Here is a 144,179-nt window from a genome sequence, read left to right as displayed (position 1 = left end):
GGTGTCTGCTTTCTATTATTTGGGGTCTATACATAAAAGTGGAATTGCTGGATCACGTAGTAATTCTATAGTTAATTTTTTGAGGATCTGCCATTTTGTTTTCCATAGAGCTACACCATTTTACATTCCTGTCAGCAATGCACAAGAGTCCCAATTTCATGAAGATGAAGATGCTTTACTTTTTAAATCGCCTCTCTCTCTCTCTCTCTCTCTCTCTCTCTCTCTCTCACACACACACACACACACACACACACTTTTTTTGGCAAACATTTATTGAACACTTACTATCTGAAAGATGCAAGGGTGAGTCAAGGACAAGTAAGACATTGTCAAACATTCTCAGAACAAAAATATTTGAACAAAAAATAAACCCTGATAACACTGAGGTAAGCTTAGGTGTCCCCCAATTAAAATTTCATGTTAATTGATTTATATAAAAGAATGTATTGCTTATCTGTCTAAATTATTTGCATTTATGGGGTTTGTTTCTTTGTTTTATTCTTGTACATACTTAGAATATCAAAAAAATTAAGAACACATCAATAAGCATTAATAATATGATTTAGTAAACAAAACGCAAACATTGTAATCTATTTTGGTCTGCTTGAAATGTAACAATACTAGGAGAGAAAAAAATAAAATAGTTATTATAGCTACAATTATTTAATTTTAAATGCTTACTTACTATATGGTAAAAACTGGGATAAGTGCTAAACATACAGTACCTATGATGTAAAGACTATTAGGCTAGGAATAATGAAACTGAGACTCAAGGACCCTGGGGGGAATTTGTTCAAGGTCACAGAGTAAGTATGTGGCAAAGCAAAGACTGAAACTCAGCTTGGTCTTATACGTTCGGTACCCAAAATACTATATTTATTTTGCCAGTGTTGGGCAGATGCTTAAACTCACAATGCTTATTATGAGAGAAATTGTTAGAAAATAATTTTCAAGTTTTACACTAACTCCTGGCAGTAATTGACAGTGGCCCACATGCTTCCACATATAGTGTAGAACAGCTGGAACAGAATTATATTATTATTATTTATCAATTTAGGATGCTATTATCATTTACTTCTGGAAAATCACATGCCTCTCCAGAATATTATTTATCTATTTGTTTAATACATAAAAGTTTAATCCTTTCCTCTTCTGAATACATAGTCCAATAGAATTGAAACTAGAACGCTTAATCAATTTTAGGAATTTCAACAAGGTTAGCAAAAATCTATGTAAAAATTTTATCTGCCCATAACAAAATCTTCCCCTGGTCTCACATTTTACTAAGAGTAAAATCTGAAACACTTTACCCATAATCCACGACATCTCCCAAGCCTTATAACCTCCACTACTGGCTCACTTACTTTCCTCCAGGTTTACTGGGCTCCACTGCTGTTGCTCTAGTACACCAAGCAAACCCCTACATCAGGACACTTGCACTGGCTATCTTCTGTTTAGAATCACCTCCTTCCTGGTATCTACATGGTTACCTCCTTTGTTACCTTCAGGTATTGATTAAATGTCACCATCCTGAACACCATCTACAAAATAGCATGACTTATACCCTCCTCTCTACCAGTCACCCTGTCCTTACTGTCCTTCTTTCATCTTTACAATTGTTTATTCATCTTTAAAATTGGTGTTTAACAGCCATACCAGGCTGTTGAAAGCACTATGGGCAGGGCATACGATACCCATTTGGTGGGGTTCTTAGATAGTTTATTTCCTTATTCCCTCCTGTTTTATATTGTTTAACAGTTACCATTTTTTGCAGGGGCAGTTGACATATGGGTTCCCAGTTGGCGTTTCCCCTCAGCACTGACTTGATTGCTCTAACTTGGAGGTGGAATTCACTAAAAGCAATTTGCAGAGGTGACCTTGTAGGAGGATATCAATGCCTAATTTATTCTCTGGTATTTGACAGATAAAAACCTCATATTCTCCAGGGGAAGAACACGCAATCTGCATTATCAAAGGGATCTTACTGACCATAACTATTTTCTCTCCACAGCCATCATGCTGAGGGGTCCAGGAAACTTCTGAGGGTTACCCTGTATTACAGTACATTTGGCTCCAGGATCAACCAGAGCCATCACTTTTTGTTTGTTTCTGGGGGACTGGTATAGAGTGAACTCAACATGGGACCTCTGACTGTTCCCAGTGACCCTAATCTGGAGGCAATCTTGGCCTGCATCTTACACTCAGGGTGTGGGAGGCATCCATCCTGAATAGAACTGCATCCCTGAGGCCTCTGCTGAAGCACACTGAGCACTACAGGTAGTGGTGAGAGGTGGGGGCAGGTCTGAACTGTTATTCAGGTTTTAAGGTTTTCCACAGGCTGACCAACACAGTATTGGGATTGCAGTCTTTCTATTCAGGTGGGGTCCTGGCAGCAATGAGGTCAAACCACATTTGCTTCCAGGTTATCTTACTGAAATCTTTACAGTCAACTGAGATCGCCTTTTGGCTTCTCGAGTTCCCTCTCTGTCTTAGGTCTTTCCCACAGCCCATACTCATCACCAGGATGTGTCAGTTTCTCCCAGATCAGCAATGGATTGCCCAACGTCATACATGTCTTGTTCCATGACTGGCTCAGCGTGGATATCAGCGCCCCATACCAGGTGCTGGAGGTGGACTGGAGTATCTTGGCTTTCATTCCTGAAGTGAATGTGGCCTGATCAGGGCCTTGAAAGACAGCGGCTTGTCTCATTCCAAAGTTCCTAAGGTTTTGTTCTACCTCCTCTATGGATACCCAGGACCTCCTTGGGCCAAACCTCCCTATAAGGTAGAATAATTCAGTCTATAAGGGAGTGAGCACCTTGAACAACAGAAAACAACAGGAAAGGCACATCAGGTTGCCAATAACATTCTCAAAAGTCTTGCTGCGTCCACCCAACCTCAGCATGAGAGTGGCGGTATGAATGATTTTTCTCAAAGCTTCTTTTGGACTGTAGCTACGAACTCTTCACTGGAGGGCCTCTCCAAAAACTGGAGTAGATGTAGATTTCTCATTCAGATATTCCTAGTGGATTGTTTACCAGGCACAATTTAAGACACAAGCATAGCTTCTGGATATATAACACAACCCTCCCCTAACCCCTTCTCATCACAATGGTGTTAAACTCCATGTGAGAAAAATGTGTCCGGTTATAAATGTTTATAGTAGAAGTTCACAAATCAACTATTTATTGGTGATTTGTGAACTTCAACTATTAACATTTATGACCGGACACATTTGAAATGCCCATCAGTAGATGACTGGATTAAGAAACTGTGGTACATTTATGCAGTGGAGTATTGCACAGCCATAAAGAAGAATGAAATCTTACCATTTGCAACAATATGGATGGGCCTAGAGAACATTATGTTAAGTGAAATAAGTCAGACAGAGAAAGACAAATACCATGTGATCTCACTTATATGTGGAATTTAAAGAAAATAATAAATGAATGAACTAATCAGAAACAGTCTCAGAGACATAGAGGAAAAACTGAGGGTCTCTAGATGGGAGGGAGGGTGGGGACAAGGGGGAAAGTGAGGGGATTAGAAAGCACAGTCAGAAACCACAAGATTGTCACGGGGATACGAAAGTCAATTTGGGGAATGTAATCAATAATGTTGTAAAGATTCTGTAGGGTATCCGATGGACACTTGTCTCATTAGGGAGACCACCTCAGGGATGATGTAGATGCCTGATCACTGCACTGTACACCTGAAGCTGAAGCTGAACAATAATGAGTGTCAACTACAATTTTATATATATATATATATATATATATATATATATATATATATATACACATATATATATATATATACACAATTGTAAATATATCTTGTACTCCACTACAAGAAGCAGAGTACAGCATTAGGAATAGAGACAGTGGAAATGTAATGGCTGTGTGTGTATCAGAGGGATAGTGGACGGGGGAGGGAGGTTGCCACTGTGTGAAGGATATAAATGATAAATGTCTAACTATTACATTTTTTTGTTCACCTGAAACTAATAAAAAAAAGTTTAAGAAAAAGACTGTGAAACATAAGTCTCTTCTGTGTGTTTCACAACAGTGTAAAAACTCTCTATTTTCTCTTCAAAATAAGAACATTTTTCAAAAGAAATGATGCAAGTACCATTTTTTGAGTGGTCACATTAAAAAGAAATCTAACTTGTTCCCTTAATAATCTTCATTAAGCTAAACCTATGCCTGCAGACCAAGAATAACAAGCTCTTACAGATGGAACTACAACTCAGCAGCAGCTCATGCTGGAGTTTGAAGCTCTAGCTTCCTCCATCTTCTTCTAAAGAGAACTTTGTTCTCTTAACATGCTCAGGCATTTCTGTGCAGGATGTCTCATCACCAGCCTTGCCATGACTCAGTGTATGGTCATTCAAGCTGACATAGACCAACGTTGTGAAGTTTAGTCTCAAAAGTGCTCAGAAGTCTTCCAGGGGAGCTTTATTTATTCTATAATTTTTTATTATTTCATCATTTAAACTTAAATCTATAATACACCTAGAGTTAATTTTTGTGTATGGTGTAAGAAAGGGGTAAAATTCAGTTTTTTTCCATGTGGACATCCAAATAAGACAGCACCATTACTGAACAATCTATTTCCTCTGTTCTTCAGTGCTATCTAAATAATAGTTTAATTCTTCTAATGTCAGATGTGTTTTTCAAGAAATTTGTCCACTTCATGTAGAATTGTAGTTATTTATAATGTTCTGTGATAATCATTGTTTCACTCCTGATAATGTTAATATTAATCTGTTTTTCTTGCTCAATCTTGCTAGACTTCCATCAATTTTATAATCTTTTTCAAGAACCAAAACTAACTTGGTTAATTTTCTTTGTTTCTTTTTTCCATTTTACATGTATACATATATAAAGGTACTGCTCTGTAGTACCTTCGTTTTTTTGATGTACTCTGGTTTAAATTTGCTGATATTTTTCTAGATTCTTATGATGGAAACCTATCATTGGCAGCTAATATAAACATTGAAAGCTAAAATTTTCCTTTAAGCACTGCCTCCTACAAATTTTAGTATTTTGTTCTTTTACTTTTTTAGTTCAAAATATTTTGTGATTTCTTATTTGAGTCATTAGTTATCTATAAGTGTATCATTTAATCTCCAAATATATGAGGACTTTATAGATAATTATGTTTTTTAATTTTTTTTCTGTAATGGAATAGAAGATATTCTGTAAGATAGCAATCTTTTGAAATGTATTGAGATTTATTTTATGTCCCTATATATGGTTTATTTTGGGAAATGATGCCTGTACCCTTGGAAAGAATATGTATTACATAATTATTGGATGGAGTGCTCTAAATATCAATTAGGCCAAGGTTAAAATCTTGCATAATTTTAGTGATTTATATCTAATTATTCTATCAATTACTAATAGAGCAGTGTTAAAAATCTCTGACTATATTTGTGTGTCAATTTCTCCCATTAGTTCTGTTAGTTTTCTTATTTGTGATGCATGTGCTTTCAAGCTCTATTATTAGGTATACATATATTTATAATTCTTATATCTTATTGATTAATTGACCTTTTATCATTATGAAATGATGAAATGACTTTTATCTCAGATAATACTATTTGTCTTGAAATATATCTTGTCTGACATTAGTATACTCACATCAACTTTTTCTTTTCTTAATTAGGTTGGTGCAAAAGTAATTGCGGTTTTTGCAATTACTTTTAACCTTTTAAACCGCAATTACTTTTGCACCAACCTAATAATTCACGTTTATTGGAGTGACAGTGGTTAGTAAAATTACATAGGTTTCAAGTGTACAATTCTGTAATATACCATCTACATATCACATTGTTCAACAGAGTCAGTTCTCCTTCCATCACCATATACTTGACCCACTTTACCCTCTTCCATTTTTTCATAGTCACCATTTGCATAGTTTATCTTTTTCTATCCTTTCGCTTTCAAACCTTTTCTTTCTTTTTAACTTTAAGTGAATCTCTTATAAATAGCATATTTTGGGGAATTACATTTGTTTATCCAGTAGGACAACTTCTGCTTTTTAATCTGTGTTTCTAGTCTACTTTTGTTGAATATAATAATTAATAGGGTTGTACTTTGATCTAACATTGTTTGTTTTCTATTTGATGTTTTTTTCCCTCTGTTTCAGTTTCTTTCAGATTATTGAAACATATTCGGTGATTTACTTTAGTTCCGTTAGTGGCTTTTTAGGTATAATTTTTGGTATTATACTTTGGAGGTTACTTTAGAGATTACAAAATTTATTTTTGTAAGAGTCTACTTAGAGTTGATACTATTCCAATTTATATAAAATGTAAGAACTTTGCAAGAATATAATTCCATTTACTCTTCCTCCACCTCCCTTTGCTATTGTTGTCATATATTTTATATATTTTACATAAACATATGTTATAACTTTCCAATCCATTAGTATAAATTACATTAAATAGTCAGATAAGTGATACATATACATAATGGAATATGACTTGGTCTTAAGATGAAATACTGCCATTTGCAACAACATGGATGGATCTTGAGATTATACTAAGTGAAACAAGTCAGACAAAAAAAATCAAAAACCATGTGACTTCACTCATATGTGAAATATAAAACTGAGAGCAACAAACAAATAAGACAAACAAACAAAAACTCATAGACACAAACAGTTTAGTGGTTACCAGGAGATAAGGGGGGAGGGAGGTGGTAAAAGAGGGTAAAGGGGGTCAAATATATGGTGACAGAAGGAGAACTGACTCTAGGTGAACACACAATGCAATATATAGATGATGTATTACAGAATTGTACTCTTGAAAGCTGTTTTTTTCCTAACCAATGTCACCCTCCAAAAAATTAATAAAAATTAAAAAAATAGATAACATTTTAAGAAAGAGAAGAAATTAGTCCTTTATATTTACTCTCATTGAAGCTCTTTATTGTTGTCCATATCTAAGTTTATACCTGGTGTCATTTCCTTTCATCCTGAAGAATTTCCATTAACATTTCTTGGACTTCAGGTCTTCTGAAATTGAACCATCTCAGCTCTTGTGTATCTGCAAATGTCTATTTTGCTTTCATTTTTTATTTAGAATAGTTGGTGGGAATGTAAATTGGTACAGCCACTATGGAAAACAGTATGGAGTTTCCTCAAAAAATTAAGAATAGAATTACCATATGACCCAGCATTCCCTCTTCTGGGTATCTACCCAAAAAGTCTAAAAACACTTATCCATAGATACCCTTTTGTTAACTGCAGCATAATTCAGGGTGGCCAAGACATGGAAACAACTAAAGAGTCCTTCGATAGATGACTGGATAAAGAAGATGTGATAGATGTGATATATGTACACAGTGAACTATTACTCGGCCGTAAGATGAAGTATTGCCATTTGTGGCAACATGGATGTATCTTGAGATTATTATGCAAAGCGAAATAAGTCAGACAGAAAAAGTTGAGAATCATATGATTTCACTAATATATGGGATATAAAACTGAAAGCAACAAATGAACAAGACAAACAAGCAAAACCTCATAGACACAGAAATAGTTTAGAGGTTATCAGAGGGTAAGGGGGTGGGTGGTTAGGTAGAAAAGTATAAAGGGGGTCAAATATATGGTGACAGAAGGAGATTTGATTTTGGGTAATGAACACACAATGCGATATATAGATGATGTATTATGGAATTTTACACTTGAAACCTATGTAATTTTATTAACCAATGTTACTTCAATAAATTTAAAAACAACTGCAGCTTTCTGCTTGAGTTTTAGCTCCTCTGAACCACACAGCCTGGGATGTGCCCTTAGAAAAAACATACACTGAACTTATCCAGTGGGCTTCCTTTATTTCAAGAGTCAGATAATTTCCAAACTTACTTGCTCTGGGTTACTCTCCAACCAGTTGTTTTATTCACATCTTATCTGGAGTTTACATTGCTAACTGTGACAGTTAGTCTGACATCAAGAACCCTACCATTACTAAAATTAGAACTACCTAGAGGTTTATGTAACAGGTGCACGGATAACAGCATGATAGGAAAGGACCTGATAAAATCAGGGATTTAAAATGTGTTTGTTACAATGATGGTGTCTTTAGAACATGTATCCTAAAGGCCAAAGGTAAATTTTAAAAATAGAGGATTTAATAAAGATTGCTGTTGGCAACATAGCAGGCAATTAACAAGTATCACTGACAAAGAAAGGGTGAGTGCTTTTGAACTTGTGGAAGAATCACCTTGGAAGAGAAAATGATATGGTGAAGAAATCACAACTGACCATAATGATGACCTAATCTCTTACTTAACCGATAATCAAAAAGAGGTTATAACATGTTGCAGTACACCCAAATAGTTGATCCAGGTGTAGAACCAAAAGTGCCATGATGCTGTCTTCTCTCATTCTCTATATTATTCATGGACATTGTGAACCTATTTCACAATTGACTCTCTTCTCTGTTTTTTAGCAATGTAGCCATACTGATGACATCATGTTTGTCTCTAATTTTATAAGGGTAGATAGATAAAGATAAGCTGCAAAAACTCATGGTGATGCCTGTAAATAAGGGCTATTTGGTAGGAAGCCTGAGCCCTGGCTCTGCACCATTATACATGTGTGTATCATCTCTGTATTATTCCATACAGATACTGTTAGAGCTTAGGACAAGGTCTACAATGGCCTGATGAATTTCTACTGGATAGGAGAAAATGTTACATGCCTAGAACAGAGAATTACAAGTTTTCACAAGATGGCAAGAACTAATTGCATGCTTCCAAAGAGATTTTGACAGAAAGAAAGGTGTAGGTATTTCAGGTAAACAGTAGGTATTACAGTTGTATTAGATTTTTTTGTCAGACTTATGGAGAAGAATCCAGAGGCTAACAATTTGGAAAATCCAAATACATATTTGACATCAATAATTTCTCAGCAGGTAACTAGCCTTCACCTATTTAGAGTTCAGGACCATGATTAAATCCTATGAAATGGCTCATGGGATGAGGGGGTGCCTAACTTCCACTGTTCTTCAAGTTACTTTTCTGGGTTCCCTACCTCTACCTCTACCCCATTTTTAACTCAGGTTGAGACAAAGCCTTCTTTTTTTAACTTCCATGATTCTCTATGCATCTCCTATCAAAGCTCAACCCACCTTATAATATTAGCTCTTTGCCCTCCCCCTTACCCCAGATCACCATGATAAGTACACATAACACTACATTATGAGGGTCTTGAGGGCATGACCTATATCTTTTTATCTCTGTATCCCCAAGATCAACACAGTTCTTGGCTTGTTAAATATAAGTCATTATTTGCAGATGATGGATGGATGGATGAATGGTGTACTAGTCAGCTAGGACACCCATAACAAAATACCACAGACTTGGTGGTTTAAACAACCGGACTTAATTTTCTTACAATTATGGAGGCTGGAAGTCCAAGATCAAGGTGTCCGCAGGTTTGCTTTCTTCTTAGGTCTCTCTCCTTAGCTTGCAGATGGTCACTTTCTCCCTTTGTCCTCACATGCTCTTTCCTCTGTGTATGAAAATCCCTGGTGTCTCTGTGTGTTCAAATTTCCTTTTCCTATGAAGACACTAGTCAAATTGGGTTAGGACCCACCTAATAACCTATTTTTAACTTAATCATCTCTTTAAAGGCCCTATAGCTAAATATAGTCACATTCTGAGATACTGGGTGTTAGTGTTTCAATATAAGAATTTCGTGGGGACACAATTCAGCCCATAATAGATGACATAGCAGTAAGACAGTCTACTAGTCTAGAGTCTCAAACACAAGAAAACAGGCCAAAACGGAAGTCCGTGAACTGAATTTTAGTATAAAAGAGAATCTGGGTCTTCAAAAGACAAAATAATATGAAATTTGGAGACTGAAGACCTGGGTTCAAGTCATGGTTAGCTTACAAACTAAACAAATCACTTGGATAAATCACTTACTCCTTCTGAATATTGATTTCCTGAACTCAAAAAAAGGGGTTAGTAATTCTACTTGCTTTATGTCACAGGGTTGTTATGAAGATAAAATAAAATGTGTGAAATTCTTTGTAGCGTGTACTACAAACACTAGTGTTTTTGTTTTGTTTGTTTGTTTTTAATCACTGACAGATTAGAGGCACTAAATAAGGGGACACCTGGCTTAAAACTGGTGCTGAACGTGGAGCTCCATGCCACTTTGCTATACATTGCCCTGTGCATCTCTTCTTCCTCACTGCTCTTGAATTATATCCTTTCATAATAAACCAGTAATTTAATAAGTTTTTTTAAAAAATAAGTACTAAAGACGGAAATAGTAATAAGCCTGAAAATGAAGGGTAAAGGGTTCATCTGAGAGTGAATCATTTTTGGCCAAAAGTTGAGAAAGAAAAATAATCCAACAGCTCCTCGGCCGGGATTCTTCTATCTTTTGGGTCAATCAGCACCAGTTGAATATATATATTTTTAAAATTGGCATTGGTAAAATATGAATTCATTAAGCGAAACTGATCAAAAGCATGTTAACCTGCCCCAACACATCATAAACTTTCCAGCGTGTCAATTCCCCCCTGTGCGTCACATCACTAAAAAGAAAAACTCTAGTAATAATCACTTCATTCTGTTGTCATAAAGTGTTAGGTATACTAACAACAAAAAGTAGTAATTTTGTTGTTGTCTTGTTCTTTGTCTATTATGGAGATGAACGAGTATAAATGGTTTCATTCCCTTTTATCTGAAAGCATTAAAATCTGACAGATACTGACAAATACTAATAGGAAGACAGGAACAGAGGAACTATTAAAATCATGGAGGCTTCCACCTTCATTTGACTAAGGGAAAAGCCTGGAGTAAGAGATTGGGTCATTTCCCTAGCCAGTGAGTGACAGAACCAGAGTGGTGGTAACTAGCTCTCCAGCCTGAGTCTTCGGGCATGCCCCGTCCATTTTCCTGAACCAAGTCTATGCCATCATACTCTGGGCCTTGGCAAAGCATCCATCGCTTAATTGCTTCAAATTGGTAAAGCATTTTTAAACTCTCCCAAAATACACATCTGGCTATTTTGAACATAACTACTATTTAGTTATCTCTGAATAACATATCTAGAAAAATCATTATCTCTGTGGAGTCAAGGATGGTAATTTTGTCTCTAGGAACCTCTGTCTAAATCTAGATTTTTCCTGCAGCAATGTTTCTTTAAACTGAAAGCCTCGCACTACTACAAGTTATCCAGTTACATCACCTCACCTTTAAGCAATTGTGTTTTTTTCAAAGTATAGATAAATAGTGACCCCCAGTGGCAAACCTTGTTACTATCTGCAAACTGAAGAATTGAAATAAAATGAGATGCTGGTCAGTTTGTTTTAGTCAAAACAATGTTTTGACTAATAACAGAATATTTATGCCCAGTAGACATAGCTTTACTAATATAAAAGAGGAAGAGATTGAATGATTCTCTCCAGCATTTCCATGAACTATCCCTAATAAGAAGTAGAAAGTTATTGTCTAATGCTGTTATTATATAATGTTGTTTAATTCTAATTGAGGGAACATGTTTTTTTTTTTTTTTCTCTTTTACTATACTCTAAAAACTAATTAATTTGAATATTGATTTAAAAACTGTAACTATGAACATAAAATAGCTTTTTTGAAAAATGGCTGACTTTAAACTACATTTTAATGTTAGTGCTATTTCAGCAAAATCCAGACAGAACACAATCTATATACATCTAGGCTTGCATATTGAACTCGTGTGCATTTAGTGAGTGAGAGACAAGTAGTGAGTGAAATGATTATTTCTTTGCTAAAGAAATATTTCCATTTCGGATAATATAGACTGAGGCTATGAAGACTCCCCAAATTCTTAAATACTATAATGCATGTAATTTTTTCATAGCGTATCAAAACTAAATGTAGAAAATGTAGTGTCTTTCCACATCCGTATTGATGTTACAAAACAGCTCTAAATTTTTCCACTTATAAAGCCATGAAAAGTAATTCCTCCTAGAGCACTCACTAAAATAATTTCATGATTCATATTTTCACATTTCTGTACAAAACATATGGCGGACTTGTTCATGATATACAGCCAAACCATCACTAAATTTGACTGCCTGGTATTAATTTAGCCCAAACTTCTATTTTCTAAGAAGTCATTTTGTAAGAGTTCTTTACTTTCTCATTATTTCCATCACAGCAATAACACTTCCTTTCCTTTACAGGTTCATTTTTAATGCTAAACAGTGTGTGTGCGCGTGCGCAAGTGCATACTTTACAAATGTCAAGGCTCTTCTGTATTCTACGAAAGTTTCTTTTAATCATTGTTAGGATTTAAAATATACATTTAAAAATGTCCATTTACATATAGTCTATCTCGAAATCACATTATGTATACATATGGTCAACAACAAGTATAAACTCTCACTTAGGTTAACTGAAGTAACAAAACACTTTGAAATGGAACTCTTGGTAATGTAAATATAAACTGATTTAGAGAAAAGAAAAAAGCAAGCTATGGCATCAACTGAAGCTGAATGTTTAAAACATTTTCTGTGATGTCTGTAAGATACAGGAAAATTAATTTTGACTTTGACAGTAATTTGTTTACTCTGGTTCATAGGATTCATCAATTGTCCAAGTTATTTTGCTGTATATGGGAAGGGACAGTTAATTTGCACATTCGGACCTATTTACAAGTTAGTAAAATTCCACTTTGAAAAATCTGACAATCTGCTACTTGGGGTTTTTAGTTTCTGGACTCCTGTTTCCAATTAAATGATTTATTCATTGAGGTAAACATCATTTGGGTCAGTTACTTTCCCAGGGATGTTAGCATAACAAAAGGATGGATAAAATTCATTAATAATCGATTTGACTCTAACAATATATTCGGAATAAATTATCTCACTTTTGGTCTTCTAATTTCCCGCTATGGGACCAATACCCAAAAAACAAGTCATTGAATTTTATAACTGGCAAATAGAACCAGAATCACAAATGTATTACTCTTTTATTTAATATGAGATTATATACTATTGTACTAGACTACTATATATATATATGCAGTATACCACTACATACTATTGAAGCATAATAAATGTTTGTTAAGGTGATGTTATATTGACTATAACTTTTATTTAGGAGTATTTTTATGCTTAGCAATAACTAGAATCCATTATGAGTAACCTGGAGGCCATAAAACATTTCTCCACATGATAAACAAAAGAATAATTACCATGTTTATATAGTTTCTATTAAGTATGTAATAAAAAGTAGGAGTAACATGAGTAGCAATGATGGTAATAGCAGCAACAGTAGCTTACATTTATTGAGCACTAAGTGCTAGCCATCATTCTAATGTCTTTGCATCAATTATTTTGGCTAATAGAATCCTATGAGGTAGATATGAGAAAAATATACTTAGCAAGGTCATGTGACCAAGGTCACACAGGTACTAAGTGGTAGAAATTATGAGTTGGAGGTCACAAAGATGTCATGTGGTAGTGGGCATGAGTCCAAGTCACATAGATGGTAAGTGGTAGACATTATGTATCCAAAGTCACATATGTAATAAATGATAAAGGTTTGTTATTCAAGGTCAGATGAGGGGTAAGTAGTAGAAATTACATGTTCAAGATTACATCAGTGGTCAGTGGTAGAGGTTGGGTATTCAAGGTCAGATGGGTGATAAGTGGTAGAGGCTATATGACCAAGATCACAAAGATGGTAAGTGATAGTCTCTCTCTACCCTCCATTCTCTCATTAGTAAACTGAGGGCCTGGGTCTAGGTGATTGTGGAAAACACTGCTAGTTACCCAAAATTGATTTCTCCTTTTATGCATACTAAGAGTTAAAACTGACATGAATACCTAACAAGGATTTTATCTCCCAATGCCCCTTGTAGACATGTGTATCTTAGTGACTGACTTCTCACCAATGGAATGTCATCAGAAGTGACACTTACCACTTCCAGGCCTAGCCTATGAAACCTTACACTGAGATCCTGTATTTAAGTTCACGTATCACAAACTGGGATAAAGAAGTGCCTGAACATAGCTTGACTCAACCTGTTAAACACAATGCCCTAGGGAATCATCTAGAATAAGTGCAAGGAAGCTGGGTCTCTGAAGAATTACCTGCAGCAGAGCTGTATGCCAATTTAGAAAGCTCACATCAGACTGTAACATCAGAAAAAAATAATAAACTTTATTTTCTTTAAGCCACTAAGTTATTGTTAGTTCTCTTTGTTACAGCAGTCAAGCCCTACCTTAACTTATACAGAGAACTTTTAGATGTCTTTAATTCTGAAATTCTAAAGCCTTATTTAGAAAAATAAAAAGATGATGATTTTATGTCAATAAATTTAAAAGCAAACAGAGAAATTATGATTTAATAAAACTAGAATCCCTAAGACTAGACTTCTTTCACTAAGATGATTTTTTAACGTACATTACTTCTGATATTTACTTCCCTGGATTCTAATCACTTTGTTTTTTTCTTTATATCATGGCATTACTAAATACAACCTTAACATCCCCTATTATATTTCCCTAGACTTTTAAGCCATACCATAATGCTAAGTAAAAACTGTAATAAAGAGATCATGCTATTTTTTTACGGATGAGAAATTGTGCCAGGTCAATTTTCTAGCATTTGAAAAAGTTTATGCTCAGAATCCATGACTAAACTGAAAGAGATTTTCCTTCTGTAATACTAATCACCTGAATTTTAATGAATATAAAAGAGGGCAAAACATTGTGAGAATAAATCAATTCATTCTTCCCAGAATAGCAGCTTCCAGTAAACTGTATACAAAATAATTTACATTATAAAAAATATGTTTGATGTTTTCTTGTTGAAATAATTCTGTGGAAATTATTTAGCTGTGGCAAGATGGGAGCAAATCTCCCAACATGTTCCACATTACATAATAGCAGTAGGTCCATCATTAAATCCACAAGTGTTTTGAATTATCCATTAGGTGCTCCCATAGATCAGAGTGAGTGTCACAAAATGTGTAAGACACATAGAACAAAGCTGGAAGACTCACATTTCCTGATTTCAAAACTTATTACGAAGCTACCCAAAACAATGTGGTAACTGGCATGAAGACAGACATGGTGACCTATGGAATAGATAATAAGCCCAGAAATAAACTCTTTCATATACAGTCAAATGATTTTCAACAAGGACACCAATACCATTCAATGGGAAAAGGTCAGTCTTTTCAACACATGGTTCTGGGGAAACTGGATATCTACATGCTAAAGAATGAAATTGGATCCTTACCCAACACCGTATATAAAACTTAACTCAAAGTGCACCTAAACATAAGACTTAAAAATATAAAACTCTTAGAATAAAATATAGGGCAAAGATGCATGGCATTGATTTGGCAATGATGTTTTGGAGATGATGCCAAAGGCAAAGGCAACAAAAGAAAAAACAGATATGCTAAACTTCATGAAAAATTTTAAATTTTGTACACATCAAAAGACACTATTAACAGAGTAAAAATGCAACCCAAAGAATGGGAAAAAATATTTCTAAATCATATATCTGATAAGGGGTTAATATTCTGAATAGAGACTTATAAAACTCAACAATAAAAAAACAACTTGATTGAAAAATGGGCAGTGAATTTCAATAAATATTTCTCCAAAGATATACAGAAGGCCAATAAGCACATGAAAACATGCTCACCATTACTAAACATTAGGTAAATGCAAATGAATATTACAATGAAATTCTACCTCATACACACCACAATGAGATACCACTTCATACCAATTAGGATGGCTACTATAAAAAAAAAAGAAAGAAAGAAAATAACAAGTGTTGGTGAGGATGTGGAGAAATTGGAATCCTTGTGCACTGTTGGCAGGAATGCAAAATGATACAGCCACTGTGGAAAACAGTATGACAGTTTCCAAAAAAGTTAAAAATAGAATTACTATGTGATCCAGCAATTCTACTTCTGGTTATCTAACCAAAAGAATTGAAAGCAGAGTCTCAAAGAGATATTTGTATAAGCATGTTCACAGCAGCATTATTCACACTAGCTAAAATGTGAAAGTACCCAAGTGTCCATTGATGGATGAATGGATAAACAAAATGTGTTATATACCTACAATGGCATATGATTCAACCTTAAAAAGGAATGAAATTCTTACATGTGGTACAACATTGATGAACCATGAAGACATTAAGCTAAGTCAAATAAGTCAATCACAAAAAAAGACAAATATGGTATTCCACCTACATGAGGTGCTTATAGTAGTCCAAATTATAGAAAGTAGAATGATGGTTTCCAGGTTCTGGCAAAGAAGCCACAGCAGTTATTGTATAATTGACATAGAGTTCCACCTTTCTCCAGTAAGGGGTTATGTGATATTTGGTTTGCAAACAGTGATTCTACTGGAATGCTTTTTTTAATCATTGGAAATCACAACCTTGGGTCAAAAAATGTATAAGGAATCAACTTCATGAAATATTTCCAATCTCAACATTCCTGAGACTATGTCCTATGATCATATGTACTTCATCCCTCCTTCAAGCATTAAAAACATTAAGTTTATAAAAGAAAGACTAACAAAAACATATAACAAGCATGAATTCAGAACACAGTGTATGTAACTTGAAAATTATCTTACTGTCAAAGATCCCAACTTTTAAATCGCCCTTGTGTTCATTCACCGTGGCTAAAGTGGTAGGATTCCTTCTATTCTGACCAAAGTAGGCATTTCTAAATTCCTTTAGTGATGCCATGCTCCTGGACTTCAACTTCTCACTAGTGTTTTAGCTGTAGTATCACCTTCCAAGGTTTTCAAGATCCACATGGATCTATAGTGTTATGCACATGTGCCCTACCCACACCCCTTTGCCTACATTCAGCCCCACCCCAATGGCCTACTTGCCTACAGTTATATGTAATGACTATAAGAGCACCCAGGTCTTTAGCCTTTAGGAAGCAGAAAATTAGAGCCTGATATATTTCTTCTCAATTCCTCTGCATCTTTATAATGTCCTTAATTCAAAATCAACACTTACGAAGTTTAGACTACGTGTCAGGCATTGTTCTAGATGCTCAAGAAACAAGAACAAATAAGATAGTTTCTTCCCAAAGAGAACCAATAATTTGGGTGCATGAGCCAATACCTGCTATGCAAGAAGTAGGGGCAGGATACTCTAGGGGCATAAATCAGGGCATGAATAATTACACCAGTGGAGCCTAGGAAAGACTTCATTAAGGTGGAAAAAGTAACCCCCCCCCCCACTCTGTTGGTGGGAATGTAATATGTTGCAGCCACTTTAGAAAACAGTTTGACATGGAACATTTCCATTGTGATAAAAATATAATGGTGAATGTTGCTGCCAATTGCCATCCAACAGAAAGGCAGGGATCTTCAATACAGGAAGTTGCACGTCATACCTTAGTAACAGTGTGTGACAAGTTTCAACTTGTTCAATGCAGTCAGTCAGGTGTGAACGATGGTTGAGAGAAGCTGTGTTTTAAAGTGTGCCATAAATCATCCTCCATCGTGACAACACTGTGTGTCACATATCACTTCTGGTATGGTCATTTCTGTGAAGTAAAATATTATGCTGTGTCCTCCTCCATTTTATTCACTAGATCTGTGCAACTTATGGCTCTTCACCAAAGTCAAAATGACCATGAAAAGTAAACGTTATTGAATCTATTCAGGACATCGAGGCAGCCACGACAGCGCAACTAAAGATACTCACGAAAGAGGACTTCCAGAACTGCTTCAGAAAGTGGCATGAACAATGGGAGAAGTGTGTTCAAAGGGAGGGGGAATATTCTGAGGGGGACTAATGGCATTAATTTTTTTACTGTAATATTTTTTATTTAAACATTTACCATATTATTTGGCCACACATTGTATATAGTGACAATACCCATTCAAGTTCAAGGAGAGGAAAAGTAAATCCATTTCTTGGTGGGCAGAGCTATAAAATCACATTGTAAAGGGTGGGAGACAGAAGTAGATAATTGTCACCATTTTTTGAAATCTAATTGATGGGAAAGAGAAAAAGAAAACACCAGTAATGACTCTCTAGTTTCTCGCCTAAGAAAGGGGTTGGATGATACTGCCATTTACAGAAATGGGGCCAATTGGGCCCCTCAATGGTTTTCCCCAGAAAGTAAAGAGAAATTTCCATATATGTTTCTTGTGGTATGAAAGATAAAAATACACAAATGATACAGCAATAACAAGTGCAAGAACTATGGTAGATTAGTCAACATAAAACAATTTTTAAAAACTTGTTATTGAAAACTATATGCTGTATGATACATCAGCAGAATCCACTGAACTTTTGTAGCAAACACTGACAGAATGTGTGAAAATAAACCATGATTTCCTTTGAGGTCTGATGCCATATAAAGGTCACCCTTATCTGCCAAATCAACCTTCTTGTGGGAATTCACCAAAATGAAACTATTGTCAAGAATGCTATATAAATAGGCTTTATATTCCCTTAGCTCAGCTATGTATGTTTAAATTGAGTTAAACATGTTATTTCCTTCTAGGCATATGAAAAGAGCGGAGTGAGCTGTGAGAAAGTCTTTGGGGTCAGGGGCTATGATGGATGGCATTGATCGTCAGGAACTAGGACACACCACTGCATGACAGAAAGGAAGTCAAAGTAGTTGTTATTGTTCCTTAACTTGTATTCTTTGCTTAGCTCAAAGAAGATTAGCAGACTATGAATTGGTTTCATAAGTGGCATCCAATTTTTAAAAATCCAATCTGCTTCTAATTCCTGACTCCTATGATTACTGCAAGTTTCCCAGGAGCAAATAAAATAAACTCAGTTTTTTTACCCTGATATTTAAAGTTTTCCCTAGCCTGCTCTAATTCATGTCTTGACCCATATTTCTCAATTCTCTCTTAAATTTAGGCAATGCTATTGTCCAAATGATCTATGTGCTGTGCACAAACATACGCTGTCCTCCTTTGTTTCTTTGCCCAAACTCACCTCTTTGTCCTCTGCCTGTGCTGCTTCCTCATTATCTCAACTCTTCCAAAATCTCACTTGTCCTTGAAGTCATGACGCCGGCACCAACGGATTCCAGCAGCTGCTTATGACTTTCTGTTTCCTGAACTTCCACTCCATTTTGTATATCACTCTTGTCCCTCATTCTACTGTGTCTTCTACCAAAGTTTGTGTTTGTTGCCAGGTGTGGGAGTAATAGGTGAAGGTGGTCAAAGGGCACAAACTTTCAGTTATAAGGTGAATAAGTTCTGGGGATGTAATGTACAGCATGGTAACTATAGTTACCAATACTGTACTGTATATTTGAAACTTGCTAAGAGAGCAAATTTTTTAAAAGTTCTCACCACACACAAAAACATTGTAAATATGTAAGGTGATGGATATGTTAACGAGCTTTATTGTGGTAATCATTTTGCAATACATACATATATCAAATCATTACATTCTATACCTTAAACTTACACAAAGATATATATAAATTTTATTTCAGTAAAGCTGAAGGAAAATAAAAATAAAGGTTTTGTTTTATCCTCCCTTTCCTTGTACATTTCCTAAGGACACATGGATTCATTGTTTTTCAAGATGGAATTGCCAAGAGTAGGAAGTAAGGACTGAGATTAGAGCTCTCCTTCTGTCAACAAAACAGTTCAGTTTTTATGTTTTATATAATGGGCTATCAACTTCCGTGGAATGGATCATTTGAAGAAAAAGTTCTGTAAACTAAAAACATGTTTGAAAACTGCAATTTACTTATTTTTGAATCACTTGCTGTTTCGAACACAATCCCTTCCCCTGGTGGTGGGTAGAAATATATAAGAGCTAAAATAAATCAGAGTAATGAATAAAAGTGTCTGCTACTTGCCAGAAGATAATGATAAAGGGATCTCAAAATAAGAAAACTCATATTTAATTTATTGGCATACATTATTGATCATTGTAAAATCATTTGCTAGAAAAATAGAAGTGGCGAGCCAGCAGAAAAATAAATACTATTAAAAACGATAATTGCCAGTGATGGGTTCAACCTGGATCAAATAGCCATAGAAAGTCATGATCACAACTTCCTAAAATGATAAAGCTGTCTTAAAATAAGTAACAAACTGAGATGTGAGCAAGTATGAAATTGTAGTGCATATTTGCTCCTGCACTCCTGACCTAAACAAACAATGTATTATTCCATCTTAGGTCTCTATCTTTTCCCCATTATGGGAGGCTAAACAATGTGCCCCAAAGAGGTCTATATCTGAATCCCCAGGACCTGTGAAAATGTCGTATTACATGGCAAGCATTACAGCTGAAAATGGAATTAAAGTTGCTAATTAGCTGAACCTAAAAAATAAGGAATATATTCTAGATTATCTAGGTGGACTCAAAGTGAACATAAGGGTCCCTTAAATGTGGAAGAGGGAAGCAGTAGATTCAGATCCTGAGAGATGGCATCATGAGAAAGACAACTGGCTTTGAAGATTCAAGGAAGCCATGAGCCAACAAATCCAGGAAACCTCTAGAAGGGGAAAAGGCAAGAAAATTGATTCTCCCTTGGAAGAACCAAGAAGGAATGCAGCCCTCCCAACACCTTGATGTTAGCCCAATGAGCCCCATTTCAGACTTCTGACTCCCAGAACTGTAAGATAATAAATTTGTGCTGTTTAAACTTTAAGATTATGGTAATTTTTTTAAAAGGCGCAAAAGGAAATTAATACACCCACAAAAATTGTTCTAACCTTCCCCAGAAGCCCAGAAATTGTTTCCTCCTTATCAAATCCTATTTCAATCCTTTCCTATTTCAATCACCTGTCATTACTCCCAAACTATCTGTATTTGTAAGATTATAATTATAGTTTGATAAGATAGTGATGTTTCCTATAAATTGCTTTGTCAAAACAATTACTAGCAAAGATATTACCAAAGACTTAATGAATATTTAAGACATGATTATGCAGCTATTTTAATTAATGTCATCCATATACCAATTTAGAAGCAAAATATATTTTTAAATCTCCAAATAGCACACAATTATTTTTGTGAGATTTTAGTTTTTAGAAGAGAAACTTGTTTTTGTTTTGTGAGTTGATCTCTTCTTTAAGAACAGACTATTTAAGAAAATTCAGCATTGTTTGTTTGACCTTCCAATACTAGGTATATAAGTGAAACATGAGAGAATAAGGAGAATAAAGGTGACATCTCACTTCTAACACAATTTCACCAAGATATTAAAAATGTGTTTAAATGCTTACAAAGTTCAAACACAATTGGGAATTGGAAAACTCAAATTAATGTTCATGTGTAGACTGTTTCTGTTTCAAAATGCTTTCACTTCAGTATATTGTAGAAAATATGAGACCCTTTTTATCTAAACAACAACAAAAAATCATCACCAGATAAGATTTGGCAATAAACCTTAGTTTTTTCATAGGATTTTACAAGCTTACTCCCCACATAGATTAGTTCTGATGATCAAATGAGATAAGGTACTTAAAGCAACTTTTAACCAGTCAAATCACTTTTTTTTCCCCTCACTTCTTACTGCAGGCCAAACACCAAGCTTTGCACACAAACAAGAATTAAACAATAACTCACAATTAATGTACAATATAAGACACAGAATGCTATGAGGATCCATGTCTAATACCAATTGGAAGGGGGTGGAGCAGTATCACCATCCCTATGAAATCAAAGTACCTACTGTGTGCCAAGCACTATGCATACTAAGTGTTTTATGCATTTTATGTGATTTAACCCTCAATAATATGATGAGGTAGGGCTATTGTTTTTGTCTTTTTACTGATGAGAAAGCCAAAGCTTGGGATAAGTAACTTTTCTAAGCCTTGAGAAAAACAAGAGATAAAGGCAAAATTGTTATTTTTTTTTTCTTAAATTCATTCAGCAAATAATTATTGAGCACCAACTGTGTGTGAGGCATTGTTCCAGATGCTGGAGTTATAGTAGTGAAGACAACAGATAAAAACACCTACCTTCAGGAAACTTATTCTTGAGAGTGAGAAAGAAAATAAATAAGATTTAAAAAGTATACACACACATACACACACACACTGGGGATGCCAAAAAATGTATACACCTAACTGTATTCATCTTTTGTTATCAAATTTATTATTACAATTTTAATACAGTTTTTTTTTCCTTTCTTAAAATGTGTATACATTTTTTGGGCACCCTCTGTATATTATGGTAGATAGTGATAACTACCAACAAAAATAAATAAAACATGGAAGGGAAATAGAAAGAAGTGGAGACTGAAATTTTAAATAAGACGGTCAGAGAAGTTCTCATGCAGAACATGTTAAATTTACATGCTTGTTAGACATCCAAGTGTATTTGTCAAGAAAGCAGTGAATATGACAGAAGGGTACATTTGAATAATTGCTTAAAGGTAGTGAGGGAGTTGGACATTTAGCCACTAAGGGGAAAACGTTTAAGGGAGAATAAATAGCAAGTAGGAAGGTCCTGGGATGGGACGTTGATGTGACTGAAGCTAAGTGAGAGAAGGGAAGAGCAGCAGCAGATGAAACCTGGACGGTAATGGTGGAGGGGGACGTTCTTATCGGGCCTTGTAGATCACTGTCAGGTCTTTGGCATGTGCTTCTATAAAGAAACTGGGATTTTGATCCTAGGGTAACGTGTTTAAACAGAATCACTTTGGCTGCTATGCTGAAAAAAATCTGAGAAGAGGAAGCAGGGAGAATGGTTAAAACACATCTTCAATAATCCAAACAGAAGGCAGCACTTTGTACAAGTGTAATAACAGTAGAGGAGAGGCAAGCTGTCAGGTTCTCTAACAGGTATTTGAAAATAGAGTCAATAGCATCTGTAGGATAGATGCACTAAATGTGTGGTATAAGAGAGTCAAAAATGAAAATGAGTTTTGAAGACTGAAGTGGTATATATATACACAATGGAACGCTATTCTGCCATAAGAAAAGGTGAAATAATGACATTTGCAACAATATGGATGGATCTTGAGATTATTATCTAAGTGAAATAAGTCAGACAGAAAAAGTAGAGAACCATATGATTTCACTGATATGTGGTATATAAAATTGAAAACCACAAAGAAACAAGACAAACAGATGAAGAAACAAAAACTCATAGACACGGAAAATAGTTCAGTGGTTACCAGAGGGGAAGGGGGGAAGAGAGGTGGTAGAAAAGGGTAAGAGCAATCAAATATGTGGTGATGGAAAGACACTGACTCTGGGTGGTGAACACGCAATGAGATATACAGATGATGTTTGATAGAATTGTACACCTAAAACCTATGCAACTTTACTAACAATTGTCATCCCAATAAACTTTAATAATAAGAAGAAAAAGTTTTGAAGCCGGAGCAACCAGAAAGCTAAATTACCATTGATCTTTGAAAAGAAGCGATTTGGGCATGACAACTTTGATATTCTCATTAGACATTCAAGTGTAGTACTTGTCACATAGAAAGTTGGATATATCAGACTGGAGTTCAGCTAAAAGAATCTGGGCTGGAGACATAGATTTAGAAGCATTAACATATACATTTAATTCCAAGTCTGTTCGCTTCCGAAGCCCAGTTTCCAGCTATTGGGAACAATTCTCCATTGTATTTCTTCATGTCTTGGATTATCTTTTCAGATGTGGAAACATCCTTGGAAACCTGTGTGAGTGTCTCCATCCAAGTTGAAGGGCAGATTTGTTTTTTGATCAAGATAATAAAGGTACTGTCTCCCTTAGCTTGCAGCTTGCAACTGCCTCTTTATAAGATTGGTTTCCTTAGCTCGGTGTTCCTCAGCTGTGACACAAAACCTTGTATGTTCACCAAACAATGTTCACCAGGACTCAGTCAGCATCAGCCCCCCACGAGATGAGGGGAGAGCAAGGGACACCAATGCAATCATGAAGTTTATGGCGCCTGATGTCCCATGAATAATAAACTGTCTAAATCCATTTAAGCTCATTGTTTCCTTACCAACCAAATTTATGGAAATATAGGAAGTAAATCAGTCTAGCACCTGAAGTTATAGTTGCTGTTTAGGGACTGTTTAACCACACAACAATAACAACTATTTAAGAGGAACCACTGAAAATTTTGGAACGTGGGCAGAGGCATGATCTGGCTTGAAGTTTGAAATTAAAATCCTTCTGATACCAGAGGGAAAGTTGGACTGAAGAAGGAGTGAGAGTGGAAGCAGATAAACAAGCGAGGCTGTTGTGGAAATAATCTATGTGAGAAATGATAAAGGTCCAAAGAAAGGTATTAACAAAGGGGATTGAAAGGAGGAGGCATATACAAGAGACACTTAGAAGCTAAAATAAATTGGCCTTCAAGTTGTATCGTCACCACTTTACATTAAAATAATTTCAACTATAAGTCAGAGAGTAATATGGGGTCGTTTTCCTATATAAGAAGAATGGAGATGGGCAGTTGGGACATCCCTGTCTGAACTCTGTGTTGACTTCTTCATGGAGTTGTTCTCTTTTTCGTGGTCTCAAGCAGAAGCCTTGAGCATCATATCCTCAAACAGCAATGTCCAAACAGGAAGAAAGGGAGAAGCCCATTGCACAGGCATCTCTTTGTTTTTTAATCAGAGAGAAAGATGTTTCCCAGAGGACTTTAAGCAGGTTCCCCTCATGTCCCATTAACCAGGATTGGGCCAAATGCCACGCCTGCAAAGAAAGCTGAGAACATGAAATCTGGCCCTTTCCGCTTCTGTGGTAGGTTCCAATAGTAAGGAAGAAAAGGTTGAACTGGCTGTTGGGAGAGACAACCAATAGTGTCTCCTAGAGTATCTGATTAGATACGGAGGCTGAAAAAGAAGCAACAGTCAAAATAGCTGCTTAGACACCTGACTTGGAGCACTGTCCACATAGTATTGCCATTCACTCAACTACGCGAGAGGAAGAGGTTGGGGTAGAAAGTGATGAAATATTTTTAAACATATTTGAATTTCTAGATGGAAAGCCCAGAGCTCAGTTTCATAGGGATCTAGAGCTCAAGACTGAGAACTAAGCTAGAGTTATTAATACAAGTTTGGAACAATATAACTGAAGTCACACAGTATAAGTGTTTGAAGAAACACAGTATAAGTGTTTGCCCAAAGACAGTCTGTAAAGTTAATAGAGAAGAACCAAAGAGGGAATCTTGGAAAGAGAAACCCATTTGAGAGACGTAAAAAGAAAGTCCATGAAAGTAACAAGGAAAGCAGGAGAGAGCAATATTTTAAGGTGGAAGAGGTCAATAGTGCTAAATACTTCCCAGAGAACAATGAACACATACTTCCTAGGGACCATAACAAATATGTCATGGTGACGGTTGCCAAGGAAGAAAAACATATAAGAAGGTAGTATAGGAATGTGATGTATTTTTGTTATTTGTTATGCAATGAGTGATGTGAGCGCATAGGGAGAGAGCTGGAAGACAGGGCAGTAAGAGTGATTTGTAATGGTGATACAACTGTACAATTGTCAGGAAATGTCTGTGCCATGGATCTTTGTAGAACAAGGAAAGCCACCTACCAAGAGTCTAGGATAGTAAGTAGAGCTCCCCCCTTCTCCCCAATAAAATATTGGGGGCTACTTCTCTAATTCCATCCCTTGCTTATTATTATTTTATATTCTGAAAAATACATTTTCTTTATCAAGGCTAATTTTCTTATCCTAATTTGCTTCAGTTCACTACCCACAAAAATGGGGGGAAACGAAATTTAAGGAATATACTATCCAAGTAAAAACACAATTCCTATGGCAGTGACCTGAGACAAAGCCCCACCTAGTTCATGTGGAAAAGTTCCTATTAAAGAAAAAAATCCTAAAATTGTACATCATTCTATTTTGCTTTACATTTTCAGTTCTATGGTAAATCTTTAAATATTATTAATGAAAGTAGATACTAAGTTTTATATTGTAGTAAATTTCAGCCTAATGACTTTTTTATAGTCTTTACTGTCTATTACTGCTATATTCTAGAAGGTCAGCCAGAGTAACCCGTTACATCCATAAAGAACAATTGGGAAAAAACAAAACCCACAGTTTAGAAGAAAAAAGCAGTACTATTGGCACAGCCTGGTTCAAGCAGACCCTCTTGTGCATAAGTGAAGCATATGGAACAGCTCCCATTTTAAATTGAAATCAATTGAACACTTAATACCTATGATATGCCAGGTTCTATGCCAGGTGCAGAGGATACTGATGTGAGGACAAGACCTAAAAGGTCCCTTATCTTATTTAGAATTTACTTTAATTATTATTTATAGACGTTAAAATTCATTTCAAAACCTCTGTATGAAGATTAAGCACGCCATTCTTCCTACCCCCCACCCCCATCCTCGCCCCTGTCCCTGCTCGCACACTTTTTCTCAGCCACCAGTTAAGGTGCTTGGTCCTTCCCAGGAAGCTAAGGCCGCGTTGGCGTGAGGCCCTCCCTTCACCCGGTGACTAGCGACTAGTGCTGCTTCCTGCAGCGGTGGCCAAGCACTCGCAGGCACCATAGCCTTTGTCTAGGACCTTGTATGCATCCACTGGGCCCTCATCCTGAGGTGACAGTTAAGGAGGATAGGATCAATGCGCTCATTAAAGCAGTTGATATAAATGTTGAGCCTTTTTGGTCAGACTTGTTTGCAAAGGCTCTGGCCAATGTCAACTTCTGGAGCCTTCTGTGCAATGTAGAGGCTGGTGGACCCGCTCCAGCAGCTGGCGCTGTCCCAGCAGGAGGTCCCACCCCCTCTACCAGTGCTGCCCCAGCTGAGGAGAAGAAAGTGGAAGCACAGAAAGAAGCATCTGAGGAGTCTGATGATGACACGGGCTTTTTTTTTTTTTTTGCCTAAACCTCTTTGGTAACGCATTAAATGAAAAAACTAAACTCTGAAAAAACAAAGATTAAGTATTTCATTATATGATACAAATAGCTAAAAACGAAATATTGTCAATAACTTCTTTAGTCACAATCTTAAATTACTGACTTAGCATGTCCCTAAACTTTTCTCCTGAACTTCTAGTGGTAAAAATTTTAGAATACACTGATTTAGTTTTATAACTATTATTTTTAAAGATACATTCTTCAATATAATACATTGTGATGTTTAATTCTAAGCTCTTATTTAATCTTAGTGTTAGTTGTCATTGAGAAGCCTTGAGGCTATAATTTCATAGTTTATGATCCCAGGAAAACTTTATTAAATTACAAACGAGAGACAGTGCTTTAGTCTATGTTATTAAAATTGAAATTTCCTAAATCTTATTATATATTCTTACCATCTGCATTTTTATGATTCATACCTAAAGAAGTTTTCTGAAAATCTCAAATTTTACTGCCTGGTCTTTGTGGCTTTCAAAAACAAAAGATCATGTTTTAATTTAAAGGAACAGAGACTCAAGTATGATGGCTGCATATAGATGACATACTATGTGGCCCAGAATGAACTTTCCTATAATGAATGCAAATATGATAAAATGTAAACCAAAGTAGGCAGATTTGGGAGAATTTGATTTTAATGAAATGTTTAAATCAATAATCATCCATTTTAGCTTTTGCTTACACAAAGACTGTTATTTCACCATCAATAGTTAAATCCTAATATCTCTGTATCAGGAGATTGTCCCCTTGTTCCTCAGTGTGAAGAGCACTGTGCATTTCTCATTTAATTGATTGCCCAATCCCACTTACTCAATCCCTGTAAGACTATACTCTTATTCTACCTCAGTGTTTGGGGGTAGAGGGATATCTAGCTAAGGTTAGCCTTACGAGTGGTGACTTTAACCCCTCCTCCACGTATATCACATCCCCAAAAGATTCCAAATAAACCTAAAATCTCAGTTAAACAATGAGCCTATTATGCAAATGTAGCTTCCTATCAAGTTCCCTAGTCTCTCTTTGCAACCAAATAACTGACTCAAAACCCATCTTACATTAAAAACGTAAATGCCCCCATTTGCCCTTTAAGACTATATATTATATTTTCTTTAAGAAATGGATAATCTGAGCATTTCCCACTTTCCCCTAAGAACGCTTTTGCCCTATCATTATATATTCAAATATCTGCCTAAAATTATAACTGAAAGTTTATCAAATTTTAAGGCACCTGCACTGACTGCCTTGCTTAGAGAGGCCTAAATCACGAGTGAAGGAACCTAATCATACAAACATTTATTCCTGCATGATGTGAAAGGTGAGGCAACACCTGAGTTTGGGAGTCATGAAACCCACTTCAACAGATATATTCAACATCTCTGAAATCTTTGTCATCATGTTTGAAGGTAGAGGGATCAACTCATGGTCACATTCTTTCTCCAATACACTACAACAGATGGGTATCAGATACCGTGTTTCCCCAAAAATAAGACCTAGCCAGACAATCAGTTCTAATGCATCTTTTGGAGCAAAAGTTAGTGTAAAACCCAGTCTTATTTTACTATAATATAAGACTGGGTCTATATAATTAATATAATATAATATAATATAATATAATATAATATAATATAATATAATATATGATATGATATGATATGATATGATATGATATGATATGATATATGATATATAATATAATATGATATGATACAATATAATACAATAAAAGACCAGGTCTTATATTAATTTTTGCTTCAAAAGATGCATTAGAGCTGATTGTCCAGCTAGGTCTTATTTTCGGGGAAACATGGTAGCTATTGATTGCTACAATAATGATGTGAAATAAGTCATCACCAAGTCCAGTCACATTAGAAAGGATGTGACTATAAGGAGAGATAGAGAAATGAAGCCATTTTCCAATCAATATGCCACAAGATGTGATGGCTATAAAACTGTTTCCTTTATAAATGAAATCTGACCTTATTTTTACTTTTGTTATACACTCAGAACGAGGAAAATTAAAACACACATATACGCACACACAAACTTTCTAGGTGCCCCCTACCAACATTTATGAGCTCACTCATGCCAATTCTCATCTCTACTATTGCTATTTATAGCTAAATCTTTTACGATTTAGACTCATTTTTCACCAGAGGGCTTACAGATATTTTCATGTAAGCCCTCACACAGAAAAACATACATGTAAAACACACTGAAGTAAACTACAGAAGGTTTGAGGACATCTCTGTCAGGCTGGTGAAAAATTTTATTAATTTCTTCATAATACATAATTCAGATGAAAAAAGGACATGCAAAGTATTAAGAAATATATTAATTTTTATTAATTTTATTAATTTTTGAATAAAACTTCCAAATAAAATATTTTCACTTTTTTGAGAAGTTTGAATTTGATTCCATAAATACATTTTTTTTTCTGTTGGGTTTGAGGTTTGACATGGCTCTAAGTAATCCCTGATAATGATTTTTTTTTAATGAAGGAGTCTCTGAAAGTGTAATAGTCATTTTTATCTGAAGCAAATAGGTTATAAGAACTGGCAGAAGAAAATGTATTGCTTTTTAACTAGCCACAGCAACTCACTTTTCAGCATTAGACAGAATTTCAGTAATAAAACTTCATTAAATTGTATTTCAAGGACCCAACCATTTCTTTAAATCCAGCTGATACAGAGTCAAAGGGATCTGATTCACCCTCCTGACTTAAATGAGTAATAAACTGAACAAAACACATGAAACAATGGTTCTCAAGACACTGGACATCAAGCAATTAAGGGAAGTGTCCCTGAGTAATGGGAAACAAAAAAGTGAGTCCTACTATTATGCCTAGAGAAAGTTCCCACATTGTAGCATAGGAGGTGGCAACTTGGGCAGAGACCCATGGTCTCTCAGTGTTGAGGGGACAGAGTTTGCAAGCCAGAGTACGTACCACAGAGAAGTAAGATGCACAGACAGAGAATTCTATGAACAGTATTTTCCTGGAGTATTCAGTTGAATACTGCTTAGCACAAGCATGTGAGGAAGCTACCCGAGGCTAGGGAGAGAACCACCCAAGAGGATAAAAGGGAGCAATATCTGAGGCACACGTGGGGCAGATATAGTCCTGTTCCCTCAAGTAGAATAGAAAACATCATAATCCGTGAGGTAAGGTTATAACACCAAGAAGGTTCTTGCTTCAGTTGTAGGGAAAATTAACTAGAAAAGCCCATTCTATTCCTACTTTAAAAAGCTTAAAAGCAAGACACAAAAGAATCAAACTGTTTCTAAGTAGTTAGCCATCTCCCAGAATAAATCTCAAGGACATTTTTAGGAAAACAATAATATTCAGCACACAAAAAAGGTAAAAATCACAATGTGAAAGTCAAATAAAAAATTACCAGGAATGCAACTAGGCAGGAAAATACAAACTGTAACAAAGAGAAAAATCAATTAATTGAAAGAGAACCAGAAATAACACAAATGATAAACTTAGTAGACAAAAACATTTAAAAAGTTATCATAACTATAGTCCATATGTTTCAGGAAGCTAAAGGTGAGATTGAAGATATTAGGTAGAAACTTGGACAACATTTTTAAAAACCCCAATCAAAACTTTAGAGACAAAAACTTCAATGTCTGAGATGGAGGATATACTGGATTTTGTTAGGTCACAAAACATGTCAATGGATTCAAAAAGACTGAAATCATATCAAGTATCTTTTCTGACCATGACAGAATAAAACTAGAAATTACAGCAGGAGAAAATTGAGAAATTCACAAATATATGGAAATTTAACAAACTCTCCTGAACAACAAATAGGCCAAAGAAGAAACAAAAAGAGAAATCAGAAAATAGCTTACAATGAATAAAAATAAAAACACCGCATACCTAAATTTATGGGTTATAGCAATAAACATGTACATTAGAAAAGAAAAAGGAGATCAAATAAACAACCTAATTTTACACCTCAAGGAATGAGAAGAATAAACCAAGCCCAAAGTTAGCAGAAGGAAGGAAATAATAAAGATTATAGCATAAACAAAACAGAGAATAGGAAACTACAGGCCAATATCCCTGATGAACATAGGTGTAAAAATCCTCAACAAAATGCTAGCAAACCAAACTCAGTGACACATTAAAAGGATTATACAGTATAACCAAGTGGAATTTATCCCTAAGATTCAAGAATGGTACAATATATACCAATCAATTAATTAATATAGGGGATTTCCAGTCGAGGTGGTGGTGGAGTAGGTTAATGGTGTGCTCACCTCCTCTCGGGACCACATCAATTACAACTGAACCACATAACAACTGTAAAGCAGGGTCTTAGCTCCTGCGCCCCGCACCAGAAAGCAGGATATGGTGAGGACAAAAAGGAACACCCACGGAGCCACGGATAAGGGGTTCATACCACTATAGTCTCGCTGGCAGCTGGGTTGGAGACACAGGAAGCAGGAGCCACACGATGCGCAATCCGCCCTCTGCTTCTCTTCTAACCAACCAACTAATGCAGCCACAACAGCTACATCAGTGGCTAATGGCTAACTGGTTACAGCTGATGGCCATCTACTACCTCAGCCACCACCTTTCCACGTGAGGCCCAGAGCCTGGAAATTGCTCTTTGGGACTCTGTCCCCACAACAATCATTACTGAGAATCACCCTAAGTTTAGCTGAATGGAAGCCCTACAGCTACGGACATCCAGATGCAGCCACCTTAAGACTTGTAGGAGGTGCAGAGACAGAGAACCGACTGATTAGACACCTATGTGTGACTATTAAAGCTAGGGAGGGATATCTCAGCTGTGGAGGTCCCTCCCTGTGCAGCAAGGGATCCCAGCCCCTCCTCAGCCCAAGGCTCCAGTGCTGGGGAGAGAAGTCTCCATGATTTCTGACAGTGAAAACCAGCAGAAATTGTGGCTGAGTGAGACAACGGATAGCTACACTCCCAGGTGCTCCTCTTAAAGGGACCGCACATATACTTACTTGCTGATGAACTGGCTGGCTCTCACTCTGAGTTCCAGCACTGAGACAGCAACTCGAAAGGAACCAGGGACATAGGGGATAGAACTGAATTGTCTAGCTGCAGTGTTAGGCCTGGAGGGGCAGCTTTCTCTGGATCGGAGGAGCTGGTGGAGGCCACTGTTTCTTCCTGAGCCCTCCTCATTCTAGCATGCATCTGCACGCAGACGCCAATCTGAGTCTCCATCTAATTGGCTGTCATCTTTTATCTGCCCCACTCAGATTCCCTGAGACACGCCCCACCCAACTTTTGGGCACACCCAAGCCTCTTCCAGTGGCTTTTCCATTAAACGGCCTGCCTTGGTTCATGCTGCAGATATTCTGAAAATCTCTCAAAGGTTCACAAAATCCAAATAAGCAGCAATGGTTGCTGGACTTACGGTGATCATTTATTTAGGTATATAAAGGTTGAATAACTTTGGTGTACACCTGAACTTAATGTAATGTTGTATGTTAGCCATATTTTAATAAAAATCTGAAATACACATGTATAATATACTACATTAATAGAATGAAAGATAAAAATCACACGATCATCTTCATAGATACAGAAACAGCATTTGACAAACTTTCAAGATATAATTTTTAATAAATTAGGTATACACGGAATTTACCTCAACATAATAAAGACCATACATGATAAGCCCAAAGCTAACATCATATTTAACGGTGAAAAACTGAAAGCATTTTTTCTAAGATTAAAAATAAGACAAGGATGCCCACTCTCACCGCTTCTATTCAACATAATACTCGAAGTCCTAGCAAGAACAATTAAGCAAGGAAAATAAATAAAAGGCATCCAAATTATAAAGGAAGAAGGAAATGATCTCTTGTTTGCAGATGATCTGATCTTATATGCAGAAAACCTTAAGGCCTCCACAACCTGTTAGAATTAAATGAATTCAGTAAAGTTGTAGGATATAAAATCAACGTACAAAAATAAATTTCATTTTTCTACATCACCAAAAAACTATATAAATAGGGAAATTAACAAATCAACCCCATTCACAATGGTATCAAAAAGAATGAAATGCTTAGGAATAAATTTAACCACGGAGGTGAAATGCTTATATACTAAAAACTACAAAACACTGATGAAAGAAATTAAAAAAGACACTAATGAATGGAAGGACAATCCATGTTAATGGAGTGGAAGAGTTAATAATCTTAAAAAGTGCATACTACCCAAAGCAATCTACAGATTCAATGCTAATCCCATCAGTATCCCAATGTCCTTTTCTATAAAAATAGTAAAAAAATCCCAAAATTCATATGAAACCACCAAAGACCCCACCTAGCTAAAACAATCCTGAGCAAGAACAACAAAACTCGAGGCATCACATTTCTCAAATTCAAAGTATATTATAAAACCACAGAAATTAAAACAGTATGGAACTGGCATAGAGATAGACATACAGGCTAATGGACAGAATTGAGAGCCCAGAAATAAACCCATGCATACAGTCAACTGATCTTTGACAAGGGAGCCAAGAATACAAAATGGAGACAGGTTAGTCTCTTCAAAAAATGATATTGAGAAAGTTGGATATTCACATGAAAAATAATAAAATTGGACACAAAAATTAACTCAAAGTAGATGGAAGACTTCAACCTAAGACCTGAAATTGTAAAACTCCTAGAAGGAAACATAGGGGGAAAGCTTCTTGACATTGGTTTGGTAATAATTTCTTGGATATGACACCAAAAGCACAGGTAGCAAAGAAAAATAAACAAGTGAGACTACATCAAACAAAAAAACTTCTACACAGCAAATGGAATAATTAACAGAATGAAAAGGCAATGTACAGAACAAGAGAAAATATTTGCATATTATATATCTGATAAAATGCTAATATGCAAAATATATACAGAACTCGTATAATTCAATAGCAATTTAATAAATAACTCAATTAAATAATAGGCAAAAGACTTGGATAGACATTTCTTCAAAAAAGGCACAGAAATGGTCAACATGAAAAGGTACTCAACATCCCTAATCATGAGGAAAATGCAAATCAAACACACAAAGAGATATCACCTCACAACAATTAGAAAGGCTATTATTTAAGAGAGAGAGAGAGAGAGAGAGAGAGAGAGAGAGAGAGAGAGAAACAAATGTTAATGAGGATGTGAAGATATTGGAATCCTTCGATACTGTTGGTGTGAATGTAAAATGGTGCAGCCACTATGGGAAATAGTATAAAGATGCCTCAAAAAATTAAAATAGAACTACTATATGATCCAATGTCACTTTTGTGCTTTTATCCAAAAGAACTGAAATCAGGATCTTGAAGAGATCTCAGCACGCTCATGTTCACTGCAGCACTATTTTCACAACATCCAAATTACGAAAACTTAAATGTACATCAATAGCTGAATAGATTAAAAAATGTGAAATATACATACAACGGAATATCATTGAGACTTAAAATGAAGGAAATTCTTCTACTTGTTATGAGATGGATCAACCTGATGCATATTATGCTAAATAAGATAAGCCAGTCACAGAAGGACAAATAATGTATGATTCCACTTATATGAGGTATCTAAAATAGCCAAATTCATAGAGACAGAAAATAAACTCCTGGTTACCAGAGGCATGGACTGGTGGCAGCTGAGAGCCATGGATGTGGACAACGTGGTGGCGGCCGTGGACGTGCTCACGCTGCAGGAGAACATCATGCACATCACCTGCAAGCTGGGGGACCGGAAGTGCCGGCACTGCCAGTCGGGTGTGGACCAGATGGCGCTGAAGCTCCCCCACCTCGCACAGCTCACCATTGAGCTCTGCGGCGCTCCCAGGGCTTCCTCCCCTCACAGCTGCTCACCTGGAGGAGCAGCTGCACCTGAGCCAGGAGGGCTGCGAGCAGAGCAAGAAGCTCCTCACCAAGCAGCCTGCGGTCAAGTTACTGAAGGAAAAGTGTAAACACTGGAAAAAGATGATGTCCATCCAGCAGATGATGATCAAAGCCAAAGACAGCTATTTCCAGTGCCTTTGTGACAAGGCCTTTATGAACCAAGCTTTTCTACAGAATTATATTCATCACCACCACCCTGACGATCCTCACCTTAAGTGTAAGAGAAATGCGCAGACTGATCAGCTCCAGAATGAGATGGACGTGTTGCAGGAGGAGCTGCAGCTTAGAAGTGTCAGTTAGAGGCTGCGCCGCACGCCCACGCAGGCAGATTCTCTAAGGGACATGGAATGCAGAAAACAAAAGGAAGTTTGTTGATAGATGGAAGGAAGAAGAAAAGGAGAAACTAGTTGATGAAATGTTAAAAGTCAAGGAAATGTTTATGAAAGAGTTTAAAGAATTAACTTTAATTTCACTGATTGGAGCAACTGACTCTTCAGATGTATAACTAGTTCCACATGTCAGAAGATCCAGATGCCAACAGCATTTCAGTATTACAGTATTTCGATAATCTGCCAACACAATTCTAATATTCCTGCCTTATAGTATTTCCCACAATAACAAAGAAGCTGATTCAAAAACAAGGGTCTCTTTAATGGCACCTAATACAGTATTGAAAAACAAAGTTGTCAACAGTATTTTAAAGCATATAAAGGTGTTTAAGACATCTGCTGCTTAAATATAACATGTCATTGAAGTCATAAAAAGTATTTTCTTCAGAACGGTACTCTAACGTTTAAGTGTATTTTTTTTCTACTAATTTTTAAGTGGATTTTTTTAATTATAGCACATTTTGGTTTGTTTTAAAACTTTTAAAATATCTTTCCTATGCATGTTATCTCATTGGAAGTGTTTTATTATAAAATTCTCTTAGTATCCTTTAAATTGAATTAGTGAAATCAGTGAAAACTTAAGAGTAGATTGCTTACTTTTCTTATAGAAGTTTAGAATTATAACAATATAGCTAGGCCCGTGTTAAATACATTTTCCAGAAATAACTTTACCATATTCAGCTTTGATTTATTGCAAGCATGTTGTTATTAAACAATTACTTTAGAACTTCAAATACCATTTCTGCAGCATAATCTCTACCTGGGATATTTTATGAATAAAATGTAGCTATTTAAATGTCCATTAATTTATAAAAATATGAATAGAAAATATTGAGTCATTGCTGAATTCATATGTGTATGTAGTTTTTTTTCACTTTTTAAAAATGCCCAACCTGTATTACAAAATACCTCAAAACTAGTTCTATTCTTAACAATGACATTGTCAATGGTCGGAGAGTTCATATAAACTGTTTTTGCATTTCTTAAACTTTCTGGAATTATCTGTACTCTGTTTCCCAAAAATATAACATTTTAACTAAATGATTTGATGAGTTTTGAATGTTTTCATTTTGTCAACCTATCAATTAAATCCCTCCATTACAAAAAGAAAAAAGAAAAACAAAGAGTATATAACAAACTTAATGTTTACATACCTAATAACAAAGCATCAGAAGACATGAACCAAACATTGATAAAATGGCAACAAAAAGTAGACAAATCCACAATGTTTGTCTGTAATTTCAACAGTACTCTCTCATTAATTGATAGAATAAGTAGACAAAATCAGTAAGCCTATAGCAGACCTGAACACTATCAACCAACTTTAACTGAAATCTATAAAACAATCTACACCAAATCAGCAAAATTCACTTTTTTTTGCCAAGTGCACATGAACATATACCATATTCCAGGCCACAAATAAGTCTTAACACATTTAAAAAGGACCAAGTTATGCAGAATATATAACAGAATGTTATCTGTTACAGGAAAAGAGTGTTCTTGACTTCACATAAGAAACAATTCAAAAGTGAGCTAATATAGAGTTTAATGTAAAAGTAAGTTTGTGAGGTCGGACAATTAAGTCCACGAATGCACCCTAGAAAAAGTGCTCCATACCTCATTGCTGAATATCACTATGGTCACTTTTGAAGTGCTCCCCTGGGTAAGCTATGCACTGATGCCAGCGCTTAGTACACCTTTCAAAACAATTTTGGAACTCTTTTTCTGGAATGGCCATCAGATCTTTCATTGTATTACCCTTGATATCCTGAATGTCATCAAAATTTCTTCCTTTCGATATTTCCTTTATCTTCAGGTAAAGAAAGAAGTCATTGGGGGCCAGATCAGGCGAGTAGGGTTTGTTTACTGTTATTTGTTTGTTTTTGTTTACTGGCTGAAAACTCCCTCATGGTCAGTGCCCTGTGAGCTGGTGCATTGTCGTGATGCAAGAGCCATGAATTGTTTGCAAAAAGTTCAGGTCATCTTTCATGCAGCCTTTTCAGAACTTCCAACTAGTAAACTTGGTTAACTGTTTGGCCAGTTGGTATAAATTCATAGTGAAGAATCCCTCTGATATCGAAAATGGTTAGCAACATCATTGCAACATATTCTTGAACTTAATTGTCAGACATTTGTATGTATCAGAGAGTAAGTAAGAACACACACAAAGTCCACCCCATAGACAGAGTGGTGGTCTCTAATTGCTAGTGAAAGAGAGACCTCTCCATCCCCTGAGCTAGGGTTTACATGTGTTTTCTGCTTCCATGGAAAATTCACTGGTATGAGGGGAAAGGAGGATAGAAGAACAATGGTAAGTTTATCTTTAACTTTACTAAGATGCAAGAAGGATAGGGGCAGGTTTGTTTTTAGCTCTTATAAAGCACAACCTGTGTTCCTTTCCATGGGCTTAACTAAGATGGTCATAATGGAAGCGCTAGTCTTCCGAAGAGATTGTTCTGTGTGATTGATTAATATCTCCCTGCGTTCTGTGTCCTGAAGCAGGCAGGCAGCAGGCAGGCAGCAGGCTTGGAATTTAACCTATTCGTCCTCATGCCCCTTCCCTATATTATGACCACAGATGAAGTAAAATAGAAATTCAAATCAGAAAGATACCTGGAAAATACCCAAATATCTGAAAACTAAAAACATACGTCTAAATAACCTATGGGCCAAAGAAGAGATAAAAAAAGAAATTAGAAAAAAATTTCTGCTGAATGAAAATGAAAAGACAAGATATCAAAATGTGTGAGACGTCCTTAAAGCTGTAGAAATCAATGAAATACAAAAACAAAATGAAGCAAAACTCAATTAATCCAAAATTTAACCCTTTCAGAAAATCAAGTAAATTAATAAGCATCTAAACACAGTGATTAGGGAGAAAAAATGAAGGTACAATTTACCAACATCAGAAATAAAACAGGTGAAATCACTATGGATGGCACAGATAACAAGGGGATATTATAAACAATGTTATGCCAATAAGTTTGGCAACAGAAAATTTAAAATACCTTGAAAGACAGACTAACAAACCTCACTCAAAAAGTAATCAATTGAGGAGATCAGCAAAAATGGCAAGGTAAGTAAATCCAAAAATCTACCCCTCCAGAAAAGCAAAGGGAAAACTGACAAACTATTAAAATCAAAATGTGGGGAATTCTGGAGACTGATTAAAGACTTTTGGCAACCTGAGGAGGGCTTTTTCATGAAAGTAGCCTGAATGTTATTAAGAACACTATTATTGTGTGTGTTTTAACTTACCCTCTTCTCATCCTCTGCTCCCAGATCAGTGGTATCCTTGAGGTAAGTGTGAGGAAAACATACATTCCCAGTACTATAGAGAGCAAAACCAGGCGGAAGCACTTGCAAACCCTCCTTCCCAAATAACAACCATTACTTAACGTCTCTCAGGTAGAAAAATCTAAGTTAGAAGAATTTTGAAAGAAGCCATTTTGTCCAACTCAGAACTCCCACCTAGTGCTAAAGCCACACCTAGGGGGAAAGGGGCAGTTGTCAAAAATTTTATAGGTAAATGTTCAGTTTCTTCTGGCTGAAAGACCATGACCATGATCAGGAAAAACCATGCCCAAGACAGGCTTATCTCAGCAATGCACGATATATTTAACATTTGAAAATTAATCACTATAATTCATCAACAGACTAAGATTGAAAATCATACCATCATTTCTATAGATGCAGGGAGTGTTTGATATATAACATCAATTTTTGATATAAAAAAGCAAACAAAAAACTATCAGCTATTAATGAAATGCCTGATACTAGGGCTGGGGCAGGGAAAATACAAAATGAGACTAGTATGTCTGGATTTTTGCTGCTATAATACAATCCGTACCCATTCTACTTCCTTCTTTCGAAAACACAATCTGTTAGTCTCTTATGGCCTTCATAAAGCTTAAGTGGCTGCTCATTGTCTACAATATAAAGTCTAACTTCTACTCATAGCCTATAAGGTACTTCATTTCATCTGGATCTCTCTATTCAGATCCAATTTCTGCTAGTTTTTGAAATACATCCTACTCTTAGCCACCTGGGAGTAATTCAGAATTCCATATATATACCTTTTATTTTCTTTCCTGCATACCTTTGTGCAAGCTATTTCCTGGGTTTTCTCTTCTGTATTCGCTTTCTGGCAAGATCCAGCTTACCCTGATCTACTGATCCAACTTCAATCTGTTCTTTACAGGCATACTGGGTGATTTTTGTTTTACATACAAATCTGATCATGGTATATACCCTGCTGAAACATTTTGTAGTATATAGAAATTTCATAGGCCATAAATTCCAATGTGCTATTTCTTGGTTTTTTTGTTTGTTTGTTTGTTTGTTTGTAATATATCTATCTAAAATACATCTTTAACTTTTTTTTTTTACTTAAATATTTCCCTCAAGTCCCATTCTCATGAGAGCAGGAAACTTAAATCAGTTGTTTGCAGTTTCATTTAATTGTTTATTGTTTTCTTAGTCATTTCAAATATAAATTCTGTTATTTCTGTGTACCCCACTTCCTGTCCTTCAGCTCAGGATGATATCTAAGTTGAGGAGGCTATTGGTGTCTATATCAGCAAAGACATCTGTTTGGGGATCCTTTTCTCTTCTCTGACATCCACTGCAATAGATAGGTATCTTTTCCTGTGGTTTTTATTCATAAGCATACATGAGTATCCCACTGGTACCGTGTTTCCCCGAAAATAAGACCTAACCGGAAAATAAGCCCTAGCATGATTTTTCAGGATGACATCCACTGAACATAAGCCCTAATGCATCTTTTGGAGCAAAAATTAATATAAGACCCGGTCTTATTTTTGGGGAATCACGGTATCTGCTGAAACATCCTTTGTCCATTGTCCTCCATTTGTATGATACATATTGACTGAAACACTATTTCAGGCTCTGGGTCAATTAACTGCAGCTCTATGTCAGCTACTCAGGATCACAGGGTATGACTGCTGTCCGATGCTTCTATGACCTGTAGTAGATCAGGGCTGTCATCAGGCATATTTTCCTGTCACCTACAAAGCCACCACTACTCTAGTTCTCCTATGCTACTGTAAGTCTGTCACCTTCCTTGAGTGACAGCCTGTTAAAATTTTTCTATGAAACACTTCATCCAAAACCTCTGTTCAGGGACCTGTCTATTAGTCTTGCCATTCCTTGGGGCTCTATTTGGAGAAGATGACACATGTCCTTCCTATGCTCAGGTCATCCCCAAACATAAAAGAACATCTCAATTAGAGTCTCATGACTGCGACTACTTTGCCTCATTAGGATTTATTGGGTGATGTGTGTAACCCCAGAAAATTGTTAGTTCACTAAGAGTAAAGATTGTGTTTCTGTTTTACTCATATTGGTGTCTGGTACATACGAGGGTCTCAGTAAATGTTTACTGAATGGACAAATGAATGACTCAGCTTACATGTCCCTGCCCTTCTTGAAAACAATTTTTCTGTTTAATATTCAATATTTTGCTTTTGATTGCAGTAACTACTTGCTTTAATCTTGGTACAAAGGCATGGCATATGGATTGCATGGACCAATTTAGAGAAAAGGCAGACAAGACATAATAAAGTGTAATCAAAGCATAATTAATAGTCAGTACTTACAAAGCAGAACTTACTTTGCTAGTGTCAGAAACTCATAAAGAAGTAAACCCACTGAGGAAGAATACATTTCATAAATATCGCACTATGCTCCGATAATATTCCCTACAAAGCTCCTTTTATTACTTGTAAGTCTTTTTGACCACAGTAGATGCACAATAGATTTTTGTTAGATGATACATTACAGTACTGGGAAGGTGTTAAAAACTACTTTTGTAAACTAATTCAAGGCTATAATGCTAAGAAACCTTGGCCTCTAATATCAGTTAATGAGAAACTTTGCTGTTTGAAGTCATATCATTGAGAATGGAGCATACGACTCTTGGCTAAAGAATGTAAACTTGGGGGATCATTTGACCCAGAGAAGCTGGCTGGATACGCAACCCAGGTGTAGCACTATACTCATAGATAAGGCGTTTGAGGACACTACCTTTCACATTAATCTTAACTTGGTAGTGTCCAAGGAAACAGGACCTTGAGTCTACCTGTCACTCCGTGCTAGTAACAGATTGTATGGTTCCTAACAGAACTCTAAACGTTGTTCCTAATCGGACATAGTGAGGCCACACAATCCTTCGCATGATTGCTGCTTTCACTTTCCCAAGCCTGCTTCCTTGCTTCCTTTCCCCTCCTGAACAAAGACCTGTGATTCTGTTTCTTCTACCCTTTTCCAGAATCATTTAGCACAAGGCCATATCCCGTTAAAATCTAGGTTTGCTCAAACTGAGCTGCTCCAAGTTTTCCCTTTGCCTTTCTGCACCACTTAACAAACTTAACTTTGTTTGATTAGTTTATTAATAAAAGGTGCTTAGCTGTCATTGTGCTTGCAAAGTAGACAATTCAATTGCTTGTGGTAGAGGGCAGAACTATTGCCATTATGGGGAACAACAAAAGAAGGTATGCTTATATATGAGCATTGTAGTCCTACATTTTAAATTTCATAAACCCAAAGAATCTACCTCAGTTTAACCTCTGAGAGATGAAAAAAGAGTAGCAGCAAAGCGATGGCCCAGAAACTGGAGATTCCCTTGTAGGAAAGGCATCCTGCCTCAGGGAACTCTACAGATCTCTGCAGCATCTCCAGCGAGCCAGAGGTAAGCGCATGCGCATCACCAGCAGGTCGCGCTGCCTCCCTTCTGCGCCTCGGTTTGCATCCGGGTCTTTGGGTTTAGCGCTCCACGCGCCAGCCGGGGTCGTTCCGGGTTTGCTGGGCGTTGGTGGTTCGCGCTGTTGAGCTTCGGAAGAGCAGTTGGGTCAGCAGGTGAGTCTGGGGGTTTGGGCCCAGAAGGGGAGTCCGGGTGGGGGACCCGGCTGGTCTTAGTACCGAGACGGGGAAGCGGAACCCGGGGCGGATTGGGACCCTATGGGCGGGGGGCATTAAACTTGGCTGGTGGTCCTCTTCGGAATTGGGCCTCCGGGAGGGGTCTTCCCTGGTCCCTCGTTATCGGCTTTCTCCTGACACTTGTTAAAAATTCGTGTCATCCTCACTTGTTTTCGTTATAGTTTGTGGAGGGGCTGGGCCCAGCAGGCTCTCCGTGGAGGGGGGTTGCAGCCCGGCCTTCTCTGCTGCTTCTCTCCCCTCGTCGGGATCCAGCGCCCCTGCCCCCCACGCCCCCTTCCTGGTCGGGGCTTCAGAGGCCGCGTGCAGTGTGGTGTAGGGAAGAAGCCCAGAGCAGGGATTCTGGGAGGCTAGATTCTAGTGTGCATTCTGGACTCAGCTGTGTAACCTAAGTTATGCATAAGTTCCCATCCGCTCCAAAGTTCTGAGATTTGTGTTCCGCAGCCCTTTCTCCAAGTGATGCACGTTCAAAATGAATCAGCACCTGAGGAAGATGAGGGAGGGTATGGTGCTGTGTCATTTCTTTGAGTGCTTTCTGGTTGTGCTATGTGCCAGGACCACAGGAGTTTGGATCTCTGAGGATTGACAAAAACACATTCTTAAAATCTGAATAAATGTGTCAAAATCATTCTACCTTACTCTGGGTGAGGTGATTCATTTGGGACTTCTGGGAGTGAACTCGGAGCATTCCAAAGAGTTAAAAAAAAAAAAAAAAAAAGGAAAAGAAAAGTTGCTGTACCTGATCTGAGAGACATACTTAAACCTCTTTCCAAGGAAGTCACCTTGTATAGTGTTCTTTTCCATGTCTAACTTCATAGTAAAAATCACCAGTGATATTTGTAAAAGTGCAGATTTCCTGGACCCCATTTCAGAAATACTGTCTAGACAGAGGGATCTGGGAATCTGTATTTTTAACACAAAAATGCTATTTATCTCTTGTTACTATGCCAGAATTCTAGATCATGGTGATCATAATTTTTTGTTATGCCAAATTTCTTGAGATCCATTTAGATTCCATATATTCATTGTAATAAGGCCTACTCCTGTTAATTTAAAGAGTTTGACACATTACTGTATGTAAAGTGTGGGTACGGACTATATATACAGTAATAAGTGAAGCCAGTTGTGAAAGAATTGGTTTGGGTGACAGAGCTATTTAAATATTAAACTAAATTAAAATCTAGGAATTGTGGAAATGTAAAACTAAGAACTAAAGTCTGCTGTTTATGGTTATAGTGTAAATGTTATGAATCTTGACAATATAAAAATAATACACCTTACAGAAATCAGGGGATGTCAGCAAGTGTAAGCATGCAATTTTCTCCTTTCATGATAGGTCAATCCACATTGTCTAAAATGGAGTCATAGTTTTTAAATGACTCTGATCTCTTAATATTTGTATAACATTTTTCCTTAACCGTAGAGTACTCTTTTAGGAACTAAAATCCCTTTTTGTGAAGAAATTTTCTTCCCCAAAGATCAGCTGTTTCTTTAGTTCACTATTTTCTTTTTCTTTGTTGAATTCAGGAATAATTAAATGTTATACTTTTTATTAAAAAAATATTTCTATACAGTTCATTAGATATATGGAATGATGTATGCCTAATAATGGGAATTATTTATGAGTAGTAGAATTTGGGCCTTTTTAAAAATTATTTTTCCTCCATAATTATTATCTTTGTTCTTAAATTAAGGGACTGGTCTTCAAGATGAACAAATCTTATAATTCAAAAGACAGATAAAACAAGGCAGCAGTCTAAGAATACATTTTGCTTCTTTAAGAAAGAATTAGTTTTTAAACTTAATCTATGGACCATGAAAAACTGGGAGGCCAAAAGAAGTAGGCAAAATCCAAAGCATTTATCATTAAAAACTCATCCCAAATTGGCAGACTGACGCTGCTGTCTTGCCATTTTTACAAACCCACTAATCTGATCAAGAACTCTAATATTAAGAATAAAACCAAGTATTTTTAAAGATAACACAACAATATACTGTAGCTCAACAGCTGATACTACAGCTCAGTAATCCAGAAGATAAACTTTGCATCTATCACCAAATTAGCAACCACGTACCTCTTAAAAAGAGAACTCAGGCTATTCTCCATTAACTTCCATAAAGGGTGGCTTTTGTTTAAAATTCATTACTTCATTGCCTGGACTGACTGTGTTCGTTTTGGTATTATACTAGTGTTTTATAAACATTGTCTCAGAGTAAAGCTAATAACTTTACCTACTCCTGGAACAATCAGTTTGGAAGAAGGCACCATATACTGTGATGAAGGAGGATCTCAGTTACCTAACAATTCATTATAAGGGCATTATAATTAATCACAATTGTATTCTGTGCATCGCAGGAACTAAAACTTAAGTTTAAAAACTCAACCAAAGCCCAATGATAATATATTACTTAACAATTTTCCCTTTGGGTTTTAAGAAAGATGACATTACTATTAAAATACAGTTTGACCGTTAAGCCTCTGGGTTTCTCCCATCATTGAATTTTGTTAAAACCTAGAAAGGGCCTGTTTGCTGGCACTTGTGAAAACCTGCAGAAAGAGAAGTTTGGGAGGGAAACGGCCAAATTAAAATAACCGTGGAGAGCAAAGAGAACTCGAGTTGTTTGACTCCCTCAGGTGAGGAGAGGTCACCTTACCTGCCAGCGGCTCTAGGTGAGGAGGACCACGGAAATGGGGATGGCGATGCGGGACATGGCATGGGTAGGGGCGTGCTCTACACGGAGTTGTGGAAGATCTTCAATTTGACCACGGTCGGCGAGGCAGGCGGCGGCCAGCGGATGATGTCCTTGGTGCGCTGGCCCAGGTACAGGACCACTACCCAGATGACCACGAGCCTGCGGCCCACCGGGGCATCCAGATATGAAACCCAGAAGGGGAAGAACAGGATATAAAAAAGTTCATTGCCCAGCTCCGTGCCGAAGCAGAACAGGTAGTAGAGCGGCCAGTTGCTCACGTGGTCAGCTCGCCCTCCTGGTCCGTCAGGGTCAGCGAGTTGTGGCGCCGGGCGCCTGTCGCGGCGAAGCGCAGCCCAGCGCAGTCAGCGGGTTCCGCACGCCGCTGGGGGCACCACCGCCCAGCTTGGCGGGACACATTACGGTAGCTCCCGGGAGTCCGGGGGCCTCCACACGCCTCTGGTTGCCACTCTCCACGCTGACAGTCTCTGGAAAGGGGTGCCACCTCCTCATCCTCCCTCAGGTCGGCGGCGGCCACGGAGAAGCAGCTCAGCTGGGCTTCCACGCTGCCCATCCGCTGGCAGCAGGCCACTTCCTGCGGCTTCTGCAGAGGCCAGCCAGCTGGGGCAGGTGCTGCCTCAACGGCATGGTAATGGTACCCATGCGCCCTGCGGACCCGAGGATGGCAGCAGGAGTGAGGGCCTGCCCTGGGCGCGGCCCCCAACCGGTCCTTTGCCCCTGTGCACCTGTACGGTGGCAGCCGCACAGCGCCACGGGCAGCAGCAGCCGCCTGTTTTTGTTTTTTTTGTTTTTTTACTTCTATGTACCTTTCTATATTGATTGGAATTTTTTAAAACTGCAGGTATCATTTTTATAAAAACGTATTTAATAAAAACAGGTTTGGTTATTACATTATAGGGAGAATTCTGGATTTTAGTAAGAAACCCAAAAGTTGGTGAGTAATCATTACTATCATTAACTTGCAATGAAGAAATGAGTACTGCTCTGTTTGCTGTTAGGTTTGTTTTATAGAACAACATCCTTGTAGAAACAGTGCAGTGTGGTGTCTCTATATTAAATTTGCCTTGATATGAATTCTGGCTTTGTCACTTAGTTACTGTGTGATCTCAAATTGTGTGAGTCCCTGTCCTCATCTTAAACCGGGCATTGTATTTACTTCTGAAGATTGTTGTAATGATTACTGTATGTACTTAAATGACCTAGCCCACTACCTGGAAGCCAAGTTCTGTTCAAAAGAGAACAGCTATTACTACTATTTTAAAAGTGCAGATTGTATTTGTATACATGCATGTCTTTCTTAAGTAATGTCCTTTTTCAAGTCCTCAGTGTATTACACTTCTACTTAAGCATCTATAGATTACTTAAAGTGTTCTGCAATGGAATTTTCCCAGGTCTGAACTTCTTGCCCTGGAAGCTGTGCATCACCATAATGAGGCTTGTAATTCTTGATAACTATGACTTGGCTAGTGAATGGGCAGCCAAATACATCTGTAATCGCATCATTCAGTTCAAACCTGGACAGGACAGATATTTTACACTGGGTTTACCAACAGGTAATAATATACCATTTTTTTTCCCATTTTAGTTACTGAAGGTTGTGGGGTTGAAGAGTTTCCTTTAGTAAAATGTTTTCCGTGTATTTCTTGCCGTATTACTGAACATATTAGCATATAAAGCCAGAAATAAATAATATACATATATGTGTGTGTATACTTAAACATATGTATAGTATCCACAGTTTGTTACTATTTTCTTTGTTTAAATTCTAGCTCACCTATCACTCCAAAATACAAAAGGAAATACCCTACCTTAAGTGATGGTCATAGTATTTTTTTGTACCTGTTTCTAGTACTGGTTTGCTTGTTTTTTGGCGGGGATGTCACTTTATTTATATAATTTCTCAGTAGTAGATTCACCTTACAATCATTAAGAGATATCTAGAGTATGTGCTGTTGCCTCTTGATTTCACCTTAATGGACTCATATTCCCATATTAACCCTTTGCTATTTCTGTGTTTCTTTCCATTATTAGAAGTATTATAAGTGAAAAATTTCGGAGGTGTCTCTTCATGGCAGAATAAACATGAGCATTAATTACATATTTTATTGGATTAGTTCTCTGTTAAGGTTTTTCTTAAAAAAATAACCAAGTGGTGTCATTGATCTTATGGCATTTTATTTGATATCATGGACTTCCACAGAAAAGTATTGAACCTGGAATTAGAGTGGCTACTTCCTTGGTTACTGTAAGACATTTGTTCTACATCCCTAAGCCTTGGTTTCCTTACGTAAGCTATAAAGATAATAATAGCTTACACTCTGTTTTGAGGCTCAAGTATGAGTGTCTGTGCAAGTCTTGTGTATACTGTAAATAAAGTTCCTGCAAGTGTGTTTTTATTTAAACAGCATTTTCTCCTGCTCCTCCACCCATGCATGCCAACTACATAAAAGGTAACAATCATAATGTTTTATCCACTTGCAGAATGTCCACTCTTTAGCTCACCAAATTGATTTTTTTGTTTGTTGTTTTGCTTTTTATTTTTTTGGTCCAGTGTAGTAGATCTTGATGATAATGGAAAAGAGGGATTTTTACAAATTGTGCACACTAGTACTGGGCTTCCTCAGCAACCACAGTTCTGATATGGGAGCCTCAGTGGCCTCTGCATTAGGTTGCATACTGATAACCTGGGCTACGTTCAGGCTAGCTGACTTAATCACTCTGTCTTGATTATGATGTAGAAATAGTAATTTGAGTGTGGGGTGAAAGGGCTTCAGAGTCATGAATGCCAGCGGTGCTAAACATGTTTTTGTGTATTTAAATTTATAACTTTCTTGGCTCTGGATTGTATAACTGCCTACTAATATACTTGCCAAGGGTCTATCTCTGGAAAACCTTTGTTGATGTTTTCTACTTTCCTCCTTCATTGACCATTAACAGTGTTAATCATGCCCCACCCATCCATGCTTTTGAAATTTGAGCATACATTTCTGTAACTGCAAGTAATATGCTTTATTGTAGTTATCCCCCCGCCACACACAATTTCTGAGGAATATCTGTTCGGTAAATATTGAAGTGATCTGAACCAGCTTGACATTTAAGGGCCTGCATGCTGTGGGCCTGACCTACCTCCCTGACTCATTCCCACCATTCCCTTACACTGAATCATGATAGACAAATTAGTCTGCTTTTAGTTCAAAGAATAGGCCTGAACTTGCTGGCTTTCCTTTCAGTCATGTTGCTAACGTGTTACATAATGAAAACTATGAGCTCTGGAACCAGACAGAATCTCTTATATCCCTGGCTTCACTGCCATGTGGTATTTGGCAACTTTTTAAATCTTTTTGACCCAATTCTTCCATCTTCAAAATGGAAAAGATAATGCCAACTTCCCAAGGTTGTGAGATTTACATGAGCTAATGTATGAAAACACTAGCGTAGCATCTAGCACATGGTAGGCATACAAATGTCATCTCTGAACCTCCCCCATCTTTTTTCTATTCTCAACTATTCTTAACCCATCTTGACTGCAGGAATTCTACTCCTTCTTCAAGACTCAGTTGAAATGCCATCTTCTTTGATCCTTCCAACAAGCTAGACTATTATCTTTGATTCATTATAGTTCTCCAGACTTCTAATAGGTTATTTATAACAGTTTTCCTTATGTTACGGTTATTTTGTACTTGCCTATCCCCATCTTGTGAGTTCTTCTAGGATAGAAAGGCTTAACCTTTGTTTTATCTGAATCACAGTAAGCACTTGCTAAATGTTAGTTATGTTAATAAAAGAGTATTGCAAAGCAAATATTAAAATGAAGTTTTTTAAATCAGTACACCCTATACAATATCTTTCATTTTTTTCTTCAGCCACTTTGATTAAAAAGTAGAAAATAATAAAAGCATTTTTTGTCATCACCATTGTAACAACTTCTCACTTTTTTATTTATATATCTTTAAGGAAGGAATCCCATAACTATACGCTGGACACTAAAAGAATGTTTATGCTTCTAGAAGGAAGAAGGAAAAGCATTTTTGTCCATCTTTTAGCCAGGTTTCATGTTGGTGGGCTATAGTTCTTTGAGAAGGAATTCTAAAATTTGACCACATAAATTTTAAATTATTAATTGCATTTTAAAACAATACATATGCTTAACTTTAAGAAAATCTGTTAGTCTTCTGTTCTCTGAATATGTCTATATTTATTATTTATAGCCACTTCTGTTTTCCTATCATCTCAAATGATAGTTTTTTTACTACTCTGGAATTTTGTGTGTGTGTGTGTGTGTGTGTGTGTGTAGTGTGTGTGTTTATTTTGCCAGAGACTGTTTAGTTCTGTCATACTTCTGCCTGCCACTTGAGTAGAAATTTGTCTGCAGGTGTCTTGTTTGTGATGGTGCGTGGATTCAGAATCAACACGCCAACCAGGATTGGAAGGACCAGGTTGTCTGCTGATAGAATGCTAGCAATCTAGCCTTCAGTTAAAATGAAAAAAGATAGCAAATTCAGAAAACAAAGGGAGGCCATCCTCAAGTGGCTAAATTCATTTATCTCTGTTGTGCCATATCATGAGGCAGTATCAGACATCTTTAAATTTTATAAAACATGTAAAAGAATTACACTTATAAAACAAGTAAATCAGGAACTCAGGTGAAGTATCCAAAGCCAAGGTCCCTTTCCTAGAAGTCATTTTACATTTTACTTTTTAACTGATACATGCTGAAGATAACAGAAAACGAGAAATAGGAGCTCCAGTTAAAATCTTAAGGCTAAGGTTCCTTACTTAATCCTTGCCAGTTTCAGAGTCTGTTTTGAAAGCAGGGACTATTAAAATTTAGCTTTGTTTTCCCTTTTGATATTAATACATGGTAACCACTTGAACCATTTATGTATCATTTGTGCTACAAATCCTCTAAGTTTTTTCCTCAGAAGGTGGATGTTTTTTAATTCAAATCTGTTCTCTCAAAGTTTCTAATCTTGGAATATACAACATCAATTCCAAATAACTGACAACTTATGAAAAATTTTCTGAACTAAAATGTCTAGTGACAGTTTTCCAGCTTTATCAGCAAATTCTAGTTTACTAAAATTGCAAAGTAGCTTGAAAAGAGACTAATTCAACATATTTGTTAATTGAATACATATTTAAATTAATAATTGCCTAATAAATTAGAAATATAGAATATCATTAAGAACGGAATAAAGTTAACATAAACCTTTTTAAAATTAGATTTTTAAGTTATGTTAGAAAATGTAATTTTTATCTATTTTAGGCAGTACACCTTTAGGATGTTATAAAAAACTAATAGAATATCACAAGAATGGAGACATTTCCTTTAAATATGTGAAGACGTTTAACATGGATGAATATGTAGGTAAGCTGTATTATTTGAATATATTACTTGGATCTATTATATATTTTAAATAAAATGAATATATTTTGAGAATATTTAAGATTTTAAATTATATTTTGAATATAATATGACTATATTTTCTAGAGTATAATGTACAGCCTTGTAACGAGGTTGGGAGTTTATATTTTTTTAAAATGACATTTTTGTGATGACAGGACAATGTAATAAAAGGAATATGGGACTAGAAATCTACTTCATCTTGGGCTCTGCAACTTACCAGTCTTGTAACTTTGATCTTATCTCTTCACGTTTCTCATTCTCTTTTTTCATTTTTCCTTAAGGCATAGTTAAAACCAGTCTTGTGGAACAATAAATAAAGTACATATGTGTAAAAGTGTTAGTAAAATAAAGATTTTTCAAGTATTAGGCTATATTTCTAGATGGAAAGCTTTTATAATTGATTAATATTTAACTTGCTTATCTAGAAAGATCTTTGAGGCATATAAGCTATGTTCAAATTTAAATATAATAATACATTTTTGATGGTAGCCTAAGTGTTAGCAAAAGAACTGTTGCGATTCAAAATACTTTCCAGCATATATGAAGAATACAGGAGGAACATGGCCCAACATTTCATTTATATGGTTTATTAATTTATATTGAGCTTAACACATAAATCAGTTCCATTGATTACAATTCTGTGTGTTTGAGAAGTGGAGTAGAGAGACTAAATGCACATGAACTAGACTTCTCTGTTTGAATTCCAGCCCCTCTGTGAGCTGTGTGACTTTAGGAAAATATTTAATTTTTCCATGCTTCTGTTGTTCATCTATAAAATGGGAATGATAATAGTATTTCCATAGATGTTGTACAAATTAATTGAGTTAATATATACATATACAGTGGTTAAAATAGTGTGTGGCATGTAATAAGCATATATCCCACATAAAATTGCATTTAAATTGAATATGATATAGAAAGGTTTTATATTTTAACTAGCATTTATGGCTTAATCAAAAAAGTAAATTTTAATTTCTGGAAATCATTACTTTTTTATTTATTAACTTTAGGACTTCCCAGAAATCATCCTGAAAGTTACCATTCTTATATGTGGAATAACTTTTTTAAGCATATTGATATAGATCCTAATAATGCTCATATCCTTGATGGGAATGCTGCAGATTTACAGGCAGAATGTGATGCATTTGAAAAGAAAATAAAAGAAGCTGGAGGAATTGATCTTTTTGTTGGAGGTATGTAAAACATTTGTCATTAATCATTTGTTAATATTTAGATCAGGTGCTTTGAATTTAAAAAAAAAAAACCTTACGATTGTGTAATGTAAAGAACACCTATGACTATCTGTAATACCCATTTATTTAGCTACTGATCTTTTCCTTTATTTTCATCAAAAAATAATTGAAGTTTGCAAGTTGGAATTGTTTAAATTATATCTTGAGAAATAGGTCCCAATCCCTACCAGAGTCTTCTCATTATCTTTTTAGAATTGACAGTTTACTACATCTTACAAGTGATGTGCTTCTTTTCCTAAATGATATTCTTATCCTTGTACTATTTCTTTAAAACTCCAACCCAGCTTTCTTATCAAATTACAGAGTCAAATCTCTAAAAGTTCACGTGTGGAACAAGTGGGTTTTAGTATTTCTCTTTGGTCACTTAAATGGCTTAATCTCACTAAGAAATCAGTTAAGAATAATGTAAGGTTTTATTTATCAACAGCCTTTAACTAATAAGAATTAAACTGTATAATTATGTTAATAATCTCCAAAGTGATTAAATGTTGAGTTGACTAAATTCCACTTGCAATTTATGTATATTTGTGTGTGTGTGTATGTGTGTGTGTGTAATTGCTGAAAATAGGTAGAAGAGTTTCTTCCTTTCTAATGACAACATAGTTTTCTGTCATCAGTATGAAGCATATGAGACAGCTAATTCATCACTATCAGAATAGTATGGTAACATCAGAATAACATCAATTAAACTGAAATCAAAATTGTTTTTGGCTAATTCTTTCGTATTCAATTAAAAATACTAAAGCTCTAAATTAACATTAAGTTCTCTGGATATATCTTATAATTAATTAATTTGAAGTCTGCTGAAAATTACATGAATTAGATCTTCAATAGAGCTGTGTGAAGTTAATTTATGGTTGAGGTGACCAAGTATGCTTGAGTTGGTTGCCCTTGGGAAAAATTAGATTTTAGAATCAGACATAAATTTGCATCCTGTTTTGCTCACTTACTATCTGTTTGACCTTAGAAAGTTTATTGAGGCTCAGCATAACTAAGTCATTTGTAAAACAGGATTAATGTTAACCATTCCAAAATGTGTATACATTAACCATGGTAAAACATGTGTTTTGCACAGTAGTTGGTATGTAGTTGGTACTCCATGAAGTGTTATTTCAGTCTTATCTTTCTCTCTGAACTACAGATGCTGAAATAATTGTTCCTTAATTTATTGAATATCCTGCTTTTTTACTGAATTACCTCTAAAGGTATCCAGAAAGACTGAAATTTTTTCCTAATGAAATATTTATCTCTGACTAGCAGAACCAGCATCAGTTAGTTTCTTGTGTAGACGGAATGGTTTTTCTCTGAGCAAGAATCCAAGTTAAGACTATTTTGCTTTTCAAAATAGAAGGTTATTTACATTTTAAATAAAATTTGTTGATATTGCCTCAGTATTCTTGGAAAACATTTGTATTCTACTTTTGTCCATTCTGAGATAATTTCCACTTGCACCTGCCAGTATCAGGGCTAAGGTGAGAGGTATTTGAGAATGCTTAAGTATTGCTCTACCCATGCAGTCTTTAGATTTTCTAAATTCCATACGACAATCAAGTAGAATTTCTGTAATATAATATACCTAAATTGTTTATCATAGTTATATCAAGAAACATTGTCACTCATTTGCTGTTATACAAAAAGGCATGGGGTTATTAGATTCATTATTAAAAATGGCTGCATGAAAAGTGTCTTTTTTACTTTTTGAGGACTTTTTTTGCTATTAATTTATTGAGCTTACAGAGGATCAATGTGAAAATTCCCTTGGGGACTCAATGCAGGCAATAGAATTTACTGGGGGGGAAAAACTGCTAAGAACTCTTTAACTCCTGTCTGTCCTTTTGCCTGCTTTCCAGAAAGTATCTATAGCTTAACATAATACTTAAGGCTGAATTTCCCTCAAAGATTTCTAGTAGAACTTACTTCTTTCTTCATAGCTTTAAGTCACTTCTCATCTTCTTTATAGGTTTTTGTGCATTCCTCACTATAAGCCACCTTACTTACCCTTTGAAACAGATGGAACATAAATTATAATTATTTATCACTGACTGTTACTAATGAACTGTACTTTGTTTTTTAACCAATTTTTGTCTTAAGTTTCCTATAGTAGTTCTCTTGTAAAAAAAAATAAAAATTAAGAGGATTTCCTTGTCTCTTCTATTAACATCTTCACTGTAGTCATGTGATGATTCAGGGTCTGACATTTTTATATTTAACATCCAAATGACATAATTACTCTGCATATAGGGACTGAACGGTTATTTCTTTGCATTTTCTTTGAACTCTTTCCTGTTTGGGATATCCTATTATTGGATGCGTACTCATGAAAGAATCATTTGATTCTATGCCTGCCTTTGTTGATTTCAGTTTGTTATCATTGGATTTTCAAGATGAGGCTTGGTATCTGGGTCTTACCACTTACCCTTCTTTTGTTCCAGGGTTTTGGTTAATAAAAACACTAAGAACTGAGCCAAATGGGATCAAAATATCAGCTTTATTAAAGGTAAAGTTGTATTAGAGATTGCAGATTGGGCTTGAGGCCAAAATGGGGTTTCCTTACTCTTCCCCTCTGAATTGGAAATAGTTGAATAAGAGAAGTCTAAGAATATTAATCCACAAATGCTCACTCCTGGGTACTGGAGCAGGAGTTTCCTTCCCTCAGTAGAAAAGAGAAAGGAGGAAATATACTCTGCAAAATTCTCATTCTTCCTCTGAGGACAAAAGTGTTAAGAAAAAGAGTGAGATATATCATGCAATCCCTGACTACTCCAGCAATAAAGTACACAAACATGAAATTTATAAATAAACTCTAAAGGTATTATTAACCTTAAAATTATCTTAAGTTGTTTTGCAAAAAAGAAAAAACAGTGGGGAAACTTTAACCCTCTTCTTTGGTTATGTGATTAGATGATTTGGTTTACAAGTAACAATAATCTAATGGTATCAAAAGTGAATTAATTGGAATGATTCTGGAGTAACTCACAGGATAGAACAGTTGAAAAAAACTGTCTTTGGCAAATACCATATGATCTCACTTATATGTGGAATCTAAAGAATAGAATAAATGTACAAACTAATCAAAAACAGTCTCAGAGATACAGAGAAAAACTGAGGGTTACTAGATGGGAGGGGGGTGGGGATGAGGGAGAAGGTGAGGGGACTAGAAAGCACAATCGGTAACCACAAGATTGCCACGGGGATACGAAAGACAGTTTGGGGAATATAAGCAATAATGTTGTAAAGATGTTATATGTTATCCTATGGACACTTGTCTTATTAGGGAGACCACTTCAGGGACAGTGTAGATGCCTGACCATTGCAGTGTACACCTGGAGCTGAAGCTGAATAATAATGAATGTCAACTATACTTTTATATTATATATGTACATATATATATATAATATGTGTGTGTGTGTGTGTGTATGGTTACAGGATGTGGAGTACAGCATAGAGAATAGAGTCAATGGAATTGTAACAGCTATATACGATGTCAGAGGGATAATAAATTGGGGGAGGAGGTTATCACTGTGTGAAGGGTGTAAATCTCTAACTATTACATTGTTTTGTACACCTGAAACAAACAAACAAAAAGTCTTTCGAAAAACAACTGGGGGGGAGGAGCCTCATGTCTCTGAGGCAGGAACTCATTGACTTTCCCTATAGTGCTGTCATCTAATGCCTCAGCTCTACATGCCTTTTTGCTTTCTGTATCCCTGGTCAAGTTTCAAATTTCAGAATTTCCAGAGACAAATTCTAATTATTTCAGCTTGGGACAAGTACTTATCGCTAGACCACATCATCCTGCCTAAAAAAGAGGGCAGGGTATTACGATTGTTGTAGCCCCTGGTGTGAGGGGAGCAGAGTCGGGTAGAAGAAGCAGGGAGGAACTATGAGTGTATAGACTAGCTCCCATCCTTTCATTCATGCAGCCATTATTTAGTGAGGGCCTCCTATGTGTCTGGTGTTTTTCTAAATGGTGAGGGTACAGTGATGAGGAAAATTAAGTTCATACTCTAATGCAGTTTACATTCTACCCCACAGAACTATAGGAACACAAGAAAGACATAATTTAGACTCTGAGGTTTCACAGATGTTTCATAAAAGTACTGATATCTTCGTTTCAACTTAAAGACTGACTAAGAATTACCCATGGTTTTCAGATTTCATTATTCTTTTTCAGAAAGTTTTATAAAGTTTTGTAAAACATTCTGAACATTTTAAAAATACAATTTTATATCAGGAAGCTCATATCGTGAGTTACTCATGGTCAGCAAAAGAATTTATTGACCCTTCGCCCTCATGAACCATTGCTGATAACTTGTTTTGTTGTACCCTTTTGTATGACCCAAATCACCAATGAGACCATTAGTGTTGATCCTGAAGCACTTCCTAATTTTTCCAGAACTTTTATTTTCCTGGTTCCATCCTTTCCTCTTTATACACACAGAGACATATAAATATTTGAGCAGATGTATTCTTAAGAGGGGAAACCACAGTTTTACAAATCTAAAGAGAAATGCCTTCTATAATTCAAATCTTATGAGCAGATACAAACTTAATTGTGGAAACAACCCGTACATGTAAACAACATGCAGTCTGGCTTTATATGTCCCCACATTAAAAATTCCTAGATTGTTGTGCTTTGGTAGTTGTATATCTGCTTCCTAAGGTTTTCATTTCTTCTTTCTTCCTTCAAAATCAGGTTACTCTTTGTCATACTTTACCTTGTAACCTGGGAAAATTTTGTTAGAATTGTATGTTAAGTGTCAGTAAAATACACATAGCTATCATTAAAGTAATTATACAGATTATAAATGTAACATATTTTGACTCAGAAAATTTGTAAGTTTATTTTTTGATTGAGGTTGCCAGAAATCTAGCTAGTAGCGTACATACAAGGTCTGACAATTAAGTTCACAAACTTGTTGCAACGATGTTGCTAACCTTTTTTGATATCAGAGGGATTATTCATTATTAATTTGTACCGACTGGACAAACAGTTAACCAAGTTTACTATTTGGAAGTGCTGAAAAGGCTTCATGAAAAAGTTAGACGACCTGAACTTTTCTCCAACAATTCGTGGCTCTTGCATCACAACAGTGCACCAGCTCACATGGCACTGTCTGTGAGGGAGTTTTTAGCCAGTAAATACATCACTATATTGGAACACCCTCCCTACTCACCTGATCTGGCCCCCAATGACTTCTTTCTTACCTGAAGATAAGGAAATATTGAAAGGAAGACATTTTGATGACATCCAGGACATCAAGGGTAACATGATGACAGCTCTGATGGCCATTCCAGAAAAAGAGTTCCAGAATTGCTTTGAAGGGTGGACTAGGCACTGGCATCAGTGCATAGCTTCCCAAGGGGAGTACTTCGAAGGTGACTATAGTGATATTCAGCAATGAGGTATGTAGCACTTTTTCTAGAATGAGTTTGCGAACTTAATTGTCCGACCTCGTATATATGAAACTTGATTTATTTGTGCCATAGAATGATTCTTGATTTTATGAAAAGATTTAGCTCCAATTTAATTCAAATAAGAATTTTTATCTAAATTTTAGAGACAGTCCTAGAATATTAGAGCTGGCAGTAGATCTCCTTAAAGTACTATTTTCAAATTGTGGTTGTCATTATTAGGCCATGAAATCAATACAGTTAGTCACATTTACTATTTCCCTTTTGTATGTTTTGTTAATGAAATGGAATGTAATCCATTGTGATTGTATGGCTCCTAGTAGAGGTAAGTATTTTTTCATGGAATTCTTGTTTAAATTATGTGTATGTATGGGTGTGTATATGTACTAGATTGCAGTGTCACATATATTTCTTACAAGAGGTTACAGTAAAACAAATTTGAAGAAAACTGCCCTAGATAATGTCTCGTCCAGTCTAGACATTTTTGTAAGTGAGGAAACTGTACTACAGTGAGGTGCAGTAGTTAGTTGCACCATGTAGATTAGAACCAAGCAAGTTAGAGTACAGAGACCACTGGGTAGGAATCAGAAAACTTAAATTTCAGTGGTCTTGGTATTTACTAAATTGTTACCGTGAACAAGTCACATATTATTCTTGAACGTCAGTTTCCTTTTGAACTTAAGAGTTGGTGGGAGAGATGAGGGAAACACATATGCCTAATCTGTCTCACTAGATTGTTAAAATATATCTGTTGCTGAGATAATGCATGTGAAAATGCTTTATAAACTATGAAGTATTATTCTAATATAAGGAGATACTTATTATTGCTAATTCATTGCCAAGCATGTGAAAACCACTGAAATGTTAAATCAAGTACAGGAACAAATGTTTTAATATGTTAGAAATTCAGCTATCAAATAAAACAAGATAAGTGTGATTATGACTATTGTTTTGCTCTTAAAACTTTGAGAAACCTCATTGACTTTATGTATATTTGTGTGTGTGTGTATTTCTTTTGAAAGGAATTGGTCCGGATGGTCATATCGCTTTCAATGAGCCAGGATCCAGTTTAGTATCAAGGACAAGATTAAAGACTCTAGCAATGGACACCATTTTGGCAAATGCTAAATATTTTGATGGAGATTTATCGAAGGTGCCAACTATGGCTCTAACAGTTGGTGTGGGGACAGTGATGGATGCTAGAGAAGTAAGAATTAAATGTTGTTTGATGTTTTTCCTTTGATATCTAGATTTTGGAGGAATTAATGGTACCAAATAAGTGATATTTTGGTTGCATCCTGATCACATTTTAAAATGTCTAGCTTTCAGTTACTTTTGTCAGTCTCTTTGCCATATTTCGAATTTAAGTGAATTAAGTCTTTTGATGCTGTAAACTAAGCATCAGGCACCACCTCTTTCAGGATACTGCTTCATTTGCCTATTCCTGCTTTACAGTTTGAGGTCCTAAAATCACCCTGATCATATATGGTCTGTTTTTAAGTGAAACAGTCTTATGAAAAACTATTGGGACAAAGATGCAATACTAGTTAACACTAAACTACTTTTGGAGGCTCAGGATAATTTAGTGCAATGTGCTTCTTGACTGTAGGAGGATGGCCCATTTGGTTTCCAGCAGAAAAATAACTCATCTAGGACTAAATTTGGTATATTTTAAAAGGTTCTAAATTTGGTGTATTTAAAAAGGCAAGAGCTCTTAACAGTAGGCCCTAATTTTTAATTTTTAATTGGCTGTCATTTCCTTCCCTGAGAATAACAAAACAAACTATAGTTAGCTCATGATTTAAGTGGTTAAATTATATGGAAACCCTAAACTCTATTCGTTTCTGGCAGCTGGATGGGACAGTTGCAGAGGAAAGAATACAGGCAAGGGAATGATGAGTAAGTAACTAACCTTGACGTAAATATATCTGGACTTGAACTTACAAATAGAACTGACATTCAAAATGTAGGACTATTTCATCTGAAAGTCATCAGTATATGAAAAACCTTTCAATGACTGAAATTTTTTAGTAAGTTAAAAAGATTTCAGAGTAATTTAATTTCTACAATATGGTACTGAAAGTTATGCACATAGATTTCTTATATTTAACAAGATTTAAGTTATAATGCAACTCCTATGCTGATTCTTAGAATGAACAGAAAATTACTCAAATACTGATTTTTCTTTTGGTCAATTTTTCCAACAAAATTGTATGACGCCATTCACCTCACAATATTCATTCCCAGCATGATTATAAAGAAAATCATTACGGTAGAAGTATTCTAGGGCTTCATCGTTTTCCCAAGGGCCTTAGTGCTTTGATTTTTCATAATATTCTTTTGAAACAAGTATGTCATCATAATGATTTTCTTATCTTCAGTTGTAGGGCTTCATGTGTACAGATTTTCATTTGCCAGTAGTTTTAACTGAGCTGTTCTTCAATGTCATATTCATTAACAGCAAATGTACTTACTTAAATTTTGAATCCATGTGTGGGGCAGATGCTGCTGTTAAATGGAAAGTAGGTTTGAATGGGAAACTAAATTTTTAAGTGATCTGTAACTGTCTTCACCTTTTTAGCTACTCAGGAGAACCACCTGCAGGCATCCTGGAAGTGACACCCTGTCAGTTATTACAGGGTTCTTTAAGAATTGGGAATCGTCAGCTAGATAAGGAACCATACCGATCACTACCCTAAGTTATCACTCTTCCCTTGCCTTGAGGCCTTTGCACTGATGGTATATGTGAAATGCCCTACTTTTCCAGTCCTTCTTAGCTAAAATGGCACCAGTTTTCAACTTTCAGAGCTTCCTTTCATGATCATAATCCTCATCAAAATTTTTTTCTTTTATTCTCTCACTCTCTACCACTCTTTCTTTTCCTTTAGCACTTTTTGCGATTTCTAATTGTTTTATGTTTACTGGTTTAATATTGCTTTTTCCTAATTTATAATCTCCCTGAGTTTATAGATCATGTATATTTAGCACCTCACACTGCCTGTCACATAAGATATTCAGTAACTGTTGGGAATCATTTGAATGAGTTATAGTTCATAATTCATTTTGGACAAAAGTTGGTTCTAGCCACAACTTGGCCATCTACCTGAACCACCAGATCTGATTTTTATTGACTTGGCGGTTTGCCAAAAGCCAAATTTACTCTCAAAGGATTAAAATTTGTTTTTACTGAGATATAAAGATAATGCTATGTATTTTAAAGGTAATCTCAAAAGAAAAGACACATATTTTTAACTATTGCCAACTGAGATCTAGATGTTAAAGACTCCTTATACTTACACTATCCAAAATTTAAATTAATCTTTCTACCAAAATTGTCTGTCTTCTGAATATTCCCTACCTGGGTGAACAGCCATACTTTCCGTGGAAATTATCTGAGCTTGAAACATGTGTCTCATTCTCAGCTTCTTCTCCACATCTAATCAGTTGCCAAATCCCAACTTTAAGATAAGTTCCAAGATAACTTGGAAATAAATAAGGATCCAGTCAGCGTTTTTTTTCCCTGCTTAAGATTCTATTTAAAATGTGAGTGCTCATTTATTTTAAATAATTTTACTAAAACCTAAAATAATACATAAGGACTAAAATAAGTAGTCATGACTTTATAACCCATCAGTAAAAAAAAAAAAAAAAAAAAATCACTGGAGGTTAACTAAGAGCACTAAAGACACAACTTTATCTGTGCCTGCTTCTGTTTACCCACTGCCTTTGAAATTCTTTAAATATATCGTTAACAAGGAATTGATTTCAAATCACAATCTACATAGACCGATTTCTATGTAACACTATTTTTGAAAGCTAAAAAATTTCCAAATACCTGAAATTTCAGGTATCAGTTTTGCAGAAATGCCTAAGCATCCTCAGAACTCCTTTGCTCCTGATGCTTTTTAGATCACAACAAAAGTAAACAAAGGTTTGGCAAAGGTTTCCTGAAACTGGCAAAGGTTTCCTCTAGGCCCAGGTGTCACGTCCCTGGGTACTCCCAATACTTAACTTAGGCTCTATCTCATCAAGCAAGCAGGGAGCAAGTTTGTTTATTTTCTTCCCCATCCACTGACTAGATGTTTTTAAAAAAACTATTTCCCAATTGATGTTTAATAATGCAATGTGCCTGAAATGTAAACACTGGCCTTTCTATACAGGATTTTATGTTTTGAGAGCAGCAGGATCACTCCTGGTGTCTCTGACAATGGCTCTGCCCATCAGATAGAATTCCTTCTTAGGAACAAGATTGACAAAATGAGGAAGGCAGTTGGACATGGCATAAAAAATAGAAATGATAGCTATATCCCAGGGATCTTCTCAGTTGAAGCCAGGCACTTCGACCTTTTTGAAATAGACATGTCATGTCATCAGCTCTGGAAATACCTAGCAAGTGCAATCTCCAGCATTGCCTTTTCCTGAGCAGGGAAGTCAGACTTTGTCCAGTTCACACAGATCTAGTCAGAGAACACTGGGTTCTTGGAGTAGACCCTGTACCAGGCACTGTGGACAGCCACATATATGGGTATCTATTGGCCAGGCTGGTCACAATGATTAGCTCCTTGTCAGCATTGCTGAGCTGGCTGGTTTCCTTGTTGAAGATGGCACTGTAATAAGCAACGAAAGCTCTGAATTCCAATGACTGGTAAGACTACACATTAAATATAATTTGGTAAAAATCCTCTCCTCCATTTCCTCCATGAGTTCTACAATGTCAAAAGGCAAGTCCTTCTTGTAGGGAATGGGATAACCAATGATGGATTTGGACTTCTCTTCCTGCTTAATCTCATAAAGGTATAACTTCAGGGTCACAATGGGCAACTTTTCCCAAAAAGTAATGATTGTCACAAGGCAAAGAGACAGCAGCCTCAGGATGCTGAGGTGGCAAATCATGGACACAGCAGCACGTGGTACAGAAGCCAGTAAAGTAGTTTTGCAGAGACTATTCAAGTACTAGTCTAAGACTTCTGCCAGATTGCATAATAATCACGTATGGGACCCTGATTCCCAGGTCCTTATTTCAACAATTTTGAATAAAAAGACAGGATGGAACAAAAACCCAAATTTTTTTGTTTGTTTTTAAACTCTGTACCACATATCAGTCTTAAGGGGGATAAAATGGGTAAATAATGTCTAGCAAGGAAAACTAATTAACAAATCTATTAATTAAGGTAGTGCTTGTCTTATATCGTAGTTAATTTTTGTTTTGAAAAACATGCTTTTAATTATGTGGTTCCACATTCTTCATTGAACCTAGATCTCTATACTTAAGAAGCATCAATGAAAACATTAGAAATTCATTCATATCTTAATGCACTCATGGGCTTTGATATTAAAACAAGGTATCACTTCAAAATGAAAAAATAATCTTGACAAAAGAAATATCTGTTTCGTTAATCTTTAATTTCCTCTGTTTTAGAAGATCTGGTTATGAAATATATGCAGAATTTTTGTTATGGATACTTTAGAATTACAACCACCTTAATATTCATTTTTAAATTAACAGTTGTAATGAGATGATGTATTCTATTACATAAACCGTTTTATGATTAACAGACTGCTAAAAATGATAAAAGATTCATTCTGACACATATACACTCACTCATTTTTGCACATTCTTTGAATTACTTCATAGGGTGTTACAGATTTGGAACCAAGAGCTTAGTTTCCTGTAGTTCATAAGAATATTCAGTCATGTGTACTTACAGGGCAGTTCGGGCATTTCAGTAGATCCCACATCCTTCTTCAAATCTAGTTTTGTTCCAGGATAACTTTAGATAGCACAAGTTCAATGACAGTCTTCAGGCTTCTTTCTCTAGATTACTTTGCTTTTCCAAAGTAGTAATTATTGCTTATCTGGACTAGAATAATTTGTATCATTCCTAGTTATATCAATTATTTGTTGACCTGTAATTTTGCTTTTGCAAAACAGCTCTTTTGTTTTTCTTCATTCTCCAGGTCTCTGCACATCAGGATTTAATGTTAATAGTCATATGCTAGGGTATGTTCATTAATACTACATAATAGGATACTATTTGACTTTGTTAAACCAGGAGAAACACTTTTGTGCTTGCCTCTTACCTTCAAGAATAGAAATAAATACTTTGAACTGTGAAGAAATATGGAGCTGTTTATTTTTATTTTACTTTCAGAAGGATATTGATGCTAAAGTCTTTCTTAAAAAGAAACAGCTTCTCAATCATTTGGAATATGTTTTAAGAATTAACAAGCAATGTTCATGATTTTTCAGGTAATGATCCTCATAACAGGCGCACACAAGGCATTTGCTCTCTACAAAGCAATAGAAGAAGGAGTCAATCACATGTGGACTGTTTCAGCTTTCCAGCAGCATCCCCGAACTATTTTTGTATGTGATGAGGATGCTACCTTAGAATTAAGAGTTAAAACTGTGAAATACTTTAAAGGTGAGCATTGAAATTTCAAAAGCAGAATGTGAGAATATTCCATTGTAGATGACAAATTTAATGTAATTGTGGAGTTACATCCTGCACTGTGGCCTATTGAAAACTGGCATTGTGCCTGAAACAGCAGCCAGTTCTTACAAGGAATAGAAACAATATTCAAGAATATCTCATCTCAGATTAATAGCTTTCAGAGTAGTTTCCTTTTTTTTCTTCCATGAAGAGAATCTCTTCAATCTATATTTTTAGTAAACAAGATTTTTCTTGAAATCAAAATTTAATAAAATTTTTACTTTCATATTAAATATACAAGATTAAATAATGCAAAGGGAAATGTATATGTGTATATATCCTTTCTGATTTTCTTGTTTACCTGTCCTACTCCCCAAGCTATGTTTAGAACTAATCAGATAGAATGGTTTGCCCAATATCTCATTTAATCTTCATAATTCCAAACAAATTCCCATACATTGAAATTATAATGGTTAGGTATCAAACAGTATGGCATAAACTCTGTAAGTAAGCAGGAGTTTGATTACCCAAACTTCTGCATGTGTATTTTCCTTTTGCTTTTTCTTACAGTTTAGTTCAGTAATTCTTAAACCTTATCGTACCAGGTAGTATATATATAGCCCCATATGCTTAATGTAATGAGTTTCTTCAAGGAAAATTTTGACTGTACTCAGTTTAGAACATATTCCCTGCTGAAGAATCAACTCCACATACAAATACACACATAAACAAGCTGTATAAATAGGTACTCTGCATAAAGCACCTGTATTTATATAGCGAATATGAAAATGTTACGTAATAGGTCATACTTATAGATGAATAACCCATAAAGTATGTAATACGTATACTACTAATACATAAATGTATAATCTTTTTCCTTAGTAACTGTTTACTTAACATGTGTTAGAAAAATTACCCTGACTCAACCAAACCTGTATTTCATGAATATCATTACTTTGACAAAGTTAAAGAAGTTAATCTATTTCATAGCCTCGGAGACACATCTTGTTTCACATTTATCTTGTCGGAAATTGGGATGTGTTTAAAATTGATGTCATAATCATAGTTTATCTGGTAGCATTTTTTCTTATTGGTACATAAAATAATGTGTCTTTCAGTCTGCAGCATTTCATTCATGAAATATAGTACGTAAACTTTAAAATTAATACATCAATTTAAAGGAAACCAGTAATTCATAGTTAAGGTAAATGTGTGAATATGGCAAATACTTTGAAGGTGATACACAAATGGAAGTTTGCAAAGTCACAATTTTTAAAAATTTTGATCATGTGTATAAAGTTCTGTATTTGCACTTGTCAGTTGTGAGCATTTTCCTTTTTTACTAAATATTCTTCAAAAGTATTTTTAATGACTATGTAATAGTTAAGCAGACATATCATAATTTACTTAAACATTTCCTTGGTGTTAAACACTTATTTCCATTTAATTTTTATCAGTTAAAGTACCAATTTTTTTACCAAGCCACAAAATAAAGTTGAAAAGTTGTTAGCTTCTCAGTAATTTGACAGATAAAAGCAGAGAATATGTGATAATTTGTGAATAAAAAAGAGAGCTCTTCAATGGACTTTTACCCGCATATGTCCACATTGTCCTTTAGATTTCATCACAAATATTAGATTTCTTGAAAAAGTTAATAGAAGGAATCCTCATTATCTGCATATTTTAATGCCTATTTGAAGGAAATTCATTTAACATTGCCGTTTTTCTAGTACTAGCAATCCCCAGATAAACCCGTTTGATTTTGTCAATTTAGTTTTTATCAGAAAAATTTTAAATTTTACAGACTATTTAGTAAGATATGGACTAGCCAATACTTATATAACCAGGTGCTATTCAAAGCACATTATACTTGATTTACTTCTCACAAGTCTATGAAGTTGGTATTCTTATGTCATTTACAGATAAGCCAACAGGCTTAATAGAGATAAGTTACTTACCCAAAGTCACACAACTCATATGTGGCGAGCTGGGTAAGTGAAACCAGGCTTAACTGGAGTCGGCGCTTTTGTTCTGTTTTAATGCCCCACTGGCTATGATATGATCTAAATTATATTTCTCTTTTTTTCATACCGTACTTACTGCTTCCAAAAAGGTCTAGACATATGTTAAAGATAATTTAAAACAGAAGGGAAGTAGATGATTACATGTATTTAGTTCTCTCAGTTCACCTATCCAGAATCGAAGCTTTACTGGAACATTTTGAAGTATACAACTATTCATGAGAGAATTGCTGCATTGCCTTTTTGAGGACACTGTATTTTCCACTTTGAAGCAATGTTATTTCTGAAGAGGTTCAGGATATCAGCTTCTTTCAGGATGCCTCCTTCAATATGAAGAATGGAACTCAGACATTGTTCTGGGTCATATATATATATATATCTCATTTTACAATAAGGTATTTTGAAATAGGGTAGAATAATTATATTTATAAACTTATACCCAATATAAATGTAGTTTTATATGAGGTCTGACAATTAAGTTCGCGGACTTGTAGCAATGATGTTGCTAACCTTTTTTGAGATCAGAGGAATTATTCATTATGAATTTGTACCAACTAGACAGTTAACCAAGTGTACTATTTCGAAGTGCTGAAAAGGCTACGTGAAAAAGTTAGGTGAAAACGACCTGAACTTTTCACCAACAATTCATGGCTCTTGCATCACGACAATGCACCAGCTCACACGGCTCTGTCTATGAGGGAGTTTTTAGCCAGTGAACAAATAACTGTATTGGAACACCCTTCCTACTCACCTGATCTGGCCCCCAATGACTTCTTTCTTTACCTGAAGATAAAGGAAATATTAAAAGGAAGACATTTTGATGACATTCAGGACATCAAGGGTAATATGATGACAGCTCTGATGGCCATTTCAGAAAGAGTTCCAAAATTGCTTTGAAGGGTGGATTAGACGCCAGCGTTGGTACATAGCTTCCCAAGGGGAGTACTTTGAAGGTGACCATAGTGATATTCAGCAATGAGGTATGTAGCACTTTTTCTAGGATGAGTTTGCGAACTTAATTGTCCAACCTCGTATTTGCCATATCCTCATTGAGATACTATTAACACTTCAAGATATACTAGAGGATATTAATCCTGTAGTTATCATCTGTCATTCATCACATTCCATTCACATCACTACCCTTTCTTCTGCCATTATTAAAATGTGCCAACACAAATTTAAAGGGTTCTGATTATTTAGCTCCTGAAGAAAATGCTGATTAACTATATCTAAAACAGTAAGAATTATCAGTAAATGGAAGTTTATTTCAATATATACCTTTTGAATGATAAAAGTAAATCACAGGAAAACAGTTTGATACACTTTTTTTATTTTGCTTTTTAAAATAAAACTTATCTTTTGTGTGCTTGAGATAATATACTTTTAAGACATCATCATCATAGTGAACAGGTTTTTTTGTTGTTGTTTTATCCTTTTTAGGCCCTACTGCAGTAGCTTGACAGAGGTTGACTGAGTACAGATTGGGCCAAAACCATAAAATTGACATTTCAAATGTCTGATATTTTAACTTTTCTTCTTCTGGCAACAAGTCAGGAAGTCTACATTTTATCAAAATTCAGAATTTACTTGTTTATGATTTAAGTAGCAATTATTTATTTTTATCAAATTCTTGTGTAGAAAGTTGTCAGTTTTTACCTTAAGCAAATTCTTGACTTATCTAAAAAGCAAGTAATAAAATTTTCAAATTTTATAGTATGGAAGCAGCCTTATCATATGTATAAAAGTTACAGCCAATGTATACTTTAAAAAAAACTTCACAAAGGAGCTGAATTTTTAATTTTTATTCTGATGTTTTAAAGTTCTAATGTATTCTTTCCATGATCCAAGCTGTAAGAAATGATAGATGAATTGTATCAAGCAGAATGATTTAAAAGCTGATCCTCTAGAAAAACCCAACATCTTCTAAATCTTATGATTGAAATTACAACTACCTTTGTGGCCCCCTCTCTTGTTGGGTCTCTCCATTCTCCATTTTACTGCTCTTTACATGATGGTTATTGAAAATGGATTAAACTTTTCAGTTAAATCCTGTTTTAAATAAGATTGGTTCTGTTTGGAGATATCCGGTAAATCTTTTTCATTAGCAAATATTTCCTTTGCGCTATAAAGCATTACCTTTTAATATATATTTCTGGTATACGTAAATTATATTTTCAAGTTAGTGTCATCAGCCAAGAAACATGGGTTATTTTAAAGTCCCTTCGAGCACACTGTCTAACATGTTATCAAAAAGTATAAGTATCCTTGCCTGAAAGTAGTTAACATTCTTCATGAAGTTGGCTCATTAAGTGATTTGAGAAAATAAAATGTAACATATTGAATTAAAACCCCCACAAAAGTAGGGACTTTAGTTTTGTTCACTGCGTTATTTCAGCATATAGAAGTATGCCTGGTATATTGGAGGCACTTGGTAAGTTGTGGGTGGTTGGACAGGTAGGTGGATGGATGAACACATGACTATGAAATAGTTATCAGTTTAAGGTACTATATTATGTCAGTCACACTATGAAGTTTATAGGATATTAAATGAGGGCAAGAGTTATAAAAAAAAAAAAGCAGTTGCAGAAAACTTTAATTGAGCTGCTCGTATTGAGCCCTGGAAGAAGGGCAGTATTTAGGTTGGAAGGAAATGGCATAAGCAGAAGCACAGATGTGAGGATGAGCTGCATAGTAGCAGGAAAAGTTCCTGTTAATAGAGAACAGTTAATGTGTTCTGATAAAATGGGGCTAAATTATACTTTGAAACAAAATGGACTGTATGGATTAAGTGCAAAAAGCAAACCGGGACTTATGTGCCAGTGGCTCTTCACCTTTATGGGGTCAATGACACTTTGACAATCTGGTGAAGACTGTCCTCAGAAAAATGCACATATACCGCAGTGCCAAAAAAATGTATACACGACTTGTATTCATCTTTGATTATCGGTACATATTGAGTATTACAATTTTAAGTTTTTTCCTTTCTTAAAATGTGTATACATTTTTTGGAACCCTGTGTGTATGTGCACATGCATGCACACATGTTTGTAAATGTGGGAGGTTCAAGGACCCCTGGAACCTTCTGTAGCTCTGTATCCTAGGACTACAAGTCGATGCTATACTTGTTCTACCTGAGTCCTAGTCAGGTGGACAGCTTCTAATTATCATCAGTCTGGGAGTCAGAGATGGTTCAGTATCGACTGCTCTACTTTTTCCTGTATTCTCTGTTATGTTTAAATGTGGAGTGTTTAACTGTTTTTAACAGTGATGGTACCTTAGTTGTTTTTTTTTTTAAGCCTTGAAAATCCCAATATTAGAATGTATGCCAGAAGGGCTAGTGTAGTTTAAAACTAGCCTCTGTGAAGAACACAGAGAATGTTCACTGAAAGAATGTTTGTAGATTAATTCTGTCTGGCTGCCCTCAGAACTCTTGCATTTGAACATCCAAGAGGTAATCTCTTCCCTGTAAGGATGTAATTAACTATGGGGAGGGGGTTAATTCAGCAAAGCACAAATGCCATTAAGAGTATTTAGAATACATCATCAGGGATAGCTTTGCATAAAAGTCTATTCATTATAGTTATTGGTTTGTCCACATATTCATGGATTTTCATCACAGGCTTTTTATCTTCTAAACATAAGTATGCTGGTGGGGGGGATGGGGGTGGGGGATGTATAACTTCACAGGAACTATTACTATAGAAACATTCAAATATGAGATATTACTTAAAGTACAAATTAAACATCATTTTAAGACTTTTATGTAATATGTGGAATATGTTGCTTTGTGTGTTGAATTTTTGAGCTGAGACTGCTCCATTTTATAAATAAGGCCAGACAGCTAAATGGCTGCCATATAGCCTGAGGTAGAGGGTGAACCAATCAAGTTCCTTTATGCTTAATTTGGTACTTACACAAAAATCCTTTTATTTCCTGGGTTACTTGCTCCCAAGTTTTCAAACTTTTCCCATTCACTTTAACTTTCTGACCCTTCATTCCCTCCAGCTGCATGGAAGGTTTAACCTCTGTCTTTCCAGTCTTACTTCTAAGATTCTAAATTTACCCTAATCCTCAAGCATCCTTTCCTTTAAGGTCTGGCCACTTTGCCAATGCCTTTGATCCTTTTCTGTCCAAACTTAAGGGCCATGAACTACACAATCTTTCTGCGTGTCTCCATTCTCTCCCTTTCTACTGCCTTCTTTTTATCAATATATGTTCTAGATTGTTTTTAAATTTAAAAAAACCTACTAGATACCACCGTCTCACCGAACCTTCAGACTTTTTAAAATAAATGTTTACTGAGTTCCCACTATGTGCCATAACCTTTATAGACCCAGGACTTAGAGCACTGCATATAAAAGGTTCTGGACATTTCTAGTTGGAGACATGGTAAAAAAAAATCACATTTTCTAAGAGTCAAACCTGCTTTAAAGAAAGTGAAGCAGTTAATTCATTTTCAGGTGACATTGGGCTGAGACGTAATGAACAAAAAGGAGTCATGCTTTGATCAGGCAGAAGAGATTCCAGGCTGAATCAAACAGCAAGTGTAAAGATCCTGCACTGGAACCAAGCTTAGCTTTTCTGAGATAACAGCAACAAAATAGTATTGAGTACAGCATAAAAGGGGGGAAATCAAAGGACATGAGATCAGAAGGATAAACAAAGAAAACAGAATAAAACTAAATTATTTTCTAAGTGACCAGAGCACCTGGAGAACTTTCAGTAGGGAAATAGTATCATCAAGTTTCTGTTTTAAAAAATTAGGTTGTCTGCTGTGCGGAAATTGTATTATAGGGCAGGGAAATTAATGAAAGTAAGGAACTGGAAATAGATTAGTGATGACATTTACTTCAGCTAGGGTGGTAGCCATGGAGATGAAGAACTGGGGCTAGTTGGGGATGTATTTTGAAAGTACAGACCGTCCCTGACTTACAGAGGTTTAACTTAGGATTTTTTTTTTTTTAATTTATAATGGTGCAAAAGCAACAAGCATTCAGTAGAAACCGTGTTTTGAATTTTGATCTTTTCCTGGGCTACCCATATGCAGTGCAATACTGTCTTGCGATGCTGGGCACCGGCAGGGAGCCACAGCTCCCAGGCAGCCATACCATAAGGACGGTAAACAGCCGATACTCTACAGTATATAGTATAGGTGCATTTTCAACCTACAATATTTTCAACATGAGTTTACTGAAACATAACCCCATGGTAAGTCAAGGCACATCTGTAGTGCCAGCTGGTCTTGCTGCTGAATTTAAAAAGGAAAGAAAAAAATCAACTGGTTTTTAGTTGTCTGGCTTTAGCAGCGCATTGAAAGGTAACGCCGTATACCAAGGTTTTTAAAGAAATGGTTTGGAAGGGAACAAATCGGTCTGGACCTTGTTAAATTTGAGGTGTTGATTACACACTTAAGTAGGCCTGCTGAGTACTTAGCGGTAGTATTCCCTCACTTTCAGATGCACTGATGAATTTTCTCTCTCTTCGCCTTTTAAGACTCTTCCGCTTCTGTTTTTTTTCTCCTATTACCTGGACACTTCAGTGATCTTTGTATGTCCCTGTCTTAGCTTATTTATCAAAAGCTGGTCTTCCTCACCGTTTAGATTTTAGAGTGCTTTTGCAGCCTTCCTCATAAGGAACATCTACTCATTAACCCTGTCTCCCCAATCCCATAACCCCATCTCCTGAGCCACATTATGTGAGTACCTTTCCCCAGCTACTATGTTCTTAACCTGGAAAATTTAACTCATTTCTTTAATTTTATGTCTAAAATATAAAATCTTTAGTTCATTAATTGGGACAATCTTTCTTCCTCCTCCCAAAGAAATATAGTACGTACGTATTAAAACATAAGTTGAAGATATTTCCCTTGAAGCTTTAATAAGTAAAATTTATAAGCATACAAGTTACAAGATGAAATTTAAATCTACTTGGAAATGATTATTTAATATAGGTTCTCTTCTGTACTGTTTTAGTAAACCTCCCTTGGTGCTGCTTGTAACCAACCCCTACTGTAAATAGCCATGTCAAAATAATGGAAAATAATTTGCCAGATGAATGGATATAGTAATATATTGGAGAACTAAAGCTGTCCTAGGGTCCGTGCACATTTGGTCCATGCCAAAAGATCCTTTGATAGTATTTTTTATGTATTAATCCTATAAACCAAAAGTATCACCGTCTGGGTTATATGAACCCAGTATGGACATTTTTGATAGGACCAAATTTCAAGGACCTTTTTGTGGACCAGATATATCCATGGATGTTTTGAATGGGACCAAATATCCCACAAGGCTATCCTAGTGTAACAACAGTTCTGAGCCCCTCCATGGAGTCTGCCAGAAGTTCAAACTCAACGTTTAGATGTAATTAAAATATATTAATATTAAAATTTGTTCTTTTGTCATACTGAAGCTCTGAAGACAAGAACTGCTTCTACTTCCAGTTACTCCCAAAGCACCTGTACACATTCTAGATCTACAGATTCATAAATTGTAAACTGGTATTTACTAGTTAAATTTACTAGTTAAATATCACTTTACAGTTTAAACATTCTGAAACATTGCTATTTGAATTTTTTAAATAAACTATTTTGTATCAGATGGGAACCAATATACTTACTGCATCTTATAAAATCTTTTGTTTTCTAAAGTAAATGAAATATAGTTCAAAATTTAAAATACAACTAGAACTGTGCTTTTTTTCTTTAAGGTTTAATGCATGTGCACAATAAACTTGTGGATCCACTATACAGTATGAAAGAAGGAAAATGAAGATTGGAGCAAAATTCTGCCTGAATGAACAGAACACTTTTATAAGTAGATGAATTGTCAGCTATGCAATATGATAAAACATGGGGGATTTTTGAAGATTGTCATTTTTGAAGTCAAGTATCCGTATGTTAAACATTCCATATTTAGAACGTGTCCACTTCACACTAGGGTTTAGGAGAAGTAGTTGGCTCTCACAGATGTTTTTTATTATAAAGTATAGAACCCACATAACCACTATAAAACAGCACAGAAATGAAATGCTGGTCTGTTTAAAAATTTAAAAAGTCATTCTAAAGGTGAAGACTGTACATCAAGTACATTCATGTGACTCCACTGGCATTTTTAGATTTTTATTTGTTAATCCCATGAAGACGCTCCATGCCTTTCAGGTATCAAACAACTACCACTGCAAACCTTTTGAAATGCTATCTTTATATTTTCTGCACATTACACAAGCTTTATGCACATGGTTGCCTTAGTCTTCTTCCGATAGTAGCATCTGGACATCAAAAGTCCTGCTATATATTGCTGATACAGAAAATCTGAAGAGATGACAGTGCCTAAAAGTACATATATGTCCCTTTGGAAAGTATGTATAAGTGCATGATTTTTGTGCACCTTTTTCTGCACTTTTTTTTTTTTTTTTTTAAACAAATGTGCTTTTGTTTTTATTTAATGACTTGGGTTCATGCTTCTAATGTAAGCATTTGGCAATTATGAGTTAAACCTAGCAACACACTTAAGGAAATTCTTTTGAAGAAAATTTTCTGATTATTGTTAAACTTCATAAATGATTAGCTTTATTCCTTATATATATGTCTAAAAGGATAATATAATGAAGTATATATATATAAAAGTAATTATTGTAAACTATTTTAGATTGCCGTAAGAACTTGCATCATTAAACTGCAAATAAAAGTATATTGTTTTCTATCTTTAACTCAAATAAAGCTTATAATAAACAAATATAAGTTATCTAAATTTTATTTCCAGAAGTGGAATTGAATACATGCGTCTGAGAGAATCCAACAATTAGGTGGCTGTGAGTCTGCATTTAACTTTTTGTTTGCTGCCATTATGCAATTAGGCGATTTAAGTTAAAAGGCAATGACTGGGTCTGTAATTTCTTAGTCTTGCTGCTGGGGAGTAAAAAATACTCCTGTTTCCTCTGCATATTTTTTTATCTTAAAGAACCATTACTTATATAGTGCATAATTGCCTTGTGATTGAAATGCATTTACAGTTAAGTTCCTTAAAAAATTTAAATAGAAAATAGAAGTTCAATAAAAATAAATAAAACTGTTAGAATAAAATATGCTGCTTTAATTCCAGATAATGAAAGTGTAATAGCCTTCAGTGTTATAAATGGCTTTTAAATGACAAGTGATTCAGTAAAATATTCCAGTCACACCTAGTAATAAATGTATTGGTTACTGCAAACTAATGTAGTTACCTTAGGTCATATAGTATCATGGTAAAAAAGTTAGATATCTTTTTTTTGATGCAGTTAACCAGTAATTACTGTGCTGTAAATGTGCTAGCTGAAACAGTCTAAACGATATTTCCATTACTGTCCTTGATGTTAAAGAGGCTAGTTTTAGGTCCATGTACTCGAGCTCCTCAGCAAACTCCTTTCTGGCCACTCTAGCTGCCTAACTCAGGCGCTAAGTTGCTGCTTCAGAGAGAAAGAACTAAGACGCCTACTGAAGATCCTTCCATAAGAGGCAAAGTATGGCTAAGAAGTGGGGTTTGGAGGAAAAAACTCTAGGCTCTGTCAATAGCTATGATGTTGGGCAAAACAGTTTGAGCTTCTTCCCCTATAAGACAGGATGGTAATAGACCTGTACCCCGATGCTGTATATCGATTGAATGAGGGAATGTCTACAGAGCTCAGTCACAGATTAAACTCAATAAATCATGAAAGTCATCTGAGCATGACCAAGCGAAAAAAATCTAAGCTTATGCTAAAAAACTTGAAAAATACTTTTTTGTACCATTATTACCATCAATAAAACTATTTCTTAAAGAGTCAGAGGTAAAAGGAAGAGAATTAATGTGGCCAAGTTGCAAGCATACTAATAAGGCACAAATACTAAATAATAGACACATGGCGCATGCTATGTGCCAGGTGTCAACTTGTAACTTTTCCTTGGCAATCATGGTAGAACAGAACATTTTGTTTTAGAAAATGTATTTAAATGCTTTTCTAGTTTCAAATGTAGTGCCATTTTCCAAAATACTATTGTCATGAAGCTCATATTTCATATATTTTATTACATCAAAAGGGATGGGGAAGCTATCTCAGCTGAATTACCTAGGACTAAATCACAAGTTATTTACTTAACCCCTATATACAATTTTAAGTAAGTCCCCACTATCTTAAGTTATAATTAAAATTACCTCATGATATAATAACCTTAGTATAAAATTCACCATTGATAGTCTTATCCCTAAAAGACATTTACCTCATTTAATTCAGTCAAGGTAGACAACAAAAATCAAAGGCTAAATTACAGTTGACCCTTGAACAACACAAGTTTGAACTGGGCTGGTCCACTAGTAAGTGGATATTTTTCAATTAGCCTGTGTAGTTCAAGTGACCCTCTCAGTTCAACCTGGCATTGTTCAATAGTCACAGGCAGCTGGGAATATGCATATGCAAAGGGCCAACTTAAATTGAAGCGGGTGGTCAGTGCCCCTACCCCCGTGTTGTTCAAAGGTCAACTGTATTTCATCTTACTGTAACACAATGTGCCCTCTAGTTTATTCCCTGACATGGGAGTTAAGAGTACATGCTTTGCGGTAAGACAGCCATTTACTGGCTGTGTGACCTCAAGTAAGTCACTTAACTACTCTAAAGCTCAGTCTCCTCAATTAAGAAATCTATACAGTAATTATTAAACTGTCATTAATAATAGCTGCTACTAATACCAAACACCTGTCACTCTGCACAAATGCATTTTAATTATCAGAAATAAGACAGCCCCTACCCATAACTTAAATGCATATGTAAACCATCTAGTTTCAAACTAACATTTACAAAAATTTGATAAAAAACTAGAGCACATGTCTAGACAGTACGTCATTTGACTACTTAATAACTGACTCGTATATGTCATCTACATTTAACCAGCTAACAACAAACTGATACTTAAGGTGATTTTGAAAATATTTTATCTTGGGCTTGAACTAGATAGCATCTTAAGTATAGGGAGCTTTTAGTGTCAAAAAAATATGCATGTAAACAAAAAGTTAAGATTTAGTAAGAACTTACTATGTGTTATACACTCTTCTAAGTATTTAAAACATATTATCTCATTTATTCACAACAATCTATGGAGGTAGTAATATAATACTGATTTTACTAAAAAGTAAATAGACAAAGAGAGGGTAATTTACCTTGCTGTTAAGTAGTGGAAAGGAAATTTGAAACCAGGCAATATGGCTTCAGAATTCAAGCTCTTATCCACACACTACCTTTCAAAGAAAGCCAATAGGTTGTTTAAATCTGAAAACCCTGAAAGCAAAAAGCACATTTTATAATTTCCATTCTGTTGTCAACATAACTTTCTAAAAAAGACTAAAGGGTACACAATTTTTAATTTATAAAAGTTCCTTGTATTTTCCCACCAATTATTTATCAGATTGTGTCTTCAGAACTTTTATAAAAGCATCTTTTGGAACTTCAACATTGCCAACTTTCCTCATTTTTTTCTTTCCTTCTGCTTGTCTCTTCAAAAGTTTCATTTTTCGGGTAATATCACCACCATACTGAAAAATATTTTAAAAATTGGATGTCCAAATCACTACATTGAAAAATAAGCATGCAATCACACAGACACATCAATATAATTACAACATTGCAACTATTAACCATGAGTTATACACCTGCAAAGACACCTCTCTAATCCCCTTCCTAACAGAACCTAATTTTACTGCCTTAAACAATGATAAAGGATCTATCTAATCTAATCTAATCTATCCAATCTATCCAATCTATCCAATCTATCCAATCTATCCATCTATCCATCTATCTATCTATCTATCTATCTGTATGTGTTTTTGGTTGGAGGTGAATATCCCCAAGAAAACCCAGGATTATATTACGCCTGTCAAGGAAGAATTATCAATCTCCTTAGTGGCTCAAGAAGTTCTGGATTATATAGCTATAACTAATACAGAAACTCACATAGGCAAAAATATACCAGTACCTTTGCAAAGGATTTAGGAAAAGTATCATTTAATTCTAATAACTAAATTAATAATTTTTTTAATAGATGCGACAACAAACTTGGCAAGGCAATGTAGGAGGTGGATTTCAATTCCCATACTCTTCCCAATAATCTTTCCATATAAATTAGATCAACAAAATGTGTTATCCTGTTCATGTTATAAAATACTTTCTTTGATACTATTACAAACAGGAAATTTTTATAAATGAAAAAATATTTAAGAACATGCTCAAAATGTATGAATATGCTATCATAGTCAAGCTGAAATTTAGCTATTAAAAAAAAAACCAAAACTTGGAGATGAAATACAGTATTATAAAAACCAACAATGGAAACCAATATTTATACCCCCTTTGATTTTAAACACATAAAATAGATATATTACAAAGTAGACTACAGGTAGATACATACACATTTTGCCAAAACATTTTTCCTATAGGCTTTCACACTGTAAAAGAGAAAACTTTGTGTAAGTACGTAATTTCATTACACTGTTTAAAAGTATTTTATTTTCAAGGTTTCCCCTTTATTAAAGATTTGAATGATTGTGTTAGACACATGTAAACATGCCATAAACAGATAGCTCAAATACTCTTGTATTTGATTTTCGTATATTTGGGATAAAATAGAAAATGAATTCAACATGAATATCAACATATATTTTACTAAGAATAAAAAAGGTCAAAGTTTGTGGGAAGTCTTGATGAGGCCAAATTCAAGCATGTTGTGACCGTGATTACAAGAATTATATAAGATCATTTTACTACTATTATTACTACTACTGCTATTACTACTACTAGTAGTTCCAAAACATTAATTCATAATGCCATCTAATGTCAGTCAAGAGTGACTAGGAATATAAAAAATAATATATTACTTTTATAAAACCCACTTCAGGGTAAACTAAATAATTTTAATATATCCATCCAAGCAGTTACAAATTAATCTATTTCTATGTTTCTGAGAATTTTGGAGGATAATTTAAAATAGCTCCATTTCTATGCATTCCATAAGATGATATAAACTGTTTTTTTCTTTACGGTATTTTATACCTCAACACAATTATGTTTGCTGTTTTAAATTGCACTTTTCAGGATATTCCCAGGTTATCAACTCCACTCTGCCTAACCTCTGGGTACTCATGAAACACAAAATAACTAACTCTAAAGTAAAATGGTGTTAGAATATTAAATTCATTACAAATATAGGCATAAAATTTATTCCAAGACCATACAAAAATGATGGTTGTATTTCACCACCACTGATACAATAGGTTTGGGTTAAACTAGAATTGAAGAGCAATTTCCAACTGAGGAGACACATGACTTCCCAAAAGTATTAAGACTATCAAGGAAAGGAAACAGGAAATGCTGCAAGACACTTCCTGCACTTACTCTTGCTAGTAGAGCGCCTTATTCAATGTTCTGATTTATATATCATGTATCGTGAAAAAGCAGTTTCCTACACAAATTAGCCTATCTTCCATGGCTCTATCACATGTGAGGTCCTTAATGTAGAATGCAAAAGCTTAACATGAAGCTAGCTAGCTAGCATTTCTCTCTCACCTTTCTGATTTCCAACCTGACTAGCTCTGAGGAAGTGATATTAAATGCTTCAAGTAAAAATCATAACTTAGTTTTATCTTTTGGAAGAATATCTCCAAAACCTTTTTAGTTTCAATTCCTATTAGCTTACAATCTACTTGAAGTGATAAAACCATAAAACCTTTTTCTTCAAACCCATACACATTTGATTAAAAATCATAAATATTATCACCCAAACTGTTACAATTAAAACAGTCATCACTTAAATTAGTGGAATTAAGAGTCGGATTAGTGTTTTTACAAGTAGTAATAAAGTTTAGGCCAATGTTAAGTTAAATTTTTCAATATTTCATTTTCCAGGTATATCATTCCTAAAACCAACCCAAACAAAAATGAATTTCAACTCACGTTTCTCTTGCAATGATTTTACTTCCAATAGAAGCTTGAATTGCTATCTCAAACAGCTGCCTAGGAAGAGAATCCTTCAGACGTTCACATATGGCTTTGCCAATAGAGTATGCTTTGTCTCTGAATCAGAGAAAATGCAATTATTTGCATATACTAAATAAAAATGTTTAAGCAGCCTCTAGCCCATATGCATAATCAATATAAAGGTGATTCTTTAAGGAGATTCAAATGGAACTTGTTTATCATAAATATCACTTTCTGAATCATACGACTTTCCTGATTGGAAAAACATACATTAAATATAAACCATTCTTGTGTCCTACCGCTCACCCATAGAAAACCACTGTTGAACATTTTAGAATGTTTGTTAAACATATATCCTTCCAGTTATTTTACTACATATATATGTTTTTTTATACTTTGGATTATAGTGTGTTTATACACACACACACACATATACGTTTTCTATCTCTTTAACAGGTATTTTTTTTTATATCAGTAAATATTACTCTACAATATAGCTATAATGGCTTAAAATAATAGATATGAGTGCTCCATAATTTTAACTCATCTGCTATTTCTTGAACAGGTAGGAAATTTCATTTTTCGTTATTATAATACTTTATGATGATGAAAAACTTTTTGTTCTCAAGTCTACATTCATAATAAAATTTTACAAACATTTTCTTTTACTTTGTCTTACCTGGTAAGGGAAACAGTTCTTCCCATGACATTAATCTAACTATCGTACTTCTCTCTTTATATTTTAACAGTTTGGAAAGAGAAACATGGAAAAAGAATGGAAGGGAAACTAGTACTGGGAAATTTAATTACCTTTAAGTTTTTCAAAATGTAGATGTCAAATAAAAATGAGTAACCAATAATTAAAGAAAAACATGTCACTTGGAGGTGTCCCCCGCTGCCTCCTGCCAAGCGCATCTGCCCAAATACTCCTGACTCCTGAGAAGCCAGCCTGCCTCTCCCCCAGAGGCCCCTTTGACTTTTTACAAATAAAGACACTTTTAGGGGAAAAATAAAAAATGTCAAAAGTGGTTGCTTTCACATTCCATGATTAGTTTCTATTCAACTTACTTGTGTACAACAGTTACTAGCTCCTCTACAGTATTTCCATTCAGTAGAATATCCATTTTTACAAGTTCTGCCGTCTGGTAGCCTGCATCTTCGTAATCAAAACTAACAAGGGAAAATGTCCAACAGGTAAACATTATACTGCCTAAGAGATTAATTTTTTTTTTTCTTTTCAAAACATCTCTATTCTACTCCCTATACCTCCTCCAAAACATTTAACTTTCCATCAAAATGTTACATACATATTTCAGATGAATGGATCTAAATGACCACAGTAAGGGACAAACTGCATCATCTTTTTACATTGAGAAGGAGAAAGGCAAAAGCAAGAGAAGTATGTCCTACAGGGGGAAGGAAAATAAACTGGTAAGCCAGTTCAGAAAAACGGATCACTGAAGGCAAATGTCACCTTCTTCCCAGCATTCCCTCCTAGCAGCTGGCTGGCTGTAGACAACAGTATATACTAACAGGTCATTCTCAGATTCCTAAGTTGGATTTCTTTTAGTTTTCTATTTCCAATTAAATCAATGCTATGACATTGACAAACATACATTAATAAATGAGGTTTTGGATTTCAGATATGGCTCTTCAGTTTGAACCTTCATAGGGCTATTCTGAGGATGAAATGTGTTGATAAATGTAAAGCACTAGAATATTACCTAGTACATAAAAAGTGTTTAAAACAGCCTCCCATAGCACACATAAGTACTTAGTGTCAGCTGTTAAACATTAACAACATGGTAAAAGCTTACAATGCTAATCAAAACAGACAGGTTTAACTTGCAAAACTGAAGTCTAATGAGAGAAAATTTCTGTTATGTTTACATGTCTTTACAATTATGGACAAGAACATATATATTTCCCTATTGTCTTAATTTTAAAACAAGCTGGTGCCTAGAGTTGCAAATATGTTTGGTTTCTAAAGGTTTTAAACAAGAAGGTCACAAAGTGATACTAATACTCTGTAAAATCAGATTAACTCTTAAAGTGTTCCTACAATTCTTTCTTTCTTCAAACATCATTAAACATTTACTGTATGAAAGATACCATGTTAAGTACTATGCAAAATACAAAGAGAGACAAGATATCCTGCTGGTCAGTATTTCAATAAAATTGTCCAAGTATCTGAATTTCCCATTAAATTTTTACCTAGCATATCCGGAAGACAGGGATTTCAAAGAATCATAAAAATCCACCACAATTTCATTCAAAGGAAAGAGATATTTAAGCATAACTCTATTTTGATCAATAAATACCATATTCTTCTGAATTGCTCTTCGAGCCTAAAAAGGGCAGAAAAAAGGTGTTTAATGATAACCTATTCAAATGATTTAAAACAAATATAGACAAATGTCAATTACCAATTCACAAATTTCCTTACAAATACTAATAAAGAGTTGGCAAAACGAAAGAATATTTCTTTAGTGACCTAGTAAAAATTTGCAAGGAATATTTATAATACAGGGAGGACCATTTCGTATTTCAATTACAGTATACTTACTACTGAAAGTTTTTAATCCTTTGTCTTTTAACAATTTTATGATTTTGAATTATACAGTATTTTACTTAATAACAAGTCAAATGTAACTACAGATAAAGTCAAAGTTCTAATTTCTTGTTTTACAAATAAAGAAACTTAGGTACAGGGAAATTAAGTGACTGACCAAAGTTATAATCTAGTTTGTGATAACAGAATTAAAATTCAAGTCCACTAGTCACCACTTGAGAGCTCTTTCCAATATATGAGTATGTCACGGTAGTTCAAATAGGTATTTTTTGAAGACTATGATCATACCCAATTTTTAGAATAAATAATTTATTACAATGTGACAAGAACTAAAGCAAAATGGAAAACATCGTCCAATCAGGTCTTTCAAGTATTACTATTATCTTTGAAACTATATTCAATATCAAGTACTCAAAAAAGCTAAAAGAAATTATACTTTTAGCTACTCAAGATAAATAAGCATCCAATTTCTTTCCTTTGAGTTAAAATATCAATTCAGTAACAGAGATGATCAAAATTCTGGCACTATTTTTATTTAAAATAAAAAATAATTTTTGAAGTGTATTTCTCTCTATATATATATATACACACACACACACACAGCCACCCCCCAACTCCTGCCCCCCCCACCCCACAAACACACATACCTATGTATGTATGTACAGGTCTTTATGAAAATTTCTTATAAATTTAGTGTGCTCCACAGAGAGAAATCTTTCAAAACCTGAGCAGGGAATCACTGCTTGAGAGGACTAAAATTTACTTTTATATTAAATTGTATTATATTTATACCTGGCAAAGCATCATTATTTTTCCAGTATATTCATTTGGTGTGATAATTGTGCCCAAAACAACTGGCTCCAAATATTCTGTTACTTTTGACTTATCAGGGAATTGTGCAGGATTGATGATTGTAATTTCCTTTTCTCTGTATTCCTAAAAATAAGAAAAACCAGTAGTTAAAATCTTTTTTTTGTTTGTTTTAAGGGACTGACTTAGAGGTTTATTTCTTCTATATAGCTTGGTGTGTCAGTTAAAATCTTAATTGTTACATGTTTTAAAATTTGCTTTTAAAATACAGTATGTTAGAATTTGTTATTGAATTTGTCGGAATTAATAAAAACAGAAGTCCTAAAGGTTAGAATATTATCTTAACATGCTTTAGATTAAAAAACCTCCAATTATAATCATTTGATATTAATAATTATTAATTAGTAATATATTCTAGTTATTGACATTTACTAAACATATTTCATGTACCATTTAGAAAAGTATTATGTAAGAACACATTTTAATCTGCCCCTTATGAGGCATTATAATCAGTTTCCAAAGTTAATTTTGTTGGAAAATACAGATACCGAAGCTAATATTTGTTTAAAATGAATAGATTGCCACTTAGATGGAATACAATATTGTCCAGGTCATTAACCTGAAAGCTAAAATTTCCTACCGCCAGGTAGAAATGAATGCTGTGTTTTATAAGATAAACTCTTTGTAACCAAAAATGTATTCTTTATCTTTGTGCTGGATTTAGAACAGTGCTTTTTATTACTAATTCTGATTTTTACTCTCAGTATCATACTAGTATTCATAACGTGGAGATTTTATCAAGTTAAAATTGTTTGTATAATAGTTCTCACAAAGCTTCATCAGTAATCATAAGATAATTCAATTTTTATTGCTATTAATCAAGAAACATTGAGATTTAACATCTAGTCAGTTAATGGTACACAAGTTTCTCTTGCCTTCTGCATACACACACACACACACATACACATTTAGTTTTCCCTTGTATCGTGGTTCACAACAGTACCTTTATCAATTTTGCTGATGAAAGAACAGCTTTATATGGAACAGTAGGGGTTGTCAAAATAACAGAAGCATTATATTCTTGTTCTAGTCGCTGGTTAAAAACTTCCATATGCAAAAGTCCAAGAAATCCCAACCTGAGAAAGAAAAAGCCAAACTGTAAAATGTTTATGTCCCATAAGGCTCTATTTTCTTTGATGACACTTTGTGAGAGAAGGGGTGGAATCAAGAGTCGTTCAAACATTTCACATCATAATGAAATGCTAGCATAATTTCATTAAATAAGATTTAAATGTTCCATTGGGATTCTGTTTAAAATCACTAAAAAAAATACCTACAGAATATGGATCCACAATGTGAAAGAGGAAGACATTGTTTTATTGCACTTTACATTAATATGAACTTACCTTCAGAAATGTTCAAGAACAACAAACCATTTAAACTACTTTTCAAAAAAAAAAAAAAAAATGGGACCCTTAATGTAAATGAATCTTACCTCCAGCCGGCACCTAGGGCAAGGCTACTATCCCGGTGAACCGTCACACTGGAATCATTTAAAGTCAGTTTTTCAATAGCACTCTTCAGGTTATTATATTCAGATTGATCTACAGGGTACATTCCTGAGGACACAATGATTTCTTATTATCACATGTGAAAAGCTTCTTACATAGCAAACTAAATATATTGCTTCCAAGATCAAAATTAATCATTTAGCTTTTAAATGTCTTTCTTGTATTTCATTCACCAAAATACTGGTTTGCTTAAAAAACTATGATCACATTACACTGACTTCAAAATATCTTGCAAGTTCCATAGCCTTAATGAATTTACAATTGGATTCATATTCCAAGTGATGTTTTTATGATTTTACAATTATATAGGGAAAACAAAAAAGAACCATGGTAATAAGGCCTAGAAAACTACATTGTTTATTTCAAGAAATGAAAATGGAAGACATTCCACAACCACAAATGAAACTCCATTAGCAGATAAAAAACAGAAGTAGAAATGAGAACTACACTGAACTGTTAATTCTCTAAGGCAGATTATCCATTAAAGCCAAAGATAAATTTTGCTTTTTTCAATTCACTGACAAAAACTACAAAGTTACTGATTCATCGGATTATCTTTCATCTGACATCTCAAGTCCTTACCTCTCAAGTCCTCTAAAATCTAAATGACTGATTTTGCCTAAATGTGGGGGTAAACAAAGTTCTTAATTCCCAATGAGAAATACAAAAAAGAGAAAAAGAAGGGCTAGGTGGACACTTAGCACAGAGTAACTTGATGACCTTCAATCTTTTTCAAATGTCTGTAATTCCACACAGTAGTAAAAGGTTATGAAGTTATGCATACGTCAAGTGACACTATTCTCTGCCACGTCTACACTAGTACAATATAATATTAAAGAAAGGCTAGCCAAGGGAAGGTACACGGTAATAAAAAAACATGCTAATTAGAAAAATATTTCAAATATAATGACCTACTCTCTAGGAAAACAAGTAGGAAATTCATATTACTATGCTCTTCCATATATCAAAGAGCTTGTTTCTTAAGAACTTATTTCTTAAGAAGCTGTAAACAAATTTAGGAAATTATCTCCCACAAAAAGTTTTACTATACATATGAAATTAGCTAGTATGTAAATAGCACACAAAAAAAACAAAGAAACAGAGTAGCCTGGAATTAGCTGATATTTAATTATTTAAAATGAGTACTTCTAGTAATTTTTATTTCAATTTACAGAATAAATTGGCCGTCATCCTTTGAATCTATGAGCTCCTCACCTGCAAATACCATTGGTTTCGCTGATTTAAACCCAGGCAAGGGCTCCACTGGTTGTTTATGTAAATATAATGTATCTCCTATTTGGGCTTCAGTGACATCTTTCATCCCAGCAATCAGATAGCCCACCTGTCCTGCATATCTAAATAAAATTATTATATGGAAATATTTACTGCTTTAATGTTTCAAGCGCATACTCACAATAAGCTCTACCTTTCCAGGAAATGATCACTTTCCAAACAAAACCTCATGAAACTGAAAGTAAGTGCTACATATCAATTCTCAACTTCAAGGATTATCAGCAAAAGAACAAACATACCATGCCTCAAAAACCTATTAGCAAGGACCTCTGCAACACAACAGGCCTAAGGCCTTTTTCATGACTACCCACCTTTGCGTATTAAACAACAGCTTCTAAAACATAAGGTAAACATAGTGCAACTGGTAAGTACAGAAACACAAAACAATTCTCATAGTGCAAAGCACTATTTTATTAGTGAATTGTGTTACAAATGTGCTTTAAAAAAGAAAAAAAAGATAAACTTTTACCCAAGCACAAATATGTGAACTCTCAGCAAATCAGACATCTATTTGATATTCCTCTTGTAGGAAAAGAGCAAATCCCAAAATTTCAGAGATTTAACTTAGTGTTGTTTTTTAAAGAAAATTTCCTACATGATAACAAACTCACATTTAGGATAAGGTACAAGAATCTTAATTGGAAATGCAGTAATGCTCAATATATGATCTATATGGCAGAATACAGACAGACTTTAGAAATATTCGAGTAACATTAAATAGTCTGACTCTCAATTAAAATAAAAAAATGTACGGAGCAAAATGTGCTAGTTTTAGACATACAACAATAAACTATTGAGTGTGACCCATAGTAACTAGTTTAATACCTTAATTTTTACAGATGAGAGAAAGCTCCAACTATGTGCCCAAGGTGATTTATCTCATTAGTACCTGGAGTACTGACAGAATGCTCAATTAAATATTATATTTATAAATGAACTCAGAACACAATTTTTCCAGTGTACACTGCCTTGCTAACCCCACATGCCATAAATTCTAGTTATTTAAAGTTTTACCATGAATTCCACAGTAAAGAAAATTATAAATTTTTCTTCACTACTTTTACGGTAAAAGATCTAATTATAAAAAAAACCTAAATGTCAAAATACCTGATATAGTAAGTATGAGTGAGGGAACAATCTCACTTTCTCATTAATACCTCAATATAGAATCAAATCTGCACCAGATCATAAAATTAGTTATCACTAGTCAAAAGGAATAAAAAGTGTATCAAATTTCTACTGTCCTTTACACACAAGATTCCTCCCCAAAGAGCATTCACTACAGAGTTGCATTAAATAATCAGGTATGGTGTTTTTGAGTTACCAAATTGGAATCATTCTAAGTATACCAAGTTGATAGAGGATGAGACAGAAACACATACAACTGTATTTTAATTACTAACGTGGATTACTTACAGTTTAAGAGTTGGCTGCTCATTAGGATTCAGAACTCCTACTTCATTAACTTCATATGTCTTTTGAGTATGTGCAGATACAATTTTATCTCCTTTGGAAACCATTCCATCAAATAACGCTACATTGGCTATCACACCCCTATACTGGTCAAAGGTGGAGTCAAATACCAAAGCTCTCAGGGGGTTTTTGCGATGTACTTTAGGACTATTAGAAATGAGTAAAAAGTAAACACACACATAGTAGATTAAAACCTTAATAAAATGCCTTTTATTAACTCAAATATTATGCTTAATTTATTCTAGTACTTAAGATTGATAACTGACAGCCAAAGTAAAAGGATCTTTCTATAAAATAAGGTAAAATGCCAATGTTTATACTAGTTTAAATTTAACCTCGAATTTTAAGTAAATGACTATTTTAAAATTACTTATGAAACTGATGAAATATATTGTTCGATATTAAAGCAAATAACCACAACTGCCAATGTAGTCAAGTCTCCTTACAATGATTGTTAAGACGAGATCTCCTATCATCCTTGTTCTTTCCTTTTTCTGTACTGTATTTGCCTTCTATATATTACTAAAAATAAATGTAAAAATTTATTCTCATTGACCACAAGAGTATAATTCCCGTATCAACTAAGCTAAAATAACAAATTAAATTGATGGTCTTTATACTATTAAAGATAAACAAACACTAGAAAAATAACAAAATACTTACGGGGGTATTCTTTCAATGATTGCCTGAAGAACACTTTCAACGTTTGTTCCAAGTTTAGCAGAAATCTAAAAACATATACATGAAAAAAACGAATGTTTAATCTTAAAACTATACTTTTCTTCTATCCTGGTGACAGAGCTTTATGATCAGGAAGAAAAATAAAAGATTTCTAACCGTTATCGATTTTAAGAACATAGTAAAAAGAAGCACAAAGCATATAGTATATTGACAAATGTCCTACCAGTACAGTTAGGTGATTCTACAGTTCTTGGATTAAATTACAAGAGCATTCCAATTATGGTGCTGAAAGAGCAGTGGACTGAGAGCTCAAAAATTCTAGGCAACAGTCATGACTCTGCATGAAATGTGACTTTGATCCATATATATTTCTTTACGATTAAAGTTCATCTGATAAATGAAGTGATTCTTCATATTCTTTCTAAATCTCAAAGTTGTTGTGTAGACAGAATTCGACAGTATATGCAGATGGCATACAGGTAATTATAAGGCATATTATTATTATTGTTCACACTGAAAAATCAAGCCAAAAGACTCAATACACATGTGCATGACTGATCTTTGTCACCACCAGTAAATGGACTGTCTCTGAAATCTTGATTTCAAAACCCACTCCGTGAACTCCACCTCTTATCCTTCAAACTCCCTCTATATCAGTTTCTCATCTCAACAATAAGGACAATTTGGGCTGGATAACTCTATTTTGGAGGCTGTTCTATCCACTGTAGAACGTTTAACAGCATCCATGAAAACTAATCTATCCATAAGATGCCACTAGCACCCACCCCTAGTGCGGCAACAACAACAAAATGTCTCCAGACATTGCCAAATGCTTCCTGAGAGGCAAAACTCACCCCTAATGAGAACCACTGCTCTAGACTCTAATACCATGTTTGGAACAACCCTTTAAGATCACAACCTCTAACCCATTGAATTAGACTACTTTTTTTCATTATCCATTAGTCCTCTGCCCTCTCCTTTCCCAACTGAGACTCCAAGAAACACTATTTACAATCACTGTTCAACCACTTTCTATTCTCCCTCTTTCATAAGCAGATGGAAAAACCTCAGCTGTGACTGCATCCAACTATATGCCTTTCCTATGCTTGTAACCAGAGCAGCTTAACAACAAAATCAAATAACTGGTCTGGCTAGTTTCTTGTGAATTCATGACCACAGATCTCATTATGGAGTTAACATGCCCTGGCAGTCCCAGGATGCATTCCTTCCCTCACAAATTCACATTGCCACTCAGTAAGATAATTCACACTACTTTCCTTCAACCCACATTTTCCCCTCCAGCCAATTCACTCTCAGTTGGTAACTTTGCCTGCCATTTCATTTAAGAAAACATCAAAAACTCCCTTATCCAAATATACAGACCCATCTGCATCTTTACCCATCTCTTTGCCTTCTCCTTTTACAATGTGAGTATTCCCACTTCTCTGACAACTCATTCCTTCCACACTTCTATTCTGAATCCTACTCTCTAATCCTAATCCTTACTGTAACTCCCTAAAAACTGGCAATATGTAGTCTGACTTCCAGGATCTCTTCTCTACCTACACTCCCCCTGGAAACTGCATCCATTTCCATGGCCTCAACACCACACACATGCTAATGACTCCTAAATATCTATCTCTGACCCAGCTCTCCATGAAAGCCTGAATTGTACACTTTTGCAATGTATCTATTTGGATGTGTAACAGACATTTCAAACACACTATGTCCGAAATACAGCTTTTTATATCCCCCCATATCTGTTTCTCCCCAGGTATAATACCAATATTCAATTAGTTGCTGAAACCCAAAACTTCATTATTCTTCCCTTTATTTCATTTCCTTACCTGTAACTCACTAGCAACTCTATCATATCTACTAAATGTACATCAAATTTGCCCACTTCTCCAACATTATCATCACGTACTTCGTTACCATTTTGCCACTGGGTTACTACTGCAAGCTGGTTTCCCCATCTCTTCTTCCTCTTCTCCAATCCATTCTCTATGAGGCAACCTAAATGATCAGTTCATTTCCTCTTTTGCTTTAAAATATTTTCATTATCTTAGAATAATTTTCAAACTCCTTAGCACAGCAAGAGTCCCAGCATGACGTGATCCCCGCCTACCCCTATCTCATCTAACTTGCCTCCTTTCTGTCCCTTAAACATGCCAATCCTCGCCAAACATGCCAAGCCTTTCACTTGGTCTTTCCTCTTCCTAGAATGCATTTCTCCCAACTCTACATTTTTTCAGGTCTTAGTTCATCAAAGAAGCTTCCTTCCCTAAGTTATTCTGCATCACAGTAGCTCTGAGAAAAAATAAGTTTTCCAATGTTAACTGTGGTATTTCACCTGGAACAATACAATTTGTTGAATGACTTTCCTTGACAACCTCTGTTTTATTCAATAATCACTATGCTTACTTCTTTACTTATTTAATGACTGCTTCACTACGCAGAATATAATAAACACAATGAGACAGGGGTCTTGGCTGTCCTGTTTACTGCTGCCCCCCTACTTGGCACATACCAAATAGGTATCTGAATGAACTGTATACAGACGTATTAAAATCAGAATAGTTAATTACGCTTTAATATAACATAATCCAAGTTATGAAACCATGATTCCTGGATGGCCTCAGGTCCCGGATGCTCCATAATAAAAACCATTACATTCTGTGTGTGCGCATTCAAGAAAAAAATTGCTTTTTCAGTTATTACCAAGTTACATGTAATCTACTGTGTTAAGGTTAAACAAACAAACAAAAAACACTCATCACTTGAAACTTGCTTTTTCAAAAATCAAACAGGATTGAAAGTGGAAGCTAAACATATCGCTGCACTGACATACATACTATACAAGCAGTAGCACAGCACAATTTGGCTGTGGCTATTTAACACCCAAACCGGCATTTGAAAGGTAAATTTAAAAAGTCAAATATAATTCTCTGGCTAGCCCTTTATTAAAAAGTTCTTGTCAATTCCAAGAATACGTAGAAGCATCTTGAAATTAGTTTGAACCTGCTCTTCAAAGAGAGTATTTCCACAGAGGCAAAATGGCACATGAAATATACCGCAGTACGTTGCAAAAGACCAACATTTTAGTCCTGGCACATCAGCTGTCTAGACCTGGAAACTTAAGAAAGTGACAAAATCTCTTTCAACTGTATCACAAGAATGACTTCTATCTGCCTGTCCTAACCATGTAATAAGGACTTTTGGTGAGGATCAAGTGAAATAATAGTAAAAAAGACTCTGTAAAACTATAAAAATAATATATAACATGGGCTATCAAATACTATGAAATTTCATTTAGGACAACTATATTTTCAAAAGTATAATCAAGTCTTCATAAAAAGGTGTTTTACCTTAATACATTCATCACTTGGAATATCAAACATCTTTTCAATTTGTTTTTCAACCCTTGCAGGATCAGCATTCTTCAGATCTATCTTAAAAAAAGAATTCATTATGTCTTAATTTAATAAAAGCAAAATATATTGTGTATTAATTAACAGTATTTGGAAACAGTTAAAAGCATACCTGCTTTTAACCTAACTGACCCCTCTGATTTTCTTTTAAAAGTATTAATCTAGATATAGGCAATGCAATTTTAATAAGCATGGCCACTGAAAAACAGAGGGCAGACAGCAGAGCATGCACAAAATGTAGGCAGTTAGCTACTCAAGGCAGAAGAGTTCTGTAACAATTTATCAATTAACACCATATTAAACTGATTTCATAAGTCAGATATAATAGAACAAACTGTCTTACCTATGGTCAACCTTGTTTCCTTAAATCCAGTATAAAAAAGATAACTGAATACAATACAGATTTTTAAATTAAGATTTTTAATTTATTAATTTTAAGTATAAAAGTTAAGGTTTATTCACAGTGCTTAGTTTAGCAATTAACTGTTATAGTTCATGTATTTTGTTGTTTCCTCCTAGATCAGAAGCTCCTTTTCTTTTCCTATATATAGTTTAGTGTAATATACATATTTTAGCTGCTTTGCATGTATACCTTTCCTACAGAAACAGCCCTCCATCTCTCCTTGTAATTCAGGGAAACTATCTTCTCAATTATATGCAAGGGTATAGGAGTTTGAGCTACAATTCTATCACGTGCAATTCAAAGAAATAAATCCCACCAATATATTTAATAAATAGTTGAAAATCCCACATATAAAAAAAATAGTATACTTGATATTCAAAAACTAAATTTACTTTTAGAAAGTAAAGTAATAAATAGTACCACTGTCTCATTGTAATTACCTTGTTTATAACTGGAATTACCAACAACTGTGCTTCGAAGGCAAGAAAGAAATTTGCTACAGTTTGGGCTTGAATACCCTAGAAATATCAAGACAAAAGATATTGAAATGCTCATTTTATCATCTATCACAAAACTTACAATTCAAGACTTCCACACATCTTCAAAAGCAAAAGTCTAAGGCAGATGATGGTACTTTACTTCCTTGTATTTGGATTATTCCCTGAAAAATTCTTTTCAGTTCAGAAGGCATTTGTTGGAGGGAACTGTATTAGACATTAGACACACAAGGGTGAAACATAAATCCTCAAGTTCATTAAAGCCTCCTAAAGGATACAGTCATGTGATGCAGATTACAAAGCCTAGTACTATGTATATAAGGAAGAGACTAACTTTCCCTGACAAAAATCAGGGAAGGTTTAATACAACAAAAAAATCCTTGGGTTTTGAATGAAGAATTTGTGAGAAACTGAAAATATCAAAGGTGTATTTTAAACAGGATAGCATAGATCTTACATAGTCATCTGCTAAATATATTTTTATTGTTATGTTTATACCACAAAAGAAAATGATGTTACTGACATGTTTCTTTCAACCTAACACTTCTCATATTATTACCTTAAATCATCCAAAATGACCTCAAAAATATTTTTTCAAGTTCTGCTAAAAATTGACATGAAAAACTCACTTTAAGAACTGCTAAAAATTGTTTTTTTGTACAATATATGTATAATATGACACACTTCAACAAAAAATAGAAGAATTCCTCTGATCAGCTTAAATATTTTAAAAGATGAACTAGTCAATGTCACAAAATGCTTTAGTTTAATAAAACTTCAAATTAACAAGAAGGACCAAAGCATATGGTTGTGATTAAGCAATACAATAAATCTTAATTTTTTCAAACATAGAAAAATTCTATTTCCAAAACATATTTTAAAGAAAACCTCTTGAAACAACCAAATAGCATGTCACATCATATAAAATTTAAAGTACCTACCTCATTTGCATCGACCACAAGTAGAACACCCTGACAAGCAGACAGTGACCTGGATACTTCATAACTAAAATCAACATGGCCCTGAGAAACAAAAAATATTGATACCTCTTAATGTTAGCTATAATATTTTTAGGGAGGGGCATTATGGCAAATCTATTGACTCCACTTGATAAAAAGTTAATAGGTTTCTTTTGTTTAGCCCACACTTGTGAAACAATTTACCCAAAGAACAATGAGAAAACAAAAAGTAAAGTTACATGTTTAACGTTCAGTTCAAAAACTAAACAAGGATTTGTTTTCTCTATTAGTACAAGGCTGACTTTAACAATGGAGACAAAATTAATACTAAACTTACCGGTGTATCAATGAGATTTAAAAGGTACTGCTTTCCTTCACAATTATAGAAGAGAGATGCTGTCTGTGCTTTAACAGTGATTCCTCTTTCTCGTTCCACTTGCAATTTATCAAGAACTTGCTTATTATTCTTTGTTTTATCAATTGTCCCTATAAACATAAAAGCATATTTCTAAGGGCTTTAATAAAAGAAACAATACTGTATATAAAATTAAAACCAAATTTTAAAAAAGCATGATAAAATTATCAATTACTCATTGCCATCAATTAAGTATATAACATAAAATGAAAATACCTGTTAATTCCAGGAGCCTGTCAGCTAAAGTACTTTTGCCGTGATCCACATGTGCAATGATACCAAAATTTCTAATATTTTCAACAGGGAATCTAGACATGTCAATTTTTTCCTGGAAAAGGGTGAGAAATATTACGTTTATGACTATAAATTTTGCATAAGATGAAACAAGTATTAAAGAATTATTAGTATTCTTTGAACAATTTCATTTATAGCATTTATATTGTTTACATTATTCCTCTGATAATAAAGTCATGTATGGCTAAATTCTTATGAGCAATGAATTACAATATGACTCATTGACTACATTAGTTTCACTGTCAAAGGTGACCATTCAGCTTAATATAAGTTCCTCATAATATTTCTATCACGAGGAATAATACTTCTATTTCTATAAAAAAGCTACAGAAAAGCTGAAAGAAAAAGAAGAAATTATTTGCCTCATCACACATTTAATCACCAGTCAGGTCTATTTAAAAATCTGTGCCGCTAATAGTCTTCAAAATTTAAATTAGATACAATTCTGTTACTCCGAAACTTCTCTAAAGAGAGAGAAAAAGATCGTATCTGCAAAAAAAGATTTATTAACTTCAAATTCAAAAATACTTTAAAATTTACATACTCCTGGTGTTTAGTTGAATTGGTATTCATGTAAAATGTCAGTTTTTTTAACTCTAACCATTTTATTTTCCCCAATAAAATCTGTATTTTATAATCAGCAAAAAAGAAAAAAAGTCCCTGAAATAACAATAAAAATACAACAGTCTCATGAGCTTTAAGTTTCCCTTTTTATAAGTGCTCCAAGACAAGGCAGACAATAAGGATGCAAACGTATCTGAAATTCTGCAAAAAAACTAAACTTCATATGCTTGCCCTGTAGATTTTTTCCCATCATTCTATTTAAAAAAAAAAAAGAAAAAACAGGACAGCACCATATTTAAGAACTTTGAATTGCAACATAAATTCATTTTAAATTCCATAGGCATTTTAGAAAAGGGCAAAACTGATTCATTTCATGTAGTCTTATTTTTTTCATTACTCATAACCTGCAATTACTTCACTCTGTCTAAACTACTACTGGTATCTCTTCGTTGTTATCAGATAGTGTAGTTTTCAGAGTTGCTAAACCCCACTTTCTCCAACCACGAGAATAGTCAGAACCAAACGTTTGCTTTGGCTGACATAAAATACAGTAGTATGAAGTTAAGGCAAGTACCCAGAACTTTATATTTTAGACATTGGACTAAAATTTCTGTCTTCCATCCTGCAATCTTCACAAATAGGCATTTGATGGTTTTATTAGTATCTCATTTAGTAAATTAAGAAATATTCACAGAAAAGTCATGCTTGCTTGCCCGGGTCACATGGCTAACACGCCAAAGGAAAATAGAGGTTATTATACTAGCAGCTTCTTCAGCAGCATTTTAGGAGCATTAAAGTCATACATGCAAAGCGCTTAGACCAGTGCCTCGCATAAACAATGAATTATTAGTTACGGTATTGACATTACAAATTAGAAAACTCAGGGGGTGACTTTGGCCAAGGTCACACAGGGGAGCGGTGAATTCAGAAATCACAGAGGGGCCCGCGCTCTCAGCTACGCTTCCTTTATACCGTAGAATCGCAACCTGCGTTCACAGGTAGTCCCAGGAAGCCCTTCACATTTCCAAATTCGCAAGGTGCATCCTCCCAAGTTTTAATTCGTGGCTAATGTGAAAGGGCAGTCACCTTGCTCTCTGCAGAGCTGTAAAGCCTGTCCAGATTCCTCGAGTCGGCAGCAGCCCCGCGGCACCGCGAGGGGCGAGGCGTGGGCAGCACACGACACGCAGCCCCGGTGACCCACGCCGCGAGCGCGCGTCCGCGCCGCCAGCTCCGACCCGCAAGAATCCACATGTCCCGGGCGGCGGAGACGTCAAGAGAGGATCCCCAGACGCGACGGCGCCATCGCCCACCGCTCGGTTTTCTCCAAGACGCCGGGCTAGGCGCGGGCGAAGGGAACTCAACCAGACTTGGGGAAGAGGAGAAGAAAACGTGCCATGAACAAGACCCCCCACCAACCAGCTGAACACCGGAAACACAGTGCCGGTCGCCGAGGTACCCACGTCGCACGACGTGGTGACGTCAACGTGCCTCCACGCCAACGTGCAAGGAAGTCACGTGAGGGGAAGCTCTAGCAAGGCTGTGTTCGTGGTGTTATTAGCATAACGTTGGGATTTAGGATTTTACCGGATGGTAAAGTAATATTGCAATTGTTTTAGAATCTGGCAGTCGGAATATATCCCCCATGTTGTCAGGTCAGTGATGTCGCTAATATCTTAGCGCACCTGAAAGGAAACGGGAGGTAAAATTGATTGCAATGTAACCTGGGAAAGTTTTGGCCAGAAGTGAAGGTGGAAAAAAGTTATACCCTGAACTCCCTAATATCTCCGTCGTTTTCATGTTTCGACTTCAGCAAATGTTTACCAGAGCCCTGGTTACGTAAGGTCGGGTATAATAAGAGAAAAATGAGACCTATCTGCCACATCTCATGTTTGTCTGCCACAAACTCCCTTGGGGTTTTCTGCAATATCCAGGGTTTGGTGCAGAGGCAAGAGCTAGCAGCTGTGTTGGGTTCACCATTGTATTGTTTCTAGTTCGTACTTGGAACGACTATAAATTATGACAGTACCCGATGCACCAGTAATTGCTGCTGTCACCTTTGTTAGAGAATGAAATTAACAGCTACCTTGAAATGCAATGAACACAATCATTCAGAATAGGTCGTATAAATCAGTGCTGCCTAAACTTCAATAATTTGCATATTATCCTCACCGATTTTCACCATGTTCTCATGCTGCTATTATGTAATGGACATTTTTCTTCAAATCAATTTACCTTTTATACTTAAATTATTTTAAAAGAAAGAATTGTATTATTACCACTAATGGAAAAGCCACTCACCTGTCATAAGCTGAAAAATGACAGTAAAATAAGTGTAATGAATTACAAAATGTGACTCAATTCTAGCTAAGATGTTACCTGCTAAAGGCTCTGGACCTCTTGATTACAAGCAGAGATGAGCAAGTATTCAAGAAGAATTTAAAAATAGCACCAAAATGAGAATTTTCTCCTTGACTAAACAACGTGTTGAAATAAAATTGAAACAGGAATTTTCTCTGTATGATGGAGTGTCCTTCTGCCATGTCTGTGTCTCACTCTAAATGCCCTTGGTACCTCCATTTGTCTCACACTTTATGAACACTGTAACATCTTATGTTATTGACATATTTCCAAACCTACAGATTGTGTATTCATTAGAAAAATGCTCAGGGAGATCCCTGTGTCAGGTAATGCACTAGATGTGGAAACTCAGATAAATTGAACAAATTGTCTGAAATTATATAATAGGCAAACGGAAAAATCTGTATTTAAATCCAAATTATTAGAAGCCAAAGCTCATCCCCCTGCTGTATCTTTGACAGCACAAGTTTACTTAATGTTCAACCTGGGAAGAAAAGGGAAGTGGAGTCACTGAAGTTTCAAAGTGGAAGTATGTTTTCTTCTGGGCCTGGAAGGATAAAAAGTTTCTCAAAGACATAACTGAAGCCTAATCAAGAAGAATCATTGACACCGTACTCGCACTATTTTGCTCCCAGTGCTATTCTACACACAACTTACTTAATCCTTACAGAGCCTTCTAAAGCAGATGCTCTTATGATTGTTACTGTTGTACAGATATCCAAGAAAAATGTGGTCCAGAGTCACACGGTTAGTCATGAAGTGCGCTGTGAGCCCAGCCAGTCTCGCTCCAGACTCTGTGCCCTTAATCACTCCATTATACTCTTCTGAGCCAGAGTAAGTAAGTAAAAATATGTCATCCTGTATTAATGGTCAGTAAAGGGAAATGGCCAAGATTGAAGCACAGTGGCATTTTACTTGAGGCAAGGACTTGTGAAGCACTCACATAATTAATAACTGTTAAACGTAGGACTCTCATAAGATTTATTTCCCTCTAGAAATAAAAACATAATAAGGAGATTATATTCTTATATACTACATTATATCCACAACTATTGCATTTATGTTTTTAAACATGTTTGACGAATATATGAGTTTGCTAGGGCTGCTGTAACAAAGTACCACAGACTGGGTGGCTTAAACAACAGAAATGTATTTTCTTACAGTTCTGTGATTAGAAGTCTGAGATCAAGGTGTTGGCAGGGTTAGTTTTTTGTGAACTTTGCTTCTTCACTGGTAGATGGCCATCTCCTTCCTGTGTCTTCACTTGGTCTTCCCTACCTATTTGTGTCCTAATCTCCTTTTCTTATAAGGACATAAGTCATATTGGATTTGATCCCACCCTAATGACCTCATTCTACCTTAATTACCTCTTTAAAGAACTTCCCTTCAAATACAGTGACATTTAGAGGTGTATTGAGGGCTAGGAATTCAACATATGAATTTGGAGGGGGGCACATTTCAGCTCATAACAGAAGGACTAATAAAATAATATATAAAAAATAACTTTATCACCTCTAAATTCTGTTTTAAAGTTACTGATATTGTGGAGCTTCTTTTTAACACTAGCATACCATTAATAAATGTTTAAAGTAACATCGCAATAATCATCACAAGCATATGCACAAATTTATATATGTTAATGGGATGTGAACAAAGGCACTGCTGTAAGGCAGCTAAAATGGTGCCACCATGTGTCTGTAGTGGAGAATACAGACTAAAATTCACTTTTTGGTCCAGTTTTTAAAATCTGTGATTTATTTTTTTAGTGTTTCATTTATTTTCAAATTTGGACATTAATTTGGACTTTTAGGTATTTTTAAACGACAAAATAGAGAGTGCTTGGGAGGACAAAAGTGGCAGGAATTATATATAGGAAGAACAATTTCAGCCAAATTTGTGGATAGGCCTTGAATAGAGTCTTGCTCGTTAGCATTTCATCGTACTGTGCCTAAGCCATTGTAAGCATGGAAATCACACATCAGGTTTTTGCTTTAGCAGGCTTACTCTGACAATGGTGTGTAAATGGATTGAAGAGGAATGTGAATAAAGTGATGAGACAGAAACAGGAGACAGAAAGAGAAAGGACAGTCTCCTATTTCAATAATCCAGGTGAGATACAGGGCCGGAATGAGTCACTGACAGAGAATAAGGATGGAGTGATTGGTAAACATTTTGGAGATAGAATTAAACAGGGTTAATTTAATATATAGAGAGAAGGAGAAATTCAGGATAACCAAATTTCTAGCTTTGGTAGATTGGAAAATGTAATTGACATTTATTAGAATGTGAGATTTAGATACTCAGTGTCTAACAGGTAGTTATAAATGGAGCTTGGGAAAAAATTCAGGGCTAGGGTTTTGGAAACCATATATAAAAAATAATAAGAAAAACTGTGGTATTGGGTGAGTTTTTGAAGTCAGTAGGAAATAAATAATTGAGAAAAGACTCGACACATCTTAAGGTACGCCTTTGTGAAATGAGAGAAAGAGGCCTTTTAGTCACAGAATAATATGTGGTGTGGGTGTACCTTTTTCAGAAATTTCCCTGAGTATCCAAAAGCACAGTATTAAGGCTTGGGGATGCAAAAATGAAATAGATACGGTTATGGTGCTGAAAGGATTCACAGTCAAGGGAAGAAAGCCATTCTGTAAAAGTAACTGCATTGCAATGTTGTAATTACTGTGATAAACACATGGATAAGTAATGACAGAAGAACAGCCAGGAGATGCCTTCTACAGTTGGAGTGGAAATTTCAAGAAATCCTTCACATAGGCAGTGACAATGATATTTATTTACACACACTTTTAAAGGACTTACTATGCACCATATACTCTTCCGAGCATTTTAAAAATATTATCTCAATCATTAAAATGGCCTTATGCTGATTATTACAGTCTCTGTTTTACAGATGGTGAGACTGAGGCTTAGCTGGGTTAAATAATGTGGCTGAATTCACAAACAGTATGTAGCAAAGTGATATTCAAACACTATTCTGATAGATTTCAAAACCATTTCATTGAGCAAAAAGTGAAGCCCCTTAGTTTGGTTGTTAAAGGGTGGATCAGGTTTAGCCTGGCTGAGAATTGAAAGGGGAGGATGGCATTCCAGACAGAAGGTCCGACGTGAGCAAAAGCATGATATATACAGAAAACTTCCAGCACTTCTAGGGTCAGGGATTTAGAGTTCAGAAAGAGATGAAGCTGGAAAAAAAAAAAAAAAAAAAAAAAATCATGAAAGGAGAAGCATAGACTTCATGTTTCAGGAAATTGTGGCCACGGCAAGGTCAGAGAAGTTTTAGGCAAGGGGAGCAACCTGGCAACTTAGTGATTCATGTAGGTAATTCTGACAGCTGCTTGAAGTCAGGGAATAAATTCAAGAGGTAAATGATGATGGCAGCAGTGTGGATGGAGAAGAAATAAATTTGATGAGAAGGTAAAATTTGTCTTTAAAAAAGTATGGAATGTGAAAAAGGCAACTGCCTTATACAACCAAAAGTAAAAAAAAGATTTTTCTGTTTCATGCTTGAAATATATAAACTGGTCTCTGATTTCTGTTCATCATTTATTGGTTTAGAAAGTTAAGTAGGACTACAAGGGAAAAGGCACATTTTGTTTTGTTTTGCACTGTTGGTGGTCTTGCACTTGTGGTGGTCTTGTCAGGTGAAAACCAATTCAACTACTTCATTGGTCTTTATGATAAAAAAACAAAACAAAAACAAAAAAACCTCAAAAGCAAAGCTTATGGTTCCCAAATTCCTCAGTGAAACTTACTGATTTAGCGATTTAGAAATAACTGGAATTATTTGGCTTTGGCCTTCTTCCTTTTATTGTTTGGGGTATACAAATACCTGTTTGGTGTCTGGCCATTAGTGGATACAACTGAAGACTCTTTCCTGACCAAGGAACAATAGTGCTTGTTTTTAATTAATCTTGTAGAGACATGTAACCACCCAGAAAGTAAACATCAATCCTTAGCATAACCACCGTAAATTCTCACTACTTCCCTAGCTCATCATGCTCCCTGAAGTTTTCCCTTCAGAAAACACCAGTTGAATTTTTTCACTGGTGTACATTTTCTTATCTGGCCAGTCAACAAACTGTGCTTACTGTCATGATCACCATAGCAGTTCTGTTCTTCCATTGATTTGGAAATCAGAGCCCAAACATGATCTCTTAAATCCTAAAATCTGTCTCAGGAGATGAGATCATGAACATCCAAAACCACCTCAAGAAGAAAGAATGGCGTAAAAGCCAGAAAAGCAGTTGGTACAACTTAATAAAGGGGTTCTGTGTGGCTAAAGAAAAACATGTGTCCATCAGAAAAGAACATAAACAAAAAAACAGGTAAGAAAGAAAAAGAGTTCTAGAGGAAAAGGTTGACAGTGACCACAGGGTCCAAAGCTGTGAGTTCCTTGAGCCAAGCATTTTATCTGCTGGCCAGAGATGGATGCACGGGGAATTGATAATCAAGTCCCCATTCTCTGATTCCAGCTCCCCCAGTAATCTTGCAATTATCCTTTGCCATTCCACTAGATTTCTCTGCAACACTTTTAGTCAAATGTACCTTCTTAGGTTTGAAGTTGGAAGGTTTGAAGCCCAGTAATTCTCACCTCTCAATGAATAAGGTCTTCTCCCCAGTGTGAAAGATACAGGGTTAGCTGTTTCCTATTGTTTTGTCGACCTAAATAAAGAGGTAAACTGAGACAAGCTCAAAATTGTCAAAAATTTGAGTTTATTTGGGAATAGCAGAAGAATTGAAATTTGGACACACAAAATGTAGCAAGTTAATCAGGGAGTCCGCTGAGGGTTTGGAGCAGGCTGTTATTTATGAGCAAGGAATGTAAAATGGGGAGAGCTCAGTTAGAGTCTGTTAAAATCAAAACAAATGGAGACCAGCTTTGAAAATTCCCCTAGCATACAAAATTCATCCAGTCATACAAACAAAGTTCAATTCAGCTTATTTTGCAAAACCAACACAACCTGGGTCCTCTCTTATTCACGCTTCTAGAAACCATAAGCAAAACTTCCCAACGTTGATAGGAGACAATCCCCAACTAACTCTTAATCATTTAAGAACATTTCAATATCAGTTTTCTGTAAATCAGACATTTATGGGAAATCAATTTCTCACTCCTTAGGTTTTATTTTTCTGAGGGCACATGCAAGAGATTTTTCTATTTTATAGCCTCCGGTTGCATTTTAGACTGAAATTCTTTCACAGTTTTTTAAAAAAGTGATGCTAGGACATATACACACCTTTTACAAATGACTACAAATGTGTATATTGCAGCAAATGGTATTTGTGATATTTGCAAAATATGTGTAAGAATTTTTACTGTCCAAAAATTGTACCAATGTCCACTGAAAGAACAGAAATGTATCTGCTCTGTGAATGTGCATTCTCCCTTTTTGAGTTTCTTATGAATCAGTCTATAATGAATTTCACAACCACATTTCTTTCCAAGATAGTCCTTTTTCTACCTTGGGCCATTCATGTGGCCAATATAGAATATTAATATTCCCAAAATACTTATTGTTTAATTGAGAGGGTCTGTAATTGTAGAGTAAGCGCTGACGGAGGGCTTTTCCTTTTGTAATGTAAGTGCCTGACTTAAGCTTTAATTGCTGAGGCATCCACCCTGTGGGAACAGAGTCCCCGAGAGCAGTTTCCAGGCTCTCGGCCTCATGTGGAAAGGTGGTAGCTCGGGTAGTAGCAGATGGCCATCAGCTGTGACTAGTTGGCCATCAGCTGTAACCAGTTAGTCATTAGCCACTGATATAACCACCGTGGCAACGCAAGTCGTTGGTTGATTGGCAGAGAAGCAGATGGAGGATTGCAGCTAGCATGTCGCTCCTGCTTCCTGTGTCTCCAACCCAACTGCCAGCAAAAATATAATGGTATTGTCATGCGGGAGACCCTGCTTGCTGCACCATTTGTCGTGGAGGGCGTCTGGCGGGGTCTCTGGTCCCGCTCCCCACATAACGCAGGATATGGTGAGGCCAAAAAGGAACACCCACGGAGCCATAGGTAGGGGAGTCATACCACTATACTCTCGCTGGCGGCTGGGTGGGAGACACAGGAAACAGGAGCCACACGATGCGCAACCCTCACAGCATCACTTGCAGGCTCAGCTGCCATCTTCTTGCTAGCCCCCATTCTTTTCCTCTCCTTCTGTTAGCGTAGCCACAGCAGTTATATTAGTGGCCAATGGCTCACTGGTTACAGCTGACGGCCAACTAGCCACAGCTGATGGCCATCCAATCACAGTTGATGGCCATTTACTACCTGAGCCAGCACCTGTCTATGTGAGGCCGAGAGCCTGGAAACTACTTTCTGGGGCTCTGCCCCCACAGTATGAACCCCCTATCGATGGCTCCGTTGGTGTTCCTTTTTGGCCTCACCATATCCTGCGGTCTTGTGCGGGGAACAGGAGCTGAGTCCCTGCATGACAAGATTTTAGAGAGAGAACCCAGGAAAGGATGGAGGAAGAGAGAAGGGAAAAACAGAGAAGGAAAGGAAATGAAAGCAAAGTGTGAGTAAAATATGGTGCTCTTTACCTCAGGAGAGAATCCTTATTCTTATGATCCAGTCTTTTTGATCATTCAGAGCACAGAAATAATTAAAGTAGATGAACTGAAATAATTAATGAAAGTGTGACTACTTATGATATTGATTTAAACTGTCCTTCAACATACACTATAACAATTAGATGCTTCATTAATGGGAAAAAAAATAGTAAAATGTATTTTATGCACCTACAATGTTACATATATATGAGTAGCTTCAAAATATTGGTGTATGAATGGTCCATTAATGCACTTGTCTGGAGAATGAAGTTATTTGGTCTTTTAATGTTTTGTGGATTATATAGTTCACTTGATGCTTAGATTAATTTCATTTTTACCTACCAAGTTTGGTCCACATATTTCTACAATTCCTTTAGTGAAGCTGATTTTTCATAAAGGAAAACTAAAGTGTAAAGTACAAAAATCACAAAAAAAGTTTAAAATTTAAATGGGCTAAGATTAAAAATATTATCTTTGGTAAACTTCATTGAATTTACATGTCGGAGAAAAATAATGCATTCTGAGTCCTTGCTGTAACAGGAAGGGACCTATGTCCTCACATTACAGAACTTTGAAAGAAGGAATATAAAATAGGATCTAGATTTGGCTACCAATACAACAATTTGGCCTTTTTCTATAACATGATGTAGGGAAATGGCTAGGAGAGCAGTTTCCAGGCTCTCTGCCTCAAGTGGAAAGCTGCTGGCTCAGTTATTAGATGGCCATCAGCTGTAACCAGTAGGTCATCAGCTGTAACCAGTTGGCCATCAGCTGTAACCAGTTGGCCAATAGCCACTATAGTTTTGTATGTAACGGCCATGGCTACGTCAGCAAGCGTGGATGGTGCAGATCATGTGGATCCTACTTCCTGTGTCTTGCTCAGCCGCTAGCAAGACTGTGGTGCAGGAAGACCCCTTGTTGGCGTACTGGAGGATGTTTGCTTCTTGTATCTCGACCAGCCGCCATCAAGAATATAATGGTATGAACCCCCTATCTGTAGCTCCGTTGTTGTTCCTTTTCGGCCTCACCATATCCTGTGTTCATGCATTCACCTGTTGTGAGCTGAGACCCTACATTACACATGAATACATGCATTAGGACAGGGAAGTTGTCAGAATTCTGGAAATCATCCTCAATAATTGTTCTTTCTATCCAATAGAAGCGAACCTTATAAAACATTCTCTCCACATACTTTTTTTACCTCTTCTATCTCCAGTTTGGACAACTTACCATTATTTTCCTGGAATGAACTCTCTTCTTCCTTATACGTGGCTTCAGTCTTGACCCGTTCAATTCATTCTTCCCTCAGCAGCCAAGACTTTTCTACCGGTTCTCCCATTTCCGCTCTACCCTAGTCCAAGCTGCCTGTACCTCATGCCTCAGTTACTGCCACAGCATCCTCCTAACCAGTCTTGCTCTTCTGTTTCTGTAAAAACTGATCATATCATTCCATTGCTCAGCCCCTGCTGCCTGGCATCTCATTTCAGTGATAAAATCTAGGTTCCTTACCAAGGCCTTTATGATCTGGCCTCTGCCTATGCCTCTGACCTCATCTCCTTCAACTTTTCCCTGATTCAAATCACCACCACATGGCTTGCTTTCTAAACCACAAATCGCCAAATTCTTTGCTTTCTCAGGGCACTTGCTTTAAATCCTCTTCACATAGTTTTTCAAGTGTCTTCTTCCTTCTCATCAATCAGGTCTCATTCCAAATGACCTACTTAAGAGGCCTTCACTGAATGCCCAATTCCTCTCCCCTTTGCACTCTCCATGTTAATAATATATGATGACTCTTTATATATTTTGGTTAACTCCTGAAATTCTCTTGAATAATAATGTGGGCTCTGGGCTGAGTCTATCGGTTTGCAAACATTGGCTCTTCCATCTACTAGCTTCCACTTGGATAAGTTATTAAATTTCTATTTCTTTTTCTGTAAAATGTGATAATAGTACTTCATAAAGTTGTTACAAAACTTAAATGACTTAAACCTGAAGCTTATGGAACAATGCCTGGCTAGTCAACATTGTTTTAGATACAGTAGAATCAGTACTATAATATATCTCTTTAAAATGCAGTTCTGTTTAGTTTGTCCCCTTCTGTAACTATGAAGTTTAGAATGCAATCTGGTACTCAATAGTAGATTCTCAATAAATGTGTGACCCACTGTTGCCTGACTACTTACCTAGTAAAGGACAACTCTGATGAAAGAAATTCAAATTCCAAATGTTTTTAAACAGTGTGGAAAAAAATTACTATTCTGCCTTTGGCTCTAGTTGGAAATTCCTAAATGCCAAATAATCGACCCTTAAACAACAGATTTTAGTTACTGAGATATGGATACATGGGACGTCTAAGTCCTAGAAGGAGGATCAGCATGAAGCAGATCACAGGGGAACTTGACCTCTAATCATGAGGCTGATGTCAGGGACAAACAACCAGATCCAGATAGGAATTGGGAGTATTAGCCAGGCTACCGGGGTCAGAACTAGGGAGAAGCCTCCTGGAAGTGATTCACAGATGTAGAGGCAAAGAACTCAGGTAATTTCCTGGGGTAGAAATGGGTCCGAGGCCTTCTAATAGTCAGGATTGGCTCAAAAATGGGACATGACATGCCCTACATGTGTAAAGTACTAGTAGGTCACATTTGTATATCCATCTTGGGCTCTGCTGGAGAAGTAAGAAGCAGAGGCAAAAATCAGAGGTAGATCATAGGTAGCTTTGCTAAATGTTATTTATGTAAATTGAATAGTTCAGATTTAGATAAAATTGACAACACTCCATTTTCAGATTGCTGCTAAGATCCTCATGTTAAGATCATGTGCCATATATTGATTTGTAGTGCATATTATTAGGAAATCTTGTCTAGGTTGAACATACTCTTATAGTCTATGAAGCAGAAGGAGAGTCCTCTTACTTTCCATTGCTTACCTCAAATAAATGATCCTAAATCATAGTTTAATAGGCCATGCCCACAACGAAACTGAATCTACCATTCCACTTTATCAAACTGTATGTCTCTATGGCTTTAACTGTGTTTGTAAACTTCAACAAGTGTTATAAGATACTGTGGCTGGCTTTGGCTTTTGGCAGGCATCTGTTCAGTGTCAGAGTACAAATTTAGAAACATATAAAGCCTGCGGGGTCATCTTTTCATGAACTGATTTGTTACAAATTCCTCAAGTAAACCTACATTTGTTGGAGGATCTTTTCACATAAAATAATATAAAGGTATGTGTCTGATTCTCCTAAGAAACTCTCCTTTTAAACAAAATTTAAAGCTGGGTTATGTAAGGACTCTAATACCAATAGTCAGAGTACATAAAGCTTTGCATGTTATGAAAACTTACTGTATTCTTCAATGAAATTATTCTCAGTGCTTTATGATAATGTTTTAGTGGACTGACAATGTTATGCTATTACTTTTTAAATTCTTTAAACTATAACTTGTTAAAAGATTTAATATTATCCTAGTCCTGATTTTTAGTTTGCATAATTTATAGCTGTTTTATGCACATTACTAATGAAAAATCTTGATTTATTAAATCAGGTGTATGAATGACTGCATCTAATTTTAGAAAAGCCTTCTGTATTTTTACTGAACTGAGAAAATTTTATATATTTGGTAATTGTTACTTGACTATTTCTGATTAATGAGGCTCTTAGCGCTAAGGCTGTTATGCAATTTCATTTGAAATTTACTACAAAGATATTCCATAGAGTATTATAATTATATGGATTATTCCTAGTGATTTTAAAATTTATTCTTTTGAAATAAAAAAAGGTTTTCAAAGGAAAACAAAGATTAAAATTGAGTTGAATAACCATATCTGTCCCATTGGAAAGGTTCTCTACTCCATTCTCAAATTTTCATCCAAAGAGTCACCATTACCTTGCTGTTACTTTCCTCCTCCACCTTTTCCTCCTCTCAAATCTTTCTTCTTCCATCTGTTATTCCTATTCATTAGGTCTAAATAAAGTTCATGCACTCCACTCCTCAAAGTAAGTAGAAACTATGTAGTGTGCATAGAAAGACAAACTATTCCCTTAGCAGCCATAAGCCTTTTTCACTCTGACTCAGCCGACAAGGAGTGGTGAGCCTGTTAGCACACTTTAAAGCTCCAGGAAAATTCAAACTTAAGTGGTATTATTATTATCATCCTCAGCCATTTGCCTTCTGGCTTTGCAACAAAAATATATATATATAAATGTAAAATTTTTAAATGTAAATTATCCCCTACAAGTAATAATTAAAATAAGGAACTAACATTGTTTAAGAGAAAACCTTCTAGATGTGTACCAAGCCTTAAACTGCTGAGAATAAGGCATTTGGGGAAGGATGTTAGTTCTTTCAGATCAATTAAAGTTAATTTGTCAAGGTCATAGTCCTAGTGAGTGAAAATTGCAGAAAAGTTAATTGAGGATGCACATTTTGTAAATGACTTTGTAGCATACATTTCCACATCCTTCCCACAATACTTGATCCCATGCAAAGAATATCCTGTTCTCTAATAGGAATCCAGCCATAATCACATTGTCGATCATTGTAATATCTCAAAAGAAGTTTTATTGACTGAAAAACTTCTCAGTAAAAAGCACTGTTATTTTTCAGGATGTCAAACCTGGGGCAATTTGATCCTGATTTTTACCAATCTAATTATACCATTGATAATCAGGAGGAGAGTTGTAATGATTCTACTGCCTATGGAAATCTTTATGGATCTAGAAAGTAAGTACTTCATATTGGGAAAATATGTTCTCATTTTTTTAAAAAAAAGTCATAATATTATGGCAAGGGGTTCCAGGTAGGATGTGCCCAAGAAGAAATGTTAGGAGTGGGCAGAAAAAGGAAGTCATATCTGCATGAATCCCCTTGATCACCTCAGACCCATTTATAGGTGAAGGGCTTGTCTCCTCTTTTCAAAATATCACTTAGCAGGGAGCCTGAATACAGGGACCGGACGTACAGGAAGTCTATTCTTTTACCTGATATTTTCTGGGACACTGCTTGAAAAACTGATTTTCTTCAACTTGACTAATATTTATTGAATGTTTGTTGTATCAGGAATTAAGGTGGGCACTATAATACAAAGATAAGAAATTCATAATCTTTTTTTTTAATTTAATTTTATTAAATTTATTGGGGTGACAATTGTTAGTAAAATTACATAGATTTCAGGTGTACAATTCTGTATTACATCATCTATAAATCCCATTGTGTGTTCATCACCCAGAGTCAGTTCTCCTTCCATCACCATATATTCGATCCCCCTTACCCTCATCTCCCACCCCCCACCCCCCTTTTACCACGCAAAATTTAAGAATTTATGTTGGAGACGTGGCCAATTAAATATGCAATTATAATACAACGTAAAAATCCTAAATGGAATCAAGATAAACATACTTCAGAATGTGTTAGTTATTTCAGTTGACAGTTCAACTTGAGTTGAAAATAAATAAAAATGATTAAGGTTTAGTATTTACCCTTTACTAGTGCCCAAAATAGGGCATTTAGAGTGAGAAGAATTTATTTCACGTTCTGGTTCTAGCATTTGTTCTTTGTGACATTGGGAAAGACTTGACTTTGCTGAGTGTCTTAATTGAGAAATAAGGACATTAACAATACCCACTTCAGGAAATTGTCACGAATAACAATTGTGGTAATGTGTAGGAAAGTGTGTGTTAAAATAAAACCACTATATATGTTATTTATTTGTATAATTATAACTTGTAAAAGTAATTGATTGTTGTCTAAAGTCACTTAAAGTTATATTTGTTTATACAGTTATTTATTTGGATTGTTTTGTGTGTGGAGGGCAGTTTAGATGAACTATGAAAAGGGACAGGCCTTTCAATTTTCATAATAACTAACATTATGAGTTAGAAACTGTTCTGAATTTTATATAAATTAACTCATTGGATCCTCAAACAAGCTGAGATAAGTACTGTTATTATCCTATTGACATATGAGAAAGAACGGACCTAGAGAAATGAAGAAATTTTTCAAAGTCACACAAGTAGTAAGAAATAGGGTTAGGATTTTAGCCCAAGGTTGATTAGGCCCATAACTGGAATGGATGTATAGTTTATTGTAAAATAAAGACATGTTTTAGAGTAAAATGGGTGCTATTAATTATAATGTCGATAAAATCGAAATAAGCTGGACAAAGTGGGATGTATGATCTGATCACTGACATATAACCATATAACAAATATTTCAAATGTATTAATTCTTGAAGTTGATTTTTCTAAACACAGATAAGTACCTTGAAAGCTCCAGATAGAAGGAAGACAGAATACAGGCAGTGGGGACTCTTCTGTTCCAACTATGCCCAGGAAAATTTGGACATCATTTGGACATCACTGGCTGAGCACTCCTACAGACACAGGCAGATAGATGCTGCTTTCACACACTGCTTCCTGACTACTCCTGGTGAACCACTGCTATAAGGCAACAGGGAGAGGCATTGATATATAATGTATGGACCAATAACTGTAAAAGTTAAATGTCTGGAATTTTACCTTATTCATACCCCTATTCTATATGCCCACATCAATCAAGCTACCATAAGGATTTTTTAAAGTGAAAAACTATCTATCTAAGGATTATCACTGGGCACATTTAATTTTTTTTTAATATTATTAAAAGATGAGGCGAAAAGGATGAGATTGTATAGAATTGGCTCACTGTAGAATCCAACAACTGAAAGAGAACTTTATTTTATTCCACTGATGATTTATCTATATCTTGGAAGGTCAAGAAAAAATATAAAAGTGTTTGAAGCAGAGGGAGTAGTTTGAGCATTGAGATATTACAGGATAGCACCTTAAGGTACATAATCCACAATGAGAGCTATCTGAAAGGATTTTCAGCTGTCCTTTTGTTTTATTGAAAGGAAGCAGTCACCTTGAACTTCTGTTTCTTTTCTCCCTTCTCTGCTGCACATGGGATAAGCACCTGGGCAGAATCTGCAATCTACATTTTCAGATGATAGTAAACTAAACTAAAATGGCCAATAAGAAAGAGACAAACATTTTCCTTAAGCAGGAACTCATGGATCCTGCCCCTCCCCATCCCCCCTTTATTTTCTTTTTCCATTTGATGTGCATACCAACATTGCCGATAAATCAAGATGACAAAGAGACAGAAATCAATATAACCAGAATGAGGAAAACTCTTGATTATATTGTATCAGAGTAATGGCCTAGCCTACTTCAGATGCTTAGCATTTAAATCCAAGTCCTAATTTGGACGTTGTAACATTTACATTCTATCCCATACTGCAAGTCTCAGGAATTAGAAAAGGGCATATTAGCTGTGGTAATTTTATGAGGTTTACAGAAAACATAGACTCAGGTCAATGATTTACTAGTGTACATCAAACAAACTCCAGAGATTTGACCTTTTATTCATTCAGTGAATAGTTCAATTAAATACACCCCAAGTCAGAATAATATGCTAATCATCCTGGCAAAAGACAGGAATCCAGAGGGTAGTTATAATCAATCAGTCTCTCTGTGTCTCTGTCCCTTTCTGCCCCCACCTCCTCTTCCCAACATAGGGGAGCTTGTCTTAAAAAGCTTGTTTGGCTCAGTGGCATACTAATCTGAAAGCCGGTTGGGGTGCTTACTGAGACAATGAAGACATATTTAAAAACAAGTTTTCTTATTTTAGCATGAACAAGAAGGAGCTTGCTCATTTTAAAAAGCAACGATCCAGCCATTCAGGGGGACATTGTTTCCCATCACTGGTAGGCAGTCAGCAAGGCTACATTTTCCCAATTTTTGAAATGGGAAATCTATTCAAATTATTTAGAAAAAAGAAATAGGTGTTTCTGCAAAAAGGTGACAACTGGATAGGTCTTCTTTGAATGTGAGGAGTACATTCGAATAGGACTTAACAGACCGATACTGAATCATCATGTTTTAGAATCCCCAGGCCTGATCTTTCTCTCGTGTTGCAAACACAGCTAATGGTTCTGTCAATAGCACATAGTCCTGCATACTCGCTGTACCAGCCAGGATCTGGGAATGTTACACAAGCTAACTCCCCCAGCTACCATTCCCTAAACCACTCTACCATCGAACAGATTCTATATGAAATGTTCTTACCAAGGACATTTAAAATGTCTGATGTTACCGGCTCAACTAGAGACTCACACAGAAAAATTTTTTCTGGGAGTTCAGACTAAACTTTTTAGCCAGCAGGATTTTGTGCTGTAGACCTGTCATCTTGTTGTCTTACGCTGTTTCAGTTGATGGTGTTGCAAATTCTGAAACCCTCTTTAGTCTCGTGTTCCTGGAGGAGTACAATATTGCCTGATTGTGTGAAATACATGTATACTTGTATATGAGTCCAAATGTAGAGTTAGACTTACAATGAAGGGGACTTATTTGATAGTACATTTCTTGTCATCTAATTTATACTCTAACTGTCCATAAAAAACTAGGAGTGAGCTCAGGCCTGAATTCCCCCAGGGTCAGACTCACAGGAAAGCAACATCAGTTGACCATCATGATCAAAGCCCAAAACTACAGTTTAAAAAAAACAAAGGCTCTAATAAACTTTGTAGCTAGTGATTATGTGATGGGGCACAGAAAACTGTGTGCAGCAAATGTATCTGTAACCACTGAAATTATAACTGAGTCTTCTGACATTGACTTTCTGTATTTGCACTGGAAGATGAGTGTTGTTAAGTTCTGTTGATTCAGAAATAGTCCAAATTTTTTTCCCAGCTGGAGACTATGCCTTATCTTAACACAATATCATGTAAGTAAAAACCAGCCTCTGGGGGCTAGTTAGAACATTATAACCCCAGGTATGGGTGGTGAAAAGGGAATATTGAAGAATTGGTGAGCATAGAGTGGGTTTTTGTGTGAATCAGGTGGGTAGCCATTACTTCATGGCTCAGAGACAAAAATTCTGGCATGACTATAGGGGAGATGCTTCTGGTAGGAAAATACACAGATGTTGTTGAAGTCCCTTTGGGTGTTCCAGGAAAACCAGAAATGGGAAAACGCTAAAGATGATCAGTCTAGAAAGGATACAAATTCTTGGCCTCTATGTTTCCTTTGAGAAAGTGGCAGACTGTGAGACAACTATTACAAATACAGAAGATGCCATTCCAGGGTGTGTGGAAAATGTTCAGAATGCTTTAGTGTATATCTCAGGAAGAAAAAAGCACACAAATACTTAGCTAATGCTTATGAATCACTTTTTGTGTGGCCAACACTATTCTAAGTGTTTTGCTTGTTTTAACTGATTAAATTCACAACCTTAGGTGTTCTATTATCCTCATTTTACTGATGAGAAACTGAAGTATAGAATGTGAGGTAATTTTCCTAAGATAAAACTGGGATTTGAACCCAGTCAGTCTGATTCCAGAGGCTGTTTGTTAATCACTGCACCAGGTTTAGGATAAATCCTACCATTGGACTACCATTACAAGTAGAAATGTAACTCCAGAGTTGCGAAGCAAAAGAAGGCAAATATGACCAAGAATGTTACCACTTGTTCTAAAGGAGACTTTTGCAGTCACCTCACAATTGCCTGAAGTGATAAGTGTATCAATGTGATTCAGGCAATTGCCTTTAATAGGTTACTAATTCATAGACTTAACAGAACAATTAGTTAAGTGTCCAGTCCCATTTCCCCTGACTTTGTTTTTCATGAAAGGATACTGTAGGCTTGAAAGATGTCTAAAACTATTATATAAGCGAATGTCATTGGCACCGTTATTCAGAATAGGAGCTGTCTAGTAAAAAAAGATAACACCAGGAGACATGGGACTAAGTGAAAATTCAAGATATATGGTTAAAATTGTGGCTGTTCATAGTCATTTTCAGAGAAAGGACTAAAACATAAGAACTAGGTATTTACAGTGTTTTCTGGGTGGGACTGTGGATTAATAATGTGATTATTTTGCTATTGCTTAGGTTTTGTTCATTGAGATGTAATGTTAAATGTTATGGCCAACATGTACAAAATCAAAGTTACGAGGTAAAAAGAGAAAATTTTAATTTAGGCTGTGCTAGAAGATGATCATGGTCATTTCTATAGGTAAAGGATTCTGAGGTCTTCTTCATAGAACAGAGTTTAAAATTTTATTTTCTTAAATAAGTGGTGGGGAGATTTGATTATTATGCCTTCATTGTGTAATATTAAGGACAAGAGAGGCCAAGCTCCTGATGAACAACTTTTGCCGGAAGAAGTAGCAGAGAGGGGTGGAAAACAGAGAAAAGGATAGGATTTGGTTGGTAAATCTTGTCTTCTATAAAAATGTGTTTTTCTCTTGGGGCAAGGGAGCAAGTAGGTACCCATATTAAATCCCCCTCATTTACAGAGATCGTTTCGCATGGAGTAACTGAATGTTATATGTTTTCTCAAGTCTGCTTATTAGCACTTGGGCATAGATTTTGTTGAGGCCAAGACAATGTGTCAATGAAATAGTCTTGTTTAGATACTGATCTATTCAGTCATCTCTGTTAGCCCCTTTTATTCTTCTAGACATGGTTACATTAAAAAAAAATGCATATCTAGGGGGAGCTTTATCAACCACCAAGCCATTGATATTCTTATTTATAATTCGTTTTTACTAGTACTTTTGATAGTGGGCATACTTTGTTGAAAAAAAAAAAAAAGATTAGGAATATGCCAGATAGTTAAATTGAATAATAACAGTAATCAGCATATATGCTGTGGGGGATTCAAGAAGAATTACATCAGATCCCTGCTCTCAATGAGCTTGTGGCTGAGTTAGTGAATGATTAGAGGTATGTCTCTTTCTATCGCATAGCTTTATTTTTCAGAAGAGGTTATTTTCTCTGTCAGGTTTACTCATATAAGGGAGGGTGAATGTTGTTCTTAGATTTCATATTAAGATTAATATTGGAAGGAGTGTATGAATAGTCATTTTGTAAGTATTTTAACATAAAGAGATCACAGAGCTACAAAGTTGAGAATACGAGACTGTATTTTTAGCTTAGTTTGGCCTAAGGGGCTTTGATGAAAGAAACTTAAACATGTTAATAAGGACAACTTATGTTTCTTGCCCATCCATCAGGCAAAAACAATTACAGATGATCAAATAACCTCACACTCCTTTTTCTTTCTTCCTTTCTCTAGCTTTCGCAAGAAATTATTTACTACAATTGTTCTTCTCCAACCTTCTCACACAAATGGTGAAATAAAAAAACAAAATCATGGTCAAGGAAGTATAGAAACATCATGTTTGCGCAAAACTAAATTGCATATTTCAAAAGAGGGACAGTATAGCTGGCAAGGCTATAGCTAGGTACTCAAAGATAATTCAATTGGCAATAATTGTCTGGGAATGGCCAGAGCTAGAAAGTCTATTTGTTTATGGACAACAGTCGGTTTATGTATTTGTTTTTTCCTATGAATTGGCTAGACTATTAAAATTGTGATTTTCACTTGCTGCTTTCACACATTTATAAGAACCATCATGTTTGGTTATTGCCCCTGAAAATCAGTGAATAAGCAGCGTGTGGAAGAAGCAGAGTGCTGCTCAGACAAGTTCAGTTTAGAGTCCAGCACCTGCACTGTTCTGTGACACTGGGGAAATCATTCAGTCTCCGTGAACCTCTATTTTTTTTTCTGTAAAATGGGACTAAAACTACAGTTTTTACCTTACTGAGTTTTAATTACATGAGAAAATGTGAGAAAAAAGTGTCCGGCACATTGCACATAATAAATAAATACTAGTAGGTATGGATCGTTTTTCTAGAAGTCTTTTCATGACCAGTGACTTCACTTTTTGACTAAGATAAAGTTTAAGCAAGTTATTTCTTTCATGCTTAAATATTCATAAACCTAGGATAATTCACGAAAGAAAAGTTGTAGTTTCCTTCCTTGATTTGTCATGATGTCCCTTTCTGAGGTGTATAAATACCAGTATTTTCCTTTCTCTAGACAGCAAGCCGGTGAGCAGCCTCAGCCTGCCTTTGTCCCACCCGAGATGCTCATGTCATCAGGTTACGCCGGACAAGTGTTTCAACCAGGATCCAACCCAGATTGTTATTCACAATCTCCTTACATTGACAGTTTTGATGAAGAGCCTCCTTTGCTAGAAGATAAGTTAAGGAAGTGCTATTAATGTGTGTACAGCTCGAAGAATAATAGCAATAATCAGCACTTAATGTGTGCTGTCAGCATGCTGCATATAGTATTTTATGTGTGATTGTTCCACACATAAACAAGTCTGCCGATTCAAGACACTTAAACCAGTGGAAGTCTGTTGCATGTTTGTGTGTGGGAGATTGGACATAGGTATGTGCTATTGATGTGTTTTTGCTGCAATTATTAAATGTTCCTTCACTGTTTCTTCAATTTGGACTCCCTGGCCATGTCTAGACAACCGCGAAGATGTCTTTTGGAAAAGTGTTTATATCAAAGTGACCCCCACTTCTCACCCCAGCTAATGAAGCTTCTTCACAACAGCCTATTGTATTTTCTGCACTATTTGCTTGGGAGTAAAGGGGGTAGTTTCTGAACTTGTTTTGTTATTGTTGTTGTCGTGGAGACAAGCCTGGCTCCCATGAGTTGGTTTTCTTTCCTGGCTCATTGAACCCTCTAATCTCAGCTAGGTATGGCTAACTGGGGAGTAAATAGCACTGCTGCTGACAAGGAAACCCAGAGACCCGTGCAGTTGAAGGTCCTTAGGGTATTTCAGGGATGTCCTGTCCCTTAATATATATAAATATTTCAAATATGTTTTCCTAGATTGTGTTTGTCATCTAATTTGCTTATGAGACGTTAGGACATGTAACAATTTTAATATTTATGTTTTCAACTCCACAATATTTTCCTTGATAACTTTTCTTTCCAACTGTTCTCTTATTTATTCTCTCCAGCTCTAGATACTGCTCATATCTCCTTATAGATTTGTAAATTTTTTAATTATCTTTTTGTTTTGCATTTGAATTTTTTTATTTGTTTCATTTTTCATTATTTTTAATTTTTATTAAATTTATTGAGGTGACATTGTTCAGTAAAATTACATACATTTCAAGAGTACAATTCTATAATATTAATACATCATCTATATATCACATTGTGTGTTCACCACCCAGAGTCAGTTCTCCTTCCATCACCTTATATTTGACCCCCTTTTACCCTCTTTACCACCCCTCCTCCCAACTTACCCTCTGGTAACCACTAAACTGTTGTCTGTGTCAATGAGGTTTTGTTTCTTTGTCTTGTTCATTTGTTGCTTTCAGTTTTATATGCCATGTATGAGTGAAGTCATGTGGTTCTTGACTTTTTCTGTCTGATTTATTTCGCTTAGCATGATAATCTCAAGATCCATCCATGTTATCTCAAATGGCAGTATTTCATCTTTTCTTATCGCCGAGTAGTATTCCGTTGTGTATATGTACCACATCTTCTATATCCAATCATCTATCAAAGGACACTTGGTGGTTTCCATGTCTTGACCACCGTGAATAATGTTGCAGTGAACATAGGGGTACGTATCTTTACGGATAAATGTTTTCAGGTTTTTAGGATAGATACCCAGGAGAGGGATTGCTGGGTTATATGGTAATTCTATTCTTAATTTTTTTGAGGAATCTCCATACTGTTTTCTATAGTGGCTGTACCAATTTACATTCTCACCAAGAGTGTATGAGAGTTCCTTTTTCTCCACAGCCTCTCCAAAACTTATTATTTGTCTTGTTTCTGATAGCCATTCTAACTGGTATGAGGTGATATCTCATTGTGGTTTTGATTTACATTTCCCTACTAGCTAGTGAAGTTGAGCATTTTTTCATGTATCTGTTGTATGTCTTCTTGGGAGAAGTGTCAGTTCAGATCCTCTGCCCATTTTTTACTACATTGTTTTTTTTGTTGTTGTTGTTGAGTTGTATGGGTTCTTTATATATTTTGGATATTAACCCCTTATCGGAAGTGTTGTTTGCAAATAACTTTTCCCATTCAGTCGGTTGCCTCTTTGTTTTGTTGATGGTTTCTTTTGCTGTGTGGAAGATTTTTTGTTTATGATATAGTCCTATTCATTATTTTTGCTTTTACTTCCCTTGTCTTTAAGGTCAAATTCATAAAATCCTCTCTGAACTCAAGGTCCATTAGTTTAGTACCTATGCTTTCTTCTATATAATTTATTGTCTCAGGTCTTATGTTTAGGTCTTTGATCCATTTTGAATTAATTTTGGCATATGGTAAGAAACAGCAATCTAGTGTTTTTCTTTTGCACATGGCTTTCCAATTTTCCCAGCACCATTCATTGAAAATGGTTTCTTCTTTTTCATTGTATGTTTTTGGTTCCTTTGTCAAAGCTTGTTTGCCAATATATATGGGGGTTTATTTCTGGGTTCTCAATTCTAGTCCATTGGTCTGTGTATCTGTTTTACTACCAATACCATGCTGTTTTGATTATTGTCACTTTGTAGTATAATTTGAGGTCAAGGAGTGTGACACCTCCAGTCTTGTTCTTTTTTTTTAGAATGGCTTTAGTTATTCAGGGTCTTTTGTGATTCCATACAAATCTGATGATTTTTCTGTTCTATTATTTTAAAAACTGCCATTGTGATTTTGATGGGAATTGTGTTAAATCTGTATATTGCTTTGGGTCTTATGGCCATTTTAACTATGTTCATTCTTCCAGTCCATGAGCATAGAATATCTTTCCATTTCTTTGTGTCTTCTTCAATTTCTTTTAGTAATGTCTTTTAGTTTTCAGTATATAGGAACTTCACATCCTTTATTAAGTTTATTCCTGAGTATTTTGTTCTTTTTGTTGCAATTGCAAAATCAATTGTTTTGTTTTTTTTCTTTTTTTCCCCCTGAAATTTCATTGTTTGTATATAGGAATGCAATGAATTTTGGTACATTGACTTTGTGTCCTACAATTTTACTGTATTTATTTATTGTTTCTAATGGTTTTTGGTGGAGTCTTTAGTGTTTTCTATATAAAGAATCATGTCATCTGCAAAAAGTGACAATTTAACTTCTTCATTCCCAACTTGGATGCCTTTTATTTCTTTCTCTTTTCGGATTGCTCTGAGTAGGACTTCCAATACTATGTTGAGTATCAGTGGAGAGAAGGGGCATCCCTGTCTTTTTCCTGATCTTACAGGAAAAGCTTTCAGTTTTTCACCATTAAATATGATATTAGCTGAGGGTTTTTTGTATAGGATCTTTATTATGTTGACGTACTTTCCTTCTGTATTCATCATTGATAATCATAAATGGATCTTGTGTCTTGTCAAATGCTTTTTCTGCATTTATTGATATGATCTATGATTTTTATTTATTTTTTTATGTGGTGTATCACATTAATAAATTTGCCTATGTCTAACCACCCTTGTGCCACTGGAATGAACCCCACTTGATCGTGATGGATAATCTTTTTAATGTATCAAATTGTATTTAATTTGCTAGTATTTTGTTTAGCATTTTTGAATCTGTACTCATCAGAGATATTGGTCTGTAGTTTTCTTTTTTGTGTGTGATCCTTACCAGGTTTTGGTATCAGGGTAATGCTGGCCTCATAAACTGAGTTAGGAAGTATTACTTCTTCAATTTTTTGGAAGAGTTTGAGGAAGATAGGTATTAAATCATCTTTGAATGTTTGGTAGAATTCACTAGTGAACCTTTCTGGTTCTGGACTTTTGCTTTTGGGAAGATTTTTGATGATTGTTTCAATTTACTTGCTGTTGATTGGTCTATTTAGATTTTCCAGTTCTTCATGATTCAGTCTAGGAAGGTTATACATTTCTAAGAATTTGTCCATTTCTTCTAGATTATTGAATCTGGTGGCATATAATTTTGCATAGTATTCATGTATGACCCTTTGTATTTCTGTGGTATCTGTCGTAGCTTGTCCTCTTTCATTTCTGATTTTGTTTATTTGTGTCTTTTCTCTGTTTTCCTCAGTGAGGCTAGCCAGGGTTTTTTCAATTTTATTTATCTTTTCAAAGTACCAGCTCTTTATTGCATTAATTTTTCCTATTGTCTTTTTGTTCTGTATTTCGTTTAATTTTGCTCTAAATTTATTTTTTCCTTCCTTCTGCTATTATTTTTATTATTAGTATTATATATTTTGGTGCTCAATGATTGGGAGCATGGGTATTGATAACTTTTATGTCTTCTTGTTATATTGTGCCCTTTATGATTATGAAATGTCCATCGTTGTCTCTTGTTACCTTTTTTATCCTGAAGTCTGTTACGTCAGATTTAAGTATGACTACAGCTGCATTTCTCTGAATGTCATTTGCCTGGAGTATTGATTTCTACCCTTTCACTTTGAGTCTTTATTTTTCCTTGCAGCTGAGATGTGTCTCTTGAAAGCAGTATATAGTTGTGTTTTGTTTTTTGATCCAATCTGCTACTCTGTGTCTTTTTATTGATGAGTTCAGTCTGTTTACACTTAGGTGATTATTGATATAAGGATTTCCTATAGTCATTTATCTTGTTTTCTAGTAACACAGTGTCTCCATTGTTTTTTTGCCTTTGTATTTCTTTCTGTTATTTTAGTTTGGTGGTATCCTATGATGTTTTCTTCTGTTTCCTCTTTTTTTATATTATATGTCTCAGTTCTGGATATGTTTGAGTGGTTACCACTAAGTTTATGTAAAAGAAAGTTTCATATATACAGTAGTCCTTTTTCTTCAGCATGCATCTTAGCTCCATTCCCCTTTGCAAGTTCTGACTCTTACCCCTCCCTTTTTATGTTTTTGTTGTCACAAATTATCCGTATTTATGCTGTGAGTTCATTTCTGAATGGCAGTAGCAAATTGTCTTCTCTTTTTCTTTTTTTTAAATGTTTTTATCTCCTTTACCCTTTATATTATATTCAAGTGTATATTGCCTTATTCTGTGTAAGGGTTGCCATTTCCTTCTTCTGTCTATCAGTCATCTTTCTCATCATTTTTTGTCTTTTTGTCTTTTTGTTTCAAGTAGAATAACCTCCTTCAGTATTTCCTGTACTGCACGACTTGTGGTGGAAAATTCCTCAGCTTCAGTATATCTGGAAAGGTCTTTATTACTTCTTCATATCTAAAGGATAAGTTTTCTTGATATATTATTCATAGCTGATGATTTTTCTCTTTTAGTAGTTTGAATATTTGACTTTACTCCCTCCTAGCTTGTAGTTTCTGCTGAAAAATCTGCTGATAATCTAATGAGCTTTCCTTTGTAGGTTACTGTCTTCTTTTCCCTGGTTGCCTTGAGAATTATTTCTTTGTCATTCATTTTTGACAGTTTCAGTATAATGCGCCTTGCGGAAAGCCTTTTAGGATTGAGATAATGAGGTGTTCTGTTTGCTTCTTGGATTTGAGGATCCAACTCTTTCCATAGGTTTGGGAAGTTCTCGTCCATTATTTGAATAGCCTCTCTGTGCCCTTCTCCTTCTCTTCTCCTAACGGTATACTCATAATTCTTATATTGCTCTTTCTGATGGAGTCAGAGAGTTCTTGAAGAGTTCTTTTATTTCTTTTGACTCTCAAGTCTCTCTTCTTCCATTTGCATCTTTCCAAATTCCTGTCTTCGGTATCACTAATTCTTTCCTACATCTGGTCAGCTTTATTTCCTAAGCTCGCTATTTCATTCTTTATCTCTTTTATTGAGTTCTTCATCTCCAGAATTTCTATTTGGTTCTTTTAAAAAATTTACATCTCTCTGGTAAAAGTATTCATTTTATTGATTGATTTGATTTCTGAGATCATTAAACTGCTTATCTGTGTTTTCTTGCATCTTGTTGAGCTTTTTTTGGAATTGCAATCTTGAATTCTGTCACATAAGTCACGTATTTCCATGTATTTAAGTTTATTTTCTTGATATTTTTCATTTTATTTCTGAGCTGCCTTATTACCTTAGTTATTCATGACAACTGTTGGGTTACTTCTCTCCCTAGGCATCTACAGGAATGAATTCTGCAGTAAGTTGATATGAAGAGGTCTTTTTTTTGTTTTCCAGTAGGTAGCGCTGGAACGTGTTCAGCTTCTCTCGGTGGAAGCTTCCCCGGGGAGGTTGGCATCTCCTCTGTGACCAGGTCCCCTCAGTCTCAGGGCACCACCCCTACGGGAAGATGGGGTAGGCAATGGGGTTCTGAGCCTCTGAAATCCCAGTGCTGCACTGCCCTGCAGCCACATGCAGAGCTATGCTCCTCAGTAGCCCTGGGTGACTCTGCTGGGATTAGCTGTGACACGTTGGGATAGGATGGGCTGCGAGAGGCTTCTAATGTGTTTGTGTTTTTGTTCTTCAAGTAATGGCGACTGCCAGACCACAGCTGCCTCACCCCTCTATCTCCTCCCTTGTCACTGGAATTAGCCACAGTGTGTGTCTGCCACTCAGGAACAGTCTCTCCCATTCTCAGGGCTGTGGATATTCTATTCTTTAACCTGACACTGCTGCAGTTTCTTCTGGGGCCTACTGCCAGCACTGGGAGGGTGGGGGGAGGAGGACAGGCTCCATGGCTTTACTTTCTGCCAGGCAGTGAGGGCTGTTAGACCTCAGTTCTCACCTTTCTATATTCAGTCTTTGCCTCAAGGCTTCTGCCTCCCACCCCCATCGCTGGATTCAGCTATATTATATGCTGATTGCTCAGGAATGCTTGGGGCCACAGAGTGCACCTGCAGTCTAAAACCTCCCCTTTCCAGGACTGCAGTGAGTTCCAGGCTGCATCCACGTCCCGCTACCCTGGCTCTGCACTTCTGCCTTCTCTCTTCCCCTGTTCCCCCCATGCCTTCACCGTCAGATGTTTTGAAGTACGGATCTCTCAGACGTGTTTTTGTGTTGCACAGGGAGTCCTTTGTGAAATTATAATTGTTCAGCTTGTAACTTCCAGGGGAAAGAACAAGGGGACCCCTCATGCCACCAAGTTTCTGATGCCTGATGTATTTAAATTTTTAACTCATTGGAAATTATTTTAGGTTAGTATGTGAAATAGGGATTTAAATTTATTTACTTAAAGATTAAGCATTTTTCTTACAACATTTATTGAAAATAATTATTTTCTACTTATCTGAAATGTCTCTATTGTGGTATATTAAACTGTAATATATCTTTCCCTAAAGTCTTCTTAAGTTTGAGTAGGAAATATACTAGATTTTCCCTCCCTCTTTATACAGCTCAGAGAAAATTCCTAGGTTATTTTTTCCCCTTTGTTATTATCCCTACCAAATGTATACTATAAGAAGACAGTATTTATTAATATAATTTTGCATTCTGAATCTACGAAATTTCTAGGTTCTGATCTAATACGTTCTTTAGCTGGTTGACATTGTGAAAGTCTCAAGCTTCATCTGTCTAAAATATATGAAACAGCCATAGGCAAAATTTCTAGGATAAGATGATAAATGACATTTGTTAGTTTTTATTGAGTGTATACCAAAACAGCGTATAAAATTACAAAGCTATAATAATTAACATCCGTTGGGCAAAAACATGTTATTTGAAATAGTGCTGGTTTATTCCTTAAATACATTGTCTAAAAGACTTGTTTGGTTTTATTTAAGAATGATAGCTTCTGCTATTTGATAATGTACAACCAAGGTTAACAACTGCACCTTGAAGAATAATAGTCAATTTAAGTTTGTCAGACCAGAAAAATTACCATGATATTTGGCATTTATATTTGTAATGTAGCCTGATGTTTATATTTGTAAGGCCAATACCACAATTTGCATAGAAAACAAAAATATTAATTCATTTTGTAGCATTTATATCATATACTTTATTACCACTAGATGACAGCAAAACAATAAATTTTGCATTCAAATTTCACAGTAGTTTCATTTTTAATTTTGTACAATAAGGTGTTATATTAGGTTATCTACAATTAATAAATACTTATAATCTCATTTACAAACCTTGTGATGAATTTGAAAACAGAATGTTATGGAGATTTATTTTGGTAGAAAATAATGTAAGTCCTTTTTCTTATGAAAATAGTAGGTCTTATGTTCATTCACTGTTTTATGATTCAGTGTTGAAACGTGTAGAAGTTAATTATGTCATAAAATAAATGGTTCAAATCAGTAATAATATCTCATAAAACACTTTTCATCTGAGTTACTCAGGAACAGTTGTGCTTTTTGAGGAAAACAATGTTTTGAATTAAAGGCCACTTTATTGTAAACACTGAAAACATATTGTTAACATAAATGTCTAAATTGAAAATAAAGTTTAAAAGCAGCATAAGTCTCAGGGGAAATTAATTTAAACTACAAAATTTTCAGTTTTTAAAAATCTGCTATTTTAAAAACTACATTGGACAATCTAACCTAATTTTAAGCTTGGTGAACTGCTCATTTCCTCCAAAGTGTACGTTCATTAAGAAATATATAAATACACTGGAAAAATAAAAAGTATGTGACATGGAAGTTAAAATGTAAATGATTTGCTTGCTAATAATTTAACCAGGAAAATTCTTTCTTTTCAAACTTTGGATAACAATTGTCAATCTGAATGTGAAACGAGTAAAAGAATAACACTTTCTGTCCTAGTCTAAATCAACTTCTGGCTGAGCTGAAAATGTCTAGGTCCTTGTTAAAGCAAGGCCCCTCTATGTCACAGCGATCCTTAAAAGTCCATCTGGTCTTCTGTGTATAGAATGTCAGCTTTGCAAGGCATTTGGGTGATATGAGCCACTGTAAAATAAGTTGACCCTTTATTTTACCAAAAACGGTCACTAAGTCCTGGGAAGGAAAGTTGAATGCCACATACAGGTGACTTAGGGAGACAGCCCTTTACATGGGAGAATGGCACTCAATTAAAAAAAATACAACCATTATGACATTAGATGCACATTTACTTGATTAAAAGCATGGGCTCTGTTTTAGTTTTTGGTTTTTTTAAATCAATCTCTTCCTGTTTCCCCTATTCCCAGCCCCTGGCAAACACTTCTCTACTCTGTTTCTATGAGTTTGACTTTTTTTTTTTTTTTTTACCACATAGAAGAGTGATACCATGGAATACTTGTATTTATTAGCATAATGCCCTCAAGGTCCATCCCTGTTGTTGCAAATGGAAAGATTTCCTTCTCTCTCAAGGCTGAATAATATATCACTGTATACCTACCACATCTTTATCTATTCATGCCTTGAGGGGCATTTAGGTTGTTTCCATGTCTTGGCTATTGTGAAAAATACTGCACTGAAACATGGGAGTCCAGCTATCTCTTTGAGATCCTGTTTTCATTTTCTTTGGATATATACCCAAAAGTAGGATTTTTTTTTTTTTAAATTTTTGAGGAAATTTCATACTGTTTTCCATAGTGGCTGTACCAATTAACATTCTCACCAACAGTGCACGAGGCTTCCTTTTTCTCCACATCCTCACCAACACTTGTTACTTCTTGTCTTTTTGATGATAGCCATTCAAACAGGAGTGAGGTGATAGCTCATTGTGGTTTTGATTTGCATTTACCTGATGATTAATTATGTTGAGCATTTTTTCATGTACCTATTGGCCATTTGTATTTCTTCTTTGGAGAAATGTCTATTCAGTTCCTCTGCCCATTCTTAAGTTGGATTTTTTTTAATTTTTTTTTTTAAAGCCTGAGTTCTTGAGTGAGATTCTCCAGTGTTAAAACCTGGATTTTCTATTATTATCTCTCTGACTTTGGACAACTTACTTAGTCTCTCAAAACCTCAGCCATCTGATGCTCAAAATAGTAAAATAACAGAACTAGCTTCATTGTGTGTAAGACCAAAGCATGTAAGTAAATTTTGTAGAGCTCACAGTAAAATTCAGTAAAAACATTCAGTAAAAAACAACAACATTCAACTCTTTTTAGTTGAAATGCTTTTACTTTACAGTAGTTTAGCTACAATTTTTCCTAACATCTACCTCACTCTTATTCAAATTTAAAATGATAGAAGAAGGGTAGCCAGCTTGATTACTGGTTTCTAAACAGTGAAGTCATGTTCTTTCCTGTTTTTTGAGCGTTCCTTTTTTCTACTCAAGATACATCTTAAAGTGTTTAGGAGTGGTGAGAAAAGAAACAGATGTGTTGTCAGTATTTATTTCTATTCAGTGGATGTCAAATGTGTGAGATTGTTTGTATACTTGAAACCTATGTAATTTTACTAACCATGGTCACCCCAATAAATTTTAATTAAAAAACAAAAGATGTAAGAGGAGCAGAATCTAACAGAAGGGTTTGTGAGTTGGCAGTCAGAATTTAGAAAATAAAGCATTGGAGAAAAAAATTAGAAATGTCTAAATGAGTTTGGACTCACGCACACTGAGCCCCACTGATTTTGTGTATTTATTCTACCACCACTCATAAAAGCGAACGGTTAACTTGTCTCAAGATTTTAATCTTTGAATACACAGGCTGAACCACATAGAGCATTTAACTGATTAAAATATGCACGCACATCGTGCCTGCTCTTACTGGATGAAAGGTCCATCCCGTTTCTCCTCGGTGGAGTTTCAGGCAGTTGGCATAGAATTGCTCTCCTCAGCAGGCAGGGTGGAAGTAAAACCCCAGACCTTGGCTAAAATATCTTTAATTTAGATAATTCTGCTAAGTGAAAAATTAATCTTTGTTTGATAAGACATTTCAAAAGAGTTAGCAATGAAATTTGTAGAAAAATGAAATATCTAAATGGGCACTAGGATGGGGATTGTGGTCAGTTAGCTACCATTTTACCTTTTTTTTTTTTGACTGTAGACTGTGCGTTTCTCAATTTTCAGCTCGGTTTTAAGCTTGTATTTGATGCACAAGTGGGGGAAAGTTTTCCATGATGGAATTATTTCTCTAAAATGTTTCTTCTAGCTCATTGTTTGTTAACAATCTATTTTTATTTATTTATTTATGGTTCCTATGTATTACACAAAACTTTAGATTTCTGAAGGTATAGCAATCAGATTAAAATGCTACGTAATTAATCAGACATGTTACCTTTAATTAAAGAATATTGCTTGTGTTTATATTTCTATATTTATATTAGCTTCTTTTTCTCTCTTTTTGCAGAACTTGGAATTAATTTTGATCACATATGGCAAAAAACCTTGACAGTGTTAAACCCACTGAAGCCAGCAGATGGCAGCATTATGAATGAAACCGACCTCGCTGGGCCCGTCCTGTTCTGCGTGGCGCTGGGAGCCACTCTGCTCCTGGTAATGGACTGCAGCAAGCATCAGATTTTAATGTGTAATGTTTCCTGTGTCATATTTGCAGAGATCTTTGTAAATGCAGAAGACAGTATATCACTTTATGAAGTGAAAATTGTTCGTTTAATACATAACTACATTTTTTGTGGGGAGGTGGGTTGAGTGAGACATATAATGGAACTATAGTTACAAAAAAAGAAACTGCCACCCTGGCATTACAAGATAAAAAATATAAATTTAAATAAAATTTAAAAACTCAAACCACCAGATCAGATTTTCAACGAGCAGGAGATCATTTATGTCTTTCGTGTTATTAAGAAAAGACTGTCAATCTGCAATAATTGAAAGAACACATGGATTTGAAAAATATAAGGCTTAAATTTTATTTCGTGCTTTATGTAAAATATGTATTGTGACACTGGACAAATGCTTTCTCTTTGTTCATCATATTTTTACTAGGTTGTATCTCTAGAGTATTTCTAATATTCTGTGAGGTATGAGATTGGTCTCCTTGTTTCTGGTTAGGCTACTATGGGTAAATTAATAACATGATTCAATCAATATGTCTTCCCTATTATTGTATTTATTTATTTATTTTTTTTTTTTTATGAAGACTTCCGCCCTCTCCCAACTTCACCATTTGTCTTGTGTATGTGTCTCTTTCATTATTTATATCTGGGAGTAATTATATTAAAAGACACAAAGTTTTTTAAAAAACATATTTCTACCTAAGTTTAAAAGACATTCTAGCTCATAGTTTAGAAAAAAAATGTTTCATTACAAAGGAAGAAAAAGAAGAAATGAGAAAAGGTCTATGATTTTACACCAAGGTTGGAAAGATAATACATTAAAAACAGAGGATGAAAAATATGGTCCAGCCAGTCTGGAAAGTATAGTTTCATAAGGTGCAAAGTGATAAAGTTGGCAGGAGAAATAATACAGGAAATTAAAGGATCTGGGGCTTTTCCACGTCTCCATTTTACAGCTCTCCACTTCCCATAGTCGTTTTTTCCCCAGTATAACTGCAATTTTCAAAAGTAGCTATAAAATGTATTTGTAACTAAATACGTTTTCACTTTTTATTTATTAATCACTTAATACCAATATCAAAATACTGATAACAGTCTAGTTTCTCCAAAATAATGTGGTAAATATTCACATCATATGTATCCTGTACAATAGTATGTAGTCATGGCATCTTCTTCCTTTGAACTAGTACAACAAATGCAAATACTTTGAAATCAAACACTATATCAACTGGAGTTTTAATTTAGTCTCTACTCTCTCTTCTGTCTTTGTCACAGTAATTTGATAACTTTAGATTAAGCTGCTAAGTAACACCATGTCAATTAATCAAATAGTCTGAAACAATCAATTTAATATATTAACTCATCTTTCTTTTTCAAGTAATTTGTTATATAACAGCTGTTTGTTTTCCTGTAGAAAACATTACTGTTACCATGTCCTAAAGGAAAGCATTAATCCCATTAAGATCTTTTTGGGGAACATAATATTAGTTGGAATTATTTAAATGTCCTTTCTTTTAAGTACAAAGCAATGTAGGCAAAGAACTCAACTGGGAGTGATAAAATCACATCTCCCCCTAACTTTGCTTCTAGGGGTGATCTTGAATCTTTTGTTTCCTATTTCTAGGACTAAATTTTGAAGACAATAAAGAGGTTTATTTAAGTAGATCTTAAGGTTCCTTTCAGTTCAGAAATTTGGGGGATAATGTGAAACTGCATATTTTATGAAACTTTTTAGGCAAACATTATCACTTCAATTTTACCATTAGATGTGTTTACTTCAGAATTGATTATGATACATGTAGAGCAATTAAGATAAAAAGAGAAAGAAAAACCTGGATATTAATGAAGCCATATTTAACTCAGAATCCATTTGAAACTAAGTTATCCTTGCCCTGGATATCTAGAATTAAAATGTAAAGGATGATATTTATGGGCTGACATATACATGTACTAAAAAAAAACAAAACTAAATCCAGAAACACTAACCAAATCTGTTCATTATCTCTAGAGGTGGAAGACTCATAGTGACGTTGTCATCTTTATGATTTATGTTGACCGAAAACCTTTTAGTGGATTTTCTTCATGTTGAGGAAAGCAAACCAAAAGAATAGCATCAAACACATTTTCAGCATTGCAGCTCTCCCTACTCAGAATTATCCCATCCAATTAGAAATTAAGTAGAATGTTTCTCTAATATATGAAAGTGATTTGAAATTGTCACTGTTTTCCAAGTGGAGCAAACCTATCCAATGAAGCAGTGCATGACTGATTTGTTTCTTTTAGCATGTCCATTAGGATCATTGGCATTATTTCACAAAATAGCCATCAAATGCAGAAAATATTCAATGAGAACTTACGGCTAATGCAGGAGAGAATCTGCCAGCATGGCCCAGGGACACAGAAAAAGACCTTAGTAGAGACCAAGCTCCCCAACTGCAGAGGAAGAAGAATTGAAAATAGCTGGACAATTTTGATCAATAAAATGGTCATGACATTTTCCATTATGTTTAATTAATCACAAGATAAATATCTCTTTCTTCTTTAAGAGATAAGAACTTCATGGAAAACAACAATGGAGAAGAAAAATGATAGCTAAAAAGCTCTCTCTGAATCCATTTACCAGATCCTTCTTTGTTTTTGTATAATACCCATGAGAGCCAGAGTCAGCTTATCCAACCTTCATCTAGAATTTCTAATCAACTTAATGTAAATATAAAAGCTAAATGCATTCTTTACTGGAGTTTTGGCATCCTCAGGTAGCAAACGTTAAAATATCCCCTGTTAAATTAATAGTAGACTGTGACTTCCCCTGGAAGGGTTTAATGGAGTTACTTCAGCTACTCGACCCTAGTGCTTCATGGGTGATAGCTATTTTTATGAGTTCTCAGAAGATCAGTGTTGTGTCCTGAACACTACTGACTTCCTGTAACAATATCTCTTTTATGATTCATTATCAGGTGGTTGATATAAATCAGCTTTTCAGAAGGTGTATTCAGTTAAACTGGCAATAGACTTTATGAGAACAAAATTTTCTGTGGTCAAATAAGTTTGGGATATATTGAGTTGAAGAAAGTTAAATAAGTCCCATTATTTTAGGACATGTTAGAGCTCCTGTACTAGATGTCAAGGACCTAAAGTTTAGAGCTAGAATGTCTGGGTTGAAAGCAGAGCTTCACCACTTAGCATTATTTTACCTTGGGTAAGTTACTTAACCTTTCTGCACCTTAGATTCTTCCTGTGTAAAATTGGTTTAATAATGGTACCTATCTCATAAGATTGTTGTATGGATGAAATAACTTAATAGATGTGAAATGCTCAGAATAGGATCTAACATAGTAAATCCTATAGATGTTTACTAATATTACTAACATGCCTTGTAACTTTCCAAGACTGAATTGGAATATTTTTCATTAATGTATTCATTCATTTAATTATTCAACAAATATGGGGAGAAAATATATTCTTACTTATGCTGTGTACCCCTAATAGGCAATCTATGACAAAAAAAAAAGTAAACCTAGAACTAGTTCATCTTGTCTGGAACATGCTTGTGTCATCCCAAGTATAGTCGGGGTGTTAGCTTTCAGGACCCAAATTCATGTAGCCAGTGTTTTTTCCAGAACTCCCAGTCTCCTGATAATTGTACGTATTACAAAGATACAGAACAGCATTAGGTTGAGCAGATTGACTGACTCTAAAATGCCCTCTGATGTATTGGCATTCTGATTTCCTCCTGATGTTTGTTTTGTGTTCAAACTGTTTTCTTCTCATTGTTTCAGGCAGGAAAAGTTCAGTTTGGTTATGTGTATGGCATGAGTGCCATTGGCTGCCTAGGGATTCACACGTTACTAAACTTGATGAGCTCATCAGGGGTGTCCTGCGGCTGCGTGGCCAGTGTGCTGGGATACTGCCTGCTCCCCATGGTCATCCTGTCCAGCGGTGCCATCTTCTTTTCACTGCAGTAAGTGCCTGTGTGTGCTAACTGACCCCATGTGTGCAATCATTGCTGAGTCTTGCCACATCAGTGCAGCAGTTAACCTCTTTCTGATCATTTTGGTAGTGGAATTGGGGAAACCAATGACCACGACAAGCTACACACAAATTCAGGAAAGTAGGTCAGTTTTGACACAGATGCTGTTTCCATTTCGATGATTTAAAAAAGAAATTAAGCCAAACAATCTTTAAAACTGGCCCTTTGTTAGTTGTCACATTCTTCAATATGAACTATTGTCATGGGTAATACAACAACTCCGGAAAATGCACTTGTTTGATTTTGGAAAAGTAAGTGCCTGGTGAATGCTGACAAATTGCCTCAGCTCCCAGGCACTCTGTCTTCTAGGCGGGAAGCAACTATTCTTTCTCAGCTGGGCTCCATGCAGTGCCAAATTCCCAGGAACCCTGATGAGTATATTATGCTAGAGAACTTTATGGCATATATGCTCAGTCAATATATATTTCTTTTTTACTTCCTGGGAAGTTAGTATTTGCAATTCAAAACTATTAATAAGGATCCAGTAGCTATGTTTCTGTCAGGCATTTCCCCAGGGCATATGCATATCACAACTACTTTGGTAGGGAGACCAAGTAATTACACATTCCTTTGTCACCTACCATGCTCAGACCCTAATTAGAAATAAACATTTGCCATCAGTACTCATTCTTCCACATCCAAAGGAGGCATAATTTGCATTTTTTTCTTGGATGATCCATATTTTAGGTTATTAACCCTACATTGGATAAGATATTATATTAAGAATTCCCCATTGCTGAAGAAAGACATTTTAGAAAAACCTTTAATATTTTTATTTAGATACAATATCATATAATTTTTTGATAGCATTATTGAGAATGTCTTAGTTCTCATTCTTTTTTTTAATCAAAATAGGACATGCTTTTTTTATTTTTAATATGGCCTCATTTTTAAAATAATATTCTTGAAAATAACTTGAGCAAACTCTTATTTTATCAGCGAGTGCTCCTCAACATTAAAAAAAGAGTAATACAACAGAAAATGGATACCTAAAATGTACAAATAAAGTGTGAATTATAGGTATATTTATTGAGTCTTATCCGTGGAAAAATTCCACCTTTTGTATATCATGTTCTTTAACAAGCTGTTCCATTAACTGTTGTTTGGTACTAACATTTGACAAGTTAATACAAAGTTCATTTCTACAACTTCTATTTTGTCAAATGCTTTTGCCAAAGAATACCATAATGATTTATCATTTAAAAATTCTAAGTTTTAAACATTATTTCAGCAAAGTTGAGATTTGGGGCATTTTAAATGACTTCAGATTATCAGGAGAAGAAAATAAAAATTAAACTCTTGGATTTTGAGAATCCTCAGAAGTCTTGACCTTTTTTCATTAGATTTTCATTCTGAAATTATAAAGGATGATTTAGAAATCCTTAAATTATATTAAAGGGGAATAAACTGACCCTTAAGACCTTACACTTAAATTGCCCTTTCAGGCATGTTACTATGCCATTCAGATTAATCATATATAATTTACATTTTTGTTCACAAAGACCTATAAATTAAATACTCTAGAAATTATTCTTAATAGATATTAATCAAACCAACGAATATAATATTTACTAGAGTGCTTTTTAAATATTTTTGGTTTATTTATAATCTAAGGCATTATAAGCTATATTGTAGTTTTCACTTGTTTTGCTTTGGTTCAATTATTAAACGTAGGTATTGCTGCCATTGTCACAAATAATAATCATCATTTTCAACTTCAAGTTCAGCCAGGATCAAGTAAGACAGTGTAGTTTGATGGTGAGAAGAACAGCTAATAAGAGTTAGGAGATTTTGACCAATGTCCACTCTACTATGCAGTTTTTGTCAAGTCTCTTCCTTGCTTTATTGCTAGGAATGAAATATATCCTGAGATCTCTCCTAGCTCTTATGTCATATTTTCCTAAATAATGCATTCTGCTTTGCACATAAGAAAAATTCATTTCCCACACCTCCTTTTTTCTTCCCAAGGTGGTTAGACTTAACTACCTTATTTCTCCATTTTTTCTTAAAGAACCAATTGCCTCCACCGTTAATTCTTGAAGATACTAATTTGAACAAATCCATTTCAGTTTTCTAAAAAAATCCACACATACACATATACAAGGGATCTTCCGTGATGAAGTGGGAGGAACACATGCCTGTGCCTTCCTGTGCCGTGGGCTCCCTCCTTGAGCTGTTAGGCTTTGCTGTATCAGACAAAACCCTGGGAAAGTGGGCTTGGGAGCAGTGGGGACTAGGCACCCTACTGGAGTGAAAAGCCAGTTCTCTTGCTGCTTATACCGTGGGTAAATCTAGGAAGAAAGTGTTGAGGGGGAAAAAAATCTGTATCTATAAAAGAAGTTTCTATACAGAGTTTATGTAAAATAATTTTGGGAGTCGTGATTTGAATGTTGACATATGAGAGTAACTGCAAATGAATTCTTTTGTTTCTATTCATTCGAGTTTTTCTGACATATGGAATATTTAGCTTCTGATGGTGAATTTGACGCAAATATTTTCTAACTGGCCAAGGACTTTGAGTTCACATGGTTCCTAACCCTTGTTTTACAAATGGAGAAAGAAGTTGTATTGTACAGAGGATATTTCAGAGGCAGCTCTGATTTAATAATCTCTGTTTCTACTGAGGTAAGGTAATCCTCTCTTTTGTCATTGCTATAGAGGCACAATTGGAACCGTGTTGGCACTGGTCATCATTGGCTGGTGCAGCCTCTCAGCTTCCAAAATCTTCATTTCGGCCTTGGACATGGAAGGACAACAGCTTCTCATTGCCTATCCTTGTGCCTTACTTTATGGACTTTTTGCCCTCCTAACTGTTTTCTGAAGAATATTTGAGATGGCATTACAAGATTCTATTTGCTGTTCAGAGTGTTCTGGAAATGTATTAGCATTCAAATTTGGTAATGTGATTTCTGTATTATTGCTGCTGAGAGAATAACAACAGAAAGACAAAATAGCACTTAAGGATGATGCCCTAATAGCATGCTTGCTTTGAATGATGTTTTGCTTTTCGGTTTGGTGCATTAAAACTTTTAACATACTTTAAAATAAAAGAGAGAAAGTTGTTATATTGATGGGCCCTGCTTTTCTCGATAGATGTATTTCTGAGAAATTGCAAGTAAATAAAATCCTATGCTGACTGGATAAATAGTTAGCCTTTTGAATAACTTCATGACGACTCAAGCTGTGTGCATGTAGTTAAAAGTCACACACCTTTGGAGAATTGCAGGGGTGGGTTATATAGGGTTTTATTTACCTGAGATTCAAATAACCTTTTATCTTTCAGTTCACTTACTTTGGTAACAGTTGTTTGGTCTCATTTGGACAATGCAACAACTCATCACATTTTCAAGCCCTCACTTCCTCCTTACTTGGTTTAGATGCCATGGTCCATTACTATAATGTTTCCTCTACATATATCCTCAGTAACCCTGCCATTTGTTCCCTCAATAGATGAACGTGAGTAGAGGAAATTCCACTTGTTTCACTTTAATTATGTTACTGCGTCTTATAATGGTTCCTCATACTACCTTTTGAATCCTACTACATTACCCTATTAAATTTGCTTTTACACTTTCTGAGATGATTATGTTAAACCATTTCTTCACTGCTCAAATATCCAATATTCCTTCCTTATTTCTTACTGTTAATTGATGACCTTTCTTCTTATTTTATTGAAAAATGGAAACATCCAGAAGAAAAATGCTTTATATTTCCACCACCAGATTCTACCAACCTACATGGATCTTTATAATACAACGTTGGACAATTAAGTTCTCGAACGGATCCTAGAAAAAGTGCTACATAACTCATTGCTGAATATCACTATGGTCAACTTCGATGTACTCCCCTTGGGAAGCTATGCACCAATGCCAGCACCTAGTCCACCCTTCAAAGCAATTTTGGAACTTTTTTTCTGGAATGGCCATCAGAGCTGTCATCATACTACACTTGATGTCCTGAATGTCATCAAAATGTCTCCCTGTCAATATTTATTTTATCTTCAGGTAAAGAAAGAAGTCATTGGGGGCCAGATTAGGTGAGTAGGGAGGGTGTTCCAATAGAGTTATTTGTTTACTGGCTAAAAACTACCCCAAAGACAGTGCCGTGTGAGCTGGTGCATTGTCATGATGCAAGAGCCATTAATTGTTGGAGAAAAGTTTCGGTCGTGTAACTTTTTCATGTAGCCTTTTCAGCACTTCCAAATAGTAAACTTGGTTAACTGTTTGTCCCATTGGTACAAATTCATAATGAATAATCCCTCTGATATCAAAAAAGGTTAGGAACATCATTACAACAAGTTCGCAAACTTAATTGTCAGACTTCGTGTGTGTGTGTGTGTGTGTGTGTGTGTGTGTGTGTGTGTGTGTACAGAGGGTGCCAAAAAAATGCATACACATTTTAAGAAAGGAAAAAATTGTATTAAAATTGTAATACTCAATATAGACTGATAACAAGAGATGAATACAAGTCACATTTGATTTCTGCAATTACAAGAGGTGTTTAAAGAAGTTACCATCAGTGTAATTTTAATGCAGTTTTTTTCCTTTCTTAAAATGTGTATACTTTTTTTTTGGCACCCTTTGCATACACACACACACACACACACACACACTTTGCATTCCCTCTTGACACTGTCTCTTCTCCTCTCCATAACCAGCTCCTCCACTTGCATGACCGTTGTTTTCTTCTTGACCTGTTATTCATAGCAGTACATAAACATGTTTCAATATCTCGTATCTTAAAAAATCCTTTGATTCAACATTACTCTCCAATTATGGCTCATTTCTCTGTAGCAAAAATCATTGAAAGAGTTGTCTATTGTCTCTGCCTCCACTTTATTATCACCCATTCTTTTTCATACATTCAGTCAAGATTTCATCACCCTATTCACCAAGAACAGCTTTATCAAGTCAGCAGCAAGGTCCCTGTCTTACTAAATCCATGGTCAATTCTTAGTCATTCATTTTATTTGAACTCTCCTCACTGCTTTCTTCTGGCCCCCGTGTTGAAGCACTTCTTCACTAGGCTTCGGGAGCATCATACATCCTTTGTTTTTTGTTTTTGTTTTATTTTTATTTTTTCCCTATCTCACTGGTGGCTCCTTCTCAGTCACCTTGGCTGACGTTTCTTCCTCTCAATGTCAAATCTCTTCTCAACCTATGCTCACTTGCTAGATGAGCTCATTAAATTGCACAGCTTTAAAAATCTAATGACTCCCAAATTTCCATCTCCCATCTAACACTCTAAAATGAGCTCCTAACACACACACACACACACACACACACACACACACACACATATATGAATATATATATATATATATATATATATATATATATATATATATTCAGCTTATATACTTATTCCTTCCATTTAATTTAAAATATAATATTGTCAAAAAAGAATATCTGAAACCAAACCTTTCCATCCGGTTCCTCCTCCAAACTGCCTCATCTTTATAACAGGAACCACAGATCACCAAGTTGCTCAGCATAAAAACTAGTAGTCTATCTTCCTCACACTTTTACTTTCTCACCCAACATCTGATCCATGAGAAAGTCCTACTGACTCTATAATCAAAACGTGTCTCATATTCGACCATGCCTCCTGCGCTCCTGCGCTCCAACACTACGGCAAGCCACTATCAGCGGTTGCCTAACTGAAGCAGTCTCCTAACTGGCTTCCTGCTTCCAAGCTTTCTCCCCAGTGGGCTTCTTCTATCCACAGCAGCCTTTGTGATCTTTTTAAAACGTAAATAAGTTGTATCATTCCATCCTCAAGACCCTTTCATGTCTCTCATTCCGATTGACAATGAAACTCAACTTCCTTTCCATAGCTCAGAAGGCTGCTGCTCCAAGAGTAGTCCCCAGAACAACAGCATTAGCACCCTCAGGAACGATTTTAGAAATTCAGAATCTCAGGCCCTGCCCCAGGCCACCTGAACCAGAGTCTGCATTTTAACGAGGTCCCAGATGATTTGCTTTGCACACACAAGTTTGAAAAGCGCTAGCTGAGAGAAGAAGGCCTTGCTGTGTGATCTATGTTTGCCTTCCTCTCGTGTTCTTCCTTTCTGTCCCTTGCTCCCTGGTTTTATTGCTACTTCTTGACCACTGAGTTGATCCATCTCAGCATCTTTGTACCATTTAGTCTACTTGAAACAGTCTTCCCCCAAATCTTTCATATTAGGTATCTGTTTGTATCTTACCTCCTTAGAGAGGCCTTCAACGGGCTATTTTTTCTAAAACGATTTTCCTACTTTCTTTGCACTGTTTAGTCCATTACCTTATGCCCCAATAGCTCTTAAAATATCTGAAATTATGTTATTAATCTACTTTGCTTTCTATCGCTAAACATTTTGAGGCCAGGCAACCCTTGTCTATGTACAACAGTTCCTGACAAAGAATAGAAAACTAATACATATTTATCAAATGAATGAATGAATAAATTAAATAAATTGCGATTGCTTATCTATCATTGTGGTAAACAAGACAACCAAGGCTGTAACCCTGATAAAAACTACATTGGAAATAGAGGAAAAATAGACAGTAAAAAGTACATAATAAGTATGAGAAGAATGCTAAGGGAGGAATGCATAGAAAAGAAGGCAGAAGAGTAGTAACTGTTAGACGTCTGTAGTTTATAACCATTAATGGACCTGTTAATGAAACAATGAGTTTTCTTAAGTTCTTGCTCCTTCTATTAGGACTGACATGGTTTTAATAGACTCATTGTTTAAGGGAGATTAAGCAAGAACGCCATTTATTGTAGTGATTCTCTACAATGTCACTCTATTTTTTAGGGATATATTTACATTATGGACTTAAAATTTTACCTTTTAGAAAGTGCTTTTACTAGGAAAAAATTACAAGTAAAAATTGCTCTAAATTCAGGATATAGGTTGAGATTTTTCTATACATGAAATATCACATACACAAAAGGTTTGGTATTTTTTACCATAAAAATTATAACATCTGTATTAAAAAATCCACTAAATACTAAATATTTCATAACAGTAATAAATAAGAATAAATTCTATTTTATAGTCCCTAATGGAGGAATTATGAATTATCTAAGAATTAATGTAAAAATATACATGACCTCTATGAAAATAATTACAGCATATTAGAGGCACTTTATGACTATAATATGAAGATAGATATACTATACCTAGGATGAGAAAAATTGGACTTTGTGAAAGAATCTCCCCAAAATAAATGTATAGGTTTAATATAATTTCTATTAAAATTCTAGAAGTATTTTTCTTAGAAGTTGGCAAAGTGATTTTAAGGTTAATCTGAAAAAAAGAAAATATGTACCTGAAAAATTGGAAATGATCTAAAAATGTATTACAATAGGCAGTGAGTTAAATCAATTATTATTCATCTCTATGGTTGAATGCTAGGTAACTATATGAAAATATTTTGGAAGAATCAACATGAGAAAATGCATGTACTAAATTTTCATAATTTTTATATTTACCGAGGACTTACTATGGGTTGACCTAGATGCTTTACATTATTAATTCACTTAATCCTCACAATAACTCTATGAAGTGCTCTTATCATCTTCATTTTATAGATGAGGCTACTGAATGACAGAGAGACTAAAGCACTTGCCTAAAGTTGTTCAGCCAATAACCAGGATTTGAATCCAGGAAACTTGGTTTCAGAGTCCATAACCACTATATTACACTGCCTGTTACTGAATATAAAACCTTATTACATCTTCATGGCTATCAACATATCTACTATTTATTTATTCCACTTAGATTTATCCTTTCCCTTGACCTTGGCCAATACCAGAGCCAAAGAGTTTTACTCGCCAGGGAAGAATAATACAATAAGAAGATAGAAGAAGAATCTAGAATTTCTAACCAGTTTAAAGTGGTACCTACATTACTCCTGGTTCTACTTCTAAACTCTAGTTGAAATAAGCTATGCATATTCAGATCTAGTTAGCATTTGGATAGGAAAAAATCTCACAAAATATATAGCCTCTTTCCCCCATTCCAAGAATTGTGAGAATTATTTGGATTTGTATGAAATGGAGACATTTTTCTTTTTATAATAAATGGTGAAATATATTTATGGTCAGTAGGGTGTGTTACAGAACAAATGATAAAGTGAGAGGAAGCACTTTTACAGTATAGAACTAGAAATGTATCTTTTTGGCTTAATAGACCCTGGCAAACTTTTTCACTTCCCTCTTTCCTCAGATGTTTTCAACTTCTTGTATCTGAGAATGTAACATTTTTCTGCTTTACTGTCTTTTCTGGTTGGATGAAAGTTACAGGTTATGTGTGGAGGGTAAATGGCACATTTAGAGTCAAAAGATGGCCTTCATTTCTACAAGAATGATTGAGGACATGTGCTGAAAATAAAACTCCTGAATTACTTAGACTCAAGTGCCCCAGTTCACAACAGTTTAACTAGGGCAGTGACTTTTGCAACATTTGATGACAGGTGCTTTTCTACTCTGCTCTGGTTCCCAGTGAAAATGACAAATGTACGATCGCAATGACAATCTCCTGCTTCTCTTCTTTTCAGAGCACTGTAGGTTTTATTCTGTTTCAGTGACATAACCAAGGATCTATATTCAAATCAGTTTTCATTTCTGAATGAAAGTCTGGAATGATTTTAAATGGGTATTCTGGAACCCAAATTTCTGTGTGGAGGGAGAAGTTTCCCATACCACTGACAAGCAATACATGGACACCAGCAGGGCATCTGAAAATGCAACATTGATTCAGACACCATCTACCCAGAGGTAGCACCAGATTCCACAGTTGAGGCTTGAGGCAGTCCTACACATTTGTTCCATCCCACTCCCCACCCTCCAACCAGCACACTTCAGATGCCCCTTGCAAGCCCAGGTCATTAACCTGTATTTTGACCCTGACCAACTGGCTATAAATCAGAGGTTCCCATTACCCTTCCTTGGGTTCGATTAATTTGTTAGAGCAGCTCACAGAACTCAGAGAAATATTTTACTTACTGGATTACCAGTTTAGTATAAAAGGATATGATAAAAGATACAGGTGAACATCCAGATGGAAGAGATGTGTAAGGCAAGGTGTGAGGAAAGGGCACCGAGCTTCCTCGTCTGCTCCCAGTGCACCACTCTCCCCAAATCTCCACGTGTTCACCACCTGGAAGCTCTCTTAACCCAGTCCTTCTGGGTTTTTATAGAGGCTTCATTACATAGGAAGTGAAAGATTAAATCATTGGCCTTTGGCAATTGATCCAACCCCCAGCCCCTCTCTCCTCCCTGGAGGTGAATGAGGGGGTAGGACTGAAAGTTCCAACCCTCTAATTACAGGGTTGGATCTCCTGGCAACCAGCTGCTACCCTTAGTTGAGGTCTAAGGTTGCCTCATTAACATAACAAAAACACCTTTATTGTTCTCTTCAATTAGGGAATTACAAGGGTTTTAGGATCTCTGGGCCAGAAATGGGGACTAAGACCAAATATGTATTTCTTATTATAAATCACAATATCATATTTTTTTAAAGTTTAAAAAGCCAGGCCACGACGCAGAGAATCTATAATATCAATAACCAATATATATTTTCAGAAAAACATTTTTTTTATGAGATTAGGAGTCATGAGGTTTTGCATAGCTGATTAGCCACACAAAGTGGTGAAAATATTATGAGCAAGGACTTTGATGTAGAAGATAGAAAAGAAGGAAAGAAGGAAATCCTAGGTTCCAGTCCTGGCTCTGCACATAAACAGCTTAGCGACTTTGAGACCTTCTGAGTCTCATTTTCTCTCCATAAAAAATGAAGTGAATGATAAAGAGTTTGCAAAGTCCTTATGAGGACTCAAGATACTGTATATAAATTATCTAGCCCAGTGGCTGGAATATAGAAATTACTCAACAAATGAAAACTTAACACAGCTGTAATAGATCCTCTGGGAAGGGAGTATAAGAAACATATTTGCTTTTCCATCATATCATGAATAAAATTGTGGATAAAGGATAATTAAGCATGACCTTAATTGATACACATATTTAGTGAAAAACCATAATTTTGGCATAATGGTGTAATTGGTGAGGGAGATCATGGCAAGGCCAGCTAAACATTTTTTAAGGGTTACTAAGATTTTTATGAGTTTGAAAAAAGGGTCTTTGTTGAAGTTTTATTATTTGGCTAATGAACCTCCCTCTTATATCAAAAATATTCTCCATCTCCCAAAGCAGAAACCAAAACAGGCAGTTCTTTCTCTGATCCCTGGCAGCTATACTGTTGTTTAACAACTGGAATCCTGACCAAGTGATACAAGGACAGACGAGCATTTAGAAATACTCATGGAAACAGAAGACAAGATTCGAGCAGTGGTAGTGTTCGAGCAGTTTTCTGTCTTAATCTCCTCTTATAAGGACACTAGTCATATTGAATTAAGGCTCATCCGTGTGGTATTTGTAAGAAGGATATAGGATTTTCCTTAATTACCTCTTTTTTTTTAACTTTATTTACTTTAAGTGTGTTTTTCCAGGACCCATCAGCTCCAAGTCAAGTAGTTGTTTCAATCTAGCTGTGGAGGGCACAGCTCACAGTGGCCCATGTAGGGATCAAACTGGCAACTTTGTTGTTAAGAGCTCTACACTCTAATCAACTGAGCTGACCAGCTGATCCCTTAATTACCTCTTTAAAGGCCCTATCTCCAAATACAGTCCTATTCTGAAGTATTGGGATTTAGGACTTCAATACATAATCATTTTTACATTCTCACGACAAAGTTAATGCTTATTTCTATCATAGCACCTGTGATTTTCTAATCTCTTCCTCAATATGCTATAGAGGTTATTATACTTGCTAGACCAGACTTTCTCTCTGATGAGACCTCTGTTCTCTTCCTGGTCTCTTGGAGATTATGTCCTTTTCCGAAGCTTAGTCTTTTTATCTTAAGGTTGATTCTATGATCTAACCTATATCCTTCTTATAAATATCATTTCCTTTTTATAGTGACCAGAGTCAATGTCTGTTTTCTGCAATCAAGAACTCTCAAGGTATTAGTAAACAGGTGAACATTTCCTTATCTTACCATCATCAAACCTTTGGAGTGCAAATTAGGTTATCAAACAGAGACTGTTTAAATAAGTGTACTCTTCTGGCGTCCAAGAAGACATAACCAGGGTACCGTATGCGGCTCTGACGTGCAGAACACCTCGCATCTGAACTGTCACTACAGAGGGGTTATCACACAAGACAACACAAAAAATGGCATTTGAAACTGTAATTTGTGGAGGGGATGCGGTAACTAAAGTATAGTTCCCGAAATCTGGGGATAAATTAAGAAGATGGGTTTTATCTGTTCCTCCAGCAAAAACCTTCTAAGACTGCATGAGACGGTGCAGACTGTGGCATAGAGGGATGAGTCGTGCTAGAATAAAAGCAGAATCATGGAGGAACATGTTAAATATTCCTTCGTGATGGAATCCAGGGCAGGGGCAGAAGGAGTGGTGAAAAACACCAGCCAAAGGCAGAGCGGTCAGAGGGCTCTTGCACTGATCGTGTGCAAAGTCCACATAACCTCAGTCACTGCCGGAAACCAGCTGCACTGAGATTACCCCCTAAATAAGGCATTGCAATCTGTCTTGACTTTTAAAATGTGGAAACTAGGGAATTTCATCCTATTCAATAAAAAGTATGAGCTTTGTAGATAAACAGCCATTCTGAACTTCCCTCAGAGGGATCATTTATTAAACAAATGGGTGAGAGAAGCCGGTATAAATACAGCGAGGTTGTTCTTGTGTCAAAAGTGTATTAGAGAAACTTTTACAGAATCCTTTCAAATGTCTGGGATTCTCTCATAATGTGATTGTTTATATAGGCCCCCAAATGCTGTTTAGTGTCTCTATGTTTGATATTCTTTATTTGCTCAGAGGTTGCTGGAGTGAGTTCAGAAATCATATAGAATAGGCAAGGATATTTTTATTTCTAGCATTATTTTTGTGAATGCTGAGAACAAAAGCATTTATTATATATATATATATATATATATATATATATATATATATATATGTGTGTGTTTGGATGTGACCCTGGGCTTGTCTCTCTGCAACGAATCGTCGTGCCTGCTGTAATACTTGGCATACCTAACCTGAGCACTCTTTATCTGCCTTGAGTCATGAGTGCTATTAAGAAACAACGCTTAATTAAAACAATAAATCAGAAATATAAATAATTCCTCCCTGATGAATAATATGCACTCATGTTTACTTTTCTTATTAGAAATATCACTTTCAGGAAGATTTTCCAGGTTAAGTTCCTTTCAGCATAAACACTTTTCCATAAACCTTTCCTCATTTATAAACTTTGATTAAATAAAGTCCTTGAATAACTATTGGTATTTACTTAAACATTATATTTTTACTGATTATTATTTTACAATAATGAGAAATCTTATTTATTAGTCTTTGCTCTCATTCACAGTTTAAATAAATCTTGAGAAGATTCTTCTTAACTTGAGCAGAATGAACTAATCCAGAATATTTTAAAATTATCATCAGAACCATCCTGGATCATGCACACAGCTTCACAGAACTTCAGAACTAGCAGCCCAGTGACTTGGTTGTGAAAGATTTCTCTCAAAAGCAACCAAAGCTGCCAATGCCAGGCCTCTATCACAGTTCTGGGTGTGCAGCCAGTGGCTATAGGCCAATGGGTATTTTTTCAGACTCTTCCATTCTGGCTTTTCACTTATTTTTGTTTCCCCATCTGTATAAGGAGAAAAAAACATTATATATGTATACAATAAGCATGGAGGAAGTATCTAAAAAATTAATATACTGGGGGTATCTATTATGTTTCAATGTTTTAAATAGAATGTCTCATTGTACCATCACAAAAAGCAATGAGACATGCTAATGAAAAATATAAACTAAAAAAACACAATTCCCTGTTTATATGAGTGTGCTCGTATGGTACTTATCTTGTGTCTGTCTGTCGCTGTTGCAGGTATTAGAAATGCCTATTTATTTCTCTATACTTTCAGTGCAGTTAAGAGTCTTGAGGCTGCTGATTGTATTAGTTTGCTAGGACTGCCATCACAAAGTACAACAGGCATTTATTTTCTCACAGTACTGGAGGCCCTAAGTCAAAGATCAAGGTGGCGGCAAGTTTGGTTTCTTCTGAGACTTCTCCTTGATTTGCAGGTGGCTGCCTTGTCTCTGTGTCGTCACATGTTCTTTACTGGTCTGTTTTCTGTCTTAATCTCCTCTTATAAGGACATCAGTCATATTAGATTATGCCCCCCCCATATCATATCTTTTACCTTAATTACTGCTTTAAAGGCCTTTTCTCCAAATATAGTCATATTCTGAAATACTGGGATTTAGGATTTCAATACATAATCATTTTTACATCCTAGCCACAAAGTTAATGCTTGTTTCTATCATACCACCTGCTTATCCAAGTAGTTTTCTACTCTCTTCCTCAATATGCTAAGAACAACTATTTCCCATATGCCTTACGATAGCCCCCCAACCCCTCACCCTTGTGAGGATCTATCAGGAAATGTGGCTGCTGCCAACAATTCCTTCCCTCTCTGTACACACATGCTACTCCCCTTCTTGAATCTTGGCTGCTTATGACTGGTTTGACCAATATAATATAGTGGAAATGGCACTGTGCCCATTCTCAGCCCAGCTTTTAAGAGGACTGGCTGCTTCTGCTTCCAGCTCTTGAAGCCCTTGAACTACTGAGTAAGGAGCCCAGGCTCCTCTGATGGAATAAAACATCACAAGGAGGTGTTTTATTATGTTAGTGAGGAAGACACCCTGGGCTTTTACTTTGAGAATATGTTGATGGGAACTCTAGCCAGAAGTATTATCTCTCCCTTGACCCCATCCTTTGAGGCCATAGCTGTCTCTAAGCTTCTTTGACTTCCCTGAAGCCCCTGCTCCCATTATACCCCCGAAGATGGATAGATTACCATCACCTTAGAGAACTACTCTGCTCTAGCCCAGTACGTAGAGTAGACAGCGAGGGCAGTCTTATTTTCTGTCCTTACCCAAGAGGTTAACTGACTGTCCAAAGGGAACTCCAAGCCTTTAAACAATTTAATAAAATTAATGCATTTTTAGGACAAACTCTTGCACCTTTCACATAAAACCAATTTCACATAATTTGAAATCTATTCACTGGAGCAACCATCCACAGAATGGTTCTCAAATATTCTTGAACCTGAAATGCCTGTTAAAGTACAATTGGTACTGTCAACATTCTCTGTACAGTTTTAATGAGAAAAAAAATTGAAAGCACACTTCTCTGTACGGCCAGTCATTAATCACTGTAATGATAGCTGGGAAGTAAATTAACTGATACTATAACCTTTTACCCTTCAGAAGCTAAGTAATCATAAAGGTATCACAGGAAAATTGGTTACATCTGAACAATTTTTTTAAAAGAGTGATGATAATTAAAAATGTTAAAAATCAAAGAGGTTTTTTTTGTTGTTGTTTTCTTTTTGTTGTTAAAAAGAGAAACATTCTGAAAACTTGAGACTTGGAAGTAGTACTGCAGTTGTCATCTTTTCCTCACTGTCATTTCCTGTATGCTGCTTAAGACACACCTATACCCTCTTCCTTGCCACGCCCCCTTCCCACTCCAGGGGACCCCTTTGCATCCACTGAATCATGGTGTCTCACACTCTCAACTCCCTAAGCCCTTTACCCTTCTGCCAACTTGCTTTGCTTAGCTGCACATGACTTTAGATGAATACAAATTGCTGGTTTCCTAACTTCATACTTGTTCTTATGGGAGCTGCTGGAAAACTGAGGAATCATACAACTATATTGATTAGTTTGATTTCAAGTTTATAAACTATAATATCAAATGTGTTCTCACAG

At 35.5% G+C, this 144,179-nt stretch overlaps 3 protein-coding genes and 2 pseudogenes across 7 annotated transcripts; 3 read left to right on the top strand and 2 right to left on the bottom strand.

Annotated features, from left to right (window-relative positions):
- Window positions 1–25,461: 25,461 nt before the first annotated feature.
- Window positions 25,462–26,812, top strand: LOC141570005 (large ribosomal subunit protein P1 pseudogene; annotated as a pseudogene).
- A 15,016-nt stretch (window positions 26,813–41,828) lies between these two features.
- Window positions 41,829–45,557, bottom strand: LOC141570004 (sphingosine-1-phosphate phosphatase 1-like; annotated as a pseudogene).
- Window positions 41,840–72,708, top strand: GNPDA2 (glucosamine-6-phosphate deaminase 2). Its single transcript, XM_019741011.2, has 7 exons — window positions 41,840–41,980; window positions 46,162–46,323; window positions 50,037–50,138; window positions 51,188–51,370; window positions 57,868–58,052; window positions 63,096–63,270; window positions 72,009–72,708. Exons 2-7 carry the CDS (start codon window positions 46,200–46,202, stop codon window positions 72,068–72,070), a joined length of 831 nt encoding a protein of 276 aa, XP_019596570.1. The 5' UTR covers window positions 41,840–41,980; window positions 46,162–46,199; the 3' UTR covers window positions 72,071–72,708.
- A 2,905-nt stretch (window positions 72,709–75,613) lies between these two features.
- On the bottom strand, window positions 75,614–94,707 carry GUF1 (GTP binding elongation factor GUF1). Of its 4 annotated transcripts, XM_019741007.2 has the most exons (17): window positions 94,328–94,707; window positions 92,600–92,711; window positions 92,306–92,454; window positions 91,951–92,031; window positions 90,953–91,030; window positions 90,047–90,130; window positions 86,661–86,725; window positions 85,941–86,144; window positions 84,447–84,586; window positions 83,156–83,279; window positions 82,664–82,796; window positions 81,643–81,786; window positions 80,493–80,626; window positions 79,347–79,448; window positions 78,255–78,374; window positions 76,714–76,750; window positions 75,614–75,841 (listed from the first exon to the last, which is right to left on the bottom strand). In XM_019741007.2, the coding sequence occupies exons 1-17, from the start codon at window positions 94,490–94,492 to the stop codon at window positions 75,704–75,706; spliced, it is 2,010 nt and encodes a 669-aa protein (XP_019596566.2). In that variant the 5' UTR covers window positions 94,493–94,707; the 3' UTR covers window positions 75,614–75,703. The 4 variants fall into 4 exon arrangements, with proteins under 4 accessions (XP_019596566.2, XP_074180730.1, XP_019596569.2 ...); XM_074324629.1 differs by lacking the exon at window positions 79,347–79,448 and having other exon boundaries at window positions 94,328–94,642; XM_019741009.2 differs by lacking the exon at window positions 76,714–76,750 and having other exon boundaries at window positions 75,666–75,841; window positions 94,328–94,702.
- A 10,550-nt stretch (window positions 94,708–105,257) lies between these two features.
- YIPF7 (Yip1 domain family member 7) lies at window positions 105,258–132,901 on the top strand. Of its 2 annotated transcripts, XM_074324627.1 has the most exons (6): window positions 105,258–105,394; window positions 106,776–106,892; window positions 114,096–114,257; window positions 125,126–125,270; window positions 129,073–129,254; window positions 131,982–132,901. In XM_074324627.1, exons 2-6 carry the CDS (start codon window positions 106,777–106,779, stop codon window positions 132,142–132,144), a joined length of 768 nt encoding a protein of 255 aa, XP_074180728.1. In that variant the 5' UTR covers window positions 105,258–105,394; window position 106,776; the 3' UTR covers window positions 132,145–132,901. The 2 variants fall into 2 exon arrangements, 1 of the variants encoding a protein (XP_074180728.1); XR_012493738.1 differs by lacking the exons at window positions 129,073–129,254; window positions 131,982–132,901 and having other exon boundaries at window positions 114,096–114,452; window positions 125,125–125,248.
- The last annotated feature ends 11,278 nt before the right edge of the window (window positions 132,902–144,179 follow it).

Source organism: Rhinolophus sinicus, linkage group LG02, assembly GCF_036562045.2.
Source record: "Rhinolophus sinicus isolate RSC01 linkage group LG02, ASM3656204v1, whole genome shotgun sequence".
Taxonomy (NCBI): domain Eukaryota; kingdom Metazoa; phylum Chordata; class Mammalia; order Chiroptera; family Rhinolophidae; genus Rhinolophus; species Rhinolophus sinicus.
Note: the sequence above shows the minus strand (reverse complement) of the source record. Positions and strands in the feature narration are given on the sequence as shown.

What these genes read in the sequence shown, in the direction of transcription:
- YIPF7 (XM_074324627.1), top strand. Translation starts at nt 106,777, where the DNA reads ATGTCAAACCTGGGGCAATTTGATCCTGATTTTTACCAATCTAATTAT. An exon ending in GAGCCTCCTTTGCTAGAAGA is followed by an intron (nt 114,258 to 125,125) that starts TAAGTTAAGGAA and finishes TCTTTTTGCAGA; the next exon opens with ACTTGGAATTAATTTTGATC. An exon ending in GCCATCTTCTTTTCACTGCA is followed by an intron (nt 129,255 to 131,981) that starts GTAAGTGCCTGT and finishes TCATTGCTATAG; the next exon opens with AGGCACAATTGGAACCGTGT.
- GNPDA2 (XM_019741011.2), top strand. Translation starts at nt 46,200, where the DNA reads ATGAGGCTTGTAATTCTTGATAACTATGACTTGGCTAGTGAATGGGCA. An exon ending in AATTGATCTTTTTGTTGGAG is followed by an intron (nt 51,371 to 57,867) that starts GTATGTAAAACA and finishes TTCTTTTGAAAG; the next exon opens with GAATTGGTCCGGATGGTCAT. An exon ending in CAGTGATGGATGCTAGAGAA is followed by an intron (nt 58,053 to 63,095) that starts GTAAGAATTAAA and finishes ATGATTTTTCAG; the next exon opens with GTAATGATCCTCATAACAGG.
- GUF1 (XM_019741007.2), bottom strand. Translation starts at nt 94,492, where the DNA reads ATGTGGATTCTTGCGGGTCGGAGCTGGCGGCGCGGACGCGCGCTCGCG. An exon ending in GAGCAGCCAACTCTTAAACT is followed by an intron (nt 84,587 to 85,940) that starts GTAAGTAATCCA and finishes AATTTTATTTAG; the next exon opens with ATATGCAGGACAGGTGGGCT. An exon ending in GCCCTAGGTGCCGGCTGGAG is followed by an intron (nt 82,797 to 83,155) that starts GTAAGATTCATT and finishes TTTCTTTCTCAG; the next exon opens with GTTGGGATTTCTTGGACTTT.